This window comes from Ictalurus furcatus, chromosome 14 (genome assembly GCF_023375685.1).
Source record: "Ictalurus furcatus strain D&B chromosome 14, Billie_1.0, whole genome shotgun sequence".
Lineage (NCBI taxonomy): Eukaryota > Metazoa > Chordata > Actinopteri > Siluriformes > Ictaluridae > Ictalurus > Ictalurus furcatus.
The window spans coordinates 20,125,001-20,266,884 of NC_071268.1; the positions used below are offsets into that span (position 1 = coordinate 20,125,001).

Consider the following 141,884-nt stretch of genomic DNA (forward strand, 5'->3'; position numbering starts at 1 on the left):
TATTCACGACATAACACGTTATAATTTACAAATTATGTTTTAAAAACATTTGTGAAGCAGTAAATAGCAAACATGATCGTTTGACTTTGCAATTCTCTTTTTTTTCATCAGCTTGTACAGATGACCGTCATGAACACATGCGCAGGGATTTGGATAACTGCGTTGAAATTCATTTAGGACTGTTCTGTACTCGTCGAGGGCAGCTGGTTAATTAAGGACCAATTTGACACCGTCAGGTATTTAAGTTTCTGTCTCTATAGGACTTGCGTTTGGAGCAGTATGCAGACTTTGAGGACGTTGCCATTGCCAGTCGTTTCTTGATGTATATGACGCGTATGGTATTTAAAAAATAAGTAAATAAATAAAACCAAAAAAGCAGAATAAGGTAAGGACCAAGACGTATGCTAAACTAAACTCTGGAGGATGAAGTAAAACATTTGACATTCTGAATGTGGCTTGTTAGAGCACGACTGCGTGTGTGTTTGGTTTGTCTGTAAGTAGGCTGCTGTGTGGCAGGGGCAGAGGGTGATACTGTTAAATAGGTGCATATGCAGGGTCTCCAACGTTGTCCTAGAGGACAATAAGTGTTTTCTGCGCAAAGCTGTGAATGATTGTAGTAGGACGATTCTTACAAAAATTATTTTTGAGGTTTTTGATGCGCAGTTAATGTCGAGAAGGTCGCTGTCCACTGCAAAAGTGCTGATAATGAAAATCTGCACACATACATGAGATTTCAGTGTGTATATGTCGGACTATACGTTAGGTAAATTGTCTATAATTGTTTGATTGCTTATAGTGATGTTAAGGGTGATACAGACACACAGCACATCGTAGTTCTAACATATGTCCACGGCTTAAGATCAATTACATCCTCAGGCATAGTGTCCAAAATGAATTTAATCGAGAGGCACATAGACAATTGTAATGGTAATGTACAAAACAACCAGAAAGCAGGAGAAAGGTGAGAGATGTAAAAACATCGATACTGCAAGTGGGGTGAGAGTGGTTCAGGGCGAGGGTGTGTGTGTGCATGTACCCTTTGGGTGGAGTATCTCTAAAATACTGAATATGAATGATTTTATTTAACATAAAAATAAACACGAGGCAATCTGTGGAACAAAGCGAGGGGTGTACGTCTAAAAACACACTATAATCCACGCTGCAATTCAAACGTCAGCTGTAGTAGGCTGACAGTGTCTCTAACAATATAAAAGGATTTATTTTAAATATGTATAATTATAGTTATAGTCAATGTACTTATATATATATATATATATATATATATATATATATATATATATATATATATATATATATATATATATATATATATATATATAATAAAGCTGAAATGGCGCTGTTCAGACGCTGGAATTGTAAAATGTAATATCCGTGTTGATGTTCTTTGTATCTTAGATGTGCAAAGCATAGGAAACTTAGTAATACTCCTGTTAAAATCGTGTATCCTACTAGATAATGTCCTGTTTGTTGAAATGCGTGTATTACAAAATTGGATCATTATATATATATATATATATATATATATATATATATATATATATATATATATATATATATATAAAATGTGTGTGTGTGTGTGTTGTATTATGTATTTTAACGATTTGATGTTTATTGTTTTGTTTTTACATAGTGGCACTGTATCATTTGCCATTATTTAATATCTTTACTTCTTGCTTTGCTGTTCTATTTTAGTTCAAATAAATAAAGCTTGTATTTAATTGTGCACAGTGCTGGGTTGTGTTATTCATTTGTGACTCACTGTATTAAACCAAGTGTTTGAATCATGCAGTCATTTTTCCATAGTGAACTATTTGACCTGTCTACAAATGCAGCGTAGGGGCATACAGAGTGTTTAAAATAACCTTGTGAATTGTTAGGGAAAAAAAATATTAAATGTGAACAGCAAAACAATTTAGTGGAATAAAACATGACATTTTTGTACTCAGTAGTATGTAAGGAATACGTTTCCTGTCATTAAGTTAAAAGTCTAAATCTTTATATGCTTAAATTTGACGCTAAAAGTCAGGTCGTGTTGAGACTCGAGAAAGAACGGCGACAGGACATGAATGCGTGATAGACAGAAAATCTGTGGTATGAAATCCATCCCCCCCCCCACGTGCCTGATAAATCTGGGTGACTGAGACGGAAATAAAGATGCATGCTGTAATTCTGGCATCGTTTAATATGCTTATTTTTTTAGCGTATGTAAAACTTTCGTGTGGGTTTCATATCACGTAACGCACGCTTTCCCCGAAACTTACTATCTATCTATGCCATGTTTACATAATCCCAGGCTCAGGCTCTTCCGTGTTTGTAAAACGCAGGTACCAGATCTTCTCGCGAGGTTTCATGAGAAGAGCGTCTGGTACTTGTAGTTTTTTTCCTATTTCTGAAAATAAACAAAAAATAAATAAATATACGCTTCAATCTGTATAATCATGAATGTATGTTTCTATACACATTATAGTTGGGGCGGTGGGGGGGGTATATGCTTAAAAATAGTTATATTTCATGTCCCAGCTTTCAGTCTGACAAAGAATATGTAGTTCAATCGGTGTACTTGTCCTTTTTTTCTGTGTATTCTATGAGTCATACACCAGACAGTAACCGTGAATGAATGTGATATACATACCTCTCACCGAATAGCATCATCCTCACATTACACAGAAGGCGGGAGAACAGGCTCTCGACTGACCAATAGGTAAACAACTTCATTCATAAAAAAAACTAGGGGTTGATAACCGAAAACGTGGATTTGGAGGTTTCATAATCCTTACCGAAACAGAAAACCAGTTCTGAATTACAGCCAATGAAAGTGTCTGAATGGAGCGCCACTGTAATGTTTGTCCAATCACCTTCGAGCCACAGCCGCACAGGACCCGCCCCCTTAAAACACAAGCCTCGATGAATAAGAAAAGAGCCTTTGTGACTGACGCATGGATTAACCGAAGAGCCTCGAGTATCTGTGAACGGACAAGGGTTTCATCCAATCCTGGGTGAATGTGGGCGTGTTCGGGCGGTGAAGGAGTAGGCGGGGGTGTGCACTTCAATCTGGATAGACTAGTATGTTAGAGGAGTTGTGGGGGTGTGATGCTACAACCTGCTTATAAAGGGGCTCGCACGTTGTGGCTCTTAATCATTGCATATCGCTTAATTTCGTGGGTTAGACTGCACGCTCGCTCGCCCAGGCGTCTACATGGAGTACTTGAACGTGGTGAAGATGCTTCAGCTTGCTGAGACTCCTCTGTATTGGGTCGGTGCAGTCACCACGGCCTCACTGGCGCTGTGGCTCCTCTACCACATCTTCTCCGGCTTCAGGATATGGGTGCTAGGAAATGGAGATTTGCTGTCCCCTAAATTGGGGAAATGGGCAGGTGAGTTAAATTCATTCATTCATTCTTTCATCCCAAAGGAAACCCTTAAGTAAGTTGAGCAACAAGCAGTGAATGAATTGGGGCTTTTTCAAATAGCTATGAATTAACTTAATGGATTAAAAAAAAAAAAAGTCCAACCTACTAATTGAACTTTTTTTTTTTTTTAACAAATTGCTGGAACAACCTTTTTTTTTTTTTTTAAATCACACTACAAACACGTGAGGCGTACAGACTATAAGATTAGAGGTTTTTTTTTTATAAGTAAGGAATAACTGTATAATGAGCTACCCAGTGTTCACACGTATGGTCCTTAAAGAGGCGCTGAGAGTCTCAGGTTGACAGATTACGCCATACCTTCATGGGCTGTGCGCAGATAATCGCAGGTTCTGACTCACTGAGATGAAGTCAGACTAAATCATGGCTGTGAATATAGCTCTCTAGAAGCAGAATGACTTTTTTTTTTTTTTTTTTTTTTTTTTATAAAAAGTTGGATTAATTAGGTAGGTTTTTTTTTTAAATCGGATTAACACTATCTTTATACAGATTAATGTGCATTTTCTTTATAATTTAGGCTGTAGCTCGTGGAGATCTGTAATAAGTGTATAATCGTGGTTCAAATAGTTTTTTTTGTTTTTGTTTTTTTTTTTTTTTTTTTTAAAGTTTTTCATCTTCATTATCGTGTATCCTAGTATTTGGTCTGCCCAGCCTGACCCACATATCCAATTTCTCGTCTGCATATGCCGAGGCACCGTGCGCCTGATACAGGCTTTAGTCTCCTTTAACTATTTCACTGCTATAGCCTACTATATATATATATATATATATATAATATATATAAAAGGGGGGGGGACAGGGATTAATCAATTGGTGTGTTTCATGTGGCCAGGTTTTTAGCGACCGCACCAAATCCATTCATTTTGTAGGATCACGTATGTTGGTTCTGGCAACGTGACGCAGTTTAAAACGCCAATCCTAATTATAATGCGGGTCCATACCACGTGTGGGTTGATGTCCGAGTCTGTAGATTTCAGGTTCTCGCAAATGCCCGATGAAGACTACTCGTGGCACACACACAATTCAACTTCACCGTAATTGGATCAAATGGATATTGATTATACAATGATGGCTACATGATCAATAAGCCCCTCCACCCCACTCCACTCCAGACTTGGTCGTGCCCGAGAGCGCAGCTGAGAACCATTCTCTTTTTCTTTGTGGTAGGCTACATGTTCCCTTAGTCGCGTTTTCGGGGCTGATATAGTCGTGCCACTCCCTGAAACGCTGAATCAGGAGACCAGTTTGACTTGTCCTACATTCTCTTCAACTCCGAATCATATCCCAGGCATCTTCTAGCGCAGGTGAGCTTGAGGTGACTGAATGCATGTGGAAGGCGACACGTTGTTCTCTTCCTGTCCTTCCTGCAGCGCCAGTCCTGTCACATTGAGCCAGTTTCAAGTTCTCAAATATCTCTCAACTATGCGGCAGGTCGTCTTGCAAAGACATATGGCTCTTGGTATTCATTTTCATACTTTAAGATTACTGGAACATTAGTTAGTTGTTTTGTCGTGTTTTTTGTTTGTTTTTGTTTTTTTAAGCAGACATTGTACTGCATATCTGTTTAGACAGATTTCCTAAAACTAATTACTGACGGAGGGTGGTTCCTCTGTATAAACAAACTGAATAGCCTGTCACATCCAGACCAACAAGTTTCCCCTTCCTACTGGGTGTTTTTTTTTTTTTTAATTAAAAGTAGGCTATTGGGTCAGTCCTCAGAAGTCCTCAAACTGTCGTACATTCTCATAGATAGCTGGATGGATGTATGTATAGATGGATTTTTTATTATTATTATTATTATTATTATTATTACTACTACTACTACTATTATTGAAGTGAGTCATGTTGGCGCATTCCAAACGTAGTCTGCGGTTCCTTTAGTTAGTCGGGTATCCATGCTCCCTGTGATCAGGAGACCCCTGCTGTTCAGCCGGAGAATTGCACAGAAGTTGTGAAAGTCACAAACCGGAAATTCAAGTGCTTCTTTGCAGCGTACGAAGTTAACCTTTTACCCAACGTGCTTTTAACTTCAACTCTTCCCAACTAAGCGCAGCACTTTCTGCAATAGTGTATTATGACTACAGTGTTTTTAATAAGTTGCTATATATAGTGAGCATGTCCAATATATTGAAATATACATTCTTCCTTGCTGCCGGCGTGGTTCCATCGAGTACACATACTGTACCTTCTGAATATTCTGTAGATTTTGAAAACAATTAAAGGTATATAATTGGATCTCTTTAATACCAGTGATGTAAGTAAAGCTAATTATAGGTACATCACATGCACCTTCCCAGGTTTAAAAATACTTATTAAAGGTACAAAGAGATCACCTCCAGATAATTCCCATGAGATAAGTACAATCTGTTACCTTTTATTTCGAAGAGTGTATACTTGTAGTCTAGCCCTACTCCTTTCTCCTGTTAATGTTAAGTATATATTGTCTGAATGGGTTTATGGTTAATAGACAAGGCTAATCAAGATGTCCTGTCAAAATTGTGTGTTATGGAGGGAAGTAGTTCTATGCATTTGATTAGATAGTTGTATCTATAGCCTACTGCTGAAAAAGCTAGTGCCCGAATTATTCTCTCTAGTCACAACGCTAAACAATTTTATATTGTAGAATTTTAAACAGTGTACATGTTGTACAAAGTTTAGTTTTACATAGGATTTTTTTTTAACAGCAAGGACAGCTGCTGGGTTTATTCATTTATTTATTTATTTATTTATTTATTTATTTATTTTAAAAAGCTTTCCTAACTGAAGCTAATGAAGTGAAGTGCATAAAGCATATTTTAATAAAACACTTACAGATGCAGAGGACTAGTATAAAACTACAATCAACTCTGCCTATAGTTTTTGAATAGCTGATTTCCCATTCATACCAAGCAGCAGCATATGTGAATGAAATTTATTCTCCTGTGTCTCTGAATGAGTGAATGTCAGCCATGTGTGTGTCTCTAGCTGCATGCTTGTGAATGTGCTGGCGCTATGCGTTGTGAATGGGACTGGCTCCTGCTCTATGGTGCCAGTGGAGGCAGGAGTGCTGTGAGCTAAAGTGGGCCTGCCAATACAGAGAGCAGGAGGGGAGGGGGGGGGATCCTAAAGAACAGTCATTCACGTGACCAACAAGCCCATTGCATGTCCTGAAGAGGGATGCTGGGTAAAATCTCAACCCCTCCTCTTTTCTTTTCCATCTGAGCCGCCATTTTTCTCTCTCTCTCTCTCTCTCTCTCTCTCTCTCTCTCTCATTCGTCCTCCTAGACTCCTCCCTCTCTTTTCTCTTCTGTCACGACTCAGTCATTTTTATTTATATATTTCCTGAAAAAGGGAGTCTTCCATCTGGCATTCCCCTTTTGAAAGAAGTTTTTGTGCTTGCATCAATGTTGTGCTTTTATTTCTAGTCAATTTCTGCATGAATTCTCTATACATTTAGTGGAATACATGCCTATTTGTGCAAATATTTCCTGTGACTGGTTGGTTGGCTCAAGGTGAAATGTACTTTACCCTGCCATTAGTAGAACCTGAATAGTTAATCATCCAGCTCTCATCATAATTCATTCCCTGTCAAAATTTGACACTTTGAGTCCAAAGCTGACAGTTAAATTTATGTAGTCCTTTTACTGTCTGAGCTGTTCTTTATGGCCTTACTATACTTGTTGTTCAGGCATGCATGGTGGCTTTAAGGCTAGATTTTATTTATTTATTTATTTGCTAATTGACAAGACTGGAATCTACCCTATAGGATATGTAATTCTGCCTTTTATACACAGTTTATTTTGGTTATTCTATTTTGGGTAAGAGCTAGAAAAAGAACTATTGATTTAATTTTTTTTAACTGTGCAACTTCTTGGTACTATTTCTGACTTTGATCCACCTTTTATATAAGTAGCAAAGCTATTTTGGGTGCTTGCTGTGTAGTTTTTTTTTTTTTTTTTCCTGGCCATGTGACAGGCCTATTTAAAGCATGATAAGCTGCTTTTGGGAGTGGGAGGAGATGTGAGTGGGTGTTTTAACATTCTGCAGAGCTACAGAGCCAGAGATGGACGAGCTTATTCAATGGGGGGGATGGATGCGACAGATTGCATGCAGTCTGAGGGCGTAGGCCATTGCTTTACCTTGTATATTACTGATATCTGATATCAAATTAGTTACAAGGTTCCTATTTGTATACCATCAGCATATCTTCAAATGCTGAAGTGATGGACTAGCCATGTCCTCATTGTGTTCTTTTTGGCCGATTGGAAATACCCTGTTGAATAGCGCGATATTCTGCAGTAGGGCTTTGAGTGCTGTTCTTGCACTAATGTAGTGCAGCAAGTGCTCTGGTGAGCTGGGTTGCTGGGGAAAGCAGAGAGTGGGTGGGGATGGAGGGGATGGAGGGAGGGTGGCATGTTGTTGGTATTCAGGTGCAGTGGCTGTTCCAGACACGGCAGCTATTTTTACTCACTGCTGCTTTTTTTAGACTAGGAAGCAGGGCCAGTGCGCCTGTGCAGTGCTGGGACATTCCGTATTTCAGAATGTGATGTTCACGAAGAGAGGCCCTGACCTCCATCACGTTTGAGTGGGGGTGGGGACTGAGAAATGAAAAGAACAATCTTCCAGCATGAATTTTTATTTATGTATTTCCCCCCCCCCTCCCAATTTCTTCTCCCAGTCAACCAGATGAGAGCTCTGATTTGTAAGCAATATTTAATAGCCTTAGTGGAGTTTTTAATTGCATCTGCCCTGTCTCTTCTCCTACTTGACAATTTGAGATGGGCATACACCCCCACACATGCATGCAGGCTTACACTTTGTATGCAGAGTACCATTTTTCAAGCGTCAACATTCCTAGTACTTAAGGGGCGGTTTGTGTAGCTCCTCTCCATGGTATTGCTTAGGTGAGAGCAATGGATCTCTGCTAGAAACAATGCTGTGGACTTGCTCCAGGGATTAGTGGGAAAGGGTCTATTAGCTGCTTTTGATCACCTATTATTATTATTATTATTATTATTATTATTATTATTATTAAGACTTCCAGACATGTGAAATATGCTGGACTTGCCTATTTTTGGCCTCTTGTATGTGCATATATTCTTGCTTGGCCTTAAAAAGCTGACATTTATTTTTACAGTAATGTTGTACATGTGGAATCTGACAGATTCCACATTCCTTTTTAACTATAGTTTTTAACCAAATGACACTAGTCATTTAACAGGAATGTTTAATGTCTTTGGAAATTTTGTGCAGTTCAGCCCATTGGGTTTTTGAGCTGAAGTTTGATTCTTAACATTGGTTTAAAAATAGGTAGAGATTCGAGTTCTCCTTCATCCCTTAACTTTACGCAGTCTCCCTCTCTCCTCTTGTTGCTATTTTTGGCAGTCCCTAGGATCCCTCCTCACCCCTCCCGTTCTGTTGGGCTCCATGAACGTCATCGCTTGCTCGCTCAGTCCCTCCCTCCCTTTCGTCTTTCTTCTAGCCAACTTCTGTCTTCTAGCTTTGCTCTAGTGAATGCCTGCTGTCTTCTGAGTCACGTCAATCTATGTTAAAAGAATGAAATTCTTTACATTCATAATCTAATGCAGTATCTAGTTGCATTATTTAAAAATATTTAAGAGGTTATTTTAAAAAGGAGAAAAGATGCTGGCCAGTGGCTTAAACAAATGTGTGACACAACACAACCTTTTTTCTAATCTTTTACTACATGGTCACCATGCTGTTGCCAATACCATGCTTCTATAGAAAGGGTTCCACAGTTGTATATTTGTTTCCGAACATCTTCCATGTTTTCTTTTCCAGTTGTAACGGGAGCCACAGATGGAATTGGGAAATCCTATGCGGAGGAGGTAAGCGTTCCTCTACTTATTTATTTCCCTCCCTCCATGGAAGGCATAGTGACTCATCACAAGAGATGGGTTTCTCTCTAAGACCATGGGAGGGAGGGCAACTAGAGGACTACTCCTGGAAAAGGGCCCACTCTGTTTACACACCAACAAATACTTCCTAGCAGGGTCAAGCAACTCACTGACTCCAACTTGCTGAAGTTGTAAAAGTGGCTACTGTCCATTTATCACTTTAAGAAAGCCTACCATTTCTTATGAGATCTGTTATGAAGAACAGGAAGTTCACATGTTCATGCCACCTACAGTACATATTCAGATCATACATACAGATCATGTCAGTTAAATATGGACTAGGAAGTAGGTTTTTATATTGGATAATTACTGATTAATTCTTCTTTGGTTCTCAGCTTGCTCGACGAGGATTCTCCATAATGCTGATCAGCCGCTCACAGGAGAAGCTAGACGATGTTGCCAAGTCTCTCGGTATGTATTTTTTTTTTTTAATTTTTTTTGTGGTAGTCAGCAAAGCATAACACACTATAACCCGTGTTGATGTTAATGAAGCCAGGTATTTTAGTGCTATCCTGAGAAGGGCCGGGTGGAAAGGTCTGGGTATCTGTCTTGGGACTTCAGGTGGCTTTGGTGCAGCTCTTTCAGTAGAGCTGCCACTGAAAGCTAGGCTAGGTTTCTCTTGCATACACTAGTCCTAATACAGTACAACATGCTAATTAAAATTCATAAGAGTTCAGTTTAACATCACACTGCTGTACTGGGTCTTTCCGGAGCATCTCTGACCATATTTGTACAGGCAGGCCCACCCCATTGGTACGAACACTGTCTCCTAATTTGTCTAATTTGCTGAATATTGTTTTGTGCCGAACCTATGAAAACATTTTCTTATTCGCTGCTTTCCCTGCAAGCCCTGGAATCCTTTCTGATGACTGTCGTCATGGAAATGTTCTGGGCTGGGAACATGGGGTGCAAGGATTTCTGTATATATGCTCATTGATGTCAGCTCCCCTCCCCATCTCCACTGCCTGAATGAAGACACCGTGTGTGTCTGAGTGAGGACATTCTCCCTGGTGAAAAGATGTAATACTTTTTCTGAGTTCAGAGATTAATTAATACTGACTTTACATAATCATTGTGTTTTCAGTCTGCAAAGCTTTCATATTGTTGGCTTGTCTGCTCTGATTTGATTTGTCCTGGATATTTGGCTAAACTCTTGTTTTATGGACTAAGAGTTTTGTCCATGTTTATATCCATGCAGTGATGAGTGGTTGGTGAAAAAAGGAAAAGACTCTCTGCAGCTACCCAGTCTGCCATAACCACAGTCGTGCTGAAGGCACACCGAAAAGGGGAAGGGGGGCTTATGGGTAGTCACGAGCTGGGTCTCTCCCTGCCAAACCTGGCACTCTTTGCTCACGCCTCAACCAAATGCCTTGGTAGTGTGGGGGCTTGGAGTCACCAAAACCACTTTGCTACAGTCACGAAGCTATTTAAAGCCGGAAGCCTTCTCTTAAAATAGAAGTCATATTTGCTAATCTAATAGTCTTATTAGATCATGTTTACTGGCCTGCAGTCCCCCTAACACTTTCTCCATTGTGCCTTCTCATATAAATGGTGTACAGTGTGATGCATCAGAGGAATTTTCCCCTTATAATTCCTTCGAATGGGGTTCAGACATGATTCTTTGGACAATGCATTCTAATTGCTGCAGGCACGTCAAACTGAAGTAGAGGAAGGGTGTGGGAAGATGCATGTGGCTCATTTCTTGGCACACAGCGCCCCCTGCTGTCAAAAACTATTCAAAATCTATAGTGATGCCTTTTAAGTTATTTTTAGTATGTTCACAAAATAGATTACTTTAAATAGTAAACTCAAAAGCCATTTCAAGAAAAAGAATCGTTGTGATCTTATAGAAACTGCTTTAGAAATCATGACTGCTTTTAAACAATTCCTGACATCTAATTCCTTGTCAATGTTTAATCTGTTCTGCCTCACAGAAAGTCTGTATAATGTGGAGACAAAGACCATTGCTGTGGATTTTGGTCAGATCGACATTTATCCTAGGATTGATGCGGCACTTGCTGGGCTAGAAATAGGAGTCCTTGGTGAGTAACTTTATGCTACCATTGTATGAAGGTGGTATAATTTCAGGAGTAAAATAGTTGTGTGGGGTGGTGTTTTTTTTTTTTTTGTTTTGTTTTTTTTTTTTTTTTTTTAAACCCAATTCTTAATTGTACCTCAATTGATTTCCCAGAGTCAGTTAATTTAATTTTGGTTGACTGTGACTAAAATGCTTTTTTGTCTTAATAGTAAACAATGTTGGCATTTCCTACTCTTACCCTGAGTTCTTTCTGCACATCCCTGACCTGGACAATGTGAGTATAATTAAGCCTTGTTCTGTGTTAAGTGACTGGTGACTCTTTTGCTGTTGGTACTGTACACAGTCATGGAAAAACAGATCGTAAATAGGCATCATGGGTCAAAGGCGGCTTCTGGCTTAATCTAAAGCAAGAGTCCTAGCATGAAAGACATCAGTCTTTTGCTTTTGGCTCTAGCTAATGTGTCTGTTCTGTCAGTGCTACTTTTCTGTTTAATTTTGGGTATATTACATCTTCGCACACCTTTCACAAGCTATTGTTGGTATCGGATACAATATGGAAAACCAGCTTGAGTTTCTGAAGCAAAAGTATAAATTGGTAGTATTAAATGTAATTTGTGGGGGTTTTTTTGTTTGCTTAATTTGTTGCTTAATCAGTGGTGGTTTAAAATACCCAATGTCTTTTATTTATTTTTTTTAGTTCATTAACACAATGATAAATGTCAACATAACTTCAGTGTGTCAGGTAAGCATTTCAAAACATACATTCATGTGCATGATTTTAAATATTTTTATTGGGGGGGGGGGGGGGGGAAACAACATAACTGTACACTTCCTAATTTGTTTGGTTTTCTGTAATCTTTTTCTCCCTCTTCATCTCATCAGATGACTCGTCTGGTATTGCCCAAAATGGAAGCTAGGTGAGTCCTGAGAATTGTCCTCAGACTAAGATGGGAGACTTCATATTCGAAAGTATTAATTAGAATTTCTACTAAAGTCCAGTAAGGGAAGGAAAATGTTGTTTTGAAGTCCATGCCTGTTGATTAGCCTTGCCCATTATTCCCTCAACAAATGTGTGCTAGACTGATTGGCTAGACTGGATCATGTGCATCAGTAGGGCCAATCACAGTGTTGGGAAAATTTCATACAAATGGAACCAACCTCAGCTTGCTAAAGCACACTACTGCAGCTGCAGGGGTACTGCGTGTGAAAGCAGGTGCCATGGCAACACACAAAGCAACCATAATTTGTGTGTGTGGTCTGTTAGTCTTGTCAGAGAATTGATTCCTGTTTTAGTCGTCTGTCTGGCTCAATAGAAGTTCAGCTGGGCACAAAAATATGTGACTCCTTCTGTCTGTTTCAGAGCAAAAGGTGTGATTCTCAACATCTCCTCTGCTAGTGGCATGTACCCAGTTCCACTGCTCACTGTCTACTCCTCCACCAAGGCAAATCTTCTACCTTATTCAATTACCTACTTGAATATTAAATGCAACATTTTACATATAAAAACCGTAAACTGCCATGTAGTGCCCATTACCCTAAAAATTTAAGTAAAACGTTGACTGCTTTTAATCGTAGGCTTTTGTTGACTTCTTCTCCCGTGGACTTCAAGCAGAGTACAAATGCAAAGGGATTATTATTCAGGTCAGAATCTTTCATTTACATTCAGCACTTTATGTAAAGCATGTTTTCTTTGAGGGTCTTTTTGGTTCTGCTGTGCCTTTTTTTTTTGTTTGGCTTTTTTTGTGCGCCCTAAATAATCCTATCTCCATAGAGCGTGCTGCCTTTCTACGTGGCCACCAAAATGACCAAGATCAGGAAACCCACTCTGGACAAACCTACTCCCGAGCGTTATGTAGCTGCTGAGCTAACCACTGTGGGGCTACAGGACCAGACAAATGGTTATTTCCCTCATGCAGTCATGGTAAGCACATAACTACTCAAACATAAATGGTGAATACAACTGCTGTAGTCTAACATGCTAGTTTGCATCTTTAAAATCCTTTAAAAAGGTTTAAGCTGACTATAAACCAAATGTCTGGTAGGGACACATGACCCTTGTGTTTAGTGATGTATTGAGTGAGATATTTTTTTATATATATATATATATATATATATATTTCCTTCTCTTGTTACCTCCCAAAAACATGCTAGGTAGATTAGTTACACTAAATTGTCTCTGTGATGGACTGGTGTCCCATTCATGATGTATTCCTGCCTCACACCCAGTGTTCCTGGGATAAACTCCAGTTCGATTCATGACACTGACTGGGTTAAAGTGGTTACTGAAGATGAATGAACAAACAATAACTTCTGTCTTCCATGTGTTTGTCTTGCAGGGATGGTTGACCACTGTTGTAGTTCCTCACAAACTGGTCATTTACTTTGGCATGCGCATGAACAAGGCTCTGCGTGGTGGTTACCTCAGGAGGAGAAAGCTGCGATAGCTTGTAGATGTCGTCTAAAGGGAAATGACAAACCACGTCCAAAGTGTCCTTTCCTTAGTGTTTGCTTAGTATGGGTATGAATGCCTGACTTTTGTATCAGTGTTTAAGTAGTTCTGTGTCAAGGCTTTTGTATTGAATGTCTCCTTAGACAAACCTCTTGATGTTCTTGTAAGAACTACTGACCACAATGGTCACACTGACATGTTGAATGATGTAGTTCAAACTAGGCTTTTAAATTGGTGAGTTTCTCTTTTGGCTTGTGAGATTTGGGAATGGGTGTAACTTATAATTAACAGGGTCTAAAGAGTGTTGCATTGGTGCATGGAGGGCTGTTTTCACTGCTGTTCTAAGCAGACTGTATTTGAATGGAGATGGGTTTCATAAACATATGGTTCTGTGTATAAAAGCCACATGTGCACCTGACTACTTGCTCACTGTTGCCAGTTCCCTGTTATGTTTGTTTACAATGATTCAGAAGTTAAAATGTATACATTGTCTTTTCCTTAGCTGTTGAATGATCTTGAGTATTGGCCTTTTAAACTTTTTTTTTTCTTCTTTTTTTTTTACATTTTGTACCCTTTTTCTTAGTATTTATGAAATTGGTGGTGGGGTTTTGGTGTTTTATGTTTACTAGATATCTGCAATGGTGCTTTTTTTTTTTTTTTTTTTTTTTTTTTTTTTTTTTTTTTAAATTATTATTTTTGAGCCATGTTTCACACTGTTAATCACTGATCATTCAGAATAATGTGCCTTATAGAAATATACAGGAATTTGCTAACTGTTAATGGAGATCTCTACCAGCTGCTATTTTGTCTCAAACGTAGCAATGCACTTACTGCCTTTTTTCTTTTTCTTTCTCTTCTTCTTTTAAAGAACTTTGACCAAATAGTGTACTATGCCACGTGAGGGTCTCTTTCTTTTTTTTCTTTCTTTTCCCTTACTTATTATTAAAGGTCTCGATTTAGGGGTCTTCCTATGTCCCAGATTTGACTCTCCATTTGACTTTTGTTGAACCAAAGCCGGTCAGATGAAAACGCTCAGGTATTTGAGCCTTGCTGGTTGTATCACAGGGAAAACTTGAATGTTTACATTCCAAAATATTTAGGCATGGAATACAATGTGTGCCTTTGTTCCACCAAATCATGCTTGTGTATTTAAATTTAGTTTGTCTTTTTCAAATAAAGATGTGATTTTACTCTGGTCCAGGAAAATGATCATTATATTAATTTATGTTTTGTTTCCTAAAATAGATTTTTGGGTCAGATGATACTGTTCTCCAAGCTGATGCGTAATGCAATTTCTCAAACAGCATCTGAATACCCCAATAATTCATCAGATGGTGTAAACTAGACTGAATAGTGTAATATGAAAACTGAGTCAAAATTAAATAAAGACACCACTAAAATGGATGCTTCCTCAGTTAGATTTTACATGGTGTCATGTCCTGTAAGTTATCTTTGTATGGTTATAGTCTAGGTCTATTAAGTCAGGTCATAGAAACAATGAAACTGTTAATTTGGGGGGAGGGAAATTCTAGATGTTATCGGACCTTTTAGAGTGTGTGTGTGTAGTTTAAGAAGTATGTTACATATTAAAGTTAAGAGAGAATAGTGTAGCTACTGTGGAGGGTCAGGGGAGAAGCCTGTTATTGACAGATGTACTGCATGATCCAGGGATTCAATCAACATCCTACTATGCTCTGTGGCATGTATTAAAATGCTGAGCAGGCCCAGCTGACCTTGATTGTGGATCAAGAAAGCAAGAGGAAAATATCTGGCTTAGTAAGAGGGTTCATTATTGGGGCATAGTTTGCACAAGATTCAGTTATTTACATTTACGTCATTTAACTAATGTCTTTACTCAAAACAACTTACAGCTGGATAGAATTGCGCAGCTCGAGGTTAAGGGTCTTGCTTAAAAGCCCAACAGTGGCAGCTGAATGGTGCTGAGATTTTAACTTTCAGCCTTCCAATCAGTAGGATCAAAGACCCTGCGAAGTCAAAGACTGTTCAACTGGCTCTGTTTCAAAAGGAACATTGACTAAAGTGACCCTTACTATTATATCTATGAGAACATAAATAGAAAAGTTTGGAAATTGTGGTTGAAAATGCATATCCAATTTGACAGATGTTCATGCAACATGAAAGGAAAAACAGAAGAGCTACTGTTCTTCAGGTGACTGAGAATGTCAGTGCAGGATGTGACCAAACTGTCAGCAGCTATATAGGGAGGGGTGTTATAGTAAGGGTGCAGTGCATAAGCCCCTCATTACAAGGATGAATACAAATTTGAGTTCAGTGGGGCAAAAACTACAATCAATGGAATACAGAAATATTTAGGGGGAGTCGGGGGAGGTGAGCGATATGGTCAGATGAGTTATTCGTCACTATATTCTCATTACTGTTTGGGTCCACTCTCCCCCTTGAGCATCACTGCAAATCAATACAAAGTTATGCTGCCTGATAATGTTTTATCATAGGATAAAGGTTATTATCCTGATGCGAATGCTCACTTCCAGAATGAATGTGAATGTCTCCAACCACAGGTCATTGGATCACTCCATGGTTTGATAAGTATGACAATTATATACTGTTGATCCAATGTTTTTTTTCTTTCACTGTCACCAGATTGCAACCCAACTGAACACCTATAAGAGATTCTGCAGCAACATGTTAGACTCTCCACTCTCCAGCATCAATAAAACATCAATTTAAGGAATATCTTTCAGAACAATGGTGTTCATACATCCAGTACAGTCACAGACACGTGAAAACCTGTGCCAAGATGCACTAAAGCAGTTCTGGCAGCACAAGACATGTTTTTTTTTTTTTTAGTATAGACTATATTTTGAAACTCCAACCTATTATAAATACATATTTGGTGTAACTAGTGTATTGTAGGGTTTTTTGGTTTGTTTGTTTATTTTTTGTTTTTGCAGTTGTTGGATTTCTATTGTATATGTTTAATAGAAAACACTATGTTTTATTACATGCGTCTCTGATTCTAGAAAAATAGGTTTCCTGTATGTTAAACAGGAACCAATGTTCAGTGTGTAGGAAGCCGGACGTTTATCCGGGATACACCGAGTTTGCTGAAAGTCTACGCGAGTAACTTAAGTTACTAAAACGCAGCAGCTTCATAGAGTTAAATACATATCTGTGGGTTCGGTTTGTAACGCGTGAGGCTTTTTATTCCTTGCAAGGTGTGAATTAAAATTGACAGGATTATCTGGTCCGTTTCTTCTAACGTTACAGGCTTGTAACTTTAAATAGCTAGCTTGCAAACGACAGACAGTCTTCTCCAGACCTTCTGTAAACATACAGCTAGAGATCGGTCGTGTGTGAAATTTAACTGCTTACCTCTTGAATTTTCGACTGAGTGATTTTTGTTGATTCGTAAATTTAATCAGAAGGGAGGGATCATCTGTATACAGATTGCGTTGCTGTAGCATGTTGTGCTAATTGCATAGTTTATACCCCAATAGGCCTGAAGGTGGCAGATTGGCTCTACCTACCAGCGTCTGTGGCAGATTCTTAATACTTTCCTCCAATTCAGTTAAATTCTATGGGTGACAAACGTCAGAGAGCGAGAGTGCAGGGCTCTTGGGCCAAACCTCTGCCCAAACCAACATGTTCAGCAGGTAGGCAGTGTCATCTGGCCTGAGCCCAGCTTTCTATACACTCACTTTATCAGGAACATTGTACTAATACTGGGTAGGGCCTTGTTTTGCTCTCAAAACAGCCTCAGTTCTTGATGGCATGGATGCCACAATATATTTGAGATTCTGGTCCATGTTGATATGATTGCATCACGCAATTCCTGCAGATTTTTCAGGTGCAATTTCATGCTGTGAATCTCCCGTTCTACCACAACCCAAAGCTGTTCTACTGGATTCAGATCTGGTGACTGGGAAGGTCATTGAAGAACACTGAACTGAACACTGAATCCAGGAACTCTGTCATGTTCATGAATCCAGTTTGAGATGACTTTTGCTTTGTGACATGGGGCATTATCATGCTGGAAGTAGCCATTAGAAAAAGGTAAACTGTGGCCATGAAGGGATGCACATGGTAAGCAACAATACTCAGATACACTGTGGGATTCAAGCGATGATTGATTAGCCAAGAAAACATTTCCCACACCTTTACACCACCTCCACCAGCCTGGACTGTTTACACAAGGCAGGTTGTGTCCATTGATTCATGCTTTTCGTGCAAAATTCTGACCCTACCATCTGTGTGAATCAGCAGAAATCAAGATTCATCAGACCAGGCTACACTTTTTCCAGTCTTCAGCTGTCTAGTTTTGGTTATCCTGTGACCACTGCAGCCTCAGCTTTCTGTTCTTGGCTGACAGAAGTGGTCACACATGGTCTTTTGCTGTTGTAGCTCATCTGCCTCAATGTTGTGTATTCTGAGATGCTTTTCTGCTCACCACAATTGTATAGTGTGTTTATCTGAGTTACTGTAGCCTCTCTGTCAGCTCCAACCAGTCTGGCCATTCTCCATTGACCTTTCTCATCAACAGGGAGTTTCTGTCTGCAGAACTGCTGCTCACTGGTTGTTTATTTTTTATTGCACCATTCTGAGTAAACTCTAAAGACTGTTGTGTGTAACGATCAGCAGTTACAGAAATACTCAAATCAGCCTGTCTGGCACCAACTATCATACCACGGTCAAAATAACTGGGAGAACATTTTTCCCCCATTCTGATTGCTGATGTGAACATTACCCGAAGCTGCTGGCACATGCCTGCGTGATTTTATGCATAGCACTGCTGCTATACAATTGGCTGATTGGATAGTTGCATGACTGAGTAGGTGTACAGGTGTTCCTAATAAAGTGCATATTGAGTATAGCTCTATTACAGACCATCAAAACTAATAGCCCTTTTTCTAACACAGAGTGAAATGCATAAGTCAGCATCCATTTTGCAATTTGGATCCAGGAACACTGCTTCAAATTTGTTTTATTATGGGATAACTTATGGAGTTGGTTTTATGAATAAAAAAATGATTAAATACCACATACTGTCATTAAAATGTTTCACTAGCACATGTGGAGCAAAATTCTGGGTCATGGAAGGCTGGACCAGCAACATATGCATTCAATCAACCCTCTGATGTAAGTGTTAAGTAATGCATTTTGATTGAGGATTTACCATAACCCTGTTCCTGTGCTCCTTTGGTAATCTCTGTGTATTTACTCCAGCCCATCAGAGTGATACCTGTGGAGAAGCTGATCGAGTGAGTGATCTTTTATTTTTATTAGTGCCCCTGGAGAACCAAGTTGGGGTATTCAGAGGAACACAAATAGAAATTGTTTTTCTCTTTTTGACAGAGATGCTGGGGTTTATGAGATCAGCCATGGTCCCACCGGAGTATCCAGGTAGCAGTGATTAAATATGTTTATTGTAAGAAGAAAGCTTGTTCCTGTGTGTTGCGTGACACCTCTCTTCTGTGAGAAATTAAGATGTAATACACTGTATTTTAACTTTCTGACTTTATATGTTGGGCTCGCTCTTATTTATGGTAACCTAAAATAAATCCTGCTAATACTGTGCAAGTGGTAGAACTGTAGGGTAGTATGAGCTGTCTCTAGTGTATTATTTACTGAAATTCAGACAGCTCTAGAAACTTCCTTTTCCTTTAATATTATTATGCTACCTTTCTGGTATTAATTGTATTTTCATACATTTTTAATAGAGCAATATTATTGACACCTGTGAACTACTGTGAAAGATTTTTAATTTATTAAATTTGAATTTCAGTCCTATAAATGTCAACACAAATTTACCCCCATTTAAAATAGATTTCCTTGATACTTCTATAAAACTGTTCGGCATGAGCTCAGTTAGTGATGTCACTGAGCTCCATGAACCAATCACAGCCAAGATTAGAGGATAACATCTTTAACTCTATTATTGCCTTTGACCAAATATGAGGTTGCATGCATGTCAAATCATTTTGTCCTCCATCACCATGGAGAACACCAAAAAGCATGCAACACAAAATAGACAGGTTGTTGATGACCCATGTACGTTGGATAAGGGGCATAAGAGGTATCCAAAAAAAAAAGCCTGGAACAGTTGCCAGTTTGCCAGAAGGGAAATAAAAACGGCATACGATGTAATGACTCTGATCCACACTGTAAAATATGGTGATGGTTAATTGATACTTTGCGACTGTTCTTTCCGGGTGAGTTGTCCACGATGTCCAAGGGCTCTTGGACATCGTGAATTCTGCTAAGATGCATCCAAGTTGACTGCAAAATGTTTGCAGGAACAGAATCATTGTTTTGTAACAGCCATCTCAATCTGGCCTGAAATTAATCAGGCAGCCCACACGCACAAGCCTAAATATATGAAGGAGCTTGAGATGATGTGCAAGGAGGATTGGTGCAAGATCCTCTGCAAGTGTCTCCAAAGTTGCTACAGAAAAAGGCCCAGTGTTATTCTCTGCAGGGAGTCTTCATCAAGTAGGAATCAGTGTTTCAAAATCATCGGCTCTGCTAAAAACTATAGTGCTCCATTATGCTTACGCTTGAAATACTGCTTATTGCTTGTGATGGCCTTTTTTCCTTAATTTTTACTCTTTCATTTATTTATTTTTCCCCTAAAAAAAAAAAAAACAAGCATCGTGTTCTATTTGTTCTAGACTGCAGCTCCTTCCTGGGTTTTTGCCACAGGAGCAAGCAGACTGGATGTTCTCTAAGCTCTTGGCTGAGCTTCCATGGTCACAGAAGACCAATTATGGCATGATGGGTGAGTGATAACAAATGAGGTTGACACACATGGAGAAGAGAAAACGTTCAGTAACATGTTAAGTTAAAAAATAAAATAAAACTCTGATTATTGTGAAAAAAGATGTGTGTGTGTGTGTACATGATGACTCACTTTTTCCAGTCCTCCTTCCTCTCTAAATTGGCAGACCTGCTACTGCCTCCAGCACAAATGTTGATCCTTTCCAGACCTAGCAATGCATTATACAGACTTAAATATTCTACAGGAATAAATATTTCCTTTGGACAAAATCTTGGTTGGTCAAGGAGTTAGATTTATTCCCATATTTGGAGCAAGCTAAAATAGAATTTCAAAATCCCATGGATTGGGCATGGACATTTTGTGGCAAATCCTCAAAAAGAAAATGAACTAAATTAAATTCAATTACTTTTGCTGTTTATAAGTAGATATGCAAAAATGCATGCTTTTTCATCTAACTGTATAAAATGTTTCCTGGCTCAGGTGAAGCATATGTGGAACCGAGGCTGACCTGCTGGTATGGAGAACTTCCTTACACATATTCTCACTCCACGATGCAAGCCAACCCTGAGGTTTCTGCCATGTTCTCTTTTCTCTTTTAATTCTTCCTGTACCTTAGAAAAGCAGGATTCAACGTAAATGTAAACCAAGGGGATTATTATAAAAATGCATTATTACAACTTCCTGCATATTGAATGGGAAATTCATAGAAACAATTTTTACGTTTGTACGTATAGCTGGTCAAAATATTAAAAGTAGGGTTAAAAAAAAGCTGATCCCAAAAATTCATATCAGAGCAGATGTAGGCATATTTTATTGGCTCAGTATTAGTCATATTAATCCTGATCAGATTCTGCACCTTTGTTTATGCTACCTTTTCACTTTATGCTGTTTAAGCCAGTGGTCATAGAGGTCATGTAAACGGGCCTCCGCATCTTGCAGCAATTAGTTAAAATAAGCACTGGGAAAAATCAATCGGTTACATGGTCTCATTCACTTGACACAAACATTTTTTTTTTTCTATGGTTAAATTTATCTTGGGTCTTGATTTAAAAATATTACTTTGCATATCACTTCAAAATAAAATTCAATACTCAGTATTATTATACCATAATTGGGATCATGGGCAAAAAAACTGTCTCTCATTTGTCTACACATACCTGACCAACCTTTTTTTTTTTCTGTCCAATAGTGGCATCCCATCCTTCTGAACCTGCGTCAGGCTATAGAGCGGGAGATCTCTCATACCTTTAACTCATTGCTGTGTAACCTCTACCGTGATGGGAAGGACAGCATTGCTTGGCACAGTGATAACGAGGTGTCTTTAGGTCCTCGCCCCACCATAGCCTCTTTCAGTCTCGGGGACACAAGAGTCTTTAGCCTTCGGAAGAAGCCTCCTCCAGTAAGTGGCCAGTTTTGTTGTACTGATCTTTGTAGCATTCGGGGTGTAGCATTTGGGTGTCTTGGTGGTGTCAATTCATTGTCCACAGGTGTGTGGACATGTATATACAAATCAAGTTTGTGTGTTTTAGGAAGAAAATAGCGACTACATATATGCAGAGAAGGTGAAGATACCATTGAGTCATGGAACACTTTTAATAATGGAGGGATGCACACAAGACGACTGGCAGGTATAGAATTACACTGTGTGGCCAAAAGTATGTGGACACCTGACAGTCACACCCATATGTGCTTTTTGAACAAAGTTGGTGCACCCTTTGCCCTTAAGTCTTATTTGAGATGCTTAGTTCCACTGAAGGGAAATCTTAAAAATGCAGCATACAGAGACATCCTATTCAGTTGTGTGCTTTCAACTTTGTTGCAACAGTTTGGTGAAGGATCACGTAAATGGCACACTTATATAGCGCTTTTATCCAAAGCGCTTTACACACTTCGACATGTGGAGTCACCCGGGCCGGGAATCGAACCGCCAACCCTACGATTAGTGGACAACCCGCTCTACCAACTGAGCCACAGCCGCCCCACGTATGGGCGTCATGGTCAAGTGTTCACATACAGTGTATGTAGAACTCTGTGGCTGACTCCTATCGTTTTTAGGAAAGCATGTTCACTAGTTTTAGAGGAAGTCCTTTAAATAATATCTTAATTTCTAATTATACTATATCTAACTATAACACCTAAATAAACAGTTAATTCAAAGCTTTATTGATCGTGAGTGGAATAACAGTTCTGTTTCACCCCTCCTGACATGGATGCTGAGAATCACCTGAGTACCTTCTTGTGCATGTTCACAACAGTCACTCCAATTTTCAGAAGTTTGCAAAAGACACCTACACAAGGCAAGGCATATGAGATGACTCTCAGCCAGCCTTGTTTATGCATGACACCAAATGTGTTAAGCACTCTCCGGCTCTGTCGGATGTGTGTAAATCTTTCCTGCCAGGGTCACTTTTTATTCTCGCTGCCAACAAGGCCTTGGAGAGGAGAGGACATTTTTCAGAATCACAAGCACACAACATTTAGGTCAGAGAAACCCAGTTCTGTGCTCCAACATCCACAAACATTTCATCTACCTTGCACAAGTCTTAGGCAGGTGTAGGTAGTTTGTCAGTTTGTCCCGAATGACTGTGTCGTAGGGATACAAACTCCATCTGTACCACTGGCCCTCAACCTTCTTAGGCCTCAGGACAACATCCATATCAGACATCAACAAAATTGTTGCTGGGACTCAAGAAGGGTTCTAATTCAGGGTCCTTGTTCAGAAGAATAATGTTTTATTTTTATTTTTATCTAATTCCAAATTTGAGGCAATGAACTGGTTCCTACACCCCGACCTCACCCTCCCTTTTCTCATGTGCTAATTGTTCTCAGATATAATTCATGCTGTACAACAAACTGGTTCATATTGGTGGATCTGTGCGATGCTTATTTTCACATTAGAACATATGTTTTGATGTTTGACTTCCATCGACAGACTTTCCAATTCAAAGTCCTACCCTTTGAGCTCTGTCTAGTGGCACAGATGTTTTTGAGCTGTATGCTTGGGAGCAGTGGCTCAGAAGAGTGAGTCCTCACCATGGACTTAGGTGGCTGGGGAGCATTGTGGTGCCACATGGGTACAGAGGGTGTGTGCCCTCCTGGTGTGAGATTGGAACACATCAACAAGCAGGAATTGAGGGCGGTCCGAGCCATCAAGTTTTTCTTATTGGTTCTGAGATTGTTGGTCCACTCAGAAAAGTCACAATCAGATATCACACATCAGGGCAGGATGACTCTCTGTACCTTGCATAGAATTTAGGCCCATCCATGGTTATCAAAATATCACACTCACCTGGCATACAGGCATCTCACAGACTGTGTTAGACTAGCAGTCTCCTGACTATAAAGTAATGCACGCAATCATAAATATCTCACTAAATATCTTGTATACATAAAAAGTTTCTATATGCATCCTGTAGTAATGTTGTGGGTAATGCAATGTAAACAGTGCAAGTGATCTTTACTCATGAAATCTTTTTTTTTTTTTTGGGTCATCTTGGGCTTGAAAAGTTTGATGACCACTGTGCTAGACCATTAAGAGCTTTAAGAATTTTGAGTAAAATGGCAAACTGGATACTGTGAAGTAGCCAATGTGAGAGTGCCAAAACTGAGGTGTATTTTTTTGGTGCCTGTGAGCAATTTGCATTTTGTGCTAATTGTCAACAGACCCTTTACTCATGCCAAAATACAGCAATTTATGGCAGTCTATGCAAAACTTACTAAACACATGAATAGCATTTTCCAAGAGGAATGGCCTGATTTTAGAAATCTTTCCATGCTGAATATAACTACTGTTTAAAACCACTATTTATATCTCTGGTCACAAATGAATAAAACACCAAGTTTCCTTACCCAAGTTATTTACAGAGACATTGATATCTGATTTGTTTTACTTTAATTGAACAAAATCATTAGCCATTCAACTCTTAATAGCCAGCAGTAGATAATAAGTTTCTGACATTAACTCATATTCTGTCCTAAGGGCTTAATTTAACTAAATAGGGTTTGGTGATTAGACGTTGAATTGTTTGTCAGTTTTGGTATTAAAGTGCCTTATTTCCTATCATTTTATCAGTGAAGGCTTTAAACTAGTTAATTATATTAAATGAGCAGTCAGGTAATAGTCTCTTGATCTAGCTATTGTTATTGGTTGTTTAGATGTTAACAATTTTAAAATCTACACTGTTAGATGTCTAGGTATACACACACACAAATAAGTCAAAATTCCTGAAAATCACAGCACACTGAAGGTCTTTGGAATTAACTGACATCTTGAATAGAGTGTGCTAATAAGGAAGAATTGTGCTGTCCTGTTTATTCTGCTGCTGCTGCTGCTGCTCATGTATTCCTTGGTTATGATGGGCAGATGAAGTATGTGAAAACTGTAGTGGTATGTACAAACTGTAGTGGTAACCTTAAACCATGACTATACATAATGCAATGGTTCTCATGGTGTAAAACCTAGATAACTACTAGAGATCAGACAGGCCTGTTCATTACGTTATTATTGTCATGTCAGCTAAATACTAAAAGCCTTGGAAGGGTATTCTCCCCTTGCTGCAGAGTTGCTTTGGATTCTGGCACGAATACCAGCTAGAGCAATTTTTCACAGAGCACAAATAAGGGAAAAAGGTCAAGGACATTTTATAGCAACACCTAAAGACTGTCTCTGAGGCTTTTAATTTGATCTTGGAAAGTGTCTGAAAGCACAATTCAGTCAGACACAATTTATTTTGCAGAGCCATAATAAGGTGTACTAATCCAACATGGACAACTTGCTAAAGGATGATTTAAAAATACAGTAAATATTTATAGATGGTTAGAGATCTAGCCTGTTGGAGCAGTGTTGGCAACCTTTGTTGGAGGGAGCTTTGCTGCTGATACAAATTCCCCAGAGACAGAATTGCACTATTGTGAAATTCCAAGTCTACTGGTCTAGACAGGTCACTTAGTAGACAAGCCTTGACTGTGACCGTATGATCACTGTGTGCCCCAGATGAGATGCATGGTTAAAAATGTGTGCATTTGTCTAGCATGCTGTTAATTAAGATCAATATCACTCTAATTATGTGCTAAAACTGTGTACATACATATAGTATATGATATGACTATAATTTTCTTCAAGGCTCATTTATTCTAGTTGTCTGTGTTCTTTTCATAATTTGTTGGACAGCATCAGGTGGCGAAAGAGTACCATGACCGTGGACCTAGGATAAACCTGACCTTCCGTACAATCTACCCTGAACCAATACACTCCTCCAAGAGATGATGGATAATTATAATGGAGAAGAGATGCAAGATGTGGGAAATTGCGGGCTATTTACTGGAGTTGGAAGGGAGGCAATTAACACACATTACTTCAAACCAAATGGAAGTGGTTAACAAGTCTGGCTTGAAACAAATTTGAGTATAGTATTATTGAAATATAAGAGTGTACTTATTAGTTTTGACAGATTTTGCTATGTTCGTTTTATTCAAATAGTTGAATAGCTCCTCCATGTGATACTTATTTTCTTTAAAAGTTTTTTTTTTGTTGAACATCATCTAGTTCAATAAATTGTGGCATATAATATCAGTCATACAGAGTTCATTGTGTTGAGAGTGGTTTATAGGCATGCTTTCATGCTGCACATCTTGTAATAGTCAGTAGTTTTACATCATTATATTAACTCCTGTTAAACTAGACTTCTTAATTCAGGATAAATCACGGCTGTAGATAAGTAGGAACTGAAAGGACATCTGTATTCACACATCCATTAAAAAAGTGACACATACCATTCAAAAGTGACACTCATTTATGATTGCATCATTTCTGATTACATGTGATGCTGAACCCAATGTGCAAGTTAATACAGTTTACTGTATTGACCTGTACATGAGGTTCAGTCTCAGATGTGCTACAATTCTGAAGCTTATTAAAGCTGATGGATCACAGTGGCACTTGTGGTTTTAATAAACTGATTGCTTGGATCAATAGTAATCTATGGTTAGTAAAAAGTGTTTGTTTTTATTTTTTTTATTTTATTCAAGTATTTTTTATTGTTGTTTGAGTTGTTCTCTGTTCTTAACCTATCTGTATGGCTTTGGCAAGTGCTAACTTCTAGTTAAGACTTTAACCAACGACCTTTTTTCCCCCCAAAGCGTTTAGACATTACAAGTGAGAGTAAATCTCCCAGTTTTTCTCACTGTTATCTGCTTGCACTGATTTGTTGCAGAACCTTAATTAAAGCTGCATAGTGTACCCTAATACTTCACAGACATTGCTGCAGGCCGCTTGTGAGAGCCCATAAAACCTGACTTGTGTTTGGAAAGTCCAGGCCTTGGTCTCTGTTCTGGAATGTAATACTTCATGTTGTTTATTGTAATTGGTCCACTTGGCCTTTTTCTGACGCAACTCATGGTGTGTGTGTGTGTGTGTGTGTGTGTGTGTGTGTGTGTGTGTGTGTGAGTGAGAGTGAGTGAGAGTGAGTGTGTGTGTGTGTGTGAGAGAGAGAGTGAGTGTGTGAGAGAGAAAGAGAACAAATTTGCTTGCCTAATGTTTCAGAAGCTACAATTATTCAAAATAGATGTTTCACTGATAAAACATGCTCTACTGCAATACAGAGCTGTTCTTGTCCAAAAACAGACTTCCAAGTTCGTGTTCTGAGTGAGTGCATACAGCTGTTTCATGCGTCATGTCTCTGTTTTCTTTAAATAGTGGTACCTCTAATGCTCACACTTAGAACTTTACAGTTATTTTTTTCTGTTACTTAAACAATGTGTCATCTGCGTAGTATTGCACCTTGAGGTTTGTCAGTGAGGATTCATTTAAAGTTGGCAAAAACATCTCCAATCACTGCCATTTCCCAATTAGCTGAACACTCAGTTCCCTCCATTATAGTATATTACTGAGAAATGTTTTGGAAATCCCTTGTAATTGTGAATTACTGCATGAATGGCACCTAAATCTAATCAAATCGGAACCTCCAGGGTTGAAACTCTGCAATATTCGGAGACGCTTGCAATTTTTCAAAATTACCGCAGAGTCTCTGCTGATTCGGGCATAGATGTGTCGTGTGACGTCATCACAATGCGCATTCAGCCAAAGCCCTCTTTGATACACATGCATTGCACATCAGTACAGCCAAAAGATCTCATTTACCAACAAACATCACTGTGAAAGACCATGCAAAACTATTTTATGCAATTGCAATTTCGCCAATTCAAGTAATTTTCTGCGAAAAAGCACGAAAAACTCTGCAAATTGTGTCGCAAATTTCAAAAAAAAGCCACAGCAAAATCAAGCATTTTAGGCTGCAACAATCACAACAAAAACTCTGTACGGATTGTAAAATGCTCAGTAATAATAATGATCCTCATCTTCATTTTCGTCTTCATTAATTGCTTTAGGCTAGTCAGGGTGGTGGTGGATCCAGATCCATTACCTGTAACACTGGGCACACAGTGGGAGAATTCACCACGGATAGGATGGCAGTCCACTGCAGGGCACCATCCACAGACAATCACTCGTGCCTAGGGAACAATCCACCTAGCTGTATGTTTTGGGGAGGTGGGAGAAAACCAGAGAACCTGGAGGAAACCCATGCGAACAGGAAGAACGTGCAAAACTCCACACAGACGGTTATCCAAGTCTGGGATCAGACTGTTATTGTAAGCCAAAATATATGATGTATGTGAGTAAAGACTTCTTAAAGTAATATTGTAATTACAGTCAGATATCCAATCATATGCTATATTTTCTGGCATCACTAATGCTCTTGTGGCTGAATTGGCAAATCCCCAGAGCCATGCTCCAAAAAGTCTTCGTAGAAGAAGTTATTATTACAGCAAAGGGGGCTAAATCTGTAAGAAGCGCATATAAATGTGATGGTCAGGTGTCCACAAACTTTTGGCCATATTGTGTGTGTGTGTGTGTATGCAATATGGTGCAATATTGCCCAATAAAATTTAAGGTGTTTTTATGGACGATCATGACACTGGAAAATGTTACAAAAGGGTTTCTGAAGATTTTGGTTTCTATCTGAAAATAAACAGGCAGATTACTTTACAAATGGAAGGAATTCAGCACCTTTTGCTGCTCTCACCCAGCAGTGGCCATCCTACAAAGTTCAGCACAAGACAACACTAGAATCTTCCAACAAGAGCCAAGGGGGAGAGTTAATGAACTGCTAGATTCAGTTACAGTTGAAACTGCCTTGTTTGTATGCCTTCATGTGTCTACATTAGGAAAAGGCTGAGAAAAAACTGGTATTTGTTGGGGTTGCTGTAAAGGAAACCACTGTCCAAAAGAAACATTAAAACAGTTTGCTGTGCAACTAAAGTTTCTAAACTAAAGATCACATTAATGTTTCACAGCACTCTTTGAATAAGTGAACATTTGAACAATGTTTTGGAAAAATAATACGCTGCACGTCAACACCAAACCCTTATTATAAAATGGCTCTAAAATCTGATTGGCTGAGCTGTGTTCAAAGCCAGTGTTAAATCATCAATATACACACACCTGTGACTGTATCACAATAACTGATTTGTGTTTTAATGGGGCAGATTTTAAACAAACAAACAAACAAAAAAGGAAGACTTAAGCCATTGTTCTGTCCATTGTCTGTTGTGTTGCTTATCAACCAAACGCTATTAATGCTTACTGTTAACAGATTACATTGCATGGTGGAAGAATTGTTTATGGCAAATACTGTTAATAATATATACAAATTTTATTTAAAACACTCTGATTAAACATTAACCACATTGTTTTTATCCGAGTATAATAATGGAGACGAGCAATAAACCACTTGAGGCTGGATGCTGCTTTGCATCTTGGTTAAGAACGCTCTTAGATGTGATAAAATCATCCTGTGCCTTATTGCTTTATTCCACCTGGGAAACATGGTAGAGTGATATATATATATATATATATATATATATATATATATATATATATATATATATATATATATATACACACATATACAGTGACATCGTTCTCACAGTGAATTCCAGGTTGTATGTCAGCTGCCAGTTAGGGAGTGTGTGACCTAAAATATAAAAAGGTTCAGTCTGGCATCCTGAGTAGGGACTAATACATAAGACTAAAACAACATCTGAGTGGTTCAAACAGGAAATTCAGTTGTACGGGCAGATCAGGACAGCCCCATTCAGTAATTGTTTGATCAGCTGTGGTATGTTTTGAACCTTGCTATTGAAGAACTCAAAAAAGAGCCATTTCTGTATGAAAAATGAGCTAAAATTCTTTCTAACTATTCCAATAGGCCGATTATCATCTAATAAAATGTTTGTTTTAGGTTTTTGCCAATAAAGGAGGTTCCATAAGGGTTCACATTCTTTTTCCATTAATGGCCTTTGGCTATTTAAATCCTCTGTTCAGTTCAGTAGAGGAACTTGTGTGGGGTTTTATTATGATTATCTAAATGAACATCAGATCACATTTTAGAAGCATTTTATGCAGGAAGTCTGATAGCTCCAACTCCAATCCCTTTCACACAACTGTAAATAATGCAATTGTGGGTAGACTTATTCTATTTGCAAACCATGAAAGAGGTCCTCATGCCGTTAGCTTTGTCGCAGTAGTCCCAAATAGAGTTTATTAGCTGCCTTAATGCAAATACAGTATGTGTTTGGCTGAATCTTGCAAGTCACTTTTCCTCTGAATTCAGCTGGCTGATTCCGGTTTCAGTTCTTACGTCAGACTCACACTCACTTCTGTTTCCATCCACCCCACCATCATTAGTTCATTAGTACCACACTGACTGGCACGTAATCAGAGTGCACACCTCTACCCAAACAGAAAGCTCTTTGTGATTACTGCTGGATAAGGTTTTTACCCTCCCCATTTCATATGCGTGTTCCACTCTGCCTTCGGGCTTCTGTTCAATGATCAAGTGTATTATCCAGATCAAATTAAATCAGCCTGTGTGGACTTAATCAGCTGGATGGAAAATAATATTAATGGGAAACTTGAGGCTTACAAAATGCTATATGTGACCTAAACCGCCAGCACCACCGTCAGATCCCCCTTCCCCTCATACACACAAACACAACACTACCAGGCTTCTCCTGTCTGTGAGGGGAATTCACCTCCCTGTTGAGTCTGCTCACAAAATTCAAAATAGTTCACCACAAATTGCACAGAGTGGTTAGAACACTGAGACCTTTATTTCCTTTATGTGTAAACAAACTTGGTCTTTTTTTTTAGTTCAGCAATCATAAATAAATTAGACAGCTCTAGTAAGATAGTTTGTGGCCTGCTACTTAGCCCAGTAATGATCACTCATGATTCATGTGCCCCATTTTTCTGGAAGCACTCTACACCTGGGCCTCGTTTACTTCTGCCATAAAGGTTGAAAGAGATTTCCAGCATTGTTTCTGTCCTTTTTCCTATTTAAGTGAATGGAAGATTATGTGAAGCATGTGTTATTGGTTACACAATACAGGACTACTGTATCCAAGTAAATGAGAGTGCAACATAACACTTCTGATAATCTGAGATGTTGTGGATGACAAAATGGGTTGTATGGGAACAGACTTCTGAGAATGGGATACATTTATAGCATCATTCTCACTGTTGTGTTCTCCACAGAGAATACATACTCTTAAGAGGTTAGTTTTACCCTCCCAATAGTTTATCATACACTGCAGTTTCTATAAAGAATAATTTATTTTGTGCAGGCAAAGGTTTTTTTTGTTTGTTTGTTTGTTTTTTGGAAACCTGATATACAATGTGTCCTTCTGACATTTTCAGAGATACAGTAGCAATTAACTGAATTCTATCTTTACAGTGCTGGGCTTTTCAGTGACTTATTTGTTATTCATGTTTTTTGGGGGGTTTTTGTTTTCATTTTCATGTCTTCACACAGAATTTTGTGTTGATGCTGTATTCATAAGATTGGACAACATTTTTTTCACAAATTGGATAATGGCTTGGGCGGCACGGTGGCTTAATGGTTGGCATGTTTGCCTCACACCTCCAGGGTTGGGGGTTCAATTCCCGCCTCCTCCCTGTGTGTGTGGAGTTTGCATGTTTTCCCCGTATTTCAGGGGTTTTCTCCAGGTACTCAGGTTTCCTCCCCAGTACAAAGACATGTGTTGTAAGCTGATTGGCATTTCCAAATTGTCTGTAGTGTGTGAATGAGTATCTGTGTATGCGATTGTGCCCTGCGATAGGTTGGCACTCCATCCGCCTTGGGGCCTAAGTCTCCTGGGATAGGCTCCATGCTTCCCTGTGTAGGATAAGCGGGATAGAAAATGAATGGATAATGGCTTCTTTTTTTTTCAATCAAAAAAACAGTTAATCCTATATACTCAAATTATACATGGAAAATATTCTAGTATCCCAGAGCTCAGCAGGAGTGTTTATGTTGAAGGACGTTTTTGGCACCAGTGCAAAGTCAATCCTACAACCTACTACTACTTTGTTAGTCAGTCCTGATACACTATAGCCCAACTGTACCAAGCGTGGAAACATAAAGCATGAATCACATGTTTGCTTGAACCTATTCATAGATGATTTTTTTCCACAATTTGGGAAAATAATAACTACTTAACCTGTATGAAATAATACATATACACATAATACTGTGGTAATCTTATATTTTCAGTTTCTTCAAAGTAGCTTTGGTGACAGCTTTGCACACTCTTGGCATTTCCTTAGCAGTTTCATAAAGAGACCAGCTGGGATCCTCTTCCAACAGTCTTGTTGATGTTCCCACGCTTTGTAACCTCTGAGCACTTTGCAAGCTCTAAATGAAATCTCCTTGTGGGAACATTTGTGTTAAAAAACTATATTTTTTAAAAACTAAAACATAGACATCAACTTCACTATGTATTTATTTGTTTTAGAAAAAAAATCAAGCACAAGCATGTCTTGAAAAGGTTATTAAAAGTATTATTGTATCGTCAGCTGTGTCTCAGACATTGACATTGAATATTAGGGAAAGATGTTTGGAACTGCAGTAGAACATTAACTGAGGCTCTTGTGGTCTGATATTTAGTTTCTCATGTTGATCTGTGACACAAGAGCTGAAAACAGAACAGGTCAGGGGAATGAAATAAAAAATTGCTGTTGAGATTATAGAAGCAGTGTGTGGATGTGCACGTTGCACATGAAAGCATATGCTATACGTGCGTATACGTGCGACTTTGCCAGCTACAACATCAAGCCATAAATGACTTTAACACATTCTTTTAATGCACGATGAAAAACTTCACTCAACTGATATACAGTGGCTAAAAATATCATGTTTAAGTGAGTGACTATGAATGAAATTAGCAAGTGATTGACACCGAGTGACAAATACCATCCAAAAATAAATCAGTGCACACATATAGTAAAACAGCAGCTTTACTCTCAGCCCCTGGCCTATGGAGTATGGGAGGCAGATATATGTGTATATGTGTGTGTGTGTGTGTGTGTGTGTGTGTGTGTGTGTGTTCTGTACACCCTTTGCTTTTTAGGGCTCATCATCAGAGTCCATGACAAAAATGGCGCAGCTATAATTGCCTTACGTCACTTATCCCCTGACTAACATAGTAGTAGATCTTGTTATATATAGCAATGACAGACCTGGACACAGTTCAGAGAGAGATACATAGTGCATGATGATGATGACACTCATTAAGCCGATGACATGCTAGGAGAGGATCTTGTGTATGCATGATACCATGCCACCCTCCCCTTGAAATGACAAGCTGTACTTAAATATGTCCATGACCTACTTGGTGTATATATGTCAGTAATACGCTGTCAATAATTTGGAAAAAAGAAAAGAAAAGAAAATTAGTGAAGGAAAATGACAAAAACACTGTTGTTTCTGCCAGAGAATATTTTGTTAATGTCACAAAAGTATCACATTTACTGCAAAAATTTAATGGGGCTCCTGCTTTAAAGAGAATCAATAAATAAAAGAAACAGGAAGCACCCTAAAATATATAAATATGCACTGTTGTTTATATAACTTATACAAGTTGCCTGTAGATATATATGTGGCCATGACTGTATGCACAGTGTCCTCCCCTTCTCCTCCCCTCCAGCAGTCCTGTAGCAAGCATTTATTTAAGGGGGCTGATTCAGGGGGCCTGGTATGGTAACTGGAAAGATGACTGGTCACAGAGCGAGGGAGGGACTTACCAGGAGTGGGGAGCTGTGGAGGGAGTAAGCAGCTATAAAAGCCTCTGCTGGATGTGTTCCTCCTCACGTTGAAACAACCCAGATACAGAGACACTAGCAGAAGAGCTTCTCAGAAACACACTGTGAGCCCAGCAAGGCACAGAATCCAAGGACTTCTGATGCATTAGCTTTTGTGGAGCCAAACGGGAAGCTTGGTAGACTGAAAATTATCACCACATGAGGACATAAAGCATTTTGAAGTGCGCTGTGATTTGGGAGTGCTGCAATCTGTGAGTACACTTCAACACTTTTGGAGCAGCAAGAAGAAAAACAGAGAAAATTCGCTCTGGAATCTTTAAAAAGTGAAAAGAGGAGAGAAGGAGAAGCAACTAGTGCACCGCAAAGGATAAACACACAGCGTTTCGCATCTTCAGCGATGGCTGTACGTCCAGTGGAGACAGTAGGTTTCCCTATGCTTCCTGCTCACTTGATGGCTTCTGCAATGGAAGAGTTCCCACAGCAGCTCCCTGTACCCAAGGGCCCAGCTCGGGGCCGCAGTCGTCCCAAGCGACCGCGAGAGGCCCGCTTCAAAACTCAGCCAGTGACCTTCGCAGAGATTGCAGAAGTAGAAGAGGAAGGAGCTTCACCACTGGAGGAGGAGAGAGCAAGGCGCTCCTTCTTGCAGTCACTGGAGAGCCTGAGGAGGAGCACACAATCCCTGCAACACACAGGAACCACACAGAGCGGCAGAACCAGCACACCAACACAGGCTAGCCTGGACTCAAGTGACTCAGACTCAGCCCAATGAGAGAGAGAGAGAGAGAGAGAGGGAGAGAGAGAGAGAAAGAGAGAGAGCTCTGTCTTCTACATGTGATCTGCTCTTCTGTTGTAAAGCTTACATACTGGACTGGACTCCAGTGTGCTAAGCTCTTTGCACATAATCTTTTGAAGCTTTTGCAGCTATAACATAGTTACAGTATTTTATACACATACTTGTGTCACTCCAGTCAAGCGACAGCAAGCTGAATAGTTTATGCTTCTTAGTTGTAGCGTTTAAATATATATATTTTTTGAAACTACTTAAATACCTTAAATATTCCAGAAATATTGGCTATACTTGAGGCCTATTATTCATCATGAGGTTTGAAATGTTGATATATTCTAGTTACAATTCCACTGGACAAGGCAGATGGTTTATCATTGTTTATCTTCGCCACTTTATCATGATTGTGCAGTCAAGATTGTTGAGTCATTGATGGAAAAACTGAACCCGATGTGTAAACACCACATTCTGAATAGGAGGTTTGTTCATTACTTGAGTCTGCCAGAGTAGTACATCTACTAATGAACTCAGATGTTTATCTTATTAATAACAGTGAAATTAGAAATGTTTTGTTGACACTGTTGACTTGTAAGGTCACAAGAAAAAATGAAATTATGTGTTTATACTATTGTTTTACTTTTACTATCTTTGTAAAATTATTTCATACTTATTTTAATAAAAGTATATATGTATATATAAATATAATGTACACCTGTGACTTTGCCCTTAAGTTTGGTATGTCTGTTATTTTTACTTATCTTTACTTAGTCTATAGCGGAGTTCAGCCAAAAGGGTGGCACAAAAGGAAATATTATTTAAGATAACCAAGGGTGAAAGCATGAGAAAACAAAACACAGATATGCAAACAGATATTATAATGTTATCAGAGGAACATATAAATCGTTTTACGTTTAATGAGACTGCATATTCACAGATTATAAAGCTGTCTCCCTTCATAGATACATAGCTATCATGGTTTATGAGGCCTCACTGCAAAATATGATATCTTAATGATGATATCCTGAATAAAAGAAAAATTATTTCATATTTATTATAATGAGAATATTATCCAACAAATATAAGACCATTAAGCCTGCTTCTAGACATATTTACTACTTTCAAGCTTAAAACTATCTTATTCGATTTGCAGATCATATTGCGTCCTTCTAGAAAATAATGCTTGAAATAAGCACAATTATCTGCCAGTAGAATAGGACAGTGTCAAGCAATGTCAAGAAATGAGTAAACATATATAGGTAATAGGCTTTATAATCTAATATTTGTTTAAAAACAATCTAATAAAGAGAAATATTCATTTGATTTGCCTATATTCAATCATTCATATATCTTTTGTTTGTTTGTTTGTTTGTTTGTTTTTGCATTGCATGGTTGAGCCATTATCCTTAGTATGAAAACACATTTCAACAGACCCTCTCTGGACACTTGACCCATAGACTGATCTGTTTCTTGTGGGACAGTGTGGATAAGAGCTAAAAATAGCTTCAATTTTAGACATCTGATCTAATTACATTACAGAAAAACATGCTTTTGCAACCAACAGAAGAGACAACTTTACTGTGACAAACAATGCTGTGTTTGTGTTAACTGTGCAAATCCTATATATAATATCATTAAATCACTCATCTGACAATAAGACACCTAAAAGCTGGTCAGAAATTTGCACAAATACAGTGTATATACAGTACTGCTTGCGCACTTTGCACACCTTTTTCTGAATGTACTCTGACAAGCAAAAATCTGATCTAATAAACGTTTATCTAACAAAGTTGCTCTAGTTAATAAATTTCCCTCTGTGTGCTCATATAGCCCTGTAACCTACTTTTTATACAGTTGCCTTGGTGATGAAATATCATGTCTCAAAATTGTCAGAAAAACAAACCCAGTGTTCTGCTTCACACAGTCTGCCCTGTACACTGCAAGTTCTATGTCTCAGCATGAATGCAGCAGCAATTCATCATTAACCAGCTAATATGTATCCCATGTATTCTTGCTGTAATCTTTAATAGGAGATTTTGATCTCATATATTATATACTTTATGTCTTCTTCTGTTTCTGGACTGTTGCCTAAAGCCTCATGTGTCCCTGAACAAAAGAAAAGAAAGAAAAAACATTCTCCAATTTATAAAACAGCATGCCTGTAGCAGGCAGTTGAAATGCTACTCCTAATCTTAGTTATGCCACATGCTGTTCTTTATGAAGTTCAGTCTAGATTTACAGCCTCACTTGTGTATTAAATTGTCACTGACATACTCATATTTTAATGACAGCTGTAGTCACTCATATAGGACTACAGGATTGGAAAAAAAAGGATTAGGGGAAAAAAAATCTGATTATTGTACTGACTCTTTATCCATATAGACTTTCTGGAGTGCATTTTAATCTTTAGGGTTAATGCATCACCATAGTCCAGTCCAACTTGGTGAGTTCACAATTGTCTGGTCAAGTATATAGACCTGCACCAGGACTGGCTATTGAGAGAAGTGCAATGACTCAGGCTTGTGCCTTTGATAGGCATCTGCTGTAACTGTGTACGCCAAGGGGCAAGAAGAATTAATCATCCATGATGGATTGGGAATTTGTACTGTTTTCTCATTTAGAAATAGCAAGCAAGTCCTTCTGTACAAACACTGTGTGCTTCAGAAGTTAATTTACCATATTAGGAGTTAAAGCACACAGCAATGCTGTGATTTTAGTTTGACTGATAAAAGCTCCTGGTTCCGATAGACTGGATGATAAAACAGCACACTGTCATGTACACTAACATACAGTATCTCACAAAAGTGAGTACACCCCTCACATTTTTGTAAATATTTGATTATATCTTTTCATGTGACAACACTGAAGAAATGTCACTTTGCTACAATGTAAAGTAGTGAGTGTACAGCTTGTGTAACAGTGAAAATTTGCTGTCTCAACACACAGCCAGTAATGTCTAAACCGCTGGCAACAAAAGTGAGTACACCCCTAAGTGAAAATGTCCAAATTGGGCCCGATTAGCCATTTTCCCTCCCCGGTGTCATGTGACTTGTTAGTGTTACAAGGTCTCAGGTGTGAATGTGGAGCAGGTGTGTTAAATTTGGTGTCATCGCTCTCACACTCCCTCATACTGGTCACTGGAAGTTTAACATGGCACCTCATGGCAAAGAACTCTCTGAGGATCTGAAAAAAAGAATTGTTGCTCTACATAAAGATGGCCTAGGCTATAAGAAGATTGCCAAGACCCTGACACTGAGCTGCTGCACGGTGGCCAAGGCCATACAGCGGTTTAACAGGACAGGTTCCACTCAGAACAGGCCTCGCCATGGTCAACCAAAGAAGTTGAGTGCACGTGCTTAGCGTCATATCCAGAGGTTGTGTTTGGGAAATAGACGTATGAGTGCTGCCAGCATTGCTGCAGAGGTTGAAGGGGTGGGGGGTCAGCCTGTCAGTGCTCAGACCATATGCCGCACACTCCATCAAATTGGTCTGCATGGCTGTCGTCCCAGAAGGAAGCCTCTTCTAAAGATGATGCACAAGAAAGACCGCAAACAGTTTGCTGAAGACAAGCAGACTAAGGACATGGATTACTGGAACCATGTCCTGTGGTCTGATGAGACCAAGATAAACTTATTTGGTTCAGATGGTGTCAAGCGTGTGTGGCGGCAACCAGGTGAGGAGTACAAAGACAAGTGTGTCTTGACTACAGTCTAGCATGATGGTGGGAGTGTCATGGTCTGGGGCTGCATGAATGCTGCCGGCACTGGGGAGCTACAGTTCATTGAGGGAACCATGAATGCCAACATGTACTGTGACATACTGAAGCAGAGCATGATCCCCTCCCTTCGGAGAAGCATGATAACGACCCCAAACACACCTCCAAGACGACCACTGCCTTGCTAAAGAAGCTGAGAGTGAAGGTGAGGGACTGGCCAAGCATGTCTCCAGACCTAAACCCTATTGAGCATCTGTGGAGCATCCTCAAACGGAAGGTGGAGGGGCACAAGGGCTCTAACATCCACCAGCTCTGTGATGTCATCATGGAGGAGTGGAAGAGGACTCCAGTGGCAACCTGTGAAGCTCTGGTGAACTCCATGCCCAAGAGGGTTAAGGCAGTGCTGGAAAATAATGGTGGCCACACAAAATATTGACACTTTGGGCCCAATTTGGACATTTTCACTTAGGGGGGGTACTCACTTTTGTTGCCAGCAGTTTAGACATTACTGGCTCTGTGTTGAGTTAGAGGGGACAGCAAATTTACACTGTTACACAAGCTGTACACTCACTACTTTACATTGTAGCAAAGTGTCATTTCTTCAGTGTTGTTACATGAAATAATCAAAATATTCAATTCAATATTCAATTATAATCAAATATTTACAAAAATGTGAGGGGTGTACTCACTTTTGTGAGATACTGTATATCAGCATGTATATGGCATTGTGTTAATAATGTATGCCTTTTACTTCTATGTCTGTGTGGAGCTGTCTGAAAATACACTCACTTTCTGTGCTTCTAACCTAGATTCTCACACACCACAGAACAGAACCTTCACATGTGCTGGGCTGGGACCAAGAGACAGATTACCTGGAGCATTATGTTATTCTCTCTCTCTCTCTCTCTCTCTCTCTCTCTCTCTCTCTCTCTCTCTCTCTCTCTCTCACTCGCTCTCTCTTTCTCTCACCACCTCTTTCTTTCTCAGATCTGTAATAGAATAGAATAATCTTCTCCCACACACTGTTCTATCAGAGGAACGCAGTGAAATGGCACAGTGAACAGAAGGTTCACTTACTTATCTCTCATCTCGGATCTCGTTTTCTCAAATCATGATGAGGGCAATAGTCAAGGAAAGACATAAATGGAGCTCTCAATATGTCATGAGGTAAAATACTGCATATGTATAGGAAATCTATCTCAGTTACTGTGCTGTATTGCTGAAGGAACTTGTTTTTGGTAGTCAAGGTTTGAAACTGAAATTCATATCCAAGCTTGAGCATGTAAAGTAACAGTTTAGTCGCTCATACACTCGTATACAAAATCCAACCCATGACAAGTGCCCACAAGGTGTTTATATTTGGGGTAGAGAAAGAGAAGCTTCATTAAGCTTTTCAAACTGAGTTTAGACAAAGGACCTTGCACCATTATCAACTAGCTCCTCTTGGTCAGTCATGTAAACAGCTAGTGATGAGAAATGATTGCAGCCAGTGTAGAAGATCAACAAAGAGTAAGTCCTAAAATCTTATGTGGTCTTGGTAATAATCATAAAAAGCTGCTATGGGTTTACTTTTAATTTAAGAACACAGACGCTTTTAGAATTATGCTGCCCATTTGTTTTTTATTGATTTATTTCAGTCTTCAAAATTCAGTCAGCCACTTTTGACAAGGAATGATGAGAGACTTAGGAGTCTAATGTGTAATCAATCATTTTGACAGTAAACAGCCTGTTCCCATGAGAAAGGAAAATGGCTTTTCATGACACTGCCTAGTTTTGTGTAGTGCTGACTCACCTTTTCCATTTATGTCATTTTAGATCTGACATGGTATCAGTTCAGATCTTCCAGTGAGAACCATTTTATTTTTTAGATCCGATTCCTGCAACACATTAGGACGCTCTTTTATAGGAACTGGTAGTCAGTCTTGTAAAAGACAGCCACTTTTTCCCTTTTTTCTGTATAATTGTGTTAACCATAAACTACAAGGAACTTCTATTTCAAAACCCTACAGCTGTTTGGGATACTTGTGAGTCCTTTGTCTGCCAGAAAGCTTGTTGGGTTCATGTGCAAGGCCCAGTGTCCATTTGACCCCTTTCCACATTTGAGATATCTGAAATACTGGTTAATCTCTCTTCTTCTCTTTGAATTTTGTTGCCTTTCCTCATTTAGTGTCAAATATGCAAATATTTCTTCTTACAGCTTGTCTCAAACAAGCCATAATAAAGGTTTACTGTTTTAAGCTGTTCTTTGCTGTTTTTTTTTGTGTGTATTTAAATGTGGACATAATTTTGACCCATAATATAATGGCTGTAACATTTTTTTTCCAACATAATAGGAGGGTTAAAAGAAGATTGTAGATATATTATGCATCTTTATACCACAGCGCCATTGATATCTTGATTCTGATTGGTCAGAAAGTGTTCATTTTCCATAACAGAATGGCTGACAATAGTTTCAGCTGCAAGGCAAATCACCTGTTTATACTCATTCAAATATGTTATAATTTCTATAGTAACAACTTACACAGGGTTTTGTATGGAGGAGATTTCAAATAAAACACTTCAGCATGTGCTGTTATTGGAAATTAATCAACTTAATTGTTTGTTTTTCTATAATAGATAGCCCCATTTTGTATTATTCATTGCATAACAGTTAGTCACATTTAAATAGCTACACTTTTAGAAATCAGAAATTTAGGTCACATCTATAATCCCCTTAAAGGTTCTTCAGTTACTTTCTCTTGATAAACCATTAAATATTGTATGTATAACCCTATGACTGGCAAGCCTTTGACTCTCCAAAGAACTGTTGTAGAACATAAGATTTCTTTAAATATGTGCTATGCCTTTAGTCAGAGGCAGATGTCGTCAAATATCATTTGTTCATTCATCTTGATTAACCACTTTATCTGGAGCATTTCCAAGGAACACTGAATGCAAGGTGGGAATGCACACAGAATGGAACACCAACCTATCCCACGCCCCCAACGCACAAAGTCAAAGAACTGAAGTTATATAACTGGTTTGCAGTTTTAAACTGAGAGGGATTTTTTTCCCCTATTTTTTATCCATTCTCATTTTACTTGTATTTTATTAAAATGGTATAAAATTGGACTTAGTGGTTAGCACATTTGCCTCGAACCTCTGGAGTTGGGGATTCAAATCCCCCCTCTGCCCTGTGTGCACTGAGTTTGCATGTTCTCCCTGTGCTTCGGGAGTTTCCTCCTGGAACTCTGGCTTCTTCCCCCAGTCCAAAGACACATGCTGTAAGTTGATTGGCATTTACAAATTGTTCACAGTGAATGAATGTGTGTGTGATTGTGCCCTGCAATGGGTTGGCACCCTGTCCCCCACCTTGTGCCCTGGGAGAGGCTCCAGCTCCCCCTGACCCTGTGTAGGATAAGCGGTATGGAAAATGAACAGATGAATGGATTTTAATTTGTTTTCAGATTTGTATCAGAAAGACTGTGCACCAGTATTATATTTCTTCACCTGTGGAAAGATGAATCATTGTACATAATAATGTAATCATTTTAATGTTAAGGGTATTTTTAAATTCAATTTCAAACTATTCATATTTTAGCTGAACATGTACTAAATATTAAACTAAATATTCAACAGTTCATCATTACCACAGTTCAACACAAACTAGTCATATTTTGGCTTTATCTGCATAGCATTGCATTATGTCATGGAATCCTTCAGTAAACATCTGTACTGATGAGTAGACATTCTTTGCTTTATTATTTACAATACAAAAGAAAATGAGTAAAACAATTAACACAGACTTTTAAAAGTCAAATTCAATTCTGAATTGCTGTACAGAGTGACCACAACTTTTCCAATCACAATAAGGTGTTGTTCACGCATCAGTTACTAAAGCTTTCCAAACACCAAGTGACAGATTTACTTCTTTTAACTGTATTTTACTTGCAAGTTCTTGAAAAGCCTTGGAGATATTTTAACTGATCTTTGATAATAAAGATCTTAGGAGTGGAAAATGTTCATCAGTCAGTCACTCAGCTCTTCCTCATCACTGAAGTATGTGCTCTTCTTGATCCTGGGTTTATACGAGCTGTCTGATGTGGAAGTGTGGCTCGAGTCTCCTGCAGTCTGCTTCCTTCGTCTGTCTTCCTCTTCAATCCGAGCTTGCTGGAAAGCAATGGCCTGGCTTAAACTGTCCAATGCAGGGTCTTCTCCTTCATCTTCGCTTTCCTCGGGCTCAACCTCGTCGACGTGCTTCATCATCAACTTCTTCTTCTTCTTCTTTTCCTTTTTGGGTGGAGGCTCTCTTTCTCCGAGCAAATTGTTTGGGCAGGAGTAACTCAAGTGACCGTCTTCGCCACACTCGTAACACTTGGACTTGTCGGTATAGTTTCTTCTCCTGATGAACTCCGCAGCTCTTCCGTTATCAATAGCGATGCTGGCCTTCACCGTCCTGCCGAAGAGCTCCTTGTGGTTCAGAGACCGAGAACAGTTATGAGCAGACTCTCTGTCCAGGAACAGCACAAACGCGACACCTTTACTCTTCCGCGTTTGTTTGTCCTTCACAATCGTCACCTTAACAACTTTGCCGTATTTCGTGCATAACTTGTGCAAGTCGTTATTAGTCAGCGAAAACGGCAGGTTAGAAATGTAAACAGTGCTTTTACTCGGGGCCAAACCGCCACTCATTTTTCACACACTGTCTTCGTTTTTGTGTAAATACGTTTGAACCGGAAGCGGAAATGACGAACCTCTCACTAGAACAAGTATTTGTTTACTCGTCGTATTATTGGCTCATGGGTTGTCAGTTTGTTTGTTTTTTGTTTTAAATTAAAAACAGAGCAAGTAACAAACACAGAATAGCATACAATAGTACAAAACAAAATGTGTCATTAATTGGTAAGAGGGTATCCGAAAATTCTATTATAATATTTTTAACATGTTAATGACTGAAAAAAAATTCAGAGAATATATGAAACAATCAAATTCCACTATAAACACACTACTTTTTTTATGTATATAAAATTTTGCCATTCGTATAAATAAATTAACAATGTATTCAAGACCTTTGTTAGCATTGTTTTCATAATACACAACGATATATTTTAATGTAAAATAGTATTTAATCTTTACTAAATTAAAGATAAATTCTCCCAATTATTTACAAACAAAAGGATGTACGTTTGCAATCTCCCAAAATACGCTTTTCTTCCGCAAACGTTTCAAAAAATCAAAAACAGCACTCCTTTTTCTCTCTCTCTCTTTTTTTTCAGAAGACGTTATTCGGTTTGATTGACGTTACTCTGAGCCTATCATAGGCGGCGAAATGAATGACGCAGTGGAACAGACGCTTCAGCCAATGACAGCTCGATTTTGGAAAGTCAACTGTGAAGCGCCAAGTGTTTGAGCTCGGAGAACGAAGGGAGAAAATGGCGATATGAATTCGTTATAAATTGTGCTTTTAATGTAACGTTTTATACATTGTACGTATATTTCAGTCAGTGGGGATGTTAAAATGGTTGTTTTTTTATAGTTCGTGGTAAATGTAGACCTTTAGATACTTTACAGCAAGTTAGTTGTGTTTGAGTTTGTTTAGCTACTGTGCTAACATAACGTTAAGATGTTGCTAATGGAGCATGTCACGTAGCCAGCTAAGTAAACTAGACTTATTGAAAAATCCAGCCATGCAGTCTCCACTTTTATGTGTGTTTAGTCGAGCCAGGTGCGTAGATTTAACCAATACTGACATTATTTAACATTATTAATGCATTTCCAACCATTTTACGATGGCTGCTCATAATGTTGTTTTTGCTATCGATGTGGACTATCAGTCTGAAGAGCTCCACCTCCCAAGAGACTTGTATCTGAGTTCTTTAAAGCAGTGGATATTAAAAGTTCTGCTTTCCTTGGGTAGTAAGTATGGTTTCGAGAACGTGCGATGGGGTTACAAGTTTTTCCATTCAAGAACTGTAAAAAGTGCCAGTCTTATAACAAGAAGCACAGATTTCAGAGAACTTCAGGAGAAAGCGTTCAGTGAATTTGAGGTGGAATTTGTCCATAAAGTTGGTGTCGATCAAAAATCCTCTGGTGAGCAGAACAGACTGCGACCGAGCCCAGCTGTCTGTGTGCAGAACACACTAAAGGAGATCCTTTTGGACTTCCAGTGGGACAGACCAGACATAACTTCTCCCACGAAACTCTCATTGCGACCCAGGAGGTCAACCAGGAGCACAGCAAATATTCCTTTGGCAGATGATGATACTTCATGCCAAGGACAAAATGTCGTGTTTGTGGTCTCAGCATGTCCTTATTCCAGAAGAGAGGTGATGGAGTTTTTGCAGCTGCGCAGTGGTGACGTTGGAAGTTCGAAGGATTTAGCTGAGCTTATTGTACCAAAGGGTCTAATGGACATGCTGGTTCATCGGAAAGTTGGCCTGCACTGGGCCGATTGCAGTTCTCGTGAGGTATGTTTAAACCTTTTTAATAATGTGGCTATTTAAACTGCATACGTATATCAAACAACCACTTTGTGTGATGCGAAGCACTTTTTCGGCAGGTTAATGATGAGACTGATGAGTACACTGGCTTGAAGACCGTCATGGAGGCGCTGCAGCCAGTAGCTGGAAAAGTGATTCCTGTACTCATCCCTGGTATGAACCTGAAACATAAAGATCCTAACCCAAGCACAAGGAAAAACAAGGGAGCGCTTGCCTTTCCAACTGGCTCAAGTACAGCATACATTTTGTCCTCTGAAAAGACCTACAAGCGAGCCTTTCCGGCTCTCGTAGGAACGCTTTGCTGGGGTGCAGGTAATGAATATTGCCCCAGAAAAGTCTGTTTTGACACCATTATGAATCTCATGTACTTTAACTTTGACACCAGTGTTCCCTTGTGTTACCAGATGAGGACAAACAGACCTGTAGTGTTTCACTGGAGCCGGTGTCGTGCAGACAGAGGCATCTGTGTGCTCCTGTAGAGGTGACTCTCAGAAGCGTGCTTCTCGGCCTGGACACCTGCCGTCTCAAACAGTCTGCTTCAGAGTGCTGGGTCCTGTTTCGTCCAGAAAAATCAGAGCAAGATCAAGTCGCTTTTCAGAGTCTCTTCAAGGAGCTTTTCATTCTAGCTTCTGACATGGTAACAACATTTCTCTACGCATAAGCTACTTTAAAAGCAGTCATGAACTGAAACAAGCCATAGTGCTTCTTTGTGACATGCCTTATTAGGATTGAACACACATAGTGCTAAATTTTTTTTTTCCGTGTTTGGACAGCTAGCAGATGTCAGTGAAGGAGGTCAGGTCCACTCTGCAGTACTGTCAGTATTGTCCTCCAGTCTGGCTCTTCTGACAATTCTCCACAGTGAGGAGGCTCTGAGTACATGCCTTGTTACATCAGAAACCACAGACCTTCCTGACACCTCAGATCTACCGGAGATTGTCAGTAGTGTTCTCAAAAATATCATGGAAGATGAAGATACCTCAGGTATGTACGTCACAAATGTTTTAATAAGCTGCTATGACTTTTTTCCAATGGCAAAACACAGACTGGCTCGAGATATTAGGTGTAACTAAGAAGCTGACATGCTTCGCCCCTGCAGCAATGTTAAACTATAAAGTTGCTTTCACATGGTTTAAATCAATCCCTAGTGCATTTCCCTGTTCATTTAATCAGATGGTGTGAACCAAAATAATCTCTCTAAGACTGGTGGTCGATGTCTACTCCCAAGAAAACTCTGTTGTGGTTAGATTGTAGTTACCATATTCTTGATGCACTAAGGGTTGTGTATAGGCTTTTTTATTTTTTCGACACATGAACTGGATGTAAAGGTTGATGGCAGAATGGCTGTCAGAAATCTAATCTAATCTAGCTCGCTGCAGAAATGCCATGTGTTCTTTATATTGGAGCTGAAAATACTAATGTCCTACAGTTATTTATTATTTGTGCTTGTTAATTTCTATGATTTCTATGTGCATTTGAAAGGTCTGTTTATCTTTTCCGTTTCCATATTTCTGACGTATTAAATAAATTATTTGGTCTGCTCAAATCTGTGCAGTGTGAAAGTAAATTGGACCAAGTAGAAAAAAACCCCCAGAAGATTAAATTTTACTCGGACTATGCAAACAAACTAATAACTTAAAAAGGGGTCTTAGTTGACTAGGATTGTCTTGTCTATACACATTATGCTACATCCTAAGAATTATGTTGTGGAAGAGGAGAGGAGCAGTATCTAGAACAGTAAATATTCATTTTTAATGCATTTTGAAATAACATTTGCATTCCCCAGAACAACCGAGTCCACATCAGATTCCTGAATGGGCAACTCAAGAGCTTCAGCAGTGGACTAATCTAACAACAGAGCTTACAGAGGGCTGGTTTCCTCTATCTGACCAATCTGGGATTAGTTGCCATTTGATGGAGTCAATGAGGTGTTATTTCTTATTTGTTACTATTAGAAGGGCTACTATAAGTCTTATTATACATCGAGCCATTTGATAGAAGTTGATTAGGAGTTGTTTCTACAATGAGTAATAATAAAATGATTATTATTAAGGCATATGCCACTTACTGCTTCATCCCCCGTAGGCTTCTGCATGCTGCTCTAGAGCAGCAAGAACAAACAGAAGATGACACTCAGGAGCAGGAGCTGACGAACAGCCTAGCAGAGCTTTATCAAAACAATAAAGATGGACCCAGCAGTGGTTCGAAAGGCAAAAAACGTTAGTACAGCGTTAATAGCTATTGATATTCTAATATTTGATCCAGTCTATTATTATTTAACATGGCGGGTACAGTGCAGTGAAAAAGTATTTACCCTCACCTTGTTCCTCATCACTTCTGGAATTTCAACTTTGGCATAGTATGTTACTGGGAAAGGCCTTTTAACCAACTTCATGCTCTCGACAAAGTTCTATTTAAGTGTTTATTTGATTGAACAGGGTCTGCAGTAATCAGGCCTGGTTGTGTCTTGTCCAGCTGAACCACATTATGAATGCAGTTTCATAGATTTGGGAAATTAGTAGCTATGTGGGCAGAAACATTTTCACACAGGCCCAGTTGGTATTGGATAACTTTTTTTTTTGCTTCAATAAATAACATGATCATTTACAAACTGTATTTTGTGTTTACTCAGGTTACCTTTGTTTGATCTTAGATTTTGTTTTCATTTCTGAAACAATTTAGTATGAGATATATACACAAAAGCAGGAGAAATCAGGAAATACTTTTTCACAGCACTATATATAATCTTTGGAAATATTTGTAGGGGCATTATTTCCAAAACCTTTATGATTTTGAAATTCAGTTTGCATGTTGAATACGAACAGTTTACTAATGACCTTGGTTCTGTAGGAGGTACTCAGCGTACACCAGTTCGCCAGAAGATGAAGACCATGAGTCGCTCTTTGCAGATGCTGAATGTTGCTCGCTTCAATGTAAAAGCACAAAAGAGTCAGACAGAAACCGATTTTTCCAGCTCTTCCAAAGGCACAGCGAAGCGAGGCAAGAGATGCTCCAGGGAAAGGACCAGACCTGGTCCCATGCGTGAGTAATAAAAAAAGTTTTAAGTCTACTATAAAATGAATTTTTCCTTTTGTTTGGTTTTATTTCTACTGTATTTGTACAACTCTTGTAATTTTTGTGAGTCTGTTTTTGCCATGAAGATAGCCTTAGATGCTGACATGGCATTAATAGCTACACTATTACTATAAAACGAATGCTCATGTGTATTTACAGTGGATCTGAAAATAATGATTTGTATATGTAATTTATCCTAGATTTTAAAAACGAAGAGGAACTGCTTTCCCATTTGAACCTGAGGTATCAACAAGCTGTGGAGGATAAGAGCCTCGCTCTCATCACTCAAGTGCAGGATCTGCTCTCAGTGGTGGAAACCTTCATTGATAACATTGATACCGGGGTGAGCAAGACGAATTAGATGTGTCATTACAGACAATGTAATGACATTGTCTGCTTTAGTGAAAATGTTTGTAGTTATTGACCATTTTATCATGTCTTCATTGGCAGGCTTCGTTCTTAAATATAATCAAGAAGAACCTCTTAAAAAGCACACAGTCCATTCGTCAGCTCTATGGAAGTACTGCAGATGCTGAGAGTAAAATCAGAGAGTATGTGTTGCTCTTTTGTTAACATCTTAAATAAACAATTCTGTCTTAAGGATATTATAGATAGCAGAAACATTTATTATTATTATTATTATTATTATTATTGTTCACCTGTGGAATAATGCAAAAACTTTTTTTTTAATATGTTACCTCTAAGTTGTCAGCTGCAGGTAGTTCTCAGACTTGAGCTGTGCAAACCACTGTCTTCAGATGATCAAGATCATATGGAGCAGATGGTGGAGGAGGTAAGAAGATTTTGCTGAAAGTAGTAAAGATTAGGCATTGTTTTGTTTCTAATTATAATGTGCTAATAATGGAATTTAACCTAAGCATAACATCCCACTGTAATGAGCTTTCCGTTGGGATTTGTCTTAGGTGGCTGGAATGCTGCGGGTGATATCTTTGACAAAAGACCCTGTTTACCTGTCAAAGTTCATGCAGGAGGAGGTTTTGCCATTGTAAGTACTTGAACTCTGATGGAATACAAATTGTGAAGTTGTAATTAAAGTTGATTCTGTTCTAACTAGAAATGATATGTTTACATATGGTATGTTTTATAGGTACCTGACTGGCATACCTAAGGTCCTGGCAGATGTCTACCACAGTCTTGGAACCCAGCTGCCTGCGGTACTTGTTGCAGTCCTGCCTGCTGATTTTTTTAGTGATGACTCAATGGCAAAGGAAAGTGTTTCTGTAAGCCCCTCACCAGTGTCAGCCACACAGAGCCTGGTCTCCAGTGTCGGAGATCGGCTTGAAGAGTTACGCAATCGCTCCGCTAAAAAGAGAAGGTGGGTAACAAACAGAAAGAATATTCAATTCACATGTTGATGACAGAATTGTGTATAATGCACTGTTCGTTTACTTTCAGAACCAGCATGCTTACACGTCATAAGAGCATGACGGAGGCCCCACAGAACATCCGGCAAATAGAGATGCCCAGGAAATCCACACGACAAGTGAGTATAGTTCGGTTTTAATGTTTTTGATGCACTTGACTGGGAAAATCACGGCCACTGCTTTACTCTGTCGTGACAGGCCAAACCAAAGGAATATATTCCTCAAGGAAAGCTCAATGTAGGAGGCCAACCATCTCAAAAACAAACAGTTCAAGGCATGTAATGCAAAATCTTATTGCTAAATACTTCAGGCTTTAAGTATAATGTTTTGTAGTAGACAAATGTATTGCCTTTCTGTAAACTGTCAACAATATTTTGCAGAAGTGACAAAGGTGAGGAGAAACCTCTTTAACCAGGAGACAATGTCCTCCTCAAAGAAAGCGAAAATGCCTCGGAGCCAGTCTGTATCAGCGGTAGATGTAATGAAGAAACGGAAACGATCACAGATGGAATGTGGTAATAAACATTTGCTATTGTTGTCAAAGAATATAATGAGACAATACAGCTTTTGATGAGTGTATTACTTTATTATTATTATTATTATTATTATTATTATTATTTTAAAAACAGTTTTCCAATTACAGGACAACACACTTTACTTACAAAAAAAGTATCCGAGACGCCCCTGCATAAGCAGGTATCAAATCGTCTATTATATAGACAAAGGAATAGCAGGTAAGTTTCACAAATGAAGCATTAATGCTGTTTGTCATGACATTGAGCACATGGTTCTTGAATTATTCTTTTAACTCAAAAGGGTGAATCAGTAGTGCATGTCTTCTTTGTCAGGAATTCTGGTGACACTGATATGGTGATTGTTGAGGAGTCTCCAGTTAAACCTGCTACGGGTCAGTTACTTTTATTTATCGTAATGGTGTATGTTAAAAGAAACATTTCGTTAAGATCTTTGTTTTATTTTTATCTTGACATCCTTTTTTTTTGCTAGATTTGAGGAGGAGTCCTAGAATAAAAAAACTTGCAAGGAGACATTCCAGTGTCTTCTATTCAAGCTCACAACCACGCTCTCGAAATTTGGATAGAGCCTTGTCCTCCTCACAGCTCCCAGTCTCTGAAAGTAAAGGTGAACAAGAACACGTTGTTTTTGGATATGCATTATTTTTCCATTCTTACTGGGACCATAACACACATATTAGATAAGTATTGATCTTTAAATTTTAAGATCTTGATATTCTCTGAGGTTATATAATAAATTTGTTTTTTTGTGCTCACAATTGTAGGTGCTATTAATATTCAGGCTGTTAAGTCACCAATGAGACTTCTTTTTGGTGCTGCTGAGTCCCCTGCTCGCCCTTCCACATCCAAATCTATCATTAGAGACGCTGAAGTTGATCGGCTCGGGTCGACAGATTCTGTCTTTGAGGTAATAAATCTTCCAACACCAATGAACATACAAGGTTGTGTATTTTGGCGGTTCTCCTCACAGTACACTGGGGTTCTACTCCGCTGGCAGAAAGGAAATAAGCATTTTTCGATCCGTATAAACAAACAAATTATTTTATTGCCAAAACTGTGTTATAAGTTTAGTCAGGACACTGTTGGCTTTGTGTGTGTGAAGTGTTTAGCTACTGCTGAACAGGGAGATCGGAACAGATCTTATTAATCTTTTGCCTTTTTACTAAAGATTTCCGTGGGGTGGAAAAGGGAGGGGATTGAGCCCCCTGATGGGCAAACAGTTCACACCTCTCCACAATAACATTGGTACAGAGCTAAAATGGACAGCACAACAAAAGCTTTTTTTTTTTATTGTAAAACGGCGTATACAACTGCCACAATAAGATTATAACATTTAAATCCAATATCAGAGTACAAAGACGAAAATTCAGTTCATTCCTGCTTTTATAAAGCATGCATATTTTTATTGTTATATAGTCCATCAGCGTTATTGAAGGGAAAAAAATGCAAAGTTCCACATTTAGTCACAGATGTCATCTTTGAAATGCATTAAATGTTTTGGTATCCCACGCCTCTGGATTTTAGTAATTAGCCATACATTGTAGTTAGACACATTCGAAAATAGTGCTATCTGCCTTGGCTACGCGGAATAAACCATGGTACAAGTTTTAATAGGTCAGTCTTACTTTACTGACACCCACATGAACCAATTGTAGAAAGTTTTAGATTTCAAACAAGACCTCACTTGCCAAGATTGACCATTCAGAGACAGAACTACAACAATGCGTAATCTCCCCCACTTTTATGCACGCACCTACAGTGCTGTAAAAAATTATTTGCCCCATCCTGATTTCTTCTGTTGTTATGTAGTAGTAGTATATCTCAGATTTTTCATTTCTGAAACAATTTAGTATAAGATTAAAAAAAGGCAACCTGCGTAAACAGGTTACATTAACGTACACAACTCAGACTGCTATATGGCACCTTTTTACTTCAACTGTGAGCATTTGCCCTGCCCCACTTTTGCACATCCTGCACTAATGTACAGTTAATGTCTTTATTTATATTTTCCTAAATCTTTATTTTTATATTTTTATGCTCATAGTTTACATAGCTTTATAGTTTTTTTAATGCTTCTCATTTTCATAACTTTCTCTCCATTTATCTTATTAATATTCTAATATTCTTTTATTTCTTGTATTTTACTGTTATTGTTGAGCACCAGTACACCAAGACAAAATCCTTGTACATGTAAATTTGTGCAATTTCTAGAGGCAGTATGCTATTGGGAGATGTTTTGTGCCATTTGGAGATGTTTTGTGCCCTTTGGAGAAATTTTTACCTTTGTTTAGATAACCTCAAACAGAATTTTAGTTGTTGAAGATAACTCCTTCAAATTTTGGATGCTTATAGTCCGGCATCTCTGAGAGCAGGAATGGGATTGATATCATCAGTTATTTTTGAGATATAAACATTTGTGTTTATAACATTTAGATATAACATTTAGATATATTTAGATATTTAGATATAACATTTGGGTTGCCCCTAGGTGGCTTGGTAAAAACAGAACTACTTATGAAATACTGCAAATTCTTAAAGGGGGGGGGGGGAGAGTTAATGTATGTAATCTAATTATTAAATCTTAGACATGTTAGGCAAACATGTGCTGTTTTTTTAAAGCCATTTAAGCGTTTTGTTCTTGCACTTTGCCCATGCAGAACCTAAACCTTGTGTCATACTGTGGAGCATTTTGTGTGTCGTATTGTGATGATATTTTAGTTGACGTTATTTAAAATTGATTTTTAAGCTATCAAGCTTTAGATTAGGAAATGAAATCTCTAACAATAAATCATTAAATTGCAGAGCCCATGGTGGTTTCCAGATTCATCTTAAGAACCACAGTTGTGTACAGCACAATGCGTATACTGTGTTTTATTTGGGTATATTGATCCATTTGATTTCCCTTGACACTTAGATGCATTAGCAAAATTAAAAGCCTTTAATTTTTTTCTGAAAAATATGTAAAGTAACATTTTAACCTTGTTTGGGGAAAAAAAGAAAGAATAATAGTTAATATTTATTTAAAAAATAAGAAAATACAGTTTTATAACCCTACCCCGAGTATGTATTTAATCAAAAAGCATCTACTGGATAAGTTATTATTGTTATTTATTTACTTGTTTGTTTCTTTTGCTAAATATGTAATCTACAGTATATGACAATGATGGCTTCCTATGTGCTAAAATCTCCTAAAAGGGAATGTCTCTTTGTTTTCATTACCATGCTGACATACGTTAATTTTTTTTTTCCCCAGAATTGCAATAAAACCCCAAGAAAATCTCCATACAAACAGCTTGGTTCTTCAGTCGGGAGCAGAACTCCAAGGACACCCAGGTCTTCCTCCAAAGCTCAAAGCTGTTTCTTCCCTAAGAGCCCAGGCTGTGCTGTAGGAGAGAACAGTATGGTCCTCCGAGGAAGTCCATTTAGATCTCCTGCTTCAAAAAGTTTAGTGCTGGAAACACCACAGAAAAGCCTTCTGAAGAGCATTCTTAAAACCCCTGTGAAAAGCTCTGTGGAATGTTGGTCCCCTTCTGGCCCATCTGTTAGGAGCCCCAACATGAGAACCCCAAGGAAAAGTGTGACTTGGTCTCCATCTCCATGGAAAGGATTGCCAGAACAACCATTTAAAGTCCCAGATTCTCCAGTTTCCTCCATTAGATATTCCCCAAGATTGATCACACCAAGCAAACTTTGCAGAGGTCAGGGTGATATTTTCAAAACTCCCGAAAAATTAAGCCAACAAAAAAGTAAGTTGTCCCCTAAAACGGCACAAAGAGTATCTGAAATTACTAGAAATGCTGGCAGAGAAGAACCCCAGCTGGGTCAGAGGTCAGACAAAATTAGAAGAACGTTAAGTTTGCCAGAAAAAGGTGACCCACAGAGTCCAGATATTCTTTCCTATGATCATCCATCACCACCAACACCAGGAATAAAAACACCTAGTAAAAGCCCTGGACCAACACACACAATGTGTACTCGTTCTGGAAGAACACCACTTAAACGTTCCTCTACTCTGAATTGTGACAAAGCTAAAGGCCTAACTGATGGCTCTTCCTCCAGAAAAGATACATCACTTATTAAGGAGAGCTCACCAGAACCAACTCTTAGATGGGCATCATCTGGCAGTCATACACCTGTTCAAAATCATCCAACGACTTTGTCAGATGAGACTGAGCATAATCAGGCACTACATCATGAGACTTGGACAACAAAAGGTATTGATGGACAGAATGAAAGCATTGAGATGATGGAGGAGGCATCATCCTCAGACACCCAACAGTTTGACTCCTCACAGTTCAGTGCTACTTCCATAGACGAGAGTATTGATATAGCAGAAGCTTCTGTAGTGAAGACCGAATTAACTGGTGGCATTAAGATGAACATTTCTTTCTCACGGAAGTCATCTAAATTCTCAGAGGTTTTTGAATTCACAGGCACACCAACTCATCCTGCTAAAATTACGCAAGGGTGTAGTAGATATGGCTTCCGTCAGACTCCAGATCGGCAACAAAGAAAGGCAGCCGCACGACTCGGTTATTCTCCTGGGCTTCCAACGTTCTCCAGGCCACAAGCTTCAGGAACGCCTGCACATAGAAAGAAGCAACCTGCTGAACTCAACCCTCTTACTTATCAAGTAGAATTGGAAATGCAGGCATCAGGTTTACCTAAGCTTAAGTTCAAACGTACTGACTCTTTCAATTCGGGTGAAACATCTGATAATGCAACCAAAGGACTAGTTTCACATATAAATAACAAGCCATCTAGAGTTGATAGCCCACTTACACATTGTTCCAAACATCGAGAACCTAGTTGTATATCCCCATCTCATTATACACCTGGAAAAGGAGGTGTTCAGAAATATATATGCCAGTCAATCACTCCTACAAGGCTGCATACTAATAGCCCTTCTCCCCTGGGTCCTGGGGAACACATGCCTTGGACCCCATCTCCTCAGAGCCTAGGAAGGTCAACCCCAGAGAACTTCAGGACTTGGCCTCGCAAGAAAAGGGCACGGACAGGTTTGTTGGGGACTAAGGAGATCAAGGAAGGTGCTGAGATCTTGGAAGACCCAGAGCTTGATGGGGTGTTCAGACTACCAGGGACTGAAGAGCCTAAGGAGTTGAGGGATGCTCCTGCTTTTAAATACACATTAGGTATTCCATCCAAGCACTGCTCTTCAGAGGAGATGGACTGGGCAGAGTCTGTGGTGCAGAACTGTGACAAAAGAGACATGAAATGTGATGAGTTGTCAAGGATAAGTGGGAACGGATCACTTGGCTCAGGTAAGACTTGTACCAAATATCACTTATTAGCAGCTTTATGATTCATTTAAATTGTAATACAAACTTCTGCTTGACTAATTCAAATGGTTATTTGAAATCTCCAATCAGGGTGCTACTACATATAAATTATATGATTAAAAATAATAAACATTTAATACATAATGCATGAATTCTCTCATACATTTTGGTCCATAAATATTTGCACATTGACAAACTTATTATTTTAACTGTTTGCCACAGTATATTTCGAGTTAAAATTAAATAATGAAAAACCACTGTGGTGGATGACAAAAGAATTCTTCCCCAGGTGAAGACAAATCACTTCACAACAGTTGGCCAGATCAAGAACACCTTCCAGGAAGAAGGCATATCTATGTCAACAATCAAGAGAAGACCATAGTAAATACAGATGGTTTTTGGTAAGCCTCAAAAACAGGATAACCAGATTGCCAAAAACATCTAAAAGAAAAAAGCCCATACAGTTCTGGAACAACATCCTATGTCCAAATGTGACAAAGATTGACTTGTACTAGAATGATTGGAAGAGTGTGGAGAATGAAAGGAGCTGCTCATGATCCAAAGTATACCACCTCAACCCATGGCGTGGGCATGTATGGCCGCCACGGGAACTGGTTCCATTGTATTTATGGATGATGTAACTGCTGACAAAAGCAGCAAGATGAATTCTGAAGTGTATAGGGCTATTATTATCTGCTCAGATTCAGCCAAATGCATAAAGTACTTCATAAAGCAACCCAAGACTTTATTTAAGGCAAAGAAGTTGAATGTTCTGCAATGGCCAAGTCAGTCACCAAAGACATGAAGGTAAAATACATCCCAGGAACAAGAGGAACTGAAGACAGATGCAGTAAAGGAGAACAAACCCAGCATTCCTTGATGTTTATGGATTCCAGACTTCACGAAGTCATTGATTTCAAAGGAAAAAAACAAATATTTAAAATGGCAATTTAAATTATAATTGTTAGTTTGTCTAAATATTTTTAGTCCCTTAAAAATTGGGGGACCACATCCATAAAGTGCTGTAATTTTTAAATCATTCACCACGATTTGGATGTAAATACCTTCAGATTAAAGCTGAAAGTCTGCAATATTCATTGTTTAATTTGAACTTCAATGTACAGTGGTAGAAAACAAAACATGTGCAAAAGTCAAAATTTATGGACCACACAAATCTTCTACTTCACTCAAATTCATGCGATCAGCCAACACATGCATGATTTTTACTCTGTGTCTGGTTTTATGTGGATGCAGAGAACCAGAACGAACTTTCCAGATATCTGTTGTATTTAGTAGGAATGGATTTGTTACTATGCTGTTTTTAGTGGCGAGGTGTTATATAATGCAAACAAATGTGAAATCTGAAATTTCAGACTAATCTGACATAAATGTTCATATAACATTTCCAAAGAATTCCTACTGATCTTGATTTTTGTAGCCATAAAACATAAACTTGCAACAAGACACTTTATATATATTTATTATAACATTATCGGTACATGCCTGCATGTTAGCTGTGTTGGCTTCAGTGGGAAATAAAGTAAGCAAAATTTGGACATGAAATATCATATTGTCTTTATGGACTATGTGGGTGATTGTTTCCACAGTGGTCACCCCTCCACACTCCACAGTGAAGAAACCAGTGTCTGCCAGTGGAATCCTTGCTCTTACACAGTCACCCCTTTTATACAAAGGGAAAAAGGCCTCTGTTACCATGGAAACCACACAGTCTGATGGTGAGACAATTCTACCAGAGACACGTGATATAAAGGCTATATGTACTTAAACAGGCACAGTCTAAATATTAAGATTAGACAGAGTCAAATACTTCCATCCATCCATCCATTTTCTACCGTTTACTCCTTCTTCAGGGTCACGGGGGGTCAAATACTTATTTATACATAAATACAATATATAAATACATATTTCATTGTAAGGTGCCATAGCAGGATGCTTCCACACTTTAATTCAACCTGTGTTGGATGTTTAATATAACCCTGAAGTCTGGTATCATACAAAACATTTTGATTTTACATTAGTTGCATTATATGACCTTATATATGCATTATTTTTACTTTCAGTTCTGTGATCTTTCCACAGAATCAAGTGGAAACTCTGAGCAGTACGGTAATAAGGGCATGCACACATTTAATGTCTCGCCTATTAGCCAACCACGGAGGCGCCAGGCTTGTGTTAGGATGTACAGCCGGAAGAGACTGCTAGACCCATACGTTTTTGATGAACATTAATACTTTTTGATGTCACTGTATTTTATTTATGTATTTCTGTTTCATCATTGCTTGTCTTGATTGTTTTTATTCTTTAGGTGGACTTTAGGATTTTATGCACTATTGTATATATTTTAATTATGTGAAAAATCTCAAAATGGTCAGATATTTCATGTCATTTTAGTGTCATGCCTTTTTAGTTTGTGTTTTCTTCAGTTATTAGATTGTTGAATATTTTCTGCGATTAAATTTTCTTCTCCTACCTCCCAAGATGATTAATTTCTTTATTGTGTCTTCATGCAATGTGGCATAGCTCTTAGGGTGAGAACATTTAAACCGAAAAATATGATTCATTATAGGTATATGCTGATAAACAATGTTCCATGTTCGCTTTTATTTCTAGTGCGATGGTAGTGGTGCTATTTTCATACTGTACACAGACCAAAAATATTTCTATTGCTCGTTTTGTCTGCCTCTTGATAAGTAGAAAAAGTAATTGCAAGAAATGTTGAACTAAATAAATGTGTAAATGTGAAACAAATTATGTTAATAAAGATTATGTTCTTAAGAATTTTCGGTTTCCTTTAGAATCGTGATAAAAATATTCTGCAAGAGTTTTTGAATTTCAAAATCAAAATGCCATCATGTCTACCAAACAGCAACACACAACTGCTTACTCATTTACAAATCCTTTATAATGTGGCCATCTACTGGGCATAAAGTGAACTGCACCAGGCCCTGCTTATTCTAGCAAAGACTCAATATTTACATCTTAAATTAAGAAAATTAAGATGCTTACTGATTTTTTTTTTTACCTTAAAATTCACTCATTCAATTTTAACTATGAGTTATATAATCAATGGAATTTATTCATGAATTGCTCAAAGAGAAAAGAAAGACTAAAGGGGAAATCTGTTGCTCAGGCCCTGTGGAACAGGTCCATAACAGCATCCATCTCACCACTAAATGGTCCTGTGAACCATAAGTTTTCCCAATTATTTAAATTTTTTTGGAGGGGGTGCTCAATATCAGATCATATCAGGTTTTTTTCATTGGAAAAAGTAGGATCCAATGTTCAGAACAAAGGGTTCTACTCAATATACTTCCTCTTTCAGAAAAATGGTAATTTCCCTCTGATTGGCATGTTGGAACTAAACCACCATCAAATCTCACTGTGCTGCTATTTCTACTGATTTATTGTACTGCACTATTGCACTTCCAACTGTCAATAAATACTTTTTAATAATCTGTTGTACCACTGTATCTGCAAATTTATGTTTGTCTCAATATGCCTTTTTTTGTTATTTATGTGAATTTTATAACTTTGTTCTGTACTACTGGGAGCACACACCAAATTTCATTGTGCTTGGCCAATGACAGACATCCAGATTCTCTTGCCATGAGTGTTCTCAAGATGTATGCAGCTGCCCTTCTTGACTCTAATGGACATTTCTACAGTGAACGTTTGCACTTCTGTCTGCACCACATGGCATACACCATGATAATGTTGTGAGAGGAAGGTGGGAAATTAAATAAATAAATAAATAAACCTAGCTCTCAGAACGCAGACTGAGCTGGTCATGCTGGTAGACCTTCTTTGCCAGTTGTGAGGTGCTGGTAGAAAAGAAACAGTTTCTGAATTACTGCTTCTAATGCTACATCACAGACAAGCTGTCCCCTGGTTAACTTTTGGCTCTCTGGGCAAAATGCTTTTTTGCTGGACATCTGTGCTAGGGATTTGTAATTCTAGATCATTTTAAAATGGTGTAAGATAAGGCTGTGGCTCAGGTGGTAGAGCAGTTTGTCCAATAATCGTAGGGTTGGCGGTTCATTGTCTCCATTGGGCAAGACACTGAACCCCAAGTTGCTCCCAATGGTAAGCTAGCTCCTTGCATTGGTGTGTGTGTGTGAATGGGTGAATGAGTAGGTGAACAGTGTAAAGCGCTTTGTAGAACTGCTAAGGTTAAAAAAAAAGCCCTATATAAGTGCAGACCATAGGTGAAAACAAAAATGTAAATGTAATGAAAAAATATCACAATGACTGTTAGAACTAAACATTATGACACTAAAAGGATTGTGTATATTTTTATGCAAGTTATTGAATAAAAAATGCTTTGCATTGAAATATACTCTACATTAATTGATTTAATATGACATGGTAATGAAGTCTAAGCCAGTGGTTTTCAAAGTGGGGGCCGCCAGGGGGCGCCCGGAGGGCCTCAACAATTTGGTGTGAAAAATAAATAAATACACGATTTTCTCTTTCCCACTCACAGACAACCACACACACACTATCAATTCTTAAAAATAATAATAATAATATATATATATATATATATATATATATATATATATATATATATATATGTGTGTGTGTATGTGTGTGTGTGTGTGTGTGTGTATATATATATATATATATATATATATATATATATATATATATATATATATATATATGTATATATATATAATTTCATTAATAGGACATTTATTTTTTGAAGAAAACCATTCAATCCAGTACAGGTCATTTTGACCCCCTTTATGCATTGGTGAAGGTTTTTTTGGTTCATGCATTGTAGGGTTAAATATCAAACATCTAAAAGGTGTGCGTCATACCTGACACCTAGTCAAACACTTTCAGTTGGTTTTGTGACTGTACATCATTCCCTTCAAATGCTATTGAGCTTTAAATTGTGGCATATTTTGTGTATGGGCCCATTCGGTAGTGAAATATATGATTTTATGATATGAAATGTTTTTAAATATATGATTTAATAGTTTATTTTATTAAATATCAAAAATCTAAAAGGTGTGCGTCATACCTGACACCTACATGGACACTTTACAGTTGGTTATATGACTGTAATTCATTCCCTTCAAATGCTATTGAAGTTAGAATCGTGTATAACAATGTCGTATGTAACTTTAGAGATGGTCCCTTAATTTCCGCATATCTGCGAATATCGAACGTTCAACGTCACACCAACTTTATTCCAGTGTTAAACGAATCGTGTTGGACTGCGGCCCGATTACACGTGAGTAGAGAAAGGCGGACCTACAGCTTGGCGCGGGCTTTGGATGTTAGTAAAGCCGTCACAGCTGGTGGAATTGAAAGCGACCTGGTTTTATACATTTTTTATTTTGAGAACCAGTCTGTACAACTAGTAGTCCAGTTACCCTAAAGCCCATGTCGATCAGCTCATGGATGATGGTTGATTAACGTGGAACGAGTGTTAAAAGCGAGCTATAAGGTAGTGTTTTTGTAATATCTTTGCTAACTTAAGCTCTGCTAGTTTAGCCGGATCTGTGTTTACACAGCCAGAAGAATGTGTTATTTGTTATTAATGAACAATCACATATCAGAAAGACATGTAAACAGACGACACAACCTTTCTGTTCAAGCTAAGACTCTGCTACTTAGCGCGTTATGTTTTTATTTAACTAGTAGTTCTTTATACGTTGCTAGCAAGCTAGCTGTCCAGTTGTTTGGTCACGGCTCGGCTTGCTACTAAACTGTTGTTACACTAATGATAACATAATAATAATAATAATAATAATAATAATAATAATAATAAAAAGGCTAAATTAATCTAATGTATCTGCCACTCATTTCTATCTAGCTAATTTACTCGACTGAGTTACTCTAGTGTCGTGAATTAGCTAAGCTAGTTAAGGCTAAATGGCTAACTAACGTTATTTCAAAATGGTTCCTCCTTATGTCCGATACCGCTTGGAAGCCCGGCACGGTTCACTTCATGTCCTTTTAGTTATATTTGGAATTCATGCATTTCATGAAACCGAACTGAAGCTGTGACAGTTCAGATAATTGCACGTTAGCTGTTCAAGTTAGCACGTTTGTTTAGCTGGCTAAGTTGGCATGCTACCATTTTGAAGGCTTGTCCTATTCGTTTAAATTCCTACAGTCATATTGACTCATAAATAAATATATGGCACAACAAGCTCTATATGCGGTACCCTTTTCCTGGCTGTCTGTTTTTCTGTCTAATTTGGTTGTCAATGTGTTGTCTAGATGGAAGACATGGAGGTGGAAGTGCAGTTCAGACCAGTAGGGCCAGCTGACTCTGTTGGTCTGGAGGTCCCCATCATCATCCCTGACTCTGGCAGCAGCTCAGATGTGGAAGAGGATGAAGAGGCAGACAGGAGACCTGAAGGAGGAAGCATGGCTCCTACTAACAGGCCACGGCTCGCGACAACTCAGTTTGTCAGGAGAAGGAGGGCTAGGTGTGCAGAGAATCTCATACAGTCACACAATTGTGCTGAGACTTAGAGAATGGGATTCATGGATGAGCACAGTTCCCAGAGGAGCTGGTGTGCAGCTTCCAAAATACATGCAGTGTGAGCAGTGCTGTGCATTAAACACACAATGCCTAGTTGAGCAGGGAAGTATAGTAGTTGTTAGGCATGGGCAATATGGACTTAAAACTATATAACAATATTTTCTGGTATTTATTGCGATAACGATATCAGTGATGATATAAATATAGAACGATTCACCACTGTTTTTAGCTACATGTGATAGCTGTGATCTTGAGAGCCTCAGAAACACAAACACTGATCTAAAAGTAGAACTGATTTTCTGTAAGCAAACCAGTTCCAGATTGTAGAGGCAGCTTCTCGTTTAGCGATAAACTCCTCCTCAGCTTCACGTCCGCCTTCCGCCGTACTTGTTTTCTCTCTGCACGTGAGCTGCGTATGGGTCGCAGACCGTCTCACACAGAAATACATCATCAACTAGGCTTTATCGTTATCACAGGAAGACTAATTCTTATTGTGGGGAGAATTTCTACAGGTTTATCGCGAACCATACGATATCGCCCGTCCCTAGTGGCTATCGTTGGGGCTGGAATGAGTCCAGAATAACAATTCACCGAAACGTGCAAATCCTTCACCCTAAATGTAAAATGAAGCAGGTTTAGAATTGGTTGGCAGAAACTGTATGACATTATAAGGATTTTTATGGCCCATTTTCAAGCATTACTAAACAGTGAAATGACTGTCTGGCAGGAGATATAGAAAACCTCGGGAGACGATCCAAGGGTGTGCTAGAATAAAATCAATGACGCACATTTCAGCATAAAATTGCTAGAAATAACCAGGAATGTACAGCATAACTAAATTGTTCTTTCATGTCCGTTACTATCCTCTATCCATTCTCCTTACAGAAAAGTGAGACATTAATCTATGGTTTTTGTTTTCTGTACATTTTGGTTTGATGCATGTAACTCTACCCTATTAATGCACATGTTCACTATACTTGTGTAGTATGTTGACCGACACCAATGTGAACGTCTCTGTGCACTCGTGTGTTGCCAGATTCCCAGATGCAGAAGTAGAACTCAGTCCTTAGGCTCCTTTTGATTGGGATATTTATATTTGAGCCATTTTAACAATTCTTTTTTTTTTTTGTTGCTTAACGTGTGGTACAATGCTAGGTAATTCTCGGCCAGTGTGTTATTTTCATTGTACCCTGAATCTCTACTTACAGAGCAGGTTTGCGGTTCCAGTACTCAACACAGACTACACATTTGAACAGAGGCCCTTTAGACTTTCTGCTTCGGGTGTCGGCAGGAAGTGACACAGAGTCTCTCTCGGGTAGCACAGAAGAGGTGAGCGACTCTGAGGAGGAGAGACAGAACAGAGAGACCTCGGCTCCAGTACCTGCCATAGATGTTGCAGCTATACTGAACACCAGCCAGCCTGCTTCTTTGGTCTCCCCTCCTCTTCAGCAGTCCAATGCAACAGGTAGACCTTCATCTGCATCTCTGATATGCTCCCATTGTCATGCAGGCATTAGTTTTTGCAATATTTGATCATGTCCTCAGATTCCAGTCATTGCTTGGTCATTGTGGCAGCACTAGGCTCTCTAAATGGGAGATAAACTATCATATTATTTTTGTTTAACATTAAAAAATTAGAAGTAGAGGAGTCTCTGATTACCTTTCAATTCAGAAACTAGAACTAGTGTTTGGGAGTTTTTGGAGCATAGCGTGGTTGTATTTGTTTACGTTTTGAGCTCAGATCAAAGCAACTAGTTTCAGCCAACGTCGACAACTCCCTGACTGTGCCTACAGATGTTTTGCATAGGCTTATTTACATCTCGTTACATCCACTGGACTTAGATAATTCCACCGGTAGTTCATTTTTGAAAAATAAAAATAGAAGTAGCATTTCTAATGGTTGCGAAATAGGGCGGGAACATGTTTGGTTGACGGTGTGAAGGAGAGTCTGAAGAGGAAACTGAGAGAGTTGGGCTACTGTATGATTGATTTGCAAAATGAAAAAGTTCAGTTGAGCCTATAGAAGCCCTGGTTGTGCTCATATAAGTGTAGATTTGCATTACTTGTTAAAAGATGTGGCATTGCCTTGCTTTGGTTTTTGTTAAATAGTTTTGTTTAGTCCGTACATTTAAAACAGAAAACGTTTGTCGTTGACACAGAGCCTACCGTTTCTGCTGAAGCTGACGGGGCCGAACCTCTAGTTCAGTCTGATAACAGGGTAAGTTGTAAGAAGTGTGCAAAGACCTACACATTTTGAAATTTGCTTTGTGTTGATCTCTCATTGTGTTTCCTTACGTAGGCTGATTCAGCACCCACAGAGGCCTCTAAAGGAGCTTCTGTCTCAGCTGCTGTGACTGAGAATGAAGGAGAGGGCGAGACCTGCTCGATATGTTTCGAACCTTGGACCACATCCGGTGAACACCGTCTCGCCACGTTGAGATGTGGCCACTTGTTCGGCTTCACCTGTATTGACCGCTGGCTGAAGGGCCAAGGAGCCAAATGCCCCCAGGTCTGTGTCTCTCAAATTAAAGACCAGAACAGAGGGTAAAGTGGTCACCATGCACTGTGGGATACAGTGTGTCCCAAAAGTCTCCATATACAAATTATGAAAAATTAAATAAACATTTGGAAGGCATTTTGCTTAAAAAGTGTTAATATGCCCAGTGTGAGATGACTTTTGGGGCACCCTGTATTTAGCTATACCTTTTATTCGTATTCACAAGTGATCTTCTGCTATTTATGATGTATGTTATGATTGTTTCAAAACACCCACAAAAATGTATAGCTGTAGATTTTAAACCTTTTTGCTCTATTTTTCTTCAGTGCAATAAGAAGGCCAAGCGGGCTGATATAGTCTTGTTATATGCACACAAACTGAGGGCAGTGGATAACACGGAACAGGAGAATTTAAAGAGGTATAGTCATTTGGAATTATAAATTGTACCCTTGTTTGACCTTTTTCCTTTTAATCAAATTACTGAGAGGTGTGTCTATGACTACGTTTACATGGACAGCAGTAATCTAATTATTGACCTTACTCTGAGTAAGATAATAATGTGATTTAAGGTGTTTACATGAGTCGCTTTTAGAATACTCCTTTCATGTACCCGTTTTACATGTTATAGAACATAATTAGATTAACGGCACACGTCATTCCGTCACCGCGCCACGCCGTCCGACGTCCCTCCAGAATTTCACGTATTAACATACAGTTCGTCTCCGTTATGGTACCGTATACAGTTTTGGGTGTTTTTATTAAAAAAAATTTTCCGAAGGATTTAAGTGCAGTTAATTATTTGTCATGCTGTACGTGCAAATAGACAACAGCTTGAAGCCGTGGGCTGCGTCCCGAACCGTGTACTTACCGTCTATATAGTAACCGAGATGCGTGTATTTTTCCCCACTACAGGCCTATAGTAGGCAAGTGTGCGGTTTGGGACGCAGCTGAACTCTCTTGTTCGCCGTAAAATGCACTGCCGTGTGTGATTGTGTCCTGTTGCAAAATGCGGTGAAAACTCTCACACGACTTTAATAATGTGATTAGGGTGTTTACATGTCTGTAATACACGTCAATAATGCGGCTAAAACAGGAATACTCCACATGTCTTAATTCGATTAATGTTTACTACGAGTATGATCTTAATCAGATTAAGGTAATTAAAAATTGCTATTTACATGGTAGTTTCTTAATCACAGTATTGTCTTAATCGGGTTAATAGTGGATTATTGTTGTCCATGTAAACACACTGTGTGTGTGCACATGTGCAGGTCTTTGGAGCAGGAGCAGAGTTTGCGGAGGAAGGCGGAGCTGGAATCTGCTCAGTGTCGTCTCCGGTTGCAGGTTGTAACAGAGGAGTGTGGGAAACTCCGCCGAGAGGTTCAGGTATGAGATCTGCTCACGCTTCTGTTCATTCACATCTCCCTGTTCATGTTTAAGCCTTTGCACCTCATCACATGACACTTCTCATTCTGAGTATTGAGCATTGTCTATTTCTTTTTTTTTCTACGTTTCACTTACAAATAAACTGTAACAAACAGAATGTGCCATTTTAGCTGCTGAAATTGAGTTGTTTTAATGAAGGTCATCAGGTGTATTTAAACATAGCACTGTTATACCGTCAGACTACGTTCTCTAAGAGTGGTTTGTTTGTTTTGGGGGTTTTTTTTTTCCTCTCTCTCTCTCTGTCATTCTGTGCAGGAGCTGAGGAGGTTAATGGCACAGACGCCCTCCAGCTCGAATCAGTCTCAGACCTCTGCTCTGTCTCAGAGACATGAATCTTCAAGCAGGGGAAATTATGTTTTCTCCAAGGCCGTCCTTGTTTCTCAGGCTGGTGGGTGTCGTGTGCTGTCTTACTGTGAGCCCCTCAGTTGCCTGTTGGCTTCTCAACCTTCTCCTCATGCCTCTTTGGTCCCTGGTGTGTATATGCAGGAATCTTTATTTGTTTGTTTAATTCTTTATTTATTTATTTTTATATGTTGTCATAAGTATTCAGACACAAGTTGACCTTAGCTTCACTGGATGTCTCCTGCTGTGTCTCAGGCTTTGGGGTGAAAAAAATCAGCACTGTGAATCTCAAAGCCAGTCATTACGTTCCCATACACATTAAACAGATCAGAGGCCTTGCCTTCAACAGACAGCAAGATGGCCTACTGCTTTCAGCTGCCTTCGATAATACTATCAAGCTCACCAGGTACGAGACTCATTTCCTTATTCCCATGCGCCATATAATTGCTCCAGATTCAAGCAGTACAGCAGCTGTAATTTACTTGCATGCACTGTGTCTCAGAGCAGTCATTAATAATCTAGTTATTTTAGGGCTGTCTGGTTACGGTTAATTGAGTGACTGCAGCAACATGACCCTACGATTAGGAAAACACACATGTTCATTGACCAAATATATTTGGAGAATGACGAATGTATTTGGTGTTCTAATACAGTATGTATCGCCCATAGGCAGTGAACAAGTATATGTCACCCAATAACGTGAAGTGTTCTCGTCAATAACTTATAAATGCTGTGTAATTACTACGATCTAGTCTTTTGAAGCGGTCATGTACAATACCGGTCAAATGTTTGTGGACACCCGACTGAAATGTGTCTCTTGATCTTAAACCATTTGATCTGAAGGTATATGAATAATTGTTTGAAATCGGTGAAATTTCTTTCATTAGAAATCTAACATTTTATTTACAAAAAAATATATTTTTAAACGGAGGATTCGGAGCAAAATATTCCAAAAGACAGCCGATAAGTGTCCAGCATAGATGGGAACTCCTTTAATACTGTTTAAAAAGCATCTCAGGGAAATTTCTCAAGAAATCGGTTGAGAAAATGCCAAGAATACACTTCTGGAAATTCTAGTCAAAAAGGGTGTTTATTTTGAAGATGCTAAAATACTAAATTATTTTGATTTATTTTGGATTTTTGATCACAACATAATTCCCATAGTTCCATTTGTGTTACTCCAGAGTTTTGATGACTTTATTATTATAAAATGTGGAAACAAATAAAAATAAAGAATGAGTGTTTCTAAACTTTTAACCAGTAGTGTATTTCTCCACAGCTTGTTTACCAACACTGTGGTACAGGCCTACAACGCTGGGAAACCTGTGTGGAGCTGCTGTTGGTGCCATGACAACAACAACTACATTTATGCTGGGCTGAGCAACGGTTCAGTGCGGGTGTACGACACACGGGACACGAGCACTCACGTGCAGGAGCTCGCACCTCTTCGTTCCAGGTACGTAGAACTGCTGTAACAAGTCGTCTGCTTCTGGACGTTTACAAATCGTTGTAACAAGTATTCTGAGTATGCTTAGTCATTCCTGGGACACGGATGCCATTTGACCAGATCTTGCAAATAAACATGTAGATGTGGTGTTTTAAGACAAGGCTGTTTCATTCTCACTGATGTCTTTCTTTTGTGCATGTAACCATTAAGAATCTTTTGTAAAGGGAAAAAAACCTCTAAAACCTCCAAAATGTTTTGGTTGTGTGCTGAACATTTTGGATACCCTTTTTAAAAAATTAAAATGCAGGGGATTTTTAAAGTAGATTTTATTTTTTATTTTGTACATTTCTAAAATTACTCATAGGGCCTCATTTATGCTGTCCATTTCTGTCATGCATCCATCTACCGAAAAAATACTTCCCAATTAATTTTAGTAGATAACACATGCTTTGCTTTACTTGTGTCCTTAAGTGCTCATATTGTACTGTGTCTCAAAGCAAGAATTGTTAGGTTTTTAATTTTGGTCTATTGTCAATGGTGGTGGTGGTAATGGTTATTATAATTTCAGTTTTGTGTCCTTGCAACATACAGAAGCCAGTTTTGCTTTGTGTTTTATGCCACATTATGGGACTCTTTCGTTTGATGCATCTTGGACTACAATGACGAGATTTTCCACACTTCATACCTTTTAAGATATCATTTCTGGTTGTTCTATGCACAGTTGTCCAGTTGTATCCCTGTCCTACCTCCCCCGTGCTGCCTCCAGCTTGTTCCCCTGTGGTGGCCTCATTGCTGGCTCCCTTGAGGGAGGATGTTTTTGGGAGCAGGTGGATGGAACCACGTATCGACAGCACATTCTGCCTTTAGAGTCTGGAGGCTGTACAGACATTCAGGTGGAACCTGAGAGCAGACATTGTCTGGTCACTTACAGACCAGGTGAGCCTTTTAAAGATCAACTGTTACTAACGGACCTTGGAACATGGGTTTATTTAAACAAATAATGATTGCAGTTGTTCATTTCTAGCTGTAAGAATCCTAAGAACACAGTTTGTGGCCTGTTTTGCACACTATCAAATGTCATGTCCAAAAGACAAGAAAACTAAATTAAACAACTGCATTTTAATATATTTTCAGATTTTATAGGCAGCTGTTACTAAATAAATAACTCGTTGAAATGATTTTATTATTCCAGAAGTCATAAAGGCCTTAAATGGTTTATTGGCTTTTAAGTGAATCAGCATGAAACTGAGAAAATGGTAAACGCACATTTCTTTCACAGTACTTCATCATAAAATGTCTAATGTGCAAATATTATGTGTTCTTGGACCATAAACCTTCGATTTAAAAAAAAAAAAAAAAAAGTAATTCTTTATGAATTAGTACAAGTTACATGCACTGGATACTGTATTCAAGGAAAGGTCTAATGTCAAATGTGTGCATATCAGATTTAATGATCTGCCTAACCTAGGATGTATGTGAAGTCCTCTTTTACTGATCTAATTGTATGCAGTCTTGCAAATTGGAAGTTCTAAAGTACTGCTTGGTGCAAATGTTTGGTAATGTGTGTGTGTGTGTGTCTATATATATATATATATATATATATATATATATATATATATATATATATATATATATATATATATATATAATTAGTGTGTATTATGTGAGTATAGTAATAATGACAGTATATGAAATATATCTTCAGAAACATTGTGAACCACCAGGGGGCCCTAAACATGGAGTTATCTTCAGATCCCTAAGAGCAGGCGAGCATCAACTGTGGCAAGGAAGAAACCTTGATATGAAGGTTTACCAGGCTTTATCTTGGAGTGTCCACTTGACTGGACATTCTGCTATTCTCCCTGCTGAACACACAAGCAGCAGATAGCTATTAACGCAATTAACAGCTATTTAACAATGTAGGAATAATCAGACTTGTCATGTAGGAGTGTTTCAGGACTAGAGTTAGGAAACACTAAACTACAGAAAGCAAGACTGTTAACCTGCTGTTGACTTCCAGGTCGTACCAACCCATCTTTGCGTTGTGTTCTGATGGAGCTTAATCGAAGCCCTCAGCAGGACTCTGCCCAGGCTCCTGTCTGCTCCTGTTCTCCTGTCCAGATCTTCACTGCTGGCTCGTCTTCCAAGTTGCTCACGAAGAACGCCGTGTTCAAGAGTCCTGCTACCGACTCCACTCTGGTTTGTGCAGGAGATGAGGGCTCGAATTCTACCATGGTGGGTGAAAGTGTGTTCAATTTGACTGTGTTTAATATGGAGTATTATTAGTACAGAATGCTAATGCACACCATATGGTTGTTTTTTATTTTGTTTTTTTTAACTTTAGGTGTGGGATGCTAGTAGTGGAGCCTTGCTTCAGAAACTTCCTGCAGACATTCCAGTCATGGACATCTGCCCTTTTGAGACGAACCAGGAACATTACTTGGCTTCTCTAACTGAGAAGATGATTAAGATCTATAAATGGGAGCAGAGTGGTTCAGAAAGAGTGAGTTTCTGATAGTAGCTCCTTTGGTTGTTGTTGGATCCTGTGAAGATGTGGTCTGTTTTACTCTTGACATGATGTTATATTGAAATCAAGTGAAATATTTTTAAAGCATATTTTTTATTGTGTTAAAGGGATTATAAAAGCAGGGCATGTGACTGTTCAGTTTACATACCTACAAATTACGATGCGCATTGCAATATTTTCCATAGATTTCCCACTACAATTTTGCAACGGTTAAAGAAAAAAACTAAAATAAAAAGCATATGTAGACATTTATATGGTTTGTTACACTTAAAGAAATACATTTAGTATCTTTCAGCTGGTTTTTAAATTCTCTTCATTATCCTATTTTCTACATACACTCGTCCAACTGGTCCAGTTTCGGCGTGATACATTATTGTTTAAGAACGCAACAACGCGCCTTTGCATTTTCCCTGTGTTTGTGTGGTGGAAAATGTATATATGTAAATGCTTTTTTTTGTACTGTTCTGTGATTGTACTTCTTAATAAATGTACATGTAACACTTTATTGTGATTGACATTTAATCTCTTATGGCATTCCTCAATCCAGTAAAAACAATGAGTATTGTGTATTTTGCATTTTCCAGTCAAATACATTTTAACCACACACTTTTAATCTACTTATACACAGTATGTATAGTAAGAGGTGGGAAAAGGTTTCAGGAATGAGAGCTTGTTTTTCCATTGAAATGGCTCGTCTTTTTTTCTAATAGGGATGATGTGCACTGAAACGTTATTTCTAATATCTGAATGTGATTTGACTTGGTGTAGAGAAGGTGAGTGGTGATGCCGTCTACGTGGCCTCTTTGTGCTCCAGCTCACTCACGACGCAGCTAACACACTAATTATGGGAATCACGATTCACTATACTGTTTCGACTCTTTCATACAGAACCGCTGAAATGAGTCGATTTCTGGAAGTTTTGATTCGTTTGATCCATCTCTCATTGCGACGTCCAGAAATATTGTAATGGGAAGATAAAAACAGGGTTGTGGGTATGTTTATATATAATATTTTATTTATATATAATATTTTATTTATATAAAATATTTTATTTATATAAAATATTTTATTTATATAAAATATTTTATTTATATAAAATATTTTATTTATATAAGATACGTCCGGATACCCCAAGGAATCCTTGATTTTTAGGTGGTAGGAAAGTTATGAACCGTAAATTGTGAAACAAATTGGATTATTTTCATTCACAATTTCGTTGTGACTTAATAACTCCTGATTTCAGCACGTCTTACTAACTCTAAATAATTAAGTGTCAATAATGACTTAACTCGAAATAATGAGATATGTGGGAATAACGAGATACTATTTTAACTCTTAACACTTAAATGGATAAATATGGTGGTCATATGGGTCATTTTGACATACCTGAACGCTTATAAGTGAGTTACCATCATTAAATGTATGGTGATGTGGCAAGATAATTTAATTACATGTTGAAATAAAGACATAATGTTTTTAAATAATGAGTTATTCATTTGGAATAGTGATACAGTACTTGAATGTTTTTTCCTAACTTGCGGTATAGGGCTTCTGTAGGATTGGTCAGTTGAATAGTATGGATTCTATTTAAAGTATAATAATAATAATAATAATAATAATAATAATAATAATAATAATAATAAAGGTGCACTTGAATCTAATTACTGTAATGAAAACTATGGATGTTCTTTTGGTGTACAAAATGTTTCAGATCTGTTATTAAAAAAAAAATAGACTCCCTCATAGAATTTGTGGCTTTAATGGGAATTGTAATGGCTTTAAAGGGAATGGTAATGGTCCCTATCGCTCTTCACTGGTAATTTGTTGAATTCTGTTGGTGGTATATTATCTCTAGTGGATACCATTAAGGAACAAAAATGTTAATGGTTAGCTGATGGTTTGTATTGGTATTTGTAGTGGAAACCGTTAGAATTTATGTGATGGTTTCTCTTGGGGTTTTTTTTTAAGCAGGGATGGTATACGTGTTGATAAAATATCTTACATCTGTGCTGCTATCCTAAGAAGGTTCGTGGGTTTGTTATTCTTTTGGATATATTGTGTGGTCCCTGCAAAACGTTTTTTTAAAAAAAACTGGACTAAACAATGGTGAATACTCGGAGAAAATGATTAAAACTGGCGTTTACGAGGTTACAAGGTGATGTAGACAATGTAAACACCGCGACGTGGAACAGTTCGTGTGTAGCTGAAATGAAAAACGTCCCGGTGGGAACAGCCCTTTTAGGTTCATTTGTGCTCAGGAGTCGATTCACTTGACTCCCTCGAGACCGGCGTTCAAAGTGAACCGACTCTTTTCCGGATCGCTCATCTCTACACACAAATCATTCGCGTCCGGCTGCCGTAGGCTAGTTTACGCGTAGGTGGATTACCGAAGATGGCGGCGTGTAGACGTGTGCAGCTTGTTTTATTGCTTCTAGCCATCCCTGCGTGCATACGCTCTAGCCAGGGACCGAAATCACAGAGCATTCACGCTGATGTAAATGCCGGAGATAATGCCAACGATGGTAAAAATGCCGGAGGTGCTCTGACCGAGCCGAAGGCTGGAGCAGCGGCCTCTCAGTCCCGCCGCAGCTCCACCGGCTGGAAGCTGGCTGAAGAGGAGGCCTGCCGCGAGGACGTGACCAGACTGTGCTCCAAACATTCATGGAACAACAACCTGGCCGTGCTGGAGTGTCTGCAGGATCGGAAAGAGGTCAGGAGAGCACCGTGTCGCTTGCTATAATAGTTTGGGTGTGCCAGTAGAAATCCAGCAGGCTGGCTGTGTGTTATCTGCGCAGCTCTGAGTTAGCACAGCTGGCGTAGGAAGATGTTTCTCCACTCTAACATAACTAGCTAGCACTTGAACCAGATCTGGAGCAGGATATGCGTGCGATATCATGTTAGTCTTTATAAATCATTCAGTAGCTAAATTAAGCTGAATAGCAGTTCAGTTACTGAGTGCTGCTAACATCAGCTAAGCTTTTCTTTTCAGCGTTAAATATAAAACTTCCTCTTGCTAGCTGTTACCGAGTACTAACCAGGGCAGCTCATTTTATTGTAGCACCTTTTTATACATTAACGCCTGATAACCTTTTAGTGTTAATCTGTGAATATTTTAGTTGAACTTTGTTGCTGTGTTGCTAGGCGAAGAGCTGAAATATTAGCACCCGGAAACTTGGGAGACTTCTCCAGCTAAGGTAGTAGTTCAGCATGAAGTTATAACTGCACAATGCTAGTTTCAGTTAGGATACTACCAATGATAAAATATATAAATATAAAGTTAAGGAGAGTTGTTGCATAGGTAGAATGTCCACCCTTTTGCAGATTTGTTATTTTAAATTGTGTTTTTGAGGTAGAAGAGAGTATGGTTCACTAGGGTGCTTTTCTGGCTTACTTTGACTCCAACAACGGCTAATAAATAATTTTGCTTTAAATTGGTGGGACTCAATCAAACCCCTTCTTACTTTAAACCATGTTCATTGTGGAGAAAAGTTGTGGGCAAATCCAGAGCTGAATCAGTGTGTTCTCTGTGCCCTTTTCATGCGTTCCTGCAGTCCATGATAAAGTTCGTATTGTTAGCTGTTTACAGCTCAACACTGCCAAGGTCCAATGTGACTTCTGTTGAGAATACAGACATGCTCCAAATGAACAGACACTGCATTATACACAGGACTGTTTTGGTTTTGTTGGAGAAATCTCTCTTGGACAGAGAAGCAGGGATCCCAAGAGAGAAGTAAAGAACCGATGAACAGTTATTAAACCGTGGTGGATGGGGAAATCAAAATGGAAGTTTTGTGGCTTTTAGTATGAACGTGTTCACCTTAAGGTTGTGTATAAGCTTGTGCACTCCAAAACAATGACAAAATTTGCATTTAGAAGATATGTTTGTTAAAAATGTACAGCCTCTCTCTACCATCGATACAGATCAACAGTTTTGATGACATCATTCTGCACTTCAGTGCCTCATCAGATCTTCTGTCCAATCAAATGCTGTCTAGAATCTGAATAGTCCCGCCCACAACATTTATTAAAAATTGTAAAATAAAATAATAATGTTGTGCGAGAGAAATCATATCAGCAAGCATGGGTCGTAAATGTGTCTTAGGATGTTTGCTATTTAGTTTTCCAACTCTAAGTTGGCTCGAATTCATTCAATTTGAAGAAGGAAGTATTTGTGTCAGCTCACGGCTTTGTGACCGGTGGGATCGCGTCCGTGGTACTGACTAGAGGTCGACCGAATGATTTTTGCAGATTAATCAGCACAGATAACCGATTGCTGGAACTATCAGTTATTGGCAAAAATCCACACGATAGCTTTTTCCAGTTGCGGAGCGGCTGAGAAGGGTTCGCTGTCATTATACAGGATTAGAGCGGCCTCGAGAGGTGAAATAAAAACCCAGAAATTTTGTTATTTGGAGTGTTACTTTTCGGTTCAGTTTGGCTGTATATCTTATTTCCTTAAATATATATTAATGGTTAATATAATTAATATTTATATATTTTTTTATTTTCATGGTATGAAACTGTTTTTTGTATTAAAGCTCAGCAGTATTTAAATTATTTAAATTTAAATTATGTTTTCATTCGTTATAAAAACTATTGGTTGGTTAAGGCGAGACACTGCAGACAAAAGAGGCATTTTTGTGCATAGTGGTCAGTTTTCAGTTTTTGGTATACTTTGCCTCTATAACATGTCTTTCTTAACACTTATACCATCAGTGTTAACAACTTTAGTGTGACAGAGTTCACATTAAAATGTTTATTTTTAGGCATTTGGTGTTCTTACGTCTGTCGGTTTCACCTGAACTTTGTCATAAGTTATCACTTTTCAGCCAGATATATCTCCGCGATCTCTCTGGGGAAACAGCTAGTATTTGGTATCATTGGAAAGCTCATTTCCTCTAGCGTCATGATGACCGGTCTAAACATGGTCCTTTCCTTTCTAGCGCTCCCCAACAGTGGCTATGTTTACAATCCTACTGAATTCAATCCGAGTGCAGATCTGTTTATATGTATCCTAAACATTGCAGTCCGATTCAAATATTCGTTTATATGTGCATTATATGTATTCCGAACAAAGCTTCTGCGCACACGTACAGCGGTTGTCATCATGCCAACCCTACGATAGCGGAGAAAGAAAGCCATGGACGTGACACCAAATGACCTAATAGGATTTGTTTTGCTTCGTTGACAAACATGTCAGCAACGTTTTTTCCCCAAATCTTACTCACTTTAATTTGTTCTACTGACCGTCTGAATTCTCAAACATGTCTTTGAAGAGATCGTTATTATGAACTTTTCTTCCGTCCAGTCCCTCGACAATCTTTTTATCTTTTAGTATGTTCAACAAATATTTTGTCTCCTCCATCGACCAGTTCTTTCCACCGGACAGCATATTTAAGACATAAGACGTGAACAAGCGCATCGTTGTACTGCACATGTGCACAAGGTATTTTTGAATCGGATTGAGAAAATAATAGGATTCAGGCGTTTACATGGTCATCTTTTTTTCTCTCGATCGGATCAGAAAAGGAATAAACCACCCCTTCTGATCCAATCGAAATTTCATTCGGATAGAGCTCGATCGGATCGATAATGATGTTTACATGCAGGCTTTTCAGTCCGATTGAGCTTTCAATCGTATTACTATCGGATTATTTGGTTGTGTGTAAACGTAGCCAGTGAGAAACTACAGGTTGATCTAAACCAGGAGACGGAATTTCATTGGCTAAGGAAAGTTCATGTCTGGCAATGTGATTCGCCGACATGTGTCACGTGATGTACTCTGCCAGCTTACAACAGAGATATCAGTACAGAAAAAAGAGCTGGGGAAACGCAGAAATTCAGTGCAAAAGCATTAAAAAACGGATGTAAGCAGCAATCCATCGCTCGAATAAGTAAGGAAAGTACATGTAAAAAGACACTTCGCCAAAACGAGAACACAAACGTCACGATGAATAATGATAGGAATATTTCTGTCTATAATATAATTCACACAAAAAAGTCCAAATCTCAATTTGTGTAGAATTTACATAAACCATACTTTCCATGTTCATTCTGAGTTATATTCTGAAGATTCATACAGAAGGATTTGTTCACACAATGTTTGTCTGATTTTACACACCATTTTGTACTAAAAACATGGTGAAAATCAAGTTTTAATACATGTGTGTAGTATTTTGAAATTTTATAAATGAAGAGAAAAAAAGAGAGAGAGATCCAAAATCTGTTCTGTCAAAACTTTTAACTCGTGTTGTTAAAATGAAACAAAGACTCTAAATCTGTTTTCAAATACCTAGAGTTTTGGTTTTTAAATGTATGTAAATAAGCACACATTTAATGAGAGAGTATCTTATTTGCACTTGGGTGCAGTGGTGGCTTGGTGGTTAAGGCTCTGGGTTATTAATTGGAAGGTCGGGGGTTCAAGCCCCAGCACTGCCAAGCTGCCACTGTTGGGCCCTTGAGCAAGGCCCTTAACCCTCTCTGCTCCAGGGGCGCTGTATCATGGCTGACCCCAACCTCCTCTGCTCTGACCCCAACCTCCTAACAAGCTGGGATATGCAAAGAAAAGAATTTCACTATACTGTAACGTATACGTGACTAATAAAGACTCATTATTATATCTAAACATGTTGTTTTTTTCCCCCAGAAAACTTGTAATGCAAAAAAATAGTGTATAATTTATTGGTAAAGTTTCATGATAATATCTTCACATTGAAAATTTTCACCTCTTCACCTGCAGTGTCTCGTTTTAATCGGTTATCAGCAGGTACTGCCCAACTTCGTTATCGGTAAAATCCACTATCGGTCCACCTCTAGTACTAACCGTCAACTACGGCTTAGCACGGGCTGTGAAGTAAGCCAAATGCTACTGGCTATATAAAAAGCAGGAGAAGCCACTTGCTATGTTATTCCCTGACGTCCTGTTTCAGGAAATGATGTCAACACGTCGAATACCGCGGCGACGTTAAAGTTCTGGGTATTGGTTAATATGTCCAAAATGTTGGTGTTACTGACATGTGAAGATTCCTTCACCATCTTTTCCTGTCTGAACAGAGCTAGTCATTTTGTGCTTATTTTCGGTGCTTTGTGAAACGGAGCCGAGTGCGCTATAAAAAGACGGGGTTGCTTTAATGAGAGACTTCGCTACGGGCCGAGCGAGTTTCAGAGGCGGTTTGATGTTGGCAGTATTATGGAATGAGGGGTCGCCCTTTTTGGAAGACTTTTTCCAGTCGTGACAAGAATATGTATTCTATTATCAAGGCAGTTGAGGGAGCGGTTCATATTCCATCATGTCTTTGGCACTGGGCCTCACGGGCTCACTATTCGCACTGATCATGATCATCTTCTAGTCTTCCAAAGCTTTGCTTAAATTTGCCATTGCACTTGTCATTGCTGAAATACAACGCAGTAGGCTTTTACAATTCGAGAGTTACTGAAACTACTACATGTACAGTCAGTTGCAAGGAGATTCCTATCTATTTTTGTATAACAGTAATGCTTTATTAATTATTACACAGTCTTGACAAATATCAACTCCACCTCATGACCATTGCTGGAGTGAACTCAAAAGGTTTGAATGTGAAGGAGATTAAAAACAGTGTGCAGTGAGGTGGTACTCCTCAGGGTCTTCCTCTGGTACTCCTCAGGGTCTTCTTCTCAGTCTGAATGTGAGTTAAGTAGTGCATGACTGTCCTCGATGCTTTTGCTGCCTGTTCTGTGTGTCGAGGGTCTGTTTGAGTTTGTTCTCAGCTGTTCAAAGAAAGACTCCTGTGAGGCCGAATGAAGAAGAAGAAAACCGATTGTAGGAGTTACTCGTTGTTATGTGAGAGATATTCTGAGGATGGGTGTCCAGGGCAGGATTTCCTACAGCTGTATTTAGCTGTAAAGAAATTAGAAACGAACACCCAAGCTACAGTTCAGGAGTTTTTTTGTTTTTGTTTGTTAGTCTGTCATTGTTCACCACATAATTGACTTGGTGTAGCTCAAAGGTTTCCGTTTGATTTGGAAGACAATGAGAAGCTTGCGGTAATGTTTAACATTGTCTGGTCTGTGTACCAGTTCTAGTTCTTCTGGTTACTCGCATTGAATATTTGTTAAAGGGTTCTCCTTTTCTTTATAGTCCGCCATTAGTTTTGACAATTCCTTACACCCCCTGGGAATTCGTCACCTGAGCTAAGGATTTTTTTTGTGGGGAAAATCATTAGATTAAATTTTTTTTAGCATGTCCCATGATGATACTATAGTAGTTAGTTATTCTGAACATGTTTTGAAGGACACATTGAGTGAAACCATGCTGTGGCCTCAATGCACATACTCAAATATGCAAATTTGCAACATAAAGTCCTAGTGTGTGTCTCAATCCGCTCCCTAGGTGGTGAGTCTGTATCTCGTGTACACGAGTTCGGGCACTGGTAAGGGCCCTGGCTCACTACATATTGGAACACTGATGACTTCATTTCCGTCGAAATGACTACGTACTCGTGTTGTAAAACGTCACCACTTGGATTTATCAACAGCAGGCAGGACCAATATCTTTCTGACATTGTCCTGTAAACGTGTTCACTTAATCACACGTGTTTCTGCCATGGTACTTCAAGCTGGATCATAGGCTAGTTAGTGGATTTAAAAAAAATAAAAAAAATCATTAAACACTTAAGTTGTTACACTCAAATAAACCGTATATAGAACATCAAATAGAGTTAAAAATCGCTAATGTAAGTAATCATTTGAGAGCTACAACAACAATAAGCTGCTAATGTTTGTAGTTTGCTGAGAGTTTGTCCACCTCTTTTATTTTTCCAGAGCTGAAAGGCTTCAGAAAACATGGTCATTTCCAATAAGGGAACATCGTGAGCATCAGCGCTCCCTGGTTTTTGCGGTGCATTGTGGGTTTTTTTTTTTTTTTAGTGAGCGAATGTGGAAGGATTTTGCGATTGAGACAGCTCTTAAAATGGCCGCCTCCCTGATCAGTGTCCTGATTACTGAACTAGGGAGCTGAATGAGACGCACCCCTGGTTCCTCCACCTAGCTTGTTCAACCTGAATTAATCTCATGTTTTAAGCATTTGAGCATCTTTCATAGTCCTGTCCATTCTTTGTGCTTATTGGAATGTATAGAAAAGTTAGCGTATAGCTCCCTCTGAGCCATGCCTTACATTAATCAATTCAATTCAATTTTATTTATATAGCACTTTTTACAATAGACATTGTCTCAATGCAGCTTTACAGAAATATAATAACACTCTTCTCCTTATTAATAAATCACATGCTGCCAGTGGAGAATTTTCTGCTGTGTCTCAGTGCTGTAATAATTAACGTGGTTTATTAATTCCTCAAGACATTTTCTTATAGATGCCTTAAGATTGTCATTATTACCACGCTGAGCCCAGAGACCTCTGCTGCTGCTGAAAGGCGCCTCTTTAAACCCCACATCGTCTTTGTGACGGGCTGTGGCAGTTGTTTCAGATGCAAGAGAAATGGGGAGGAGTTGGTGATAAGTTTGCAACAAGGATTGTTCCTTTGGTCATGACATGCCAATGAATTTCTTACAGAAGCATTATTATTGTGCTTATGTTTTCCCCTTGCTTTCCCACACAAATCGATGTATTATCAAACTGGATTCAGGGATCTGCTGCACATTACAGCAGAGGAATTTGATTCCTTTCCTCTCATTGGCTGTTTCTCAGTGCTGTTCTTCCTACTTGTCGTAGAGGTGCTCAGATTGTGAGTGCTGAGAAAATCAAGCATGCGTGAAAACCCTGGAGCCTCAGTAGTTGCTTGCAGACTGAGAAAATCGTGCTCACACTACACGAGCAGTCACCACGGAAACATGCAACTAGTTGTCACCAAACTGCGAGCCCCAACATCAGTCCATGATTGGGAAATTGCTGCTGAAATTAGATTTAACAATACTTATACAGTTACAGGAGAGCTTCTGCATAGACCAGTGCGATTTACCGATGCATTGAAGTACTCGTATTGAAGTAAACGCATCCTCAGACTAGTACACGTAGGCTGTGCGCTAATGATAAGGCAAAAAATAAAACAACTAGAGGTATAATCTATAGCTTCAAGCTCTCGTTCTGTCCTACAACATTGTATTTATGCCTATTACGTTCTGTATGTTAATGGTTTAGCCATTTCTATGTTACAGCCACTTTGTCATGTCGGGAAGTACTTCATCTAATAATGTGCCTTAATAGAGAGTCATAGCCAGAGCAAATCCCATAATAGAATCTGACCAGAATAGTGCTTTTTTTGTGTGTGTGCATTTTTCCTTTGCAAAACCTCACTCAGAGCAGTGCAAAAGTTCTTACCAACAGCACCAGCATCGAGTGTGAAAAACTGTAGATTACCCTAGAAACCTCTAGAAAATCTGATACCTGGTTATTAATTGTAAGCTGTCGTAATTGTACAGATGAGATGTGTAGGGTTGCTGGAACTAGGCCTGGGCTATGGGGTGATCATAGGATATCAGCAATGATTGGCATGTGACCGGATGCCAAAGAATATTGACCGGCTATAATCACTTATGCTGCATGGGGCAAAAGAATAGAATAGTAGTGCATGGAAAAGAGCTTCCTGGAGCACATTTTGTGTAGATATGCAATAAAATGGCTCACGCCACAGTGCAGCATAACCATAACGTCATGACCAAAAAAAACCACTGAATGCAGTGCAAAAATCACGCACCGATTTCAGATTACTGTGGGGTGGTTTGTCTGTTTTCAGCCAGAGACAATCCGGTCTCAGTTTCATAAACAGCTCGAGTGGGGAGAGAAGGCAAGAAAACCACGATGGGGTTGAGTGTCTGATCTGGAGCAGGGCAGAAAGAAGGAGATGGGCTCGTGCGGACTGACGACTTTATTAGCAGCTGGAGCGTTTGGTGAAAACAATTCTTTCAGCAGCTCCTTTGTTACACCAGTGTAGTTATGCATGCGGTTTATGAGCATGCAAATATCCGTGTCACTCTGTCCATCCATTGTGTGAACACGTAATGCTTTTAAAGCCACAACCAGGTCCGGCCTTCTCATCTTTCAGACCTGACTGCGTTCCTGATCTACGCAAATTGAGGGCCCTTTCACACTACGCAATAAAGCGAAGCAAACAGTGCTTTCACACCAAACGATTGATCGCCTTCAGCTAATTCACGCCTGTACGATAGGTGGTGCTGACCGAGAATGCATTTTACACCTGCACACTAGGTGGCGCAACTCAATATTCAGCTGATCGGCCTATCGTCTTTGAGGACCAAGAAGAAGAATCACTTAAACATTGGTGCATAGCACCACAACACAAACTATTAAGAAGCACAGAAACTAACTTTTCTCATTTTATGTGTTTTCTACCCAGAAAGGGAGGCAGAAAGGTTTTTTGTGTTTTTTGAACAGCACCATAGAGCTGTTTTGAATGAAATAATGTGAAATATAATGCAATAACACAGTAGTGGGACAAAACCCCAGTTTAATGCACAAGACCTGCCCACTTTTTTTTGCTGTGGAAGTACTTTAATAAATAAAGTGACAGTTCATTTCTTACTCTCCCGTTATATTTATTACTGACTATGTTTACATGGACAGCAGTAATCTAATTGTGTGCAAAGCTAGATTCTTTATGGTGTACATGAATATGGGAGCGGAGAAGGTTTTTTTTTTGTTTTTGTTTTTTTTTTAAATCAAACCTTCTTGTATAACAGACAATCTATACAATTAAACCCTAACAATAATTGAAGTTGTTATTAAACAAAGAAAAAAAAGTCAGTAACATGTTAAAGCATTCTATTAAGTAGATATTTATTTACATTTTATGGAAGGAGCCTCCACTGTCACACTACCCAGTTGTTGATTAGTTTCCTGTAGCATGCACTCTAATGCTTTATTCTGTATATATAACAGTTAAGTATTTTGGAGTTGGAATGTAGCTGTGGGTAAATCTTAGCATACGAATGGACTGAGAGAAAAGTGTCCTTTAAGTCTGCTGAAATGTGGAAGCTGGTATTTTGGAGAAGAGACCTGTTGTCCACTTTCTAGCCTTTACAAGTTTCATTGGCAGAGAGCAACAGTGGAAGTCTTTCTGCATGGTGTCCAGGTGGAGAATTGTGTGTTTAGTTTGAACAAATGTTTGCTCAGTTCAGTTGAATGAGTGGTTATTATTTAACCTACGCGTCATAAGTTTGAAACGCCCATTCTTTATTTTTATTTATTTTCCACATTTTAGAATGATAACGTCATCAAAACTCTGGAGTAACACCAATGGAGCTATGGGAATTATGTTGTGATAAAAAAATGCAAAATAAATTAATATTTTAGTATTTTAGCATCTTCAAAGTAGACACCCTTTTTGCCTAGAATTTCCAGAAATGTATTCTTGGCATTTTCTCAATCGATTTCTTGAGGAATCTCCCCGAGATGCGTTTTAAACAGTATTAAAGATGTTTATTGGCTGCTTTTCGGAATATTTAGCTTCAAGTCATCCATTTAAAAAAAAATAAATAAATAAAATTTGTAAATAAAATGTTAATTTTCTAATGAAAGTAGTGAATATGTTGGCACAGTTATATTTTTGTCTACAACACCGATTTCAAACATTTAATCATACATCTTCAGATCAAAAGGTTTTTAAGCTCATGAGAAACATTTCAGTCAAATGTCCACAAACATTTGACCTGTAGTGTACATCACTGCTTCTGTCTGAAGACATACTGTAAATGGGAGAGAGGGAGTGCCAAAGACTGATGACTATTAAATGTGCATGTGTGCAGATGAAGGACATTGAAATTGAAAATAAATATGTTCAATAGGAAATCAGTTAGCTACAGTGCCCTCCACTACTATTGGCACCCTTGGTAAATATGAGCAAAGAAGGCTGTGAAAAATTGTCTTTATTGTTTAACCTTTTGATCTTTTGTTCAAAACATTCACAAATAGTTTGCTCTCATGAATATCAACAGTTGCTAACAAAAAAATCTTTGTTAAATATAGGTGTGCAACAATTATTGGTACCCTTTTAGTCAATACTTTGTGCTACCTTCCTTTGCCAAGATAACAGCTCTGAGTCTTGTCCTATAATACCTGATGAGGTTGGAGAATACATGTCAAGGGATCTGAGACCATTCCTCCATACAGAATCTCTCCAGATCCTTCAAATTTCGAGGTTCATGCTGGTGGACTCTCCTCTTCAGTTCACCCCACAGGTTTTCTATGGATTTCAAGTCAGGGGACTGGGATGGCCATGGTAGGAACTTGATTTTGTGGTCAGTAAACCATTTTTGTGTTGATTTTGATGTACAGTCATGGCCAAAAGTTTGCGATCACCAACAATTTCATGCAATTTTTCGCAGTTAATTAGGTTTAGCTCTGTTTGGGCTAGCTATTGGGCTATTTTGTGTCCGTTTGTGCTTCTTTCACCAAATATTGTGTGGTAGTCGTGGCGTCAGTTGTGAAGTTGTGTTTTTTTAAAATGATAATTTATTACTTTTCGCTGTAACAAAGCTTGCAAGGTGAGTTGGTCTCTTGTGATTTCTTTTTGTTTTACTGATCTTGCAATTTGATATGCTGTCGTAATTTTATGCCGAATTAGCGATAATTGACAAACATTGACGTGGGTACTGCACGTGCACGCTGAATACTGCTTTTAATGACTCTCTGTTATCGCTTTCTTGTTTGCAGATTTGATCATGGTTCAAGGAAAGGAATTATCATCAGAGAAGTGTGTGCAAATATTCATTTTGCACAAACAGCAGATGTCTAGTAGGGAAATTGCCAAAAAACCGAACCTGGCACAGTCCACTGTTGTCGCCACAGTCAAAAAAGCAACTGAACTATACACACAAATGTATAGTGATCGCAAACTTTTGGCCATGACTGAATGTTTTGGATCATTGTCCTGCTGGAAGATCCAACCACGGCCCAGTTTAAGCTTTCTGGCAGAGGCAATCAGGTTTTCATTTAAAATCTGTTGATATTTGTCCATGATGCCACGTATCCTAACAAAATGTCCAGGTCCTCTGGCAGAAAAACAGTCCCAAAACATTAAAGAGCCACCATCATATTTAACCGTGGGCATGAGGTACTTTTCCATATGGCTACCTTTTTGTGTGCGCCAAAACCACCTCTGGTGTTTATTGCCAAAAAGCTCTATTTTGCTTTCATCTGACCATAGAACCCGATCCCATTTGAAGTTCCAGTAGTGTCTGGCAAACTGAAGAAGTTTGTTTTTGGATGAGAGTAGAGGCTTTTTTCTTGAAACCCTTCCAAACAACTTGTGGTGATGTAGGTGACTGCAGATTGTAGTTTTGGAAACTTTCTGATGCAGCTATCTTCTGCAGTTCTCCAACTGTGGTCCTTGGAGTTTTTTTGTCCACTTGAACCATCCTCTTCACAGTGTGTTGAGACAATATAGACACACGTCCAATTCCAGGTTGATTCAAAACATTTCCAGTTGACTGGGACTTCTTAATTATTGCCCTGATGGTGGAAATGGCATTTTTCATGCTTGTGCTATTTTCTTAGAGCCATTTCCCATTTTGTGAAGCTCAACAACCTTTAAGCACATCACAGCTATATTCCTTGGTCTTACCTATTGTTATGAATGACTAAGGGAATTTGGCCTATGTGTTCCCTCATACTTATACCCCTGTGAAACAGGAAGTCATGGTTGAACAGTTTCCTGTTCCTAGTCACCCAGGTGTACTAAAAGAAATGTAAAATCAGTAGGAATATACTTCATATATATTGTTCTCGTATGAATTCATAGGGGTGCTAATAATAATTGTTGCACACCTATATTTAACAAAGATTTTTGGTGGGGGATAAACCTGTTTTGTTTTCACTTGATATCCATGAAAGCAGAGTATTTTTGTGAATTTTTTAACAAACGATCAAAAGGTTCAATAATAAAGACAAATGTTCACAGCCTTCTTTGCTCATATTTACCACGAGTTCCAATATTAGCGGAGGGCACTGTATGTTCTCTGTTTCACAGGGAGCTAGCTAATTTGATTTTCTGTGGAAAGAGTTTGCTGTTGTACCAGTCGAACATATTTTACTTTTCTCAGACACAGATTATTTTTCCAGTAATTTGGTTGGATCTTATGCCAAATCACACTTTCTGTAGTGGAGTAGAGAACTTCACCCTCACCCTCTGTAGTGTTCTCTTTCATGTCGACAATAGGACAGTATGAATGGGCACAAAGGCAAATGGGTATGACTGAACCCATACACAAAAATGGTTTTAATGCTCAGTACTTCTGAGCTTTAACTATGCACTGAAATGGAAATCTCACAAAATAGGTTTTACTGGTAACTAAAGATTCGGCTACAGTATATTTTGACAGGTTTAGCTACAGTGTAGTAAATATCATGTCAGTTTTGCTCAGGTCTGTTTCACTCATGTGCGTGTCCTGTCTTCTCTGGGTTTCGGCATATTGTTTGGAGGCTTGTTTTCATTGTGCTTAAACAGGTTTGTCGTATTTCATCTTGAAATGTTTTGTGATGCACAGTGTTCATTGTGAAAGTGCAAACCAGTTCCATCTCCAACATGTTGTCAGACATGCTGCTGTGTTGCTGAACAAAATGAGGAGGAAACCCCGCTGTAGAGTAACAGCAAGCTAGATATGTATGTATCAGCGGGGTTTAGTTTGGCCTATGCAGCGTGCACGCAGGCTACGATTTCATAGATCTATCCCACACTAAAATGATAATGAAAGAATATGGTATCTGGTAACCCATGAGGCATCATGGTGAAAGATTTGTCTGCATGACCAGATACTTCCTTGGGTGACATCATGCCAACCAATGTCGCAGTTTGTCAGAACTCCAATGGGAATCTTACCTGAGATCAGTCAGAATATTCACACTATGTTCTGTTTATTTTTAGAGTGGAAATAGATCCCGAAGAAGCTGCACTCACTCACTTTATAGCACGTCAGCTATCTAGCTAGCGCACAATGATTTGTACATTCCCGTTAAAGGTGCTTTCAGAAAAATTCTTCAATCTTCATCTGACAGGTTTTCATATTTTAAGACAAGAGTTGAAGACCACAATGAAAAAACTATCAGAGTCACAAAACTGTATTTTTGGAGTTGTGCATCCACGGCTGTTGATTGAGCATTGAAGAACGATCTCATAAATGTACTTGGATGATAGAAAGATCAGGGTCACAGAATTTTCCATTTAAAATAAAGCCATGCTATGGAAAAATGATCAGAGTCCATAGCCTACTGTGAGAAAATGATCACAGTCCAGTCACATGACCGAAATCAGCCAATAGGCTTTGAGTAATGGCGGACGCCCAGCTGAGTGAATTTCATTGTTAACTTACTGTCAATTTCTTCAACATATCTCATTAGTAATTGCTCTCAGCAAACTTGAGTACTAGATCAAACAACATGGATGAGTATCCTCAACAGACTGATAAACCAAAGAAGAGACAGATACATGGAAGTAAGGCAGAAAAAGAACTCCCTGTAAATGACAGAATTGTGGATAATATTCAAGTTGAGATCGATGTATAATGTATATTCTGTGAGTCTTCAGTGTTTAAGTGATGTTGATGATGCTCAGTTGAATAAATTAGTATAAGTTCATCACTGTATTACTGTGAATACCCACGAAAGAAAGACCAGAGTCCGCGCAAGCATTTTTTCATGCTTCAATTAACACAATGTAAACAATAATGGCTGATAACTTTTGTTGTCTTCATAAAGACTATGAATGGGTCTAGTGAATATATCAAGATTTTCTCTGTTCTCAACTATTATGACATAAGAAGGTTCTGAACTTTTAAATTCAAATTTTGGAATTCAAGCACAATGTGACTCTGATCGTTTTATCATTGGTGCCTTCAGTTATATAACTGAGCAGTATTGATTGCTGCTGATATCAGTAACACTGTAAACTAATCGTCAGTGAAATTTGACCTGGCGAACACAGACGAGTGGAGTGATACACACAGTGAAACATCCCAGTGCAGTTAGTAAACATAGGCTCTCTTGGAACACTGCTCAACCAATCAGATTATTAGACCGGAACTAACTTGTATAAAAATCAATACATTGTACATCCTTAAACCTAATGTTATGTTATGCATCAATTGGACCCCTTTCCACATTTGAGATGTCTTTTCTCATTGATTTTCTTGTCTTCCCTCATTTAGGGTCATGAATTTGTATGCAAATATTTCTTCTTATGGCTTGTCCGAGACAAGCCATAATAAAGGTTTATTGTTTTAAGCTGTTCTTTGCTGTGTATTTAAAACTGTGGCAGTCGTTTTGACCCATGACATAATGGATGTAACTTTTTTCCCCCAACATAATAGAAGGATTAATTATAAACATTGGAATTTAGATTGAGATCATGTATCGTTCACAACTATTTGTTTTTCATTTTTATGTTAATGCATTGACAACTTGTAGTTCTTGACGGGCATTATCTAAGATCAGTCAGGTTAGCAAGGCTTTTTTTCCCCCTCTCGTGGTTATTAAACTAGCTGCTGAACTGAGCTAGCCAAGGCCTACCAGAGAATAAACTGAAACGTGCCCCTTTAATGCACTGAAGTCTCCTGGTATCATCTTCTAACATCTGTTTTTATGTTTTTCACCCTTTAGGAAACGGAGATTGCAACCAGCTGTAACCATGTGAGTATCATTTTTTTTCCTTCAGTGTTTTCTTTCAGTGTGTCATGTGTTTCATAATGTTCCAGATCCATGCTGAACTCAGTAATGAGAGACACATTTATAAGCACGTGTTGTATCCATATGCTTAGTTTAAAACTGATTTTGAATCAGCTTGTTCTGGGGCTGTATGTCAGTAGCTGGTGTACATAAAGCCTGGGGTGAATCCTACTTGTATGCATAAGCTGTTTAATTTAATGTATTAAATTCCTTTTATTAATTAATTAATTTATTTATTTATTTATTTAAAGCTGCTTTGGAATTACAAACTAAATCTGACAACAGACCCAAAATTTGAGTCCGTGGCCATGGAAGTATGCAAGACCACCATTAGTGACGTAAGTACCTTCTTTATGTCCGCTCTCTCCAGCGGGTTGTGCCTTTGACTGTGAAGTAAAACCGAGTGAATACATTTTAGATCGAATTATACGCCATTTAAATAACGTAATCCATTTATTTGTGGTTACAGATTAAAGAGTGTGCATCAGAGGAGCGGGGGAAGGGCTATTTAGTTTCATGTTTGGTAGATCACCGTACCAACATCACGGCATACCAATGCAACCAGTACATCACAAAGATGGCTACCATCATCTTCAGCGACTACCGGCTCATCTGCGGCTTTATGGACAGCTGCAAGGACGACATCAATGCACTGCACTGTGGGAGTGTTAACACTGGCGAGAAGGTGAGCCAGGACCTTCTGGGACACAAACGCTGCTAAATGTCACTCTTAAGAGATTTAATAATGTGTCCTGGAATCAAGCCTTGATGTCCACATATCAGGACTTTCATTTTAATAGCACTGATGACTCATGAGCTGAGTAACCGAGAGATACTGAAATATTTTCCTGCTATTTTCTCGTTTCATATTCGTGTCAGAATGTGCGATGTGTATATAATTGAGTTGTGATGTAATTCACGGGCTGTGGAATAGAGAAGCGGTCGCATTATAAATGATATGAAAGAGAAGCAAAGGTGCATATTTAAATTTTTTTGCAGCATGCAGAATCCAATTAAAAATGCTCTTGCATAGTTATTTTTCACTATATTTCCTATAATGTTTTCAAAGCAGAGAGCTCGAGTAGGGTTTGCCATGTACAGTCTAAGATAAAATCTGCTGAGAGTGAGTTATGCTTTACCATGTTTTTCTTATTTCCTTTTCTTTTTTTTTTTTCTTTTTTAGGACATACATTCTCAGGGAGAGGTGATATCATGTCTGGAGAAAGGGCTGGTGAGTGAAGTAGAGGAACAGCCAGGGCGTTATACAATCAAAGAAGATTGTAAGAAGGCCATCATGCGTGTGGCTGAGCTATCATCAGATGACTTTCACCTGGACAGGCACCTCTTCTTTGCATGCCGAGATGATCGCGAGCGCTTCTGTGAAAATGTACGTCCGTGACTTTGCGTACTTGCATTGCAGCTTTCACCGGTACAACGCCATACTCATCTTATTGTTTTTGGTGATTTTAGACTCCAGCAGGTGAAGGCAGGGTGTACAAATGTCTGTTCAACCACAAATTTGAAGAGTCCATGTCTGTAAAGGTATTTAAAACTATTATTCTGTATTGTGAGCAACTTCTATGCGATTATTCACATTGATATCAACCATAATTGACCATAATAAGAAATCTACACGTGTGTGTGTCTGTGTCCCCATTTGTGCATTTTTATTTTCTCATGATGCACAGTGCAGGGAGTCTCTCTCCACCAGACAGAAGCTGATCGCCCAGGATTACAAGGTGAGCTACTCATTGGCCAAGGCCTGCAAACAGGATCTTCGGAAATACCGCTGCAACGTGGATACCACATTGCCCCGTGGCAGAGAGGCCAAGTTGTCCTACCTGCTGCTGTGCCTCGAGTCCGCCGTGCACAGAGGTAGGAGTGCAGAGAAGGATGTGTGCTACAGGCACATGCGAAAATATTTTCTAATTATTTTTTCTATAACCAGTCTATCCGTTGATCTAAAGTGCTAATTGCAACTCTGGTTACTTCACGTTTTCAAGTCCTCTCTGCATGTGCATCAGTTTGCACTACGTGGCATCACTCTTGTTAGTCAGCATTAATTATGCTAGATACAGCAGCCTATCTTCCAATGTTGCATAAAATGAGATTAATATAGTCTGTTGTGTGTGTGTATATATATATATATATATATATATATATATATATATATATATATATATATATATATATATATATATATATATATATATATATATATGTGTGTTGATAATTCTCATGTAACTGATAGCAACTACAGGGTGTCCCAAAAGTCTCCATACATAGGGGAAGTTTGCACTTATCTTTTTTGCACCTTTTTTTTTTTTTTTTTAAGCAAAATGTAAATTTGTTTACAAAGCATCCTCTACATGGTTGCCGTTTCTTTGTAAACACACACGGAGTCGTCTCACCCACTCATCACGAACTTATGTAACACATTTGGTGTTATGCATGTAATTGCACTTCGAATGCGTTCCATTAAATGTAGTGATGCGCCGAAAGGAAAATTCTGGGCTGAAAACCAAAAATTAGTTGTTGTTTTTTTTTTTTTTAAAACATATTTTTAAATATTTTTTTGTATAATTGTATTAATATTAGACTTTTTTTAATTCATTTAATTAATTTAATGAATCTGAATTGAAAAACTACAAACCAATAAAATGGTGACACTTTTTTTTATTATTGAAATTAACACAAAAACAATATTAAATATTATTCTTCATTCAGTTCTGTAACAAGCAAATTTAACAGATATATCCAGATATCCAAATAATAATAACCAGATATATCCAAATAATGTAAAGTTCTAGAAAACTTATGATATGCAAAACAGCAGTCACGTAATGAACTAGGCCTCTATTCTGTTTATGTAAACGTATTTCCACATTAATTAAAGATTATTGTGCAAAACAGCAGCAATAGAACTAAAACCAACCTGAAACTGTAAACAACAGATGTAGCCTCAAGTCAAGAATGAAGTTTCGCAGGCCTACACGAATTTTTATATAATTGCTATACACATATCAAATTGGACTGCTTTCTATTTAAGCAAAAGTGGCAGGTTTCTCTTCAAGAAGAAAAGTTGCTCAGCTTACTGGCAGGAGAGATGGTTCCTCTTCTCATCAAGAACATGAGGTGCTGCACTGAATTGTCTCTCACTCTCTGTGCTGGTGCTTGGGGTGGATAAATACCTGCATGCAATCCGTGCAAGCAGTGGAAAGCGTAGCTGTGCTTGAAATCTGTGCCTAACACTGAGGGGAGGGGCGGGGCGTGGCGGCATATAATTTCGGCTCATGTTTTGGCCTTTTTTTCCCCTTCGGCCAAAAACCGAAAATGCCATTCTCGGGCGAAAATTTTCCCGGCCGAAATTTCTGTGCATCCCTAATTAAATATGGTGTATAGGTGTATATTTTCCTGGTACACCATGGCCTTCTTTTGTCAAAGGCATTCCTAAGGGCTATCTGAAAAAAATATATAATATAAACTAAGCATGAAAAATTTTGGAAGACATTTTACTAAAAGTTGTTAATTTCCCCTGTGTATGGGGACTTTTGGGACACCCTGTAGATTACTGATTAGCTGGTTCTGGTATGAGAAGCAAGTGTTCTCTTCTCTGTATGTCAGGACGCACTGTGAGTGGTGAGTGTCAGGGGGAGATGTTGGACTACAGACGCATGCTGATGGAGGATTATTCGCTGAGTCCGGAGATTGTGCTGCACTGCCGCGGGGAGATTGACACACACTGCTCCGGTCTGCACCACAAGGGCCGAACCCTCCACTGCCTCATGAGAGTGTCCCGTGATAAGGGCATCGTAGACAACCTCTGTCAGAAATCTGTGAGTTGACTTTACTTTGACCTCACTAGTGCAAAGTGTTGGGTTGGGCTAAACTGAGGTTTTAAATACAGTACGACTGTGGGTGTGAGGGGAAATGAGATGGAAGGCAGGCATGAGAAACTACAGGGCTGTATTTATTTTAGTGTTTACTTCATGCTTTTCTGCATGGCACCCTCAAGAAAACACGAACTTCACACACGCACAGCTCCACACTGGCACGTCTCATTCCAGCTTTTCAGCACCTCACACATATAAATATATGCCACATTAATAATAAATAAGACATAATTAATCACACACAGGTGTCAGCATTCATTCATTACCTACTCCTTTTCTGTGACTCCTCCCCCATTCACACCCAGCACTCGACCACACCCTCGACCCAAAACAAGACGTTTGTTAATAAAACTCTGAGACCATTAAGTGTAGGTTCAGGTCTAGTAGTATTTGATTCACTACATGTGAGACTGTATATGTGTTTATAATAAGTCATTTTGTATTAATTGTCCTCAGCTCCAGACTTTGATCCAGGAAACGGATCCTGGGGCAGATTACCGGATTGATCGGGCTCTCAATGAGGCCTGTGAGTCAGTCATCCAGACCGCATGCAAACACATCCGTAATGGAGACCCCATGTGAGTCAAACGCATTCCTCTTTAATCTACCACTTTTATTACTCAGTCTGAACTATAATGATTAATCTTGACTGCAATTTGTTCTTTTTGTTGTTGTTGGGAGAAGATAGTTATGGAGTGTTCTGTTGATTTTCATATAGGATCCTGTCTTGTTTAATGGAACATCTTTACACCGATAAGATGGTGGAAGACTGTGAGCACAGGTTGCTAGAGCTGCAGTACTTCATCTCCAGAGACTGGAAGTGAGTGACCAGTGGCATTTAATGTTTCAGCTGTTACTGGTTTTGTCTGATTTCTTATTAGTTTGATATTAGGCTTTATTAAGAATGACCAGTCTGTGTGAGCAAACATGAATTTTATTTATTTATTTATTTCTTCTTTCTCCACATCACCTTTCATTATTTGTATTTATTTTTTTATTTTCTTTGTCACTCACAGGCTGGACCCGATCCTGTACAGGAAGTGTCAGAATGATGCTGCACGTATTTGCCACACTCATGGCTGGAACGAGACGAGTGAGTTCATGCCCCCAGGGGCAGTCTTTTCCTGCCTGTACCGCCATGCTTACCGCACCGAGGAGCAGGGTCGACGGGTGAGAGTGCCTATATATATATATATATATATATATATATATATATATATATACACACACACACACACACACACACACACACACACACACCCCTAGCAGACTCGGCTCTTGTTGATATCCAACCTACATTAGAGTTGCACATAAGGCATTTGTCTTAAGGCATAATACATGTATGGTCTGTAATAAGCCTTTTAAGTAGGTTTGCTATGGCCAGAAACTATGCCCAAGTTATGAAGTTATGACTGCTGGCTATAGCTGACACAAATTTTTTTGACTTATTTAAGACTTATGTAAGCCTAACGTTAAATTTAACCACAGGACTCCACTGAAAGCAACAGTGTTTATACTGTAAGTACTATATTCTTGTTGCGGATGCTCAAAAGTATACCAAATTATGCATGCAATGATAAACAAATGAAAGGGTAAAACTGGAGTAATATCTTTACGCTTTGCAGAATTTTCAGTCTTTGTACAACTGGAAAATTTGTAATAGAATTTTCCACACATAAGACTCACCAACATGTACTTTCTGCCAGAATCCATTGTCCTTGTAACATGTTTTATTAGACTATACTGTTCTTAACCCCGTGAGAAAACTTTCTTAAAAAATTTTTTATTCATTCGACACTCTGGAAGAAATTTTTAACAAAGTCAAACCTAATGCAATTTTAGAGTTTATAGGAAAAATAGATTTTGAAACCTTACCCATTTCTCACCATGGAAACTGACATGGCGTTAAAAACAAACAAAATAAATATTAGAATATTCCATGTTTTTAATCCCAGTGGTTTGTCTGTGTATATCAGTATGAGGAGTTGAAGCACTACAGTACAGAGTATGTAGTGGTCTTCATTTTGCAAAGACTGAAAATTTCAAGCAACTTTTTAAATTCAAAATTGTAATTTGCAAATGATTTTGGTTGGTGTGGGGAAATGGGATCCTTCTGGCTAATCAGCTATTTAAATGTATTGGGTCATATGTAATTGAGTGTTTCGCTGTTATTTTTGTTTTATAAAGATGGTGGGTGTCATTCTAATTCCTGACAAGTTCATGTGGTTTGTATTTGTTCGTTTCTGTAGGAGTATTAGCCCTAAAATGTTGTTTGTCTATAGTTGTCTCGTGACTGTAAGACGGAAGTGCAGCGCATCCTCCATCAGAGGGCTCTGGATGTAAAGCTGGACCCAGACCTGCAGAGACGGTGTATGACCGATCTGGGCAAATGGTGCAGTGAGAAAACAGAGCCTGGACAGGTTAGTAAAACTTATAGCAAGAAAAAGCTTAAGTAAGGAAAGCTAAGTTGATTACTTGGTTAAAATTTGTATTCTACTGCATAGTTTAAATTACTTTTAATTAACGTGCTATGTAATATGTCCCCTCCGAAAGTATTGGAACAACAAGGCCAATCCTTTTGTTTTTGCTGTGTGCCGAAGACATTTGGATTTGAGCTCAAAAGATGAATACGAGATGATAAATTTGAATACGAGATGATAAATCTGAATATGAGATGATGAATCAGATTTTCAGCTTTCATTTCCTGATATTTGCATCTAGGAGTGTTAAACAACTTGACACCTTTTTGTTTGAACTCACCAATTTTTCAAGTGACTAAAAATATTTGAACATGTGACTACCAGGTGTAAGATTGACTGTTTAAACAGTTAATAGCTCTGAATGTCTACTCTTGGTTTGAGCCCTGAGTTTCACCTGTGAAGACTGTATTTGTTGTTAAAAGGGATAAACCAACATGAAGACCAGAGAGCTGTGTATGGGAGAAAAGCAAGCCATTTTGAAGTTGAGAAACTCGATCTGACCCAAGCACTGGGCATAGCCAATGCAACAATTCAGAATGTCATTAAAAAGAAAGAAACCACTGGTTTACTAACAACCATTCATCTAACAGGTCGGCCAAGTAAAACAACAGCAGTCGTTGACAGAAACGTTGTGAGAGCTGTGTAGAAAAACGCAAAAACAGCAGTCAGCGTCTTTGCTGTATATGATCACACAGTCTCTGATCTCCCTGAATGCTCCATTAACCAGTGCACAACCGAGATGAATAGTTCACATTTGGCCTTTTCATGTGTCTCTGATTTTCACTAACTGCTTGTGATAGCATGATTTGTGACTAGAGAGCGTTGCCAAATTTCCTAAAAGCAACAAGACATTTCAAAAAGAGCCCCATCATTACTAGCCTAAAATCAAAACTTAAAAGGAAATGTATATTTAATCATATATTTTCTGATTAAACAGTTCGTTTGATTTCATTTATTTGCTTTGTTTGAATCTCACATTATTGCAAACACACGATACATTAAGTTGTAGAGAAGATATCACATTTTGTGTAGACTGTCGTTGGAGCTCTTTTTAAAACTGGACGCCTTGTTGTATTTCGTCTACATGTGTTTCTAGAACATGTCTCACAGACAGGAGTTTCAAGCTGTCTCAGGCCCATATGACCTCATTTACATTTGTACCTGGCACTAACCACTTGGGAATCTATCGCTTAAGACCAGGTGTAAATGGGGCCTCAGTAACCTTGCATAACTTTTCAGGTATTTTCTGTTTCCCCAAACGCGATGGTTCACCTTTTTTTTGCAGCTGCCAACACGGGTTGTTTCTCAGTACTCTCGCTCACACTTCCTCACCTCCTTACCCCAGTCATGGGCCATTCAGCCTGTAATCAGGAAATCAAATTATGTTTGCCATCAATTTCTCTGTCCTTGCATCTTCTACTTGTTTTCCTTTCTCGTGATATCAGTATGAAGAGCCGAGGCATGAGGAAAGCAAGTAAAGCACACCTGGTTCAGGAGCTGGGAGAGTGCAAAACTGGTCCATCTGAGGACCTGTTTGGCAAACACTGTCCTAGTTCATAAATTGATATATGAAATTAAATGTGGTCTGTGGTTTAATCAAGCATTATTCTTCCTAATATAGGGCTTTTTTTGGTGAACAACAGCTTTGTATAATAATACCAGACATGTTGTTAATGCAGCACTCATTAAACTTGTCATTGCTTTTGGTGTGTGTGTGTGTGTGTGTCCATGTTTGTTGCAGGAGTTGGAGTGTCTACAGGATCATTTAGATGATTTGGGCTCAGATTGTAGAGATGTGGTGGGTAACCTGACAGAGCTGGAGTCTGAAGTAAGAAACACTCTCCTCCTTCACTCCTTTTTCTCTTTCTGTCAGACATATTCAACTTTACTATTGCGTTATGAATACTGACAGCTATATCTGATGATGTACTGCTTTAACTGTGCTGTACCTACTGATTTATTTATGTGGTTAATGTGATAAACCTGAATCATTTTTATGCAGCATAACTTTTTTTTTTTTTTCTTTTAAGGATATTCAGATTGAAGCCCTTTTAATCCGAGCCTGTGAACCTGTCATCCATTCGCACTGCCATGTAAGTCAGATTGTCCAATTATTGCTTAACATCACAAAATCCCCGGCCAAAACAACTCCTCCACACAGTCTTCCTTTTCTATTTTTGATTATTCCTATTTTGTGTCTCTCTTCCTCTTTCTTTTTTTTTGTTTTGTTATTGATTTGTCTAACAGGAGGTGGCAGATAATCAGATAGATAATGGAGATCTGATGGAGTGTCTCGTGCTCAATAAACACCAGAAGGAGATGAATGAAAAATGTGCAGTCGGAGTCACTCACTTTCAACTGGTAATACACCTTCAAACACCTAACCTTACTTTTGTATCTATCTGCCACTACGATATACAGTTAAATGTCCAGGACAAAAATAAAATAAAAAAACAGGAACATTTATGCATAAATTAAATGTAAAATGTTTTCAGTTTTGAATTGGGGATGAAGTAAGCGTTTCAGGTGAGAGACTGACTGGTGTTCACATCATTTATATTAATTATATTTATATTAAGTGACTCCAGCTGTATATGTTGAGCCGTGCATCAGTGCGCTGTGTTTTACAAACTTATAACCAGTTCCCATGTAGAACCGGGGTCTGAGGAGGCGTCCCTAATGGGTTGTGTATTTGACTTCCAATTTACTCAGTGCTGCTCTCGTCTTCTTCCTCCTCAGGTCCAAATGAAAGACTTCCGCTTTTCTTACAAGTTCAAGATGGCCTGCAAGGAGGACGTTCTCAAACTCTGCCCTAACATCAAAAAGAAGTGAGTGTAAAGCTATGGGTCACTTACTAATTCAAGTTTGATGTCTCCTATACTGAGAAAGCAGTATTTGTGCAATTTATTTAATCAATTTCTGGCTAGTTTAACCCAAGTTGCAGAAAAAGATCAATTGATCATGGAATAAACCTATTTGTGTGCGCAGGGTGGATGTGGTCATCTGTCTGAGCACCATGGTCAGGAATGATACGTTGCAGGAGGTGAAAGACCAACGTGTTTCCATGAAGTGCCGGAGGCAGCTCAGAGTGGAGGAACTGGAGATGGTTGGTTAATTCTCAAATCAGAATCCACATACTAGTCGTAAATACAGAATTTATACAGAAACTGCGATGTAATGTGTTATAGTTCACTTACTGTTGGATTGGCATGACTTGTTTATGTTTTTGTGCTGCACAGCACTGTCTGTAGTTACTCTACTGTAACTGTGGTGCTGTACTCTGTTCCAGTCAGAGGATATTCGCCTGGACCCAGATCTGTACGAGAGCTGTAAGCAGGACATTAAGGATCACTGTCAGAACGTGGTGTTCGGCAATGCTCAGGTCTGTCTTTCTGAAACAACTTGGGTTATCTGCCCTAGCTCTACAATTCAGAAGGGTGCAAAAGTCCTAATTAAGAAACTACTAACATCTCATAGTGGTACCAACATAGATGTTGGTGTGAATTATAAATAAATACAAGCACAGTCCATAAAAGCATACTTATTGTGGATGAGGTCGACGAGTCTGTACTTGTTCTTCGCGTACACCAGTGCTGAAAACGCAGACTCAGAGTTTTTTTTCGATGCCATGTTACTAAGTTCTCGGTATTCGGTGTGCACAGCTATCCAAAAATCCACCACTGGCTTCTCTGTGAACCTCTGTGTACAATGGTTTAAAAGAGACGTTTTCCACTGCGTTAAACAATCTGTGACTTCAAGTGGAACGTTTGGATTTGGTCATGTCATTTGCTGATATTACAAAATACCTTAATAGCTTATTATACAGAACCTAATTTAATGTGCTTGGATATACACTATCGGTCAAAAGTTTAGAGACACTCGTTCTTTATTTTTATTTATTTTCCTCCCACATTTTATAATAATAATAATAAAGTCATCAAATCTCTGGAATAACACAAATGGAACTATGGGAATTATGTTGTGATAAAAAAAAAAATCCAAAATAAATAAAAATAATTTAATATTTTAGCATCTTCAAAGTAGACCCCCTTTTTGCCTAGAATTTACAGAAGTGTATTCTTGGCATTTTCTCAACCGAGTTCTTGAGGAATCTCCCTGAGATGCTTTTTAAACAGTATTAAAGGAGTTCACACCTATGCTGGACAATTATCGGCTGCTTTTCGGAATATTTCGCTCCAAGTCATCTGTTTAAACAAGTGTTTGTTTGTTTTTTTTTTGTAAAAAAATTTTTTAGTTTTCTAATGAAAGAAATGAATATGTTGGCACGATTATATTTTTGTCTATAACACCGATTTCAAACATTTAATCATACACCTTCAGATCAAAAGGTTTTTAAAATCATGAGAAACAATTCAGTCAAGTGTCCACAAACTTTTGACCGATGGTGTGTATGTGCAGGTGATTGAGTGTCTGAAGGACAGTAAGAATCATCTGACCCAGCGCTGTCACCAGAAGATCTTTAAACTGCAGGAAACTGAGATGATCGACCCTGAACTTGACTTTCAGCTCATGAGAGTGTGTAAGCAGATGATCAGGGTGAGTGATCATAAATCTTATTTATTTATTTTAATTTGCAGTGACTCTTCTGATTACAAACAGCACTTGTAGATGTAGTTTGCGTGTTCAGTATAGTAAGTGAGTGGTACCTCGTTAAATATTATTTTTTGGTGTTGTAGCGTTTCTGCTCTGAAGCTGATGCTAAGAGCATGCTCCAGTGCCTGAAACAAAACAAGAACAGTGAACTCATGGACCCTAAATGCAAACAGATGATCACCAAGAGACAGATCACCCAGAACACGGGTATAGTCTGACACACATTTGTACGCCATCCTCTGTCTTAATTATTTTTCATCCGTATCAAAACATGGGTCATGCTGCGCTAGAGCAATGGTTTTCAAGTTGTTTCAGCATGAGGCCCCCCTTGTGTAGGGTGCATTCCTTTGTGGCGCAATTTGTTTTTTTTTTCACGCTAGGCTTTTTTGTATTAACTTTCTCAACAGAGACTAGGTCCTCTATCTAAAAACGACTCCGTTTTAAATAGACTTGGGTTTTATCAGCGTGTGGCGAACAGTACTGTACAATTGTATATCAACAGATGTCTCTGTTAGTGACGTTTCAGCTTAGTGTGCTGTGTATAATTGATTTAATTTATTAATAGTTAAATTTTTATGTACGTCTTAGTTCAATGGTTGACAATCCTGCCTTACATATAGGTAAAATTAATTTAAAAAAAATTAATTCTACGCAGCCCCCCTGGCTCCATCTGGCAGACCCCGGTTTGAGAACCACTGCTCTAAAGAGACCGTTAGATATGCCGAGCACAGTTTAAATATGAATATGATCATGATTAGACTTTAAGTGGATTTTTTTTCCTTTCATACATCCAGATTACAGACTGAACCCAGTGCTGAGGAAGGCCTGTAAGCCTGACATTCCCAAGTTCTGCCAAAACATTCTGGACAAATCGAAAGATGACATCGAGTTAGAGGGCCGGGTCATCTCCTGCCTCAAACTCAAATACGCTGACCAGGTCTGTTCTAGTGCACCCCACTCTGCTGTGTTACCTTGTGGTTCAACACAGTATAGCTGATTATGACTGAGTCTGTGTGGTTGTAACCGTTGTTGAACTGTGTGTGCAGCGTCTCTCTCCAGACTGTGAGGACCAGATCAGGGTAATTCTGCAGGAGTCTGCCTTGGACTACAGACTGGACCCTCAGTTACAGATGCAGTGCACTGATGAGGTCGGTTACTCCTCCAGCTTCCTCCAGGTGTCACCGTAATTATATGCACTACCGTGTGGTATAAGGTCACGTATTTGTGTCTCAGATCCCGCGGCTGTGCGCAGAGGAAGTAGCGGCCCAGGAACAGACGGGCCAGGTGGAGGAATGTCTCAAAGTGAATCTGCTCAAGCTGAAAAATGAGGGCTGCAAAAAGGTGCATCATCATAATCACGTGTCCTACCATGAAACTGTCTAAAATTCTCCCAACTACATAGTGCAGTTTAAATTCACGCATGTCATATATGTGTAGGAGGTGCTGAACATCCTCAAGGAGAGTAAGGCAGACATTTTTGTGGATCCAGTGTTGCACACAGCATGTGCGCTTGACCTTAAGCATCAGTGTGCTGCCATCCCGCCTGGCAGAGGAAGACGTGAGTGCTTAACAACACGGTCAGTATGTTCCCGGAGAGTTTTCAGATGATATTAACGTTACTGTGTGTGTGTTCCTCAGAGATGTCCTGTCTGATGGAGGCTCTTCAGGATAAGAGAGTGAGACTTCAGCCTGAGTGTAAGAAGAGACTGCAAGACCGCATAGACATGTGGAGCTACGCTGCCAAGGTAACACACACACAGACCATTTCAAGGACATAAACAATTTCCAGTGCTTCTGCACGTGTCTGGTCCTGAAGCATTTCCAGTGGCACCATTTTTTAAAAACTCAGATCTGTCAAAACAAAATGGAAAAATGACTAGCGTGTACTTTTCAGGTCTAGCTAAAGCTGAACAGTTCAGATATTTATAAAAACTGAAAATAAAACCCTTTAAATAAGACTGAGGTGACAACTTTTCACACAGAACATTAAACGTTTACTACGTTTAGCTACTGTTACACAATGCAAAATTGCTGTAAAGTGTTACTCATCGCATCTCTCTGATGGGTAGATAACTAATGTAAACCACAGCTTTCCTAATTATAACACAGAACATTTCGAAGTGAAACGGAAATACAAACCTGTCACTTTCCCTACAAACGTATCAAAACACTAGCTAGCTACCATGTGAAAACAAACACTGAGCCACAATGCTGGCTCAAATTATGCTGCATCATACTTAAATAGTGAACATAAAGAAATAATATAATAAAAATTCAATGGCAAAAATGTCATTTATTTACTAGAGATAAATTGTGTGCTACATATCCTGGAGTTGCTAGTCGATATATAGCCGTCTCACTTCACTGCTGCAATCCAGGAGTCATGTCATGTCGTGGTTTTTTTTTTTTTTTTTGGTTTGTTTGTTTTTCTGTTTGTTTTTTGAAATCTAAACACTTTAATTTCCGAAAGTAGGTTAGTTTCAGGCCTGAGGGAGCATCCAACCACCCAACAACATGGTCCTAATTTTAATATTGACATTTTCAATTGCATAATTAAATACGTTATCACAGTAACACCGTGCATGAAGAGCCTCACACTGTTGATTTGTATGTGCTCGACAACTCACCGGAAACGTCCAAGGAACAAAGATGTCACTCCCTTAAGCCGAGGAATAGCCATCGAAATGGTTTATAGGTAGCTGTACGTGATGTCCAGCTTTATTGGACGTGGAGGTGAAATCCAGCTTTATTGGCATATTTAAAGATAATGAGCATAATAGTTATTTTATATATATATATATATATATATATATATATATATATATAAAAATAACACACTTTAATTCAGGTGGATGAACACGTTTGGTCATGCACATCATTAGCATGTTTGCCAAAAAGTGAAGAACTGCATACAAGCAGCTAATAAAAAATAGTAGAATGAAATATGAAGGCAGATCATTGCTGATTTGGGGTTGTTTTATGGCTGTTCCAGGGGCTTTTGGGAACATTAATGCTATTATGAATTCCTCTAAATACAGGATGTTGTAGCCTGGCTGGTTCAGACTTGGCCATAGATCAAGCTTTGAACAAGATCATGAAAATCTCTGGGCTGACATGGAGAAGGGGAGTCCACATGGACAGAACTAAGAATATAGAGGAGCTTTGCATGAAGGAGGAGTGAACTGAGATCTATCTACAAGTGTCTCTGACTGTGTTAGACCTACAGAAAGAGGTCCAGTGTTCTTTTCGCCGGGGAGATCATGACCAGATGCGAATTGTGGAGGGTGCCAATAATTCTGACACTAGTGGGAAAATTGCACTACTTTTGTTACATTGTTTAAAGAACCTCTCCAGCATCTTCACATGTTTGTGATCAAAATATTTATTGTATGTTTTTGTTCTGATTTTAATGAACAGCAAAAATGTTATTTAGCAGACTGTATTCTGCTAAATAAATAAAGCTCATTTTTAGAGACTAACCACACACAAAATACAAATATTAAAGATTTAAGACAGTGTGCAAATTTTAGTATTGTTATTGCTATTATTAAGTTCCTATTTTCTTAAGCATTGCTCTATGTGCAGTTTCCTTCCATGTTGACATTTTCTGCTTCCTGCCTCTAGGTGGCACCAGCAGAAGGCTTCTCAGACTTGGCTGGTCAGGTGCTCTCTTCCCCCGCTAAGAACTATATCATGAGCATGCTGGCAGTGTGTGTGGTGCTGCTGTTCTTCATGGGGCTGCTGTGCGGCCGCATCACCAAGCGTGTCACGCAGGAGCTGAAGGACAGGTAAAGAGGGTTGCCAGGGGCAGGAGGGGAGGGGGGGGGAGACCCAATGTCCTCACTTTTTCCTTCCCCATTCCACAAAAGGGGGGTGGAGAAGCTAGCAGCGCTCCTCTCTGCCCCTCACCCACCCCGGGCCCTGGCTATGGCACGGTGAAGAGGACAAGCAAGACTGAAAATGTGCAGGTATTGTTGCTACTGGCAGCAGCCATGTTGGGACCTGATTTTACTCTCTTCACACTGTCCATGTTTTCTGACTGCGGTACTCCTGCATCGTCATCTGCTTCTTTGTGACCGGACCTGCCTGCTATGGACGTTTGGGCCATTTTGTGTGCGCGCGCGCGAGTATGTTTGCGCAGTTCAAAGCGTGTGTGTGCCAGCATCTTTGAGACATTGTTTCACCCCTTTCAGCTTTCTCCATGTTCGTGTTTTTGTTTCTCTTCATTTGCAGTTCATGTATTTATTGTTGATGCTTTTGTATTGGATGTTGTGGTTTTACGTATGCTTGGGCTTTGTTGTGCTCCCCTGTGGTCTACCGAAGCGATGAGGCAGCGGAAGCAGGTTCTCACTACTAAATTACAGAAATACTTTTGTCTGGTTGTGGTTGATTTCCATATACTTCAGTTACACATGGTGACTAGTATATATGTGGTATTAGGTTTGTGTGTGTGCTAGGGTTGCGGAGGTCTGATAACATGTTTCTTTTATTATTTTAACTGATATTGGAATTTCATTAGCATCGACATGGGTTGTTCCTTTTAATAAGGTCACGGCTGCGATTTGTTGACTAACTTTCAGAACATCTAATGGGAGAATAACATCATCGTTTGCTTTATAGTATTATTTATAAGTAACAGGCATGACATTGATGTAGTAGGCATACTACTAAATAGGGCCTTTTGTGATTTAACTAATTACAGGGGTTAAAAAACCTGATTGGAATGAATAATTGTGCTGAAGTGTGTGTGTGAGTGAGTGAGTGAGATTTCCTGTGAGGGTGAATGAAAAGTTCAAGATTAAGTATCTTGTCTATGGGGTTACTTATTTTCATCAAGAGTTAAAAAAAAAAAATTATTATTATTATTTTTTTTTTTTTTTTACTTTTAACAGATGGATATTTGTGTCTACGATTGCAGGTTTGGGTTGTTGGTGAATAAAGGCATCCGATCTAATGTTTGTCAGACTTGCTGTACTCTCAGATACTAACAGACCATTGAACAGAGCAGAGCTATTCACATCTGAGCCAGAAGAACTCAGGATCTAGGATCAGGATAAATGGGACTTTTTAGACTTGAGTAGGATGCTTAAAAACGTTCAAATAATCCTGATTTATATTGTATTCTGATTGTTCAAATATTATGTGGACAACAGGTAGATGACCTTAGATGAGCACTCTTAATCTGACTGTGATGCTTGAAAAATATTCCATAGTGGCCTCAGACAGGATGTCAAGGCACTCATGGAGCTCAGGCAGGCAAAGATGTGGTTCCTACATGGCAACTTGACTTAGTCTTTCAACTGCACTGCAGAGACGGGCACAAGTGTGATACAGAGTAATCGTTACACAAGTTAGGTCACTTCCTGTGCTCAGATTTCTCCTCAGTTTAGCTTGTTAGATGTTTAACACCTGGAGAGGTGTACTGATGACTGGATGTCTTACAGTGCCATACTTAAAGACTGCTAATAGCATTAGTTCATATTCGGCCAACCAAGCTCAAGAATTGTTTTGTCTGTGCTTGCTTAGCTGTATGTTAATGACTTTATCAGTTTTGATGGCCTTAATTTATTGTAGGTTTAAAGTTTTGGGTTTTCTGGATGCCTCTATGCTTAGTATTGGGGCTAGTCTTGTACTCTGCCATCCAGGGTTAGAGGAATAAGAAACCTTTTTTCTTCTTCTTCTTCTTTTTTTTATTTAAAAAAATACTTTCAGAAATTGTTTAACTCAGTCAATGTTCTTGAATATTCAAGTGTGTCTTGAATTATGTCACCACCTGCACAGCTCAGAAATCCCGTTCCGAAAATCATGCCCTTTACACCATTATTTCTTGCATGCACTCCCGTAATCACCTGCCGTCCTTCTCAGCTTACTGAGCCTGTTGTGTAAGTATCTTAGCATATCAAACCTTTGACAGCTTGTTGGTAATTAAATCTGCAACATTATCAAAAGCTCTAAACAATGAACCCCCCCTCCCCGTTAACACTCTGAATGTCCTTAAAGGGGGAACACAGTTTAACGGCTGTTTGAGGGAAAACGAGCCTTACTATGATCTCCATTCACCCCTGTCTGTTTTTCAGTGTCATACTTAAACGTTTTTGTATAAATCTTAGCAGGTCATGTTGCAATGCTACGCGGAGGAGGAAAATATTGTTTGTATACTGTATATAGCTGTGGATTTACAGAGAGGTCCCTGCTTCAGTGTTGCTCTTTTTCTTGTAGAAAACGTGAAAAGTTACTGGATTGCAATCACAAGAAGCAGATGGACTCACCCTTCACCTACCTTTACTGGTAATGGGAAATCGCCATGTAACCTTTGTTGAAAATTATGCTTATTTAATAAGTTCTCCAATAATCTAAGCAATTAAATAAATTTAAAAAAAGATTCAAGTTCAGCATAATTTGTCCAACAACAATTGTACGGACTGGCCCACAGAACATGTTCAGCTTTCCATGTCAAATCTCTTCAGAATTAACTCATGTTAGCTTGAGTTCACTCCTTATATTCACACTCTCAACCAGCCCAGAAACCATGGCCATTTTTGGTGGACCATTCCTTAATTATTTTGCCAATGATTAAGCAAGTGAATGTAGCACTGGAAAGATTTCTTCATAATTGCTTGATTTCCTCCTCCTTTCAGACAGGAAATAATGTGAAGTCATACTGTAAGTGCTCACTGTCTGCTGTGTCTGACCTTTCTACAAGTAAACACAGTAATTCTTTTTCTTTTTTTCTTTTTTTTTTTAAATGATGCATTTTGTTTTTGTATGCCTTTTTCCATTGTATAAACTGATTTAAAAGTATTTCCCCTCAGATCTGATTAAGCCATGTATTATACATATATATATTAAAAAAAAAGGCTTTTTTTGTCTTTATTGGTTGTTTTTGTTATGTACAAAGTGATTTGGAAAATTGTTAATAAAATCAATTTGCCGGTTTGTATTTTGGACTCTGGAAATTTCTGTAGAAATATTAATGCTTTAGTTACACAGTTTGTAACAGAAAGCTAAACTACACCTACATTTTATTATCTCTCTTCTGGAGGCTAAATATGACCGAATCATTTATTGCTTTGATTTAAGGGTTGAATAGTATTGTAGGGTTATCTTGTTGCCTTTTTGTGGATTGTGTGTGTTGTGAGTTTATTAGGACATTTGATGGTCGTGATTAGGAACAGGCAAATTAATGTTGTAGTAGAGATGCTACAGATTTCTATCCAAGTCCATTTTGAACGTGGCAGGAGCACAGAACAGAATGAAGGAGAAAGACTACTGAAGCTAATGCATGACTTATAAAAGGTTATAAATAATCTGTATAATATTTTCAAGTCACATCCCTGCTGAACAAAAAAGTATATATAAACCCTCGTAGAATTTGCAATGGTTCTAATGATTATAATGGGAATTGTAATGGTTTAATGAGAATTGTAATGGTCCCTGTGGGTCTCTACTGGTAATTTGTTCCCTTCTGTTTGTGGCAGGTTATGTCTATTGGATACCATTAAAGACCAGTAATGGTAATTATGGTAATGGTTAGCTGATGGTTTGTAATGGTATTTGTAGTGGAAACCATTAAAATTTCTGTGATGGATTCTATTGGGGGATTTTTCAGCAGGGGTATATGTGGGGTTCCATGTCACGTGACATATTTCGTGTGTGTGTGAGAGAGCGAGAGAGAGAGAGTGTGAGAGAAGGAGTGAGCGTGCGAAAGGCAACTTCTCTGTGTTTGAATACTTTTTATAGCTCCACACAGTAAATGATGGTCATTGAGGAGAGGTCTGTGAGGTCCTGCCTTGGCATTCTGTCATTAAGGTGAAGAATTCTTTGTGGGAATGCCTTTCAGTCAGTCCTTGGAGACAATCCTTCTCCTTTATGATGGCCCAGAATCATGAGGAGGATTTGTGGTTTGGCAGCAGAGACCGTTTCAGACATGTTGATTAAGACATTAAAATCGTGGAAGATGTCATTGTGCTTCACTGTGAATATTGAAGCAGAAATATCAGTCATTGTTAAAACTGAATTTGAAAACTATAAAATAAGATATGATAAAATGTTTATATTTTAAAGTTAGATGAAATACACACTAGATTATGAAATAAAACTAGATTGTCAAATTAAATATATAAAAGGCTATAAAAACACAATTAAGAGTGATTCTTGATAGCTTTCTGATAAAGATTTTGGATTTTCCCAGCTGGAAATCTGTTGTACTTCGTTTTTAGTTCCTGTGTTTGTAAGGCGGTTATAATAAGTGTCTCGGGTGGCAAGATCACTTTATTCTCCAGTCTGTTTCCTCCTCACTCTGTGTTTTAGAAGCTGTAAGGGGACACGAAGAGTGTAACCTTTGTAACATATCGTCCCAGCAGTGTTCTCTTCTCCAGCTCGATCATCTCTACCTCAGTCTCTAGCGTGGCAGGGCCTTGCACGGGCTCCACCAGCAGCAGCTCCCCACTCTGTCTGCTCGAGCGCTGAAGGGTGAAATGCCCTGCCCCTCGATTTCCCAGCAGTCCGAAGCGCAGGGCGTCTCCCAGAATACGGGCCGCTGAAACCCGGAAGAGGACGCGGGGAGTGCTCATGTTCGACACCACTGACATAAAGTGAAAGTTGACCGAGACGGGAGCCTGGAGGCAAGCTTTGTTCCCCTGGACACAGGGATTACGCTCACATTGCCTGTAACGTAGACGTTGGAAGTCTACATTTTAGAGAAGGAAAATTCTCAGCTTTTTACTTCATGCTGCGCTTCATGTCAGGTTTATTAATGTGATTTACCAAATACTGGACTTCAACACATCCCACATATACAATCTGTGCTGTAATATTTCTATTGAATGTGGATCAAATGTATTGCATTAATGGAAATGAAATTGGCATACTTACAGAGGTGAGGTCTTGATGTAGGAAGCATTGCGGAAGCGAGGGCATTCGACCACCATGCACCTGTGACCCCCGAAAGTGTTCACACACACCTGCTCTTTGGTACAGTTGTGAACTCCTTTCTCACACTCATCAATATCTGCAATGAAAAGTTTAAGTTAAGTCGAGGCATCATTTGGCAAATGTTTGCCTTCAGTTATTTCTGTCCTTGTTTCCTTTCATCTTGTATTCAGAGAAGAGATCTACAAGATGCAAGAAGTAAAACAAACAAAAAAGAAAAAGATAACACCTGTAGTTTCGACAGAGATTTGGGCTCAGTTGGTCAGAAAGCATCTCAGTTATATTCATAGCAACGTAGTTTGCCTTAGAGGCAGCAGAGGGCTCTAAAGGTACCATTAAATAAAGCGCTAAAGAAAATGCTGAATTAAACTCTATATCCTTCTTTCTAAACAGTATAGCATCTAAGATGCTTTTCTGCATCTCTGAGATGCTTTTCTGCATCTCTTTATTAATTTAGATTTAGTAAAGTAGGACACTGACCGTGGCAGCTCCTGTTGTCTTTGACGCTGTAGCCGGTGGGACATTGGCAGTAGTAGCTCCCAGCTGTGTTCATACACGTGTGCAAACATAGACGGCCAGGTTGGGTCATACGGAAGAGCTCGCATTCATCAATGTCTTTTATAAAAGAAAAAAATTTTTAAAAAAGAAGGAAAGAGAGTATAGAGTAAGTATAGACTCCACATAACCAAATTTATATACAGTAACTGAATGGTAATCTTGTCCCCTGAATGGAATAATAAGTCAGGGCACCATTTTGTAATATATTCCAATAATCAGTTAACATTATCCACAATTTGATTGGAATAATTTTATGCCCTTCATAGTCCAAGCAATATGATAAGATGGATAGGAAGTTGTTACGCCCAGATCAGCGCTCTTACTCTGTCAAGTCAAAGCCCAGTTTTTAACTGGTCGGAGATGTTACCTGTGCACAAGCCTCTTTCCTGGCTAGAGATGCTGTAGCCTTGCTCACATGTGCAGTGCATGGAGCCCTGAAACTCTATACAGCGGGAGGGACGCACATATGCGGGTGTGGACGAAGTAGGGATATTGTGTGTTCCAGCATCTACCACTGAAGATAGAACAAGACACATTATTGTTCAAAATGTACAGTGGGGGATTTAAGTATTGGACGCTTCAAAAAAAATTTTCAATGAAGATATTTCCAATGAGGATATTCACATGAAATTTTCACCAGACTTTGGCATTAACTCAAGAAATCTGGAAATATAAAGAATTCACAGCATTAAAGTCCATAAATGAAGCTATGTGTTCAGTGATTTTGGCCCATTCTTCTAAACATATTGTCTTTAAATCTTGTTCAATTGGATTCAGGTCAGGTGATTGACTGGGCCATTCTAACACCTTGATTTTTTTTTTTTCTCTGAAACCAATTGAGTCTCCTTTGCTGTATGCTTTAGATCGTTGTCCTGCTGGAAGATCCACCCACGTATCATCATCATTCTGGTGGATTGCAGCAGATTCTTCTCAAGAATCTCCTGGTAAAGGGCTCCAGTCATCGTTCCTTCAATTATATGACATCTGCCAGTACCATGCGATGAAGAACAGCCCCACACCATGATGCTTCCCCCTCCAAACTTCACTGTTGGTATTGTGTTTTTAGGGTGATGTGCAGTGACATTTCTTCTCCACACATGGTGTGTAGTATGACAGCCAAAAAGTTAACGTTTGCTCTCGTCTGACCAGACTACACTCTCCCAGAATTTCATAGGCTTGTCCAAATGAGTTGTAGCAAACTTTAAACGAGCTTCGACATGCCTTTTCTTTAGTAATGGAGTCTTGTGGGGTGAGCGTGAGCAGTGGAGTGCATTGCCTTTTGTTTTCTCTGTGACGATGGTACCTGCTGTCTCCAAGTGTTTCTGGAGCTCTTTCCGAGTGGTCCTTGGCTCTTGGGCTACTCTTCTGACTATTCTTCTGACTCCCTGGTCAGAAATCTTGCGAGGAGCTCCTGTGCGTGGCCAGTTGATGACGGAGTGATGCTTCCACTTGCGGATAATGGCCCCAATGGTGCTTACTGGAAGATTCGGAAGTTTTGAAATGCGTCTGGTTCCATCAGTATATTTTGTAATAGTAAGGTTCCAAAGGTCTTGGGAGAGCTCTTTGCTTTTACCCATCATGAGATGTTTCTTGTGTGACACCTTGGTAATGAAAAGCCTTTATATAGACCATCAGTTTTCTAACCCAGCTGATATTAATTTGCACAGATAGGAGGTATAATTACTTACGGATTTCAGAGCGTTCCTTGTCTTACCTTACCTTGGAGAACTGCTTTTTCTTAGTGTGTTCAATACTTTTTTCCTGTGTCATTCCACTTTATTACACATAACTTTATTTATTAACTTTAACGTTGTGAATTCTTTATATTTCCAGATTTCTTGAGTTAATACTAACGTCTGGTGAAAATTTCATGTGAACAACCTCATTGGCAATATGTTTACTGAAATAAATGTTGACGTGTCCAATACTTATTTCCCCCCACTGTATCTAGAATTCAAAATATACCTTATAAACAAAGAATCACAAATTTCAAATATGTAATAGCTGCTAAACGACACATATTGAATTTAATGAATGCTCCACTGTTTTCAACCTAATCCATTTTCCAATCCACTGACTCAAAACACACTTATAATAGAAGCCCTTGGGCAGTTGTTGAACTTGTGTGAAGCCTTTAGAGTCTTTAAGGATGAGACCAATATGAAAGAATAACTTAGCAATCCTGTTCATGTGAAGTTATTTTCAATATTTCAATACTGGAGCAATACAGTACAAGTAATCCTCTTGTCTTGTGCATTCTCCAGATTCCAAGCACAATCAGACCAACACAAATAAAGTTATTAAAGCGTAACCACAAATTCTTCTCTCTAAAATGGTAGATCCATCACAAATACCTGTCAGTGAAGAATTTATAAAAACAATGCTTTTCATAAATGATTGTCTGCTTCATCAACTGCCCATGGACTGCTATTATAAGCACATTTCAAGCCAACATGCTTTTGCTTCTTTTCTCAGTCCAGAATTTTTTTTATTCTACAGATGTGGTAATTAGAGATGGGGTGTTTAAGTTCTGGATTATGATTGAATAAGTACTCTTGCAGGTTGGCTCTTCTCCACTCCAGCTCAAAGAATCCAGACACTCCCTAGTCTCTGGCCCTGACAGCTGGAAACCAGGGTTGCAGAGGAAGTGGACTTCATGGCCCACTCTGAACACTTGGCCCAGCATCCTGCCATTGACTGGTGGGTTTGGAGGCAGGCATATTTCTGTTGGGTAAAGGACAACATAAAGAAAGGTTATGATGAGACGTAATGAGGGTAAAATAACAGATTTAAGCACAAAAGACTTAGATCAACGTCCATTTTCAGAGAAAGGTCTGACTCCATGGTAAACTCTATGCCTTATAGTGTTCTTTGGTTTGTCCCTTTAGCAAAACCCTTAAAGGTGTTTAATAGTGTATAAACCTACAGTGTATAAGCCTTTCAGAAAAGGCTCCAAGTAAAACCTTGAGAAACCTAGAACTGTTAAACAAAGAACACTTGAAGAACCCTTTATTTTTAAGTGTATATGGAGGCCAGAATAAACCCCCTGACCTGTCAACACATCCAGACTTACTGTACATTCCATGCTTTTGGTTCCTACTGGGACTTTCTTATTGGTTTTATGTACCGAGTAAATTGTGAGTAAACAGTTCCACTTGGCACCCCAAATGGTTCTTCATGGTCCCGTCTTGGTCTCTCATAGGGAAATCTTGAAGTTCTCTGTGGACCTGTACATTAGTGGGTTTTCCTTTCAGAAGGGATTCCAGGTAGAAAAAAGCTGGGACTGTTTAACCTCCAAAGAATCCCCGAGGAACTATTTTCTCTGTGCAGTCTATATGCAGTTTTTTGTAATATTGTGTGACTGTATACAGCAATGCATCTGCTGCTGTACTCACGTGTGCTGTTCTTGCCTGTGCTGATGTTGCTGCTGTGTTTAACTGTGGTGTTGTGTAGCAGGTTGAGTTTCTTGCGCAGGCTGCGTACGCTCTGTAAGAAGGAGGTCTCGTGCGCTGAGAGCAGCTTATGGACATGGTGTAGAGTGCTCTGGACCTCCTGCCTGCTCACACACTCCTGCGCAGTTCCAGTCATGGAGTTAATGGTGTTTATTTAACAGAAAACTAGTGGCAATGGTGGTTTTGTTGCTCATTTGACTGCAGTACATTGACCAAATACATGAAAGCACTGTGCCACTTAAAAGCCTGATTTTAATTATTTATGTCACAGGCAAAGCAAAACAAAAAAAAGCTATGGAGTGATTCAGATCCTTTACATGTTGGATGCTATCTTTAGCAGTGCTTCTTATTCTTATGTGTGCAAGAATTATGTGAAATAATATTTATATTTATCTAAAAGAAAAGCGAAAAATCCACTGAAAAACATCTAAAACTTCCCAGCACTTGTCTCTGACTGCTTCACAAGCATTTTTTCCTGCCCATATCTGGGACACTCATGTATTTGGTTTACAAATCCTAAATCTGCATAATGTATGCATGCCAGGATTTTTTTCCCCCGCAAACTTGAGTGCAAATACCATATTTTGTGTGTCTGGTTGTGTGTGTGGGTTTTGTTTTAACCTAATTGTTAGGACTCTTTAAGTCTCCTTTCAACTGTACATTCAAAAACAGGGGGGTACTAGTTCTGCATTTTCTTTTCCAGCAGTGTAAAAGACAGCTGGAAGGTTACTCATGCTGATCATCACAAATGATATTAAAAAGCACACAAAGCATATGTAAAACGTAAAGATAATGCTACACTGTGAGACATTTGCGGTGCTAAAACTTGGAAACAAAAGTTCACCTGCTGCCTTAAAAATGGGAGTAAACTTTTACGTCTTACAAGTCAAGACAATCGATTATTTTCAGTTTAATTTTGGAAATCTTATAAACTTGAGTTTAATATCCAGAACTTGTTATGACAACTGGAGTTAAAGAGAAGAAACAAGTTCACATAACTTAATGGAGCTATCATGTTTTACAGTGTAGACTGCTTCCATATCACCCTTACAGAAAAACACACATGGTTTCCAAACTTGCACTAGGATATACTATTTCACGTGTAGCTTCTTATGGTCCACACATTTTAAGGTTTTTTAATGTGTTTATATAATTTTATGTGAATATTCTGTGTGTACATACAGGGAAAAGATCTACATGACAAGTCTGAAAACCACATGGGATGTTTCTGCATGTGAATGTTAACTCAGTGCAATAAAGTCTATCCATACAGGTTTCTTAATATAGAATATACCGGAATGTGTTATTTACTGGGTGAGGACGTACCTGGCTCTGAGATCCAAGCATCTGGCATGTGATAAAAAAGATCAAAAATATTCCACTGCTATACATCCTAGCAGAAAAACTGTTCCCAGGACCGTACATGTGTATAAGTTAACTGAAGCACCTCTCCTGCTCCTGTCTGTATGTGTGTGTGTGTGTATGCATGAGGAGTATGTTTAGCACAGCTCTAGTCTTGAAGCCCCTCGAAGAGTTATATTTAGCCCACCTTCAGAGGGGGGGGAAGCCCACCTCCGTGAGACAGCTGTGTACATCTGGAAAGCGTTCAGGCTGCGTCCAAACCCACATACCTTCCTACTAAACGCCATGTAGAAATATAAATGGCTCATTATTTTTGACATGCTATTTAATAGGGAAGCATATGTGGTTTTGGACACAGCCTGAGTGCTTTAATCTGACAAACCCAAACACAGGAACGACATGAATTACACAGTCAGAATAACACACAACCTCTATCATTAGCTCCGATATAGTTAACATCCTATCTTTTAATATGAGCCCGGAGTTTATTAGGTACCTAGGACATTTGATAGTCGTGATTAGGAACAGGCAAATTATTGCCTTGAAGTAAAGATGCTACAGACTTACATCCAAGTCCATTTTGAATGTGGCAGGAGCACAGAACAGAATGAAGGAGAAAGACCTCTGAAGCTAATGCATGACTTATAAAAGGTTATAAATAATCTGTATAATAATTTCAAAACACTTCCCTGCTGAAACAAACAAAAAAAACAATATAAACCCTCATAGAATTTGCAATGGTTCTAATGATTATAATGGGAATTGTAATGGTCCCATTGGCATCCTGTCCAGGGTGTACCCTGCCTCGTGCCCAATGCTCCCTGGGATAGGCTCCAGGTTCCCCGTGACCCTGAAAAGGATTAAGCGGTATAGAAGATGGATGGATGGATGTAATGGTCCCTGTGGGTCTCTACTGGTAATTTGTTGCCTTCTGTTTGTGGCAAGTTATGTCTATTGGATACCATTAAAGACCAATAATGGTAATTATGGTAATGGTTAGCTGATGGCGTGTAATGGTATTTGTAGTGGAAACCATTAGAATTTCTGTGATAGTTTCTATTGGGGTTTATTGTCAGCAGGGATATATGTGGGGTTCCATGTCACGTGACATTTTTCGTGTGTGTGCGCGCGTGTGTGTGTGTGTGTGTAAATGGCAGGGAGCGCGCATCTATGTGCAGTGTGTTCAGTGTCCGCTAGATGGCGGTAATGAGATTAATGTCTCTGCTGTTCTGTTTTCCCCTCTTCTGTAAAGACACCACTGATTGTACATTTACATGAATGGCATTTGGCAGACGCCCTTATCCAGAGCGACTTACATCTATCTCAATATACAGTATAAGGGTGGACCTCGTAACAGGGGTTTAAAACTGAAGTCAAAATCTCTCTGAGGCCCTCTAGTGGCTGTTTTTTTTTTAACCGATTCCCATGTAAGCGAATTGAACACAAGCCAAACTTACATCCATCCATCCTCTACCGCCTACTCCTTTTCAGTGTCACGCGGAACCTGGAGCCTATCCCAGGGAGCATCGGGCACAAGGCGGGGTACACCCTGGACAGGGTGCCAGTCCATCACAGGGCACAATCACATACACATTCACACACCCATTCATACACTACGGACACTTTAGACACGCCAATCAGCCTACCATGCATGTCTTTGGACTGGGGGAGGAAACCGGAGTACCCGGAGGAAACCCCCGCAGCACGGGGAGAACATGCAAACTCCGCACACACATGGCCCCCTCACATGTCCGGGGTTCGAGTCACACACATGGACTCGAACCCCGGACATGTGAGGCAAATGTGCTAACCACTAGGCCACCGTGTGCCCCCAAACTTACATTTTAAATGAAAATCTCTACAAATTATTTTCAGGAATGGCGTTCTGTCATTTGTAGGTATGTTGACCTTAATATCGTCCCCAATGTTAAACTTATGATAAAAGCTTTTTTTTTTTACAGGAGTTTTTTGGTGATCATTAAAAGGGCGTGGTTGATGAGCTGATTGACAGTTTTGGACATGACAGTGCACACACTTTCTAACACAGGCCTGAAGCTCTGGACAGTTCTGTAGCAAAGCCATGCATCTCAATTCGTCTACTACCTGTCCTAAACAGTATCCGACATGAGAATTAGTCCTAAACAGTAGTATATTCGTAGACCCGGATGGATTACTATTTCCGTTAGATTTTTGGAGTGTGGGTCTGTGGATATTTTTTCAGCTAATATTGCCCACAACTCCTTGTGTTTTGTGAATTGATTTTTTTTATATAGTATAAATTATATAAGGAATAATGAATGAAGAAAAGCTGAAATGCAACAAAGAGTGTTTACGGTGAAAGTGTGCGTAACTAGGCAACAACATCCTCTTATGTTACATGACGTGTTAGTATGTCCCAGTACTTATATAGTCTTTTGCTACACACTCAAAAGTATGTCGTTTCTTCACAAATAGAGCATATACTTTTACTGTATACTATAACTAGGTGAATTGAGGCACAGGGCATGTCTTGTTACATTTACATTTATTCATTTAGCAGACGATTTTATCCAAAGCAACTTACGAATGAGAAAATACAAGCAAAGCGATATATCAAGCAGAGAACAATACAAATAGTGTTACTATACAAAATCCATTAGTTGAGTTCCAGAAGAAGCAAAGTGCACAGAGTAAAGGTGTAAGTGCCAGAGTTTTTTTTTTTTTTTTTTTTTTTTTTTTTTTTAATGGGTTGGTTAGGTGTTCACGGAAGAGGTGGGTCTTGAGGTTGGAAGTTCATTCCACCAGTGAGGAACAGTTAGTTTGAATGTTCTTGAAAGGGACCTTGAGCCATGCTGAGTAGGCACTATTAAGCATCGGTCGTTGCTTGATCGCAGATTGCGTGAGAGAACGTAAGCCTTCAGGAGAGAGTTGAGGTAGGAGGGTGCTGTTCCAGACAAGGTCTTGTAGGTGAGCATCAAGGCCTTGAATTTGATGAGGGCGGCTACAGGAAGTCAGTGGAGGGAGATGAAGAGGGGTGTGACATGGGTTCTCTTGGGCTGGTTGAAGTCGAGGCGTGCTGCTGCATTCTGAATCATTTGAAGGGGTTTGATGGAGCTGGCCGGGAGGCCCGAGAGTAGTGCGTTGCTGTAGTCCAGTTTTGAGATAACAAGAGCCTGGACTAGTATCTGTGTAGCCTGTTCGGTGAGGTAGGGTCTGATTTTCTTGATGTTGTACAGGATGAACCTACAGCACCGTGCAGTTGTTGAGATGTGTTGTTGAGATGTTCTTCCCCCAGGGCGGTTTTTCCCAGTATGTTGCTCATTTTGATGTCTGAGCTAGCTTGTTGAACTGATAGCAAACAAATGTGAGTTGCAAATGCAAACCAAACCTAAAATACAAAATGTATTGACTGGGCAGACCCACTATCTGACCACAACTGTATCCTACTGTGTATGCTCTGGCTCCATTTTTTACCTACAGTGCAAACTCAATCAAGATGACAACTTTCATCCATCCATTATCCTACACAGGGTCACAGGGAACCTGGAGTCTATCCCGGAGGCAAGGCGGGGGACACCCTGGACAGGGTGCTTACCCATTAAGGCACAATCACACACATATTCACAAACCACAGACAATTTGGAAATGCAGCACCTACAGCACATGTCTTTGGACTGGGCGAGGAACCTGGAGTACCCCGAGGACACCCCCAAAGCACGGTGAGATCATGCAAACTCTGCGAACACGGGACAGAGGCGGGATTTAGACCCCCAACTCCAGAGGTGCGAAGCAAACTGCTAACCACTAAGCCACCGTGCCCCACCTAGCAATGTTAACCAAATTTAGGCTTCAATACCACACAATGAGAGAAAATGGCGATATGTCATACAGTCACTGGGTTAGACCCAATGACTTCATTGAGCAGAGTGTGTTGGTGTGTTACCACAGAAATGAGACTCAACCAGAGGAATATCCAGCTGAATTATTGAGCTTTCCAAAGCTATTAAAGGAAGTCATTCATATATATATATATATATATATATATATATATATATATATATATATATATATATATATATATATATACATACACACACACACACACACACATACACGTAAACTTCATGATTTTCCTGCAGTCCAGAGTTTGTTCTCTCAGACAGTGTACTGTATCGATGAAATCTACACGCGATCAATTGTGTTGGTTCTGTTAGTTTGGGAGGCTTACTTCGTCGATGTTTTTTGTCGATAAAAAAAGTAATCACACAAAATATATAAGTAATGATTTGTATGATTTATATAATTAAGTGTAAAAAAAATACCTAGTATTGGATCCTGCATGCTTCAGCACGCATTTTCTTCATTTACAAGAATAAAATGTACCGTGTGTGCTTTTTTTGGATACTAGCTTGGCAGGTGATGTAGAGTCCTGCAGAAAGAGCACAAATGAAACCTTCTAGGGAGAACACCCTCAGAGCAGCAGAAACTGATACTTTAAAGTTCCAACAATTTTGCTATTATTTCCGAGAATGAAGCAAGTGGTGAGATAATGAGCTCCATCCCACTGTTGTGAATTCCTCTTGTCAGCACGCAGCACAGTTACAAAGCACCGTTCTCATGTTTTGTTTCTCGTGTTGTCCTTTAGTCTGGCTATGTTCAGTTGTTTGGCTTCTAGTCTTGTCTCCTCCACTGTCCTCTCATTCATGTGTTTTCCCGATTGTTTCCAGGTGTTCGGTGCTTAGATTTTGATTAGATTGTCTATTTATTTATTTAGTATGTCCTCATTACTGAGCCTTGTAGTTTCCATTATTCCTAGTTCAAATTCCAAGTACTTGACCTGTGCCTGATTACTTGATTTATGATTATGGATACGATGCTTGCATTATGTTGGCTGCCTGTTCTCTGACCGCTGCCTGGAATATGGATAATAATTCATGGATTTGCTCAAATAAAAGACATGCTGATTTTATGCACCAGTCTTTCTGATGTCCCATAATTTCGTGTTTGCTTTTTTAATTCATGAGTGACTGATACCATATACTCTGACACATCTCTTAATGTTTCTTGTATCATAAATAACCATGCCTCTTTCTTCCTGTAGATGCTTATCTGGTTTGGCAGCATTAGTATTGTGCAAGCTGAAATGAGCCGGAATAACAAGGCTCACCTGTTAAAATAACCCTACTTTATTTTGATTCTGTCCGTGTTTCCGTATCAGGGGTTACAGGGGTTGTGAGAAATTTTCTCTCCTTATAAGCTCTCTGCCCCATTCTTCCCCTTTTCTTTCTGTCCCTCTGTGTTTCTCATTGTATTTGAGTCAGGAGTCACACACACAAATTATTTGTGTTTTCTGTTGACTTTATGCCACTCTTATAATATTCACCTATTAATAGTTTAATAATGCACATAAACAGTAATTCATGCAAAAATAAAGGAATAATAGATATATATAAACCCTATTACTAAAACACATACATTACTGGACAATGAACAATATACTATAGCAAATCCACTTGGGGTGTAATGATAAATCATGACATGATGCGTTGCAAAAATGTTACAATGGGCGTTGTGAAAATGTGCTATAATATTCTATTATTTATACTGTACTTGTAATGCAGTTGCACTGTTTGAACACCAATGTACACATTGGCAAGGGGGAATTATAATGCTGTGTGCCCATGTAGAGGCACTTTGTGAGCAGCAGAAGCTATGGAATAATGTTACATTGTCTGTAGGTGCATCCCAAATCGCATACATATGCACTATTCTATGCCGTTTTGTAGTATAAATAATGTGAGTAGTGCGTTCACACTGAAAATTCCAACAAGAAGAAGTGCACTTCAATTACCAGGATGACGCACTTATTCAAAGGAAAATGTGTGGAATGTTGGACACTTCATGCACTCAAAGGTCACAGCTTTGTTTATGTATAGTGGAAGAGGGGAGGAGCTACCAGGCGCTGAGAGGCTGGCTCAAATTTGCTCAGGATCAACAAAAGGTCATGTTGGAAGCAAAAGGTAACACTGACATAAACAGTAAAATGAAGAAATTTATTGTTGTTGACTTGCTAGCAGTGTTGCATTACGTGCCTTTGACGTCATTTGCCATCGACTGTGAAACGGCTTATACCTCCGGTTAGTAACTTTAACGTTAGAGTTCCATTTGCGACGATTCTACCCTAGACAGTTGAGTATATAGTGCATTGTGTAAGTGCACAGTGTATACAGTAGTATGTCATTTGGGACACAATTTGCGTTTTTTCTGGGTTATGAATGGAGGACAGAGATAACAAAGGCAAACTTGTGAATGATATTGGCAATAAGAGGCAGATCTTGAATGCGAATGTGGTAAGTTATAATCATTTCATTGAGAGTCTGAAGGAAAAACATATAAATCATTAAATGCGTTTTCCTCCACAGTCTTTTTATTGCCATTGCAAAACACTGCAAAATGAGCACTCCATATCAAGCATGTTCTTCTTCCGCTTCCTGTTAACCAATGCCACACAGAAAACACTCATTTTCTGTACTGCTTTATCCTTTTCCTGAGAACACTGCTTTCAAGGCAGGACAATTCACCCTGCGTGGGACCATTAACACACACTTTCACACCTATGGACAATTTAGCATAACCAATCCACATACCTCCATGCTTTTGGCCAGTGGGACGAAACCTGACAACCCAGAGGAAAACGATGTGAACACAAGCAGAACATAGACATTAACCTGAGCTCAGTTCAATTCAATTTTATTTTATTTGTATAACGCTTTTAACAATGGACATTGTCTCAAAGCAGCTTGACAGAAACATATAAACACAGGATACTGATTTAAAGTGTGTGAATTTATCTCTATTGAGCAAGCAGGTGGTGACGGTGGTGAGGAAAACTCCCTAAGATGATATGAGGAAGAAACCTTGAGAAGAACCAGACTCAGAAGGGAACCCGTCCTCATCTGGGTAACAACAGATAGTGTGAAAGTCAAGGAGAAAGTAATTGAGGATTCAATACAGGATTGAACCCAGGACTCTGGAGCTGTGAGGGAGAGGGCAACGCTACCCATTGCACTACTAAACAAGTACAGAAAACAACTGAAAAAAACAACCCCAGGATCAGCTCCTCCAGGGCAAATCAGCATATGAATCAAAATCAACTCAGCAATGCTGCGATCTCTGAAAGTAATATTGTCCGAATTATTTTGGTTTAAACGTACTGCATCACTCATGTCCCTGTCTCTCTCTCATATTTATTGCGCACTATTATCATGTAATTAAGTCTCCTGTGGTCTGCAGTGTGTGATATCATCATGCGCGCGTGTGTGTGTGTGTGTGTGTGTGTTTATGCCTGGTTGTGCGTATGTGTCTCTGTTGTCCAGGTCTAGATGGCTCCTTCATTAAAACCTTTCTCAACCACTCTTCCTTTCATAATCAAACCCAATGCTATTTTGCCAAATGAATAGCGCATTGCCCATTTAGTGAGTTTATATTACTTAATCCCGAGTCCTAGTAGTTTTTAATACTGGTGAATCAGAAGGGAATGAGTTTGTCTTTGTATCCCTGAGGTTAAAACAGTGTTTTAATATCTGCTGTTCTGGCAATGAATTTTACTCAGATAGAATTATATGGGTGTGAGGAGCATTTACATGTGGAAGGAGGGTCAGGACCTTTGCCAGGAAAGATGTCATATGGTAAAAAAGATGTCATATGGGAAAAGCCCCATCAGTCTCTTCTTGCTGTGTGTCGAGAAAAGGGAAGAGCTATAGTATATGTAGTATACTCTTTTTTCAGTTTAACTGCCTAGACACACTGCATTAAACGGGATTATCCCAATATTCTTTGACCACAGTAGTAGCAGTTGTAAAGTTCATTTGTAAGCCAGCCATTAGGATGTCTGTCTGTGTCTTTAACGGAACTTTTAAAGGTTCTAATTGTTAAAAGGTTCCAAGTAGAACCCCTTTGGAAAGCGAAGAACGTTTAAGTATTCGAAGAACCCTTAACCCTTTCTTGTAGCTAGCTGTAATTGGATCTGTTTCAGATATAGGTGATCTGAAGGACTAGGAATAGAAAAAGAGTTTCAAGCTAGTTATACTTTCAATCCATTAGAATTCAGCAATAATTTATTTGTAAAGCTCCGTGGTTTTTCCTTGTTGTTCATCATAAACATTTGAGCTAATGAGATCATTTCACAGTAAGTAGGGCTGATATGGAGTCATAGATTAAAAGATTCAGTGTAAGATACTAGGGTTTATTCTAGCACAACTGTGGAAAGACTATCTAAACAGAGCTACACAAACATTAGACGTGTGTATTACCAGAATTTTCATTTAGTTTATGTATATATAGTTTTATGGCTAAGCCTTTACTAGGATACAGTAAAAAGGGTATGATAAGCCAATTAAGTCATGAAGTCACTCATCAAACAAAGTTCAACCTGTTTTAAATGAAAAGCTTTTGCCATTGTTAATCATTTTAATCAACTCCATTCTGCCTTTTGTATTTATTTAATGTATATTACATTTATGGTGTACCCACACTGGCTGTTTCCTGAAGGTAGAAGTTTTAAAAATGAACAGTTTTATCCATTTGTAAACTACAGTCGTGAAGGTTCATTGTTCACTGACAAACTATAACATGCAGAGTTCTTTATAAGCATTTTAGTATAAAACCTTTTAGTCTGAAGGTCTTGTCGTGGAAATTAGACAACACTCGCAGACTCGTCCTCTGAAGGTAAAAAGGTTTATTACAGAAAGATGGTTAATACAGGATAGAATAAAGCAGGATAGAATAATGAGAGCACTCTGAAGCCCTTGTACTAAACCACTACTATATATATGAAATGCAGAGCATGACATAATTCTGTGTATCGATAAGAAGTGGTTTGAGGCAGTTCGAACAGGCTTTGTTTTAGGATCTTGGAAGATGTGCAGACGAACCTTGAACAGAAGAACATATTTGTGTCTCTGTTAGCAGATAATCATTCTGTACTGATCTCAGTGACATGACATGGCCTTCTTAGGCATTATCCTCAGATGAACATTAACAAGAACAAACTTATTACAAAGTAAAAATGAGTAATTTCCCTCGCAGTCTAGTGAAGTAAAGGTTCTCAACTCTGGTGCTGGGAACCACATATCTTCCACAGTTTCCACATGTTTCTTTTATACCCAACAAGAAATTCAGACATAATTATTATTGTCTTATTCATGAGATTTTATAGCATTTCTATTGTATTTTTTATAATGTTACATGATTTGTTTAATTGAAATTGTCCTTGTGTGTAGTATATCAAAACTAAAATGTAAACTATGACTAAATGGGACGATCCCAAAGTTTTTTGGCCATAGTAGAGGTTAACTCCTAACATAGTGGTCAATTTGTTAAAAGTTCATTTCCAGAGCTTAGCACTTACACTTGTATTGTATTACATGTTAAGTAGAGTTTTAGTGAGATTACGGGTCAAAGTACAAGACCCACAAGCATTCACCATTTTGTGTTGACTTGCTTAGACTTTAAACTACAATGATCAAATCTCTATTTTGATGGTAATGTGTGTCCAAAATACACAACTGTCCCATCTTTTTCTTTAAACATTAACCTAAGGAATTGTTGTTATTGATTAACTCATCAAGCTACCATGCTCCAGGATAAACACACAGCCAGTACAGTCAGAAAATCCCTCATTTCCGAGTGAGTGGGCAAGCTGAAGAGATCAACACTGCATCTTTCCACACAGCAAAGGTATTGTTTTTTTTTCTCCTTCAGTTGCTTTCTTTCAGTTAGACTACTCATATGGCAAGTACTAATTAGAAAGGCTAGGGATAATGTTACTAGTCTTACCTCAGAGGTTTTTGTGTATGCAACTGTAGTCTTTGGGGGTTCAGCACCATGGACAGTACACCTGCCTTTATTAAAGTTACAGTGTATAGAATTGTTTGTAAAATATGAGAAAAAAAACCCTTTATTACTGAATAAGGTGAGGAAAACTACTTTATAATGTTCTTGAGTACTCTGAGATGATACCCTGACAATACTGCAAAAGTAATTCACAGTCTATTTCAGTCAGCATGAATTCAGCCCAAAATTTGTACTCAAACATCATACACCATTTCAGTTACATCAAATATCACCACTTCCTCAATGTCAGAGCCACAGTAAGCGTTAACTGGCTGATGGAAGCTAAAAGACAATATCTTGTTGAGAACTTTTGCTCTTTTATTTCAGTAACTGTGACAGTCTCATTGATGTGCATGATGAAGTTATTTTATTTTATCATTATACTTCTATAAAACTGAGCAATCTAGAGTTGTGAATACTTGGGCCACATCCGAGACTGCACAATATTGCACCAATAGTGCTACTACGCAATTGGTGTCATTAGTATTTACAACCCCAATTCCGAAAAAGTTGGGACAGTATGGAAAATGCAAAAAAACAGAAAGAGTCATTTGAAAATTCAATTCACCCTGTACTATATTGAAAACACATTATTAACACATTATTTGAGGTTTTACTTTGTGAATTGAATTTATTTTTGAAAATATACACTTATTTTAAATCTGATGACTGCAACACACTCCAAAAGAAGTTGGGACAGTCGACTGTTTACCACTGTGTAACATCACCTTTCTTTTAATAACACTTATTAAATGTTTGGATGCTGAAGACACCTGTTGGTTACGTTTAGCAAGCGGAATTTTCCCCCATTCATCCATTATGCATTTCTTCAGCTGCACAACTGTACGGGGCCTTCGTTGCCTTATTTTGTGCTTCATAATGCGCCACACATTCTCAATGGGAGACAGGTCAGGACTGCAGGCAGGCCATGCTAGCACCCATACTCTCTGCTTATGCGACCATGCGCTTGTAATCCGGGCAGAATGTGGTTTGGCTTTGTCCTGTTCTGGATGGCAGCATATGTTACTTCAAAAGGTGTACATATCTTTCTGCATTAATGGTGCTCTCACAGATGTGCAAGTTACCCATGCCACGGGCAAAAAGACACCCCCATACCATGACAGATGCTGGCTTTTGGACATGATGCTGATAACAGCTTGGATGGTCCTTTTCCTCTTTGGCCCGGAGAACACGACGGCTGTTTTGTCCAAAAACTATTTGAAATGTTGACTCATCGGACCACAAAACACAAAACTGTCCATCTCAGATGAGACCAAGCCCAGAGAAGTCAGCGGTGCTTCTGGACAGTGTTGATGTATGGCTTCTGCTTTGCATAGTAAAGCCTTAACTTGATTCTGTGGATGCAGTGGCAAATTGTGTTGACTGTCAAAGGTTTAACAAACTATTCCCGAGCCCATGTCAGGATATCCATTACAGAATTGTTTTTAAGACAGTGACGTCTGAGGGATCGGAGATCACGCACATTCAGAAGTGATTTTCGGTTAGAATCACTCATCCCTATTGTGATTGGTGACATCATCCAGCTAGCTAACCTTAACTCAGAGCCTCAGATAAGATGCAGACCCAGAGAATTATAGAATAACCTCAGTCCATATTTCACAGCCAACATAAACACATGACACTAGTAATGTAACGCCAACACTGAGGAAGCAGTACATGATATTCACTTTTGAAGCTGTAGCAACAGGTAAAGTTAATTATCATTTGCTGAGTTATGGTTTTCCAGTGAATACATTTTCGAGAGCTCCTTGCTTAAATATCACAAACTTGGCCAGTCATTTTCAGCAACAGTAATGCTAAATAGTGATGAACGCTAATTTACCTGTGGTCATTTGGTTTCCTTGCCTCAGGACTCCGACTCTGAGGTCACAGTCAAAAGGTAAAAGCGAGTTCAGGTTTGAATGATGACGTCAGCAGCGTGATCTGCAACATAATTGGACAATAATTTATCACATGCTGTGTTGGTCACGCGTGTGAATTGTTTTTTTTTTTTTAAATACATTTACTGGATAATTTAACACAACGTGTTGAAATAGTAATAACACAAAAAGTGTGGGATATTAACGCATCCTTTCTGAGCATTTACTTAGCATTTTTCTATCAGAGAGGGCAACGATCTAAAATTTAACATCTTGTAGATTTAACTTTCAAATTGTTATTATTTTTTGTCAAATATATAGTTGCTTTGGAAAACACAGTTGCTAATTAGTGCAAAAATGGTATAAAGGCATTTTAAACACTTTTTTAAAGTGCTATTGAGCATGGAAAACATTTCTATTTAATGAACTTGTTTCTGTATCAATCCCTAACCAGATACATTTGAGATGGACAGTCCTCTTTTTACTCATGTGCTGAACACTGAGGATGGGGTTCCTGCAGCACGCATGGCCCTCAGTCTGCATCGTCTAGACCCTCAGATGGCCCTCTGGAACCTTATCACTCCTGGGTACATGTCTCTTCATGATAGACACTACCAGGAAAATCTGTTCCTGTCATATTCATCGGTGTGGTGATTACATGTATGTATGTGTATATATATATATATATATATATATATATATATATATATATATATATATATATATATATAAACAAAATGGAAACACAGCTTTATTATCCTTTCTAGAACAACGGATGAGAATGGCCACTGTCCAGGGCTAATCACCAGACAAGATTTCCCTGTAGGGATGTACAAATTACGTTTTGAAACTGGACAGTATTGGGAAAGTTTGGGCCAGACCAGCTTTTACCCTTATGTAGAGGTGAGTGAAAGATGAGTGAAAAAAAATACACCCTGTAAAAAAAAACACAACATTGTATAGTGCTATAGTAACATACTGAAATGTTTTCCACCTAGATTGTCTTCACAATAACAGACCTGGACCAGAGGTTTCATGTGCCTGTACATCTCAGCAGATACACATACAGTGTCTGTATGTGGTGTAGCTGTAGGCAGTAGTAGGTACCTGATTCAACTCACTAAATAACTGCAAAGATCTTCATGGAATAAATATATCTTTTATACACATATACACTTATATTAAATGTAAAAAACAAAACCTTAAGAACACTGGTTTTAGTCGAGTCCTAAATTGACATAGCCTTTTCGAGATGTGTATATCCCTTTCTATTTCTTACACACCAAATTCAGCCTTGGTAAACCTGGTGAGTTGAGTCTAGTCTATTAACTGCTAAAATGTGTAGTGCTGTGGTTTTGAGACCCTGATATTTGTGACTGTTGCAAACTTTGCCCAATCTGTTTTTCTACCTGTCCATATACTGTTAGAATACAGCACTACACATATAGAAGTTATAGAACAGTTACTGAAAATAACAAATAAACAAACTTTTCTCCCTGGCATGGTGGTGGTAGTGTTTCTGCCTTACAACAGGCTTCAATCCTGAGCTCAGGTTAATGTCTGTATATGGAGTTTTCCATATCCATGTGTTTATGTGGTTTCTTCCAGGCTCTCTGGTTTCGTTTTCCCATCTCCCAAAAATGCTGGTAGCTGGATTGGGTACTCTAAATGTAAGTATTAAATAACAGGATAAAGCAGTTAATGAACATGAATGAAGTTTTACAGCCGATGCCTAATCATACACTTGTGTGAGAGTGATTTTTTAAATAAACAATTTTAAATATTGCAAGGTATATAGATTTTTTTTTAAATGCATAATATGTCTAGAGTGATGACTGACTATAGTGCTATAGTAGCATTATATGAGCACAAGAAAAAAATGTTGTTCATACATTATGCAAAGTGGCTAATTCAAATTTAAATGTCATTTACAACTGAATTTAACTCACCAGGACAAAACACAAACGTGTCAGCTACTGCTCATGGCTCAACATGAGAATGCTGGTCTGTTCGGGTCTGTACCAATAATGATGTATGGTATTTGGCTTATATACTATTGTATCCAAGTCTCATATATGGCATATACACAATCACTGGTCTACGCCTTCATGAAGACATTGTTCTAGACTGCAGCCATTAAACATGGGTGTCTTTACTGCAAGTACTACTAAGTACTCTGTGTCTGATGGGTAATACTGAGAGTTTCAATTCCAAGTCTATCTATTCATAGTATTCCTCTGATTCTTTGGGTCATGCAGAGTGCAGTGGATACCATTATGTTAATTATTATTGAATATGAATATTGGATTTTCCACCATTTTGAATTCACAAAGACAGCTTTTTTCTTCTCTTACAAATATCATGAAATTTGCACCACAGAATGGTGAGACCAAACCGAACAAAATCCTTGTTTCTTGGATTTTTCATATACAGGACAGTTTGTCCATAGCACGCAAACAAAATTGATGGCAAAGTTGCCAAACAGGAAGTGAGGGCATATTTCAGCAATGGTGTCGCGTATTGATACCAAACACTGTATGTGGGTGTAGGACCAGGACCTAAGGGACTCCAAGAAGCTTTGTCTAAATTCACATCTGAGGGTTGCTATAATTCACAAATTATTAAAACTGGTCGTAACTTTTAACATCAAATCATGATTCTTGTTCTTGTTCATTCCCTGAACGGTGCCAAGAGTTCTTGGTGTAACAAATATGTGATTTACCAAAACAAAGTCAGCCATTTTTTAGTGTTAACAAAAATGTATTCTCCCACAAACTTTGTCCAATCATCATGAAATTTGGATCTCACTTACAAAGGAAGACGGAACATGAGTGTTGTACATAAGGCTGGCACTGTTTTCTTACACAATTGAAGTTATTCATGTTGATATACAAGATTACAGTGCTGAATGAAGGAAAAGACATGACTGTAAAGTTTGATGAATAAATATTTATTTAAGTTTCTTCTACAACATGCTGTCTGGATCTTTTCTACGCTCATCTGAACTGTCCACTGTTCTGTGTGCAAGAGCGCGTGCGCACACACACACACCATTCATACACTACAGACACTTTGGACATGCCAATCAGCTTACCATGCATGTCTTTGGACTGGTGGAGGAAACCGGAGTACCTGGAAGAAACCCCCACAGCACGGGGAGAACATTATAACCACTAACCCACAGTGAGCCCCACAGATTAATCATAATATTTCTATCTAAATTAAAGTAATAGTACAAGCAACAGCACTAAGACAACTGCATCCAGCAATAAGACTGTTCTACATTGTACAGCTCAGTCTTGTTTTCTTTCTGTACCTCTGACAGGCAGATATGTCGAGGCAGGTTCTCCAGGGGCTGTGGGCTTCACATACTCACCTGGAAAAACAAACAAACAAATAAACAAAAAACAGGAGATGAAGAAGGAGATGGTCTAAATAAAAATAATAAATTAATTAATACAAGTATTCCATTTCAATAATATTCAAATAAAGTCTAACAAAATAAATAAATAATAATTAAATATAGTAACGAAATATTGAGTATTTTCCACCCCCTGTTACATGGCAGGTGTCGGGGGAAAGTTCTGGAAAGCACTGAGCGTTCTCTGGGGTGTGGGCGGGGCAAGCAGCTGGAGCCCCCAATTTACAGCCAAAGGAGAGAGATTTTAGATGAAACATTAGGACGTCAACCATTTTTTAAAATATACATATATATAACTTGGACTTGCACACTGTATGCCCACAATAACTTAAATAGAAAGTAGTCGCACCAATGTTCACTAGGACTAAGGTACGTCCGTTCAATTGAAAAAAAAAAACAAAAAAAACCCCCAAAAACCAAAGCCGGTAATGATGGGCTGAAACAGTATGGACTGATTTACTATTTAGCTAAAAACATGTCCATCCTATACACCAGTTAGCCGCTAATTTGGACCTCGCGGTGATGAGCACAGGAGAAACACAGCCTGATATTCACGTTAGAAGGTAAACTGTTGGAATTGGTCGTGATGATTTAAAGAAATGTTCACGGTCAGGACCGTTAAATTAAATGTACAGTAGTAACTGCGGCACTACAACATACAGCTAACGTTAATGTTAGCCAGCTCTCGAAGAGCCGATACAAGTACGCGTAGATTTCGACCACGTTTATTTTCCACAAGAGATTATAACACCCGTGGACTTAAATACAAGGTGTGTAATGTCCTGTGTTTAACCTTTATGCCATCACGGAGGTGCTCATTTAAGTCCCCAAAAAATAAAAAACCCAGAAAGTTTAGATGAGAAAAGTGCGGTGAGTTTTGCTGATGCCATGCACTTTTCTCATCTAAACTTTCTGGGTCTTTTGGGGGGCTCATTGCGGTGTTTTGTGAAATTATTTTGGCTCCAAAAACGACTAAAGCACTCGTGAAAAGACCTCGAAAATGTCTCTTGTATAATCTCCTAGGCTTTAGCAGACACTGGATGAAGTGAGGTCTGAGCGGCCGCCATGTTGAAGCTAGACTTAGTCCACTTCATTTTACTTCCACTTGTGTAGAGCCTGGAAAATGTAAGCTAGTTAAAAAAATTAATAAAAAAAGAGCAGATATCAGCTACTGAACGGGTATTTTACATTGGTAATTACCTACCGGAGTCTGTAATGGTCTTCTTCTGAAACTTCTGTTTTGCTTCTCAGGTTTGGAAATGGAGGTTGGAGAAATGTTAGAATTGGCAATAATCAAGGTACAGTATTGGCACTAATATATTCATACAGGCAGAATATCATATTTATACAAACACTATTTTAGGAGCTACAAACTTGCAGTTTATCCTGCTTTTTATCCTTTTCATGCACTGTAAAATTGTTCATCTGTCTGCAGATATGAACCTAAACTAAGGACGGGTGACATGATTAAAATATCACCATACGGCAGGATGGTAGTGTTGTGAGAGACGATGATGATTTACACTACCGGTCAAAAGTTTAGACACACTCATTCTTTACTTTTATTTATTTCCCCACATTTTAGAATGATAAAGTAATCAAAACTCCAGAGTAACGCAAATGGGATCTATGGGAATTATGTTGTGGTAAAAAAAAAAAAAAAAATCCAAAATAATTTAGTATTTTAGCATCTTCAAAGTAGACACCCTTTTTGCCTAGAATTTCCAGAAATGTATTCTTGGCATTTTTTTCCCCAACTGATTTCTTGAGGAATCCCCCTGAGATGCCTTTTAAACAGTATTAAAGGAGTTCCCACCTATGCTGGACTTATTGGCTGCTTTTCGGAATATTTCGCTCCAAGTCAATAGTTTAAGAAAATATATATATTTTTGTAAATAAGATGTTAGTTTTCTAATGAAAGAAATGAGTATGTTGGCACGATTATATTTATGTCTACAACACCGATCTCAAACATTTAATCATACACCTTCAGATCAAAAGGTTTTTAAGATCATGAGAAACATTTCAGTCAAGTGTCTCCAAACTTTTGACCGGTAGTGTGTATATTTCATGTGTACAGAGATAAATAATAAAAATGACATAAAAACAGTTATAATTTTCTCCCAATGTTGTCATTTTGCCAGTCCCCACCCCACTATCTAGTGCTCACCTATCACACACTGTTAAAGCTCAAGACAGCTGAACACACTAGGAGGATTGTGTTAACTGCTCTCTTCCACATACGGGTTCACAGAAGCCCACGATTGGCTAGTGTTGCTCTGATTGAAGAGGAGAGTAATGCCAACCCTCTCTTTCAGAGAGCACAGCCAATTACGTCCACATTAATCCAGATAGATCTGAAAATGGTATTTTCATTTTAAAAAGCTGTCAGTCTACACTGTCGTTTTTCAAAAGTTTTTTAAAGTCTGAAAACGCTTACATTCTTATGCTGCACATGCGTAAGAACGTAAGCATTGGCCTGCGTCATTTGTCAGGTGTTTATTTTAAAGTGAATCTGGAGGTTGGACAAAGTGACATTAATCATTATAACAGCTCTATCAAACTGGATATCAGGCACAACAACTGCAGTACATCATCTGCCGTCTTGTTTGTTTCGAGTTGAATGGGTCACATGGCTAAAAATATGTCATCGTTTTTGAACATCTCCGTTTTCTCTCAGTCCACATTACAACGCGAAAACGGTGCTTCTGATCAAATAGTATCTGGTTGTATTTTCCTGAGGGTGTATAGAGATGTGTGTTTGTTCCTTCTCTCTGTGAGGTTGAGGATCCAGGATGTATTTGGGGGCGAACTGTGAAAGGACCTGGTGTGCATGCCAAGAGTCCTCAAGATTACGAGAACCTGCAGGTTAAAATGAATCTCTTCTATAACAAGCTCAACTTGGATGTGCAGAAATTAAAGCCATCATCATTGAAGAAGGGACAGGTATGAACGATTTGTAAATTTAGGTAAAACTATTGCATTTGATTTATATTTAGATTTGCTGTGTTTAGCAGCTTGTCTACTTTAATGTCTGAAATCAATCGATCTGTGTGTCTCTGTCCCGCTAGGTGTGTGTAGTGTTTTGGCCAGAGCTAAGGAGCTGGTGTAGGGCCAAAGTGGAGTCTCTGATCCTGGGATCAGCATGGAGTCAGGCCATGTGCTTCTTAGTAGACCATGGCGAGCGTGTCGTCGTCAGCACAGATGAGTGTGTAAAAATTGCGGTCTCTGCAGATTTTCATTGGCGAATGTTATGTATCTGCAAATTTGAATCTGTGTAGTGCAGATTGTAATAAGTTCAGTGGTACAACAGTCCCAAAACGTGTGCAGTAAACAACTGAACCAAAAAAATAGATCCGTGGGGTGGAAAATTACGCAAGTGAGCTGTGAGTTGTTTTTAAACTCTATAAATAAACCTGCAGTTTAGACTACTTTAAAGAAATCATAAGTAAAAAGGTTTTAGATGTCTAAAATATCATTTTAAAATAAATCTACTGGATTCTTGTTTGGTCAGAGTTTCTTCTCAAGCAAACTTCACAATATTAGAAGCAGCTTTGCAGTTTTTCAAAATTAGTAAAATGCAGACGCGTCATGTGACCTCATCACAACGTGCATTCAGCCAAAGCCCTCTTTGATTCATGTGCGTCGAACATGAGTACAGATAGAAGATCTCGTTTAGTAACAAACATCACGGCGAAAGATCAAATTGCAAAACAATTACATGCATCTGCGATTTTGCCAATTCATGTGGTTTTCAACATTTTTTCCTGCAGTGTGATGGCTCTGCTTGATAAGTTCCTGCAGCTGCCCTTCCGGGTGCTAAGGTTCAAATTGGCACGGATTCACCCGATGAAACTCAAGGTGCACCTCTGCAACGAGTCAGCGGAGCTTGTGTAAGACGTCACAGTGTCCAGAAAGCTTTTGATTTTTACTGTTAATTATACATATTAGGCAGACTTGTATAGATCAATCTGTTAATTATTGTGTCCATATTGGTTCATTGATCTTCTCTTTGGTGCCCACTTTCAGTCCATCCCCTCACTGGGACAGCTCTGCTACAAAATACCTACACAATCTTGTACAAGGTTCCAATTTATTTATCATATTTAAAATAAGCTTTTCTAATTTTATGCATATTCATGTTAGAATTATACTACTCATGTTCCATCTTTGCAGCATCTACATTGGTTGAGGCTGTTCTTTGTGAAACACATGATGATTGCACAGTTATTGATCTGTACTTGACCATCAGAAATGTGAAGGTAATTTCACAGCACTTAAGACATCACTATGTTTATGGACATTCAACTGCAGTTGAGTAAGCCTAGGTTCATATCTAAATTATTGGCTAACCCACATTTTTGTCTGTCAAAGACCATTACTGTGACCAAACTCTGTTTGATTTGCAGTTTTTAAATATAGGATCATTTATATTTCTGTTATCTGCATTATTGTTTGGTTACTTTAAATACTGATGCCATGTGATAAAACTGATGAAGCATAAAAACAATAAATTGACTGGTGCAATAAGCAATTGAGAAGAATTAATATACTTGGACAAATTTATTAATACATATCCATAATAGTAAAATATGTAGTATATTACTGGACCAGTTCAAGAAAATGATTTTTTTTTTTTTTAAGTAACTGCACACTAAGTAAAATTATCTGAACATACAGGAGTGTGTACTCGGTCTCTGAAGCGGTATCCACCAATGGAAAGAAAAGTGTTATTTTTATTGTAATATTATGAACTAAGTGAATTCCACCTTTTTACATAGTGTGATTTTATCAGCTAGCTTGGAAGTAATTACTGAACGAGACTCTTCCGAAGTCCAGTAGTCTTGTTTGTAATGTCTTTTGCTTGATATGACTCCCAATTTTGTTTTTAAAACATGCTGATGACTTGCTGACATTCCTGTAAAGTCTGCCACACCGCAGATGGTATTTCTGTAGCATGGTTTGAAAGTTGCAGTGCCTGCAGTTTGATGCTCACTCGCACTGTAAAAAATACTGAGTGTGTCAGTATTAATAAAGGGCAGTGGATTGGCACACGGAATGCTGGAAAAAAGGATTATCAAGTTCATGGATATTATTAATGATGAGTAATGAAGTGGCAAGTGTCAGCCCTAGAGTAAATATGACTTTGATGAGTAATTGTGCCAAATTAACTCCATTACCAGGGATCATTAGTTACAGTTACATTTATATAGCGCTTTTCTAGACAATCGAAACGCTTTACATAGTATGGGGGGTATCTCCTCAACCACCACTAGTGTGTAGCAACCACCTGGATGATGTGACAGCAGCCATAGTGCGCCAGAACCGTGGACCGTGGTTTCTGCTATTTTCAAGAAGAATGTCTATATTAACAGAAAGACATTATTTCCAATAAATAATTCCTATAACATTGTAATTGTTATAATATTCCAATGAATAATTCTCGAGACCTTTTGTCTCGTTTTTAACTAGATTTGAACTCTTTACACACTTAACACTTTTTGCATTGCAGATCTGTGTAAATGATGATTTGGTGGTGAAAAAGTTTGCATGTTGCAAAAGTGAGAAGTCTCTGGGGTATCAGAGCGGGTGTGTTGATCGCTCCCCTGTCTGCCTGGCCTGGGACATTTACAGCAGTCCTCAACATATTCTCAAAATGAATGGATGCTGTACAGTGAGGTCTGCTCCTTCACACTTCCTGACCAGGAAGAGTGAGAAAGATGATTTCATGCCACGTAAGTACTACTTTCCTGGTCAGAATCTGATTAATCCTGGTGTGTTGCTATTTGTGCGTTTCATGGCCCTCTACCTTTCTTGTTCGGAAATAGACCACGTGAAATCTGTCGTGACTACAGTGAAATCGGCTGTTCCCAGTGGAGCAGTATCTGCTGTAAGTTCTTCTGCTTTGTCTATACAGTTCTAGGCATGGTGTAGTAAGCAGTGTGTCACAGTGGTTTGGGCCAGTCTAATATCCTTTGATCTTTTTTAGGAGTCTGATGGACAAGAGAAATGTGGAGTACACGACAAAAATGCAGTCCCCATGAGCACTGAGGAAGGGAAATTAAAGCCTGGGTGAGGGTTTTATCACTAATTTCCTACACTTTTGTTTACTTAAATAATGTTGATTGTGTTTACATTTATTAGTTATTTATTTAAACACCGGCTTTGCTTTGTGAGGTGGTAGTTTAATGGTAGAATTGTAGCTCTAGCAATTATATGCCCATGTACACCTCCCAGTATTGACGCTGGCCAGCAGAGTTCACTTACATTTGTTAGGTAGGTAGCTAAACTTCCATCAGTTGTCTTGGTGAATGTAAAGCATGGATAAACTCCAGCTGTCATTCAGAAATAAGACGTATTCAGCATAGTTAATGTAGAGAGTCGGAGATGAACATAAAACTTCAGCAAATGACCATAGAGTCAGGCAAATAATTAAAGGTGAATATTTCCTTCAATTCCCTGTCTGATAGTCCTTAAGGGAGTATTTCAGAGCAACCTAAGACAGGTTCATGTGGAGTGATAAAAAGCTATCTTGATCAAATTCTAGATGGACAAACCTTCATTCAGCATCCCATACTTAGATAATATTGGTACAAGTACAAACGCGAAACGAACGTGACGTCACCAGTTTAAGTAGCAGACATACAATAATAATCATGACAATGATGGAGACAGTAAATAAATCTAAATAAACATTGTGTCAGAAAGATCCAGTAAGTCATCCTGGAGCATGATGTAGCGAGACAACTTAATGAAGCAAAGTCAAGTCTTCAGTAATGTCCGTGAGGTCTTCGCAAGAGTCGATGACGTCCAACACCTTGGTCTCTCCCATCCTCACTGACTGTTAGAAGTTTAATGTCCTCGGCTTGACGTCCTTCCTGGTCTTGTCTCTCCTGGTCTTACCTCTGTAGAAGATAACATTTATGCTGAATGTGTATGTGACTTAAGAACGGATAGTTTAAAAGGACCATTAATAAACAGCATCAGTGCCTTTCATTATGCTTCAGTGGGCTTTAATCGCTACAGTATGCCTTGTATTTACAATCTCTTCCGAAAGTATTGGAACGGAAAGGCCAATCCTTTTGTTTTTTATATATGCTGAAGGCATTTGGATTTGAGAACAAAAGGTGAATGAGACGATAGATCAGAATTCCAGCTTTCATTTCCTGCTTTTTACATCTAGATGTGTTAAACAGCTTAGAACATGGCACTTTTTGTTTGAACCCACCCAATTTTCAAGTGATCAGAAATATTGGAACATGTGACTGACAGGTGCTTCTTGTTGCCCAGGTGTGTCCTGTTAGATTGGTTGTTTAAACAGTTAATAGCGCTGAATGTCTACTCTTGAGCCCTGGTTTTCACCTGTGAAGACTGCATTTGTTGTTAAAAAGGTTAAACCAACATAAAGACCAGAGAGCTGGGAGAAAAGCAGGTCAATCAGCAAACCTTAAAGCGCACATATTATGGTTTTGAAACGTGCCTAATTTTGTTTTAAAGGTCTCATACTGTAGATTTACATGCATCCAAGGTCAAAAAATACTTTTATGTGCTCATAATTTAAATTGCAGCATTACCCTTTTTTCCCCCCAGTGTCACAAATGACTCGTTAAATGATCCATTCTAAAGGATTCCTTCTAAACTCCTCCTTTCAAAGAGCATACTCTGCTCTGATTGGTCAGATGTCCCAGTCTGTTGTGATTGGTCTACTGCTGTCAGCGAGCAGCCAATGAAGACCAGAAGCGGGTTTTGTTACAAACCTACGTAGGTTAGTACAGGAAATAAGTCTGGAATTACTAATGACTCCTTTCAGCTGTTCACATATAAAACACACTACATTGGAGAAGCCCCCCCAAAACAAACAACAGCCGAAAGAAGCTGTGGTACAAGCCTGGAAAAGAACAATGCAACTGTTGATGATGTCACTATGTTGCCAGATTGATGTAGTTAATGCAAGCAAGGGATATGCAACCAAATATTATGTGGTGTTTACTTTTATTAGACTTTGGCTTTACTGTTCAATACTTTCAAAGGGGACTGTCTCTCTCTTGTGCACACACACACCTGAACAACACTCTCACTTGGTTTCACTCTCTCATGGGTAGATTCAGGCTCTCTCACACAGTACCTCTTTTGCACATTAAAGGATTATTTCATTTCTCTATTTTTTTCCCCACACAGTACATATAGATTTGGTGCCTCATTCATTTCAGCAAACATCAAGCTAAGCAAATATGTACTGCCTCTATATAAACTTTAATACATTCATGAATGCATTCATCTCTTTTCAGGGACTTTGAAGAATCGTATACAGAGAACACAGAGCGTGCCCTTGCAGAGCAGTTGTCTGAAAAACTAAACCTGTTTAGGTACGGTAATGTATTTTTATAGTCACAAATAATGTTTGTTTGGCCTGGATAGCTGACTCATAGACGCTGTCTCTCCCTCAAAACAGATTCATGAAGTTTTTGAACCCCTTCCCAAATTCGAACTTGAGTACCAAAGTAAGACTTTCACATTTATGCTCTGTTCCGAAGTTTAAAACTACATGTAATAACTGTCTTGTCTGCATTGCTATTGATCTTTTAATGTCTTTCACAATATTAAACACAGCATTATGAGAAGAATGTGGATGTGTTAATGATCACCAAAATGTGTTTTAGCATGATATTAATGAAGACGATCAAAAGACTTCAAGAATTTCTGATGAAACAGCAGAGGTGCAGAATGACCTCGGGTAACTAGCCTTTTGCTAATTTCGAGTTACATTTCAGTCCGGTATCAGTCCAATACTGCGCTTGTTTACGCTTTAAAAAATGCTCCTATACCAAAACCCGATGCCATGTTATACTATGTATACGACATAAAATGACCAAGATCTTAACAAATTTCATGATTAATGATCAAAACAAAAGTAGATAGGCAAAAAAATCAAGAGGACGTACTTCAGCATGTAACTAGCCTGATAAAACATCTATTGCATTTAAACAGTATCTCTAACAGAGAACCGACCTCAGTGCACACAGCAGTATTAGCAAACGTAAACAAAAACGAGAACAAGGTTCTGTGACTTGTGCATACACAAAGGTATTTTCAACCGTGGCGCTGTGAAACGATTGAAAAACTGTAACCCGTGAGAGCACTTCAGTTCTGCGGGCACCAAGCACTGAGACACGCACAATTCCTTTCACCAGCGTCTACACTAGCACACGTGCCAAGGTTTAATTTATAGCACCTTGCGCTCATTTTAATGCCCTCTCTCACTCATACTGCTATGTGCACTCAGCCTAGTGTAGATGTCAGCCACCCTGGACTCAGGTCACACTCTCTATTAAAAATACTGTTTAAAGGCCATAACATCTTAAGGAGAAAACTGAGCGTGAGGGGCTCCTCACTGATCGCAATACATGGAAACAACCAACATCAACAGAGCAGATGTTCCAGATTAATTAACACTAACTCAATTTGGTGTTGAAGAGGATTTTCTTTTAAATCCTACATGTTTGGTCTGACAAATAAATAAAAAAGTATATTTAAATACTTAGTAGTGTGTTTGAAGTGTTTACTGATTCGGTTGTGTGTAACTTGCAGTAGTACAAGTGTCATCTCTACAGTGCAGAAGGAACCAGCTCTCACTCAAGAGACAATAAGTACCAAAGACAAATTTGCCTGTTCCAGGTGGGTCATCTCTTCACATTCAATTATTCACCTGGCTGTCTTTATAAAGAAATGTCATAGTTTTGCTTCTTTGTATGAATGTATATGCAGATTGCTACAGTTGCTGAACCCAGATCCAATAAATCCACACTCGGAATCTCTTGATGATAACGTAAGTGTTGGAGAATTTAGTTTCTCTATGTTGTCTTTTCTATCTTTTTAATCACTCTAGGGATCCACCTTCTGAAGTCTTATAAGGAGATGAATAACCTTGTATTTGCCCTTTCTATACCATTAAGAATATTAATTATTTTGTAAGCTATGAGAAATTGTTTTATTGTTTACACTTTAGTATAAAAGAGCTACACCTCCTCTGATTGTGGGCTCACTTCTGTTGTATAGTTGAAGTGATAAATCACTGCTGCTGAATTCCTCTGCAGAGGAAAACTGAGCTTCTCTCCTTTTGATCAATAAGATTTGTGTGCTGGTTTTATGTGGGGATTAGGGAAAATTCTCCAACAGTATGCACATAGTAAATACCAGTTTGTTTGTTTGTTTTTTCATAATTAGTAATGGATAACTAGCTGTTATTGGTATTCTCTGTGATGTTCTGATCTGTCTGGTGTGTGTGTGTCAGGTTACATGCTGTAAACCCAGCAAGAGTGCAGTTTTGGTGCACTCAGCTACCGCTGTCAACCCCTGTAGATGTCTAGCCCAGGCTCCCATCACCGAGCAGTTTCGAAGAGTAATCACCATCCTGCTAGTTTGGGTTCTGGGTCTCTTTCTGTAGTTTGAAATATTCATTTACATCTTGTTGACTGGTCAGCTTAAGTTGAAGGGCTTTAATGAATTTAATTTTAATGAACATTTTGTTCATTTTTGTCAGTTTGTTGTCATGTAGATGCAAAATATTATGCAAATATGTATTAAGCATGGATTTTTTTGTGTGTGTGTGTGTGTGGTTAGTTCCTGTTGAGGAGAAAGTATACAGGACCAGGCCTGGCCGAGAGTTACTGCTGGCCCTCTGTGGCACGAGGTTGTGACACAGTGCTGATATGCCACAGGGGAGAAGATCCTCTCTCCTACATCCCACCTCTGCTGGCTCAGCTGCAGTTAGCCTCTTTGTTCAGTGCCCTCACTGCACAAACTGGGGTGAGAGACCGAGACAAGAAGACCATTAAACCGGTCTCTAATCTCTGGACCTTACCATCTTGTCCTCATTGCCCACCTATAATCAATCTATCTTTCTATTGAGATGCTAAAATACATGTTTTGTCAAGATGTTGGTTAACTTTTCTTATAGTACTAATCTTTACATTTTTTGAGCTATGTGGAGTATGAGTCAGTATTAAAGGATTTGCATAGATGTTCTTGACATTCATTGCTCTCTCTCTCTCTCTTCTCAGCCCATAGCAGTGATTGTTTGTCCAGGTTGGGAAAAGGTAGAGTCAGTGCTGGAGCTATTAGAGGAGAGCCAGGCAGCAGTGAATCTTAATCCTGCTGCTGTGCTGATCGGAGTAGGCAAGAATGAGGCCAGACAAACCAAAATTCAGAACAACTGTAAGCCCCCTTGCTGGTTTTAATTTTAACACATGATGAAAGCAGCATGGAGCCAATCTGTGTTGTGTGTTGTGAATTAGGTCAGTTGCTGGTTACTACCCCTTTTGGCCTGGCCAGGTTGCTGGAGGTGCAGTTCTTCCACTTTCAAAGGCTCTGCCACCTGATTCTGGATGAGGCTCATGAGCTCTTTTCAAGAGCCCCTGAACAGGTGAGAGGGGCAAAGAAAAAAAAAACATCTGGAAGGTTTCTCAAATCGAGACGGTTAGGAAAAATCCTGAATTCTCTTCCCCCTTATCTCTCTTTGAAGATGACTGCCATCTTGCAACATTACCAGAAAGTGGTGTCCAGAGAGGATAGACCCATGTGTGTGCGGCAACTTGTTGCTGTAGGCAGTCGTTGGTGTCGGGAGCTGGAGCCTGTGGTCCGGAATCACATGATTAACCCCTGCATCATTATCACAGTGCCGGAAGAGGCGGCGTTATACGGTGGGGTTCAACAGGTTAGTGACGGGTCACACTGACTGGGAGGGGACACAGAAGCAAAATGACTGCGAGATTCAACTATATATGTCTTTCCAAAAGCTGTGTATCATGTTGATGCTTTTTTGGATTAAATTTGGATCTTGTTGCATAGTATAGCTTGTATCCTATCTTAGGCAACCAGCTTGTAGTGTGTGCGATATGGCCAAAAACTTATACCACTCCAATATTGAATGAACACTGCTACATTATTAGTACGTATAAAAATAAGTAGCAGGTTTGTGGACACCTGCCATCAATAAAAGTGACCGATTTAACCCCAAATAAAGTACAGTGGCTCCTATAGGCTTACAAAGCAGGTCTCAGTGTTGATCTTAGTGTTGAAAAATAGCAGGTCTCCGGGATCTCAGTGTTGAAAAATATCAACCAGGAGAGCGTTACAAAAAACATTCCAAGACATTGGTATATCATTGAACATTGTAAAGACAATAATCAACAAGTGGAGAAAATATGGCACAACAGTGACCTTTACTAAGAACAGGACGTCCCTCTAAAATTGATGAAGTTCGGGAGAAAACTGGTCTGGGAGCCTGCCAAGAGGCCTACAGCAACATTAAAAGAATTTATGTTACGTGTGTAGACTTTTTATATCCACTGTACACTATATGGGCAAAAGTATGCGGACTCCTGACAATCACACCCATATGTGAGCCTTCCCCAAACTGTTTACTGTAAGCTTTTTGATATTTGCTGGTGCGCTGCCCTTCCAGACCATATTTTTAGTGTGTATGTTTGAATTCTTGTTTGCTATATACAGACAATACTGATGTCTCTGGACTGCAATAAGACCTCAGTGCTACTCAGCTTTTTGGACTTCAGCCCCTCTGTTGCCCAGAAAACCCTTCTCATCACTAACACTGCAGAGGAAGTGGAGCATGTGTACAAGGTACAATGAACTGTTACCAAACGCACAATGTTTTAGGGTGCTATGATACATGCAGCATTTAGTCAGTTTGAATTGAACCCCAGTACATTTTGCCCCTTGTTTCAGTTTGTTTGGGCAGGTGAGAACACAGTGATGCAGCATGGAACAAAACAGCTAGTTCGAGTGAGGGTTCACCAATCAATGTAGTATGAATGAAGAAACAACAAGCCTATAATAAAGGGAATTTTTAGATGGCTGGGAAAGCCTACTGGAAATTTGCACTTTAAGGTCCTTCAAACCATGGCCCTAGTTATGGCTTAGGGCTGTGATTGCATTTCATTATGTCACTGCTGCAACTCACTCATCCATCCATCCATCCATCCATCTTCTATACCGCTTAATCCTTTTCAGGGTCACGGGGAACCTGGAGCCTATCCCAGGGAGCGCAACTCACTGATGAAAGCAAAATATAGTTCAGCAGGGAGTTGCATTCATTTCTGATGTGAAGTTATCATATATTTCTTTGTGGGGGAGCAATACCCTGCTGAATGCAACCCCAATTCTGAAAAAGTTGGAACAGTATGGAAAATGCAAATAAAACTAAGAGGAGTGATTTGTAAGTGTACTTTGACTTGTATTTAAACAAAAACTTATAAAGAAAAGGTATTTGATGTTTTACCTAATCAACTGCATAGTTTTTTGAAGATACACTTTTATTTTGAAATTGATGGTTGCAACACGTTCCAAAAAAGTTGGGACAGGACCAGTTCAGGATTAATAGCGATGTGACAAGTTGAAATAAGAAGGTGATGTGAAACAGGTGAGGCAATCGTTTAATCATAGGATATAAGGAGCCTCCAAAAAAAGACCTAGTCCTTCAAGAGTAAGGATGGGTTGAGGCTCGCCAATCTGCCAACAGATGCATCAGCAAATAATCCAACACTTTGAGAACAACATTTCCCAAAGACAAATCAGTAGGATTTTGGGCATTTCACCTTCTACAGTGCACAATATAATTAAAAGATTCAAGGAATCCGGTCAAATCTCGGTGCGTAAAGGGCAAGTCTGAAAGCAACTTCTGTATGTGCGTGATGAGTCTGTAATGGATATCCTGACATGGGCTCGGGAATACTTTGGTAAATCTTTGTAATTCAATGCCATTCCTTGCTGCATACACAGATGCAAGTTATGGCTTTACTATGCAAAGCAGAAGCCGTACATCAACACCGCCGTCTTCTCTGGACTCATCTGAGATGGCCAGTGGCACAGTGGAATCGTGTTTTGTGGTCTGACGAGACAACATTTCAAATAGTTGACTCGTGGACAAAA

At 38.8% G+C, this 141,884-nt stretch overlaps 10 protein-coding genes across 20 annotated transcripts in view; 8 read left to right on the forward strand and 2 right to left on the reverse strand.

Moving 5' to 3' along the window:
- The first annotated feature begins 2,508 nt into the window (after positions 1-2,508).
- On the forward strand, positions 2,509-15,375 carry hsd17b12a (hydroxysteroid (17-beta) dehydrogenase 12a). Its single transcript, XM_053641039.1, has 11 exons — positions 2,509-3,395; positions 9,231-9,277; positions 9,682-9,757; positions 11,281-11,388; positions 11,594-11,658; positions 12,082-12,126; positions 12,267-12,301; positions 12,745-12,826; positions 12,960-13,025; positions 13,156-13,305; positions 13,721-15,375. Exons 1-11 carry the CDS (start codon positions 3,218-3,220, stop codon positions 13,826-13,828), a joined length of 960 nt encoding a protein of 319 aa, XP_053497014.1. The 5' UTR covers positions 2,509-3,217; the 3' UTR covers positions 13,829-15,375.
- A 540-nt stretch (positions 15,376-15,915) lies between these two features.
- alkbh3 (alkB homolog 3, alpha-ketoglutarate dependent dioxygenase) lies at positions 15,916-28,826 on the forward strand. 4 transcript variants are annotated; one of them, XM_053641040.1, is made up of 10 exons: positions 15,916-17,030; positions 17,313-17,468; positions 18,881-18,951; positions 19,039-19,073; positions 19,168-19,215; positions 20,484-20,590; positions 21,071-21,159; positions 21,780-21,989; positions 22,120-22,218; positions 28,622-28,826. In XM_053641040.1, exons 2-10 carry the CDS (start codon positions 17,393-17,395, stop codon positions 28,757-28,759), a joined length of 873 nt encoding a protein of 290 aa, XP_053497015.1. In that variant the 5' UTR covers positions 15,916-17,030; positions 17,313-17,392; the 3' UTR covers positions 28,760-28,826. The 4 variants fall into 4 exon arrangements, with proteins under 4 accessions (XP_053497015.1, XP_053497018.1, XP_053497017.1 ...); XM_053641041.1 differs by lacking the exon at positions 28,622-28,826 and adding an exon at positions 25,761-27,023 and having other exon boundaries at positions 16,419-17,468; XM_053641043.1 differs by having other exon boundaries at positions 15,919-18,951; positions 20,462-20,590.
- A 4,827-nt stretch (positions 28,827-33,653) lies between these two features.
- On the forward strand, positions 33,654-35,242 carry c14h11orf96 (chromosome 14 C11orf96 homolog). Its single transcript, XM_053641045.1, has one exon. It carries the CDS (start codon positions 34,147-34,149, stop codon positions 34,516-34,518), a length of 372 nt encoding a protein of 123 aa, XP_053497020.1. The 5' UTR covers positions 33,654-34,146; the 3' UTR covers positions 34,519-35,242.
- Positions 35,243-40,910: 5,668 nt separating this feature from the next.
- Positions 40,911-43,066, reverse strand: zcrb1 (zinc finger CCHC-type and RNA binding motif 1). Its single transcript, XM_053641044.1, has one exon. The coding sequence runs from the start codon at positions 42,914-42,916 to the stop codon at positions 42,254-42,256; it is 663 nt and encodes a 220-aa protein (XP_053497019.1). The 5' UTR covers positions 42,917-43,066; the 3' UTR covers positions 40,911-42,253.
- ticrr (TopBP1-interacting, checkpoint, and replication regulator) lies at positions 43,015-58,088 on the forward strand. The gene is made up of 23 exons (XM_053641037.1): positions 43,015-43,126; positions 43,501-44,691; positions 44,784-45,036; positions 45,129-45,361; positions 45,498-45,708; positions 46,511-46,652; positions 46,810-46,943; positions 47,575-47,766; positions 48,000-48,142; positions 48,250-48,350; positions 48,505-48,592; positions 48,723-48,805; positions 48,908-49,135; positions 49,216-49,303; positions 49,383-49,458; positions 49,565-49,699; positions 49,828-49,918; positions 50,033-50,091; positions 50,190-50,324; positions 50,482-50,624; positions 52,971-54,999; positions 56,625-56,753; positions 57,118-58,088. The coding sequence occupies exons 2-23, from the start codon at positions 44,014-44,016 to the stop codon at positions 57,264-57,266; spliced, it is 5,520 nt and encodes a 1,839-aa protein (XP_053497012.1). The 5' UTR covers positions 43,015-43,126; positions 43,501-44,013; the 3' UTR covers positions 57,267-58,088.
- Positions 58,089-60,228: 2,140 nt separating this feature from the next.
- Positions 60,229-70,305, forward strand: rfwd3 (ring finger and WD repeat domain 3). Of its 6 annotated transcripts, none has more exons than XR_008387733.1 (14): positions 60,233-60,496; positions 61,276-61,487; positions 62,752-63,008; positions 63,703-63,761; positions 63,843-64,052; positions 64,367-64,458; positions 65,312-65,426; positions 65,742-65,958; positions 66,084-66,234; positions 67,108-67,284; positions 67,997-68,211; positions 68,468-68,531; positions 68,981-69,082; positions 69,296-69,433. XR_008387733.1 is itself a non-coding variant. In XM_053642192.1 (13 exons), the coding sequence occupies exons 2-13, from the start codon at positions 61,276-61,278 to the stop codon at positions 69,788-69,790; spliced, it is 2,091 nt and encodes a 696-aa protein (XP_053498167.1). In that variant the 5' UTR covers positions 60,229-60,280; the 3' UTR covers positions 69,791-70,305. The 6 variants fall into 6 exon arrangements, 3 of the variants coding, with proteins under 3 accessions (XP_053498167.1, XP_053498166.1, XP_053498168.1); XR_008387734.1 differs by having other exon boundaries at positions 68,981-69,194; positions 69,296-69,427; XM_053642192.1 differs by lacking the exons at positions 68,468-68,531; positions 68,981-69,082 and adding an exon at positions 69,620-70,305 and having other exon boundaries at positions 60,229-60,280; positions 69,296-69,510.
- Positions 70,306-72,170: 1,865 nt separating this feature from the next.
- Positions 72,171-105,400, forward strand: glg1a (golgi glycoprotein 1a). 2 transcript variants are annotated; one of them, XM_053641241.1, is made up of 28 exons: positions 72,171-72,512; positions 87,408-87,437; positions 87,725-87,811; positions 87,943-88,158; positions 88,657-88,860; positions 88,944-89,015; positions 89,162-89,348; positions 91,098-91,309; positions 91,823-91,944; positions 92,085-92,186; positions 92,383-92,536; positions 92,855-92,884; positions 93,649-93,786; positions 95,588-95,674; positions 95,877-95,939; positions 96,094-96,207; positions 96,586-96,674; positions 96,835-96,952; positions 97,136-97,228; positions 98,266-98,403; positions 98,544-98,667; positions 99,255-99,397; positions 99,507-99,608; positions 99,694-99,801; positions 99,898-100,018; positions 100,099-100,205; positions 102,085-102,248; positions 104,680-105,400. In XM_053641241.1, exons 1-28 carry the CDS (start codon positions 72,195-72,197, stop codon positions 104,750-104,752), a joined length of 3,516 nt encoding a protein of 1,171 aa, XP_053497216.1. In that variant the 5' UTR covers positions 72,171-72,194; the 3' UTR covers positions 104,753-105,400. The 2 variants fall into 2 exon arrangements, with proteins under 2 accessions (XP_053497216.1, XP_053497217.1); XM_053641242.1 differs by lacking the exon at positions 92,855-92,884.
- Positions 105,401-105,945: 545 nt separating this feature from the next.
- si:dkey-234i14.3 (fibulin-7-like) lies at positions 105,946-112,868 on the reverse strand. 2 transcript variants are annotated; one of them, XM_053641244.1, is made up of 7 exons: positions 112,728-112,868; positions 111,360-111,519; positions 110,503-110,673; positions 108,317-108,463; positions 107,872-108,006; positions 107,335-107,470; positions 105,946-107,127 (listed from the first exon to the last, which is right to left on the reverse strand). In XM_053641244.1, the coding sequence occupies exons 1-7, from the start codon at positions 112,824-112,826 to the stop codon at positions 106,767-106,769; spliced, it is 1,209 nt and encodes a 402-aa protein (XP_053497219.1). In that variant the 5' UTR covers positions 112,827-112,868; the 3' UTR covers positions 105,946-106,766. The 2 variants fall into 2 exon arrangements, with proteins under 2 accessions (XP_053497219.1, XP_053497218.1); XM_053641243.1 differs by having other exon boundaries at positions 111,345-111,519.
- Positions 112,869-123,271: 10,403 nt separating this feature from the next.
- urahb (urate (5-hydroxyiso-) hydrolase b) lies at positions 123,272-125,781 on the forward strand. Its single transcript, XM_053642383.1, has 3 exons — positions 123,272-125,103; positions 125,284-125,419; positions 125,515-125,781. The coding sequence occupies exons 1-3, from the start codon at positions 124,982-124,984 to the stop codon at positions 125,614-125,616; spliced, it is 360 nt and encodes a 119-aa protein (XP_053498358.1). The 5' UTR covers positions 123,272-124,981; the 3' UTR covers positions 125,617-125,781.
- Positions 125,782-128,288: 2,507 nt separating this feature from the next.
- tdrd12 (tudor domain containing 12) overlaps positions 128,289-141,884 on the forward strand; it is a 22,062-nt gene continuing 8,466 nt past the window's right edge. The window contains exons 1-16 of the mRNA XM_053640904.1: positions 128,289-128,306; positions 130,689-130,883; positions 131,009-131,145; positions 131,711-131,830; positions 131,967-132,022; positions 132,114-132,199; positions 133,450-133,672; positions 133,766-133,827; positions 133,927-134,009; positions 137,613-137,763; positions 138,229-138,336; positions 138,558-138,743; positions 138,998-139,151; positions 139,232-139,359; positions 139,459-139,650; positions 140,448-140,576. Of these exons, the coding sequence (XP_053496879.1) occupies positions 128,289-128,306; positions 130,689-130,883; positions 131,009-131,145; positions 131,711-131,830; positions 131,967-132,022; positions 132,114-132,199; positions 133,450-133,672; positions 133,766-133,827; positions 133,927-134,009; positions 137,613-137,763; positions 138,229-138,336; positions 138,558-138,743; positions 138,998-139,151; positions 139,232-139,359; positions 139,459-139,650; positions 140,448-140,576 (2,028 nt within the window). The remainder of the gene's footprint in view (positions 128,307-130,688; positions 130,884-131,008; positions 131,146-131,710; positions 131,831-131,966; positions 132,023-132,113; positions 132,200-133,449; positions 133,673-133,765; positions 133,828-133,926; positions 134,010-137,612; positions 137,764-138,228; positions 138,337-138,557; positions 138,744-138,997; positions 139,152-139,231; positions 139,360-139,458; positions 139,651-140,447; positions 140,577-141,884) is intronic.

Excerpts from the sequence above, each read along its gene's own strand:
- c14h11orf96 (XM_053641045.1), top strand. The coding sequence starts at position 34,147 with ATGGCTGTACGTCCAGTGGAGACAGTAGGTTTCCCTATGCTTCCTGCT.
- rfwd3 (XM_053642192.1), top strand. The coding sequence starts at position 61,276 with ATGGAAGACATGGAGGTGGAAGTGCAGTTCAGACCAGTAGGGCCAGCT. Across the intron at positions 65,427-65,741 it reads AACTCCGCCGAGAGGTTCAG|GAGCTGAGGAGGTTAATGGC; the intron begins GTATGAGATCTG and ends CATTCTGTGCAG. Across the intron at positions 65,959-66,083 it reads TCATGCCTCTTTGGTCCCTG|GCTTTGGGGTGAAAAAAATC; the intron begins GTGTGTATATGC and ends GCTGTGTCTCAG.
- zcrb1 (XM_053641044.1), bottom strand. The coding sequence starts at position 42,916 with ATGAGTGGCGGTTTGGCCCCGAGTAAAAGCACTGTTTACATTTCTAAC.
- hsd17b12a (XM_053641039.1), top strand. The coding sequence starts at position 3,218 with ATGGAGTACTTGAACGTGGTGAAGATGCTTCAGCTTGCTGAGACTCCT. Across the intron at positions 3,396-9,230 it reads TAAATTGGGGAAATGGGCAG|TTGTAACGGGAGCCACAGAT; the intron begins GTGAGTTAAATT and ends TTTCTTTTCCAG. Across the intron at positions 9,758-11,280 it reads CGATGTTGCCAAGTCTCTCG|AAAGTCTGTATAATGTGGAG; the intron begins GTATGTATTTTT and ends TCTGCCTCACAG.
- si:dkey-234i14.3 (XM_053641243.1), bottom strand. The coding sequence starts at position 112,826 with ATGTACGGTCCTGGGAACAGTTTTTCTGCTAGGATGTATAGCAGTGGA. Across the intron at positions 108,007-108,316 it reads GGAAAGAGGCTTGTGCACAG|ACATTGATGAATGCGAGCTC; the intron begins GTAACATCTCCG and ends CTTTTATAAAAG. Across the intron at positions 107,471-107,871 it reads AGACAACAGGAGCTGCCACG|ATATTGATGAGTGTGAGAAA; the intron begins GTCAGTGTCCTA and ends TTTTCATTGCAG.
- ticrr (XM_053641037.1), top strand. The coding sequence starts at position 44,014 with ATGGCTGCTCATAATGTTGTTTTTGCTATCGATGTGGACTATCAGTCT. Across the intron at positions 48,143-48,249 it reads TTGATAACATTGATACCGGG|GCTTCGTTCTTAAATATAAT; the intron begins GTGAGCAAGACG and ends CTTCATTGGCAG. Across the intron at positions 49,700-49,827 it reads ACGATCACAGATGGAATGTG|GACAACACACTTTACTTACA; the intron begins GTAATAAACATT and ends TTCCAATTACAG.
- glg1a (XM_053641241.1), top strand. The coding sequence starts at position 72,195 with ATGGCGGCGTGTAGACGTGTGCAGCTTGTTTTATTGCTTCTAGCCATC. Across the intron at positions 96,953-97,135 it reads GAGTGGAGGAACTGGAGATG|TCAGAGGATATTCGCCTGGA; the intron begins GTTGGTTAATTC and ends ACTCTGTTCCAG. Across the intron at positions 99,802-99,897 it reads AAAATGAGGGCTGCAAAAAG|GAGGTGCTGAACATCCTCAA; the intron begins GTGCATCATCAT and ends ATATATGTGTAG.
- alkbh3 (XM_053641040.1), top strand. The coding sequence starts at position 17,393 with ATGGGTGACAAACGTCAGAGAGCGAGAGTGCAGGGCTCTTGGGCCAAA. Across the intron at positions 17,469-18,880 it reads CAAACCAACATGTTCAGCAG|CACATGTGGAGCAAAATTCT; the intron begins GTAGGCAGTGTC and ends ATGTTTCACTAG. Across the intron at positions 19,074-19,167 it reads CCTGTGGAGAAGCTGATCGA|AGATGCTGGGGTTTATGAGA; the intron begins GTGAGTGATCTT and ends TCTTTTTGACAG.
- urahb (XM_053642383.1), top strand. The coding sequence starts at position 124,982 with ATGGACAGTCCTCTTTTTACTCATGTGCTGAACACTGAGGATGGGGTT. Across the intron at positions 125,104-125,283 it reads TGGAACCTTATCACTCCTGG|AACAACGGATGAGAATGGCC; the intron begins GTACATGTCTCT and ends TATCCTTTCTAG. Across the intron at positions 125,420-125,514 it reads GCTTTTACCCTTATGTAGAG|ATTGTCTTCACAATAACAGA; the intron begins GTGAGTGAAAGA and ends TTTTCCACCTAG.